Raw genomic sequence first — 144,179 nt, forward strand, 5'->3', positions numbered from 1 at the left:
TAGATTTTATGATGTTGTGCAGTTTAGGTAAAAAAATTAAAATGTATTATAATTGCCTGATAACCTTGCATACTAAATAAAACAACTAATTCTAATCTGAATGTTTTCATAGAACATGAAACATTTGCTCTTAAGTTCTTGCAAACACACCATAGAGAAATACGTTTATAATGGAAATGAATGTTCATAGATTAAAATTTTCATATAATGAAAGTTTGAGTTAGGCTTTGATAAAGGTAATTTTTATCTACTTCTCTTCAGAACCACCCACTTGACCTACTAGCTTTAATTCCTATTGTAGTATTTAAATATGTTTTGTTATTTTTGGTTGAAATAAATCAGGTTCAGTACGTTTGTTGAGATCGTTTGGATTTTGACGTTTAAACATGATCCATCGAACGTCATCACTCGTCCTGGGTAATTTGTCCTGCATGTGCAAAAAATTATAGTGTGATAAGTTACACTCGTTTCCACACATGTTTAGTGATCTTTGAGGACAGGAAATTGCCTAATGTTAAACAAGATAGTTATCTCAAAGGTACTTGCTGAATTGATATGATTGATTTATACATGAATACAAATTAGCTGTCTAGATGTTGATACGAAAGCTTGTGCAATTTTGAGTCAAAAACAATTTTACCATTATGTATGAATAAATTGTTTCATTACTCAAAATTTCTATTGTCGTTTGCTTCTACGTGAAACTAACATATCTATCAGCTTTGTAGATGTATTGAATCAAAAATACGCATGCTCAGAATCTAATCTTTAACAGCAAATGGGATTAGACAGTAGGGTCGTGTGAGGTCGCATGCTAAGAACAAGAGCAAGAATCATATATTGATGTACATAACAGAAGTATGTGTTGTAAGTATAATCTTGCCGTTCTGTAACTGTCTCGATGCGCATACACACACACACACAGACACACATATAAACACACCCACACACCCACACACCCACACACACACACACATATGGGTGTGTGTGTGTGTGTGTGTGTGGGTGTGTGTTGAGGTATGGTGCTAATAATGAATAAAACTTCCATTGCTCATAATACAAGGATTTTATTTAAAGATAATATATTTCATCCACCCACGTAATAATATAAAACATTCATTCATGGTATATATTGATGATTCTTTCTTTAGAAAAAGACCGAGGTGAAGGGTTTGGCACCTCACATTTGTGAATAATGTGCGTCTACCTCTTACTCATAAATACAAACACACACACACACACACACACACACACACACACATACTTAGAGTATATAAAGTAAACTCGGCGTTCTCCATCAATGTCTGATCAGATGTATTACAGTTTAGATACTTCATAAATACTCGCACACATATATATGCTAATGTATTGTTTTTTTTCTTCCTAAATCGTGAAACAATCTTTACTTTCATTGTATTGCATCACTGAGTCACACTTATGGATTAAAGAGCAATGGTAGCATATACTACTTCCAGGCCTGGTGCATTTATCTATTACTTTATTACATTCTAGCCGACAGCACATTTATGCAACCCGAAATTAACTTATTTTTGCAAAAAAAAAGAAACTGTTACTATTATTAGTAGTAACAGTAGTAGTAGTAGTGATGTGATGTGATGTGATTTGGATTTTGAACGTAGCTTTAACAATTTTTCAGTCATATCGCTACGATGTCTGCAATGTGGCAGTTTATTGTGATGTCTAGCACTGGGGCATGACGCCGCAGACATGTAGCATGATGTCCCACCCAGTCACATTATCCTGACACCGGGCCGACCAGTCCTAACACTAACGTCTTCATACTGAGCACCTAGCGAGGCAGCTGTTAGTACCACGACCTCCCGCATCCGAGGCGGACGCTCTAACCACTAAGCCACCGGAGCGGTAGTAGTAGTAGTAGTAGTAGCGTTAGTAGTAGTAGCATTCAGTGTGAAGGGAAGTAAGTTTTTAAGGACACCTTGATCCTTGAAGTCCATTGTCTACCATGAGCTTATGTATAGGTGTTTTAGAATAATTAAGTGCAAATAACATAAGTTCAAAGGTGACGTATTAATTGAAAAACACAAATCCTATCAATGAAAAGTTCTAAGTCGGTTCAAATCCCAATGAAATTCAAGACGGATGACGATGACGTCTGTAATATCAGCGTTGTACTGATCCGTCAATAGTCTTTTGTTGAATCACAGAAAATATTATTCCAGGTTTTAATTCAGTATAAACTCCAATGAATTTCTTTTTTTCAATATTTTTTCAGAACATTTTTGTATTTCTAGAGAAAGTATTCATCTTAATTCAGTAATTGGAAGAAAAACAACTTAAGCCTAAGTAGGTCACAACATAATACACCTTCCCGTGTCACATGTTAATGCATTACTGATATAATTATTATCAAAACATCAGTTGTGCGACTAGCTAAGACGCAAAACAGATTCCCGGATGAGGGTCAAAATTTCATTCTTCTGGACAAAACGGAATTTTTTTACCAATTGACACGTACTTCATATCACATAGTCCATGTATGACCTTGACTCAACTTAATGATTCGTATTCTGAAAAAGAAATAATAATAAAAAAGTTGTTGACTATAAATATCACTGATTTTGGAACAATGTCAGCAACTAGAGTAATTTCCCGCTGTTGCGTAATTGGAGAGAGGTATAAATTCTGTCATTTTAAAATTAGTGCTGTTTTGCTGTCTGTCTGCAGTTATTTACTTTCCAATACACCGACTGCTCTATTATATTTTCTAATACCGTCCCATCTATAAATTGAATTACCATTAATATATCAAATATATCATTATGTCGTCGGCCGTTGCAATATTTGCACACTGTACGAATTGGAATACTCGTATGATCCAAGTAAAATTGATTAGTACAAGGAACATGGGCATCAGATGCCCACAAGACTTCATTTGACCAGTGACTATGTTGTAATATATGAATAGATCACTAAGGTTTGAAAGTGCACCTAGACCGCCTGATATTCTCTTTTGTATTTCGGAAGAGAATTGTCATGAATTTGTCAAAGATTAACAGGACGTTGCTGCATTAGTTCAACATCAAGAGATGGGAAAGGAATTAGAAATTTCTACTAATTTAACCTCAAACATGAATCAGACATACTTATCTAGTGGAACACCAATCACCAGGCGGAGAACGAGCGGAATAATCAAGAGCTAATACACCTAAATTGAAAATAACCCAACATAAAAGTAAAGATGTATATGTTTACAAATATACAAATCTTCTGGAAGATTATGTAAAAAGGGACATGGATTGGAGTGGACTAAGTGATTCACATTTTAGGTAAATCATTGAAAGTTCAAACTTTAATGCTGCAAAAAGTGTTTAAATTATTCCACAGGTGTGTATCCGTTTTGGAAGAAAATGACTATTCACTTATGCTTAAAGTATTGATTAAGTGTTAAAGAGATTGCAATGTTGTCCATGTCAAGTTCAGAATTCATTAATATTAAACATCTAAATAGACGATACTTCCCGAGAATATTTTAAAATGTAAAATATATAATCTCCGAACGTTATTATTTGCTTCTGATCGGATAGTAAACATTGTATGCATATATATTTTCTGCTTTTTTATTGTATATGTCCTTGCCACTGGAATAGTTATCTTCAGAGTGATTTGATATTAAATATCAACACGAAATATTAATGATGTTAAATATTAACATGATTGTATGGCTTCTCTTCAGAATGGCTATTTACACCTATTTGTTAGGAAAGGTGCGATTTCAATAATAAATGTTCTTTTTTTATATGCTTAGATTGTAAGTCATGTATTGTCCCTTTGTTAAGAGTTTTGGTTTCGACATTTAAACAGTGTACTCCGGATATTAACACTCTCATTTTGTACTAAATGGTGATGAGGTCTATATTCTAAAACATTACATTCAGGTCTCCCAACATTTCTAATATGTGTTTATAATACAAAATCATTTTTAGTAAGATTAATCATGAGCATGCCAAATATAGGCATGTAATCAATATGTTTGATCTTTACTGGTTATGAGATGAAACGATTAGAATTCATAAAGTGTATGAAACACATTTTTATTTGTTGCAAGTATTTTTGCGAACCAAATATCGTCACCAAAGAAAACATTTGTTGCAGTAAGGACGATATTTCCATTGCCCCATATTTATCCTTTTCTTCTGATGTAAAAAATTAATAATGATAAATTGATATATTTTATTAGCTGTCTATATTACTATTTATGCAAAGTGTCTCATTTCAATGTTCACTCTTTCCATAAAATTGTATGCATGATAAATCTTGTTGTACATAGTCGTAACTTAACAATGAATGTAACCTTTAGATTGTAAAGTGAACAATTAACAAACGATTTAATGCATTTATTTAACTTACACCGGCATTATTCAGTTTCACCACCGATGTTGAATGAAAGTGTTAGGATCATATGGTCATAAACAGAGAAACAGAGAGAAGTAAAACCAAGATGTTTTGTTTAAAAAACTTAACAAATAATTTAATTATCAAATTATGAAATGATAATTTAAGAGTAACTTGCAGTAATATGAATTAAATCCAAATAAATTCTAAAAAGCTGTATTACCAAAATTTGGGTTGTGCTGTATATCTGTTATTCTTAACTGGCGAATGGGTGCACAGGAGAGGGGAGTGATAAAAGATAATACAGGGAACATAATTTATATAGTCTATCACCATCATGTTTTGCAACATTACTTGGTGAAACTCCATAGCATACAAAAATATTGTTTTTTTAACGGATTGTTTGCTATATCTATGCATTTCCCGATCTCTTATATATATTTTGTGAATATAATTTTATTTATTAACCATATCGCATAGAATAGCTATCATCACTGTTCTTAACACTTGTCTTTCTTTCTTTTTATTTACCTACGTATTACAAGTTAATACGTATATATAGCTCTGTATCCAGTGCTCAATAATTGTCTCCATTTTGATTGAGCGTTCTTCGGTAAAAATAAGATTGCACATAGGTTTATTTCTATACTTAATTTAACTTTAATTTTACCCATAATGTGAGGATTAAGCTTTTAAATAAAATAAAATCATAAATATTTGAAAGCATTTAGTTCAAAATATTTTAGAGGAAAAATTCAAGTCAATTCCACTAGAAGCCTGTTCTATTCTGTATTTTAACAAATTCAGTAACATCTAAAGAGTTTAGGGTAAAAAGTAAAAGTTTATGTAACAGTGAATATAAACAGCGTTTTTTGAGCCAGTGTTGAAACAACTAACTGCAAGTTGAAAATATGGGTTCATACGGTACAGTTGTTTGATGGAAATTGCTAAACATATAAATTTTATTAAGCGCTATATCAATACCTATCAAAACCGATTAATAGAGGTAATCAAGTTAAGGTCGTGGTCAAAACCGAACAAAACCAAGTAATGAACTTCTATTTAAAAAAAGAATATATCAAAATTGAAGCGTCAAACCGCTTCACCCAATGACTAAATCTGCCTATAAAGACAGTAAATATGCTACTGGAGATACAAGCAATACTCATTGGACATGTTTTTGATTTGAATGTCTGCATATATTGATAGCGGTTAATATGTTCTCTTTCATGTATCCTCCTCCAGCCACCGAAGTTACAGTGTTATCATTAGGCGTCATTTTCACTACTTGTACTTACAGTCAAGAAACATATGGTCATTTGCTTCTGTAAACAAAACTGTTTAAACTGTATGTTGACAGCGTGCATCGCAAACATCGAACATAGAATTACAAACATAATCTTAGCGTGCATTGTAAACAAGAAGATCATGATTACTATTCGAGGCGATTCCATAGTAGACATTTACATGTAAAATAATTATATAATTGATGAATGATTGAGAAGTGTGATCAGTTCAGACATTAAAAAATCATCCAGTTGCATATACCATATCTTTTGATAATCTCCATAATAACTGTCGTATTTGTATTGGTCATACATTACATACCTCTTTGAATCTGTTTAAACGCATTGATGAGGAGTATGTCATTTGTACCCAATATATACATTTTTGTTAGCTAAACACACTTGATTGATAAATAATCCTCCTCCTATCCCTCCCTGAATCAAGTAAATGTGTATTTGTTATTATTGTATTGTTTCTCAAAGAATACAATTTTCTATGGTTGCCTATCTTCAAGCGTTTGTTGTTGTTGTTGTTGTTCTAGGGTTTAACGCCATTTTTCAGCACAAGATAGGCTATACATGGCGGCCAGTATAACTGGTGGAGGAAGAACCCTGGAAAACCCAGGGAAGAACTACCGACCCACGAGAAGCTACTGGCAGGCTTTCCGACGTACCCACGTTAGCCAAGCCTTGGACTCGAACCCACGCAGACAGAGGTGAGATGGCAGTGATCCGGAACGGTGAGCGCTTTAGACCACTCGGCCACTCGGGGCCCCCTCTTTAAGCCTTTAATGCAATTGTTATTATACAGACTTAACACAGGACATCAGTCAAATGTATATTCTGATAACATGAAACTGAGAAAACTAACCTTTGATGTATAGGCAATTATCACTTGTATGTCCTTACATGCACCAAAACCTATGTTTCATACCCACTCACCGAAGTGCATAGAAGAGCAGAATTTTATAAAGGAATGCAAGGCTTCCGTTGGAAAACTATCTGAAACGGAAAGGTGAAGACCTTTATTCGCTGATCTCACTGCGATCTGAATTAAATAAAATATTGCTTTAAGGATAAAGATCAAATGTTTAATTCTGCCAAATGAGGGATAACTTAACAAAACTGGCCAATACCGGTACCCAAGTAATTTTTGAGCAAAGTAGTTGATTGAAAATAACACTTGCATTGATACGATAACCAGAACAAAGGCATCAGATTCAATTTATTCTATTAAACAAAATGAAAAGATTCCACTCATGGCTAAACATACAATCCTAATCATTGTCTTTCTACATGAAATATGAATGAGTATGATACAATCTACTATTTGATAGGAAAGACATAGCAGGAATATTTTTAATGGTTCATTTTCGTCTTTGGAACGGGTTTGCCTTCTGTCGATCTACTTCACCATCCTGGTTTTGGGAAATCAAGAGCCTAGCTTATTTTGTTAACGTCTTTGTATTATGTTCATGTAGATGAGGAGCGATAGAATTGCTATACGTACATAATTAATCACGAACCCTTTAGATGAGAGTGAAAATAACTGTAATTTCTTCAATTACCAATCATATTCTAACATATAGTGTTTTACGTTCTCTAATGACGGGCACATTAAGATCAGACATTCGTCCGCTAGCTTTCAACATGTACCAAATACAAACTTAAATTGTCATACATAAGATGCATTTTGGAAATGAAAGCCTGACTGATACTTTTGAAAGACTTTCATGCTTAAAGTCGCAATCGTTTGTTTTAGACCTCTGGACATCTTTAAGTTTTTCACGGTTGATATATGACGTAGATTTTATCTTTCAGTTTTAATTTTTTGGTGTGAGAGATGTTCAGAATTTTAAATATTTTTAAAACGCCTCAGTTAACAGTTCTATTAACCAAGGTTGCATGACGTTGATTTCTCTATACTTACTTGAATACCACACCAAAGGCATATATATTTCCTAAATGGAAAATGAAAGTAATTAATATTGCCATACTGCCACTGTGGCTATAAAACTGTGCTGTCACCCCAGTTGAGATATCATTTTCTCCTATAATATACTGCAATATCTCATTAGGAAACATCTAATACAAAATAATAAGCCATTCCTAATCAACGATCAGTCTTATATGCATAAGTGTTGTAACATCGTTTGTATCTCCTTTATCTTCTCTCTTTTGTAACTGTCAAATTTTACAGCTTCCATTTATTTGTCATATTAAAATTTTACAAAAAACCGAAGTAACAAAGATAGATAGTATTAAACTTACATAAAATGATAGAAGGTATTGCCAACAAATAAAATGTCATTTATTTCATTGTTTATACGGGACTAAATATATTCCTAACACTGGATATTTTTCTTTCACCTTGCATGTACTGGACCTAGTATGCAGTTTTAATGATGACGTTCAATGAATAGGACCTATGAAGAATACGAATCACCAAGGAGCATTTGGGTATGACGGCATACAACCTTTCATCGAAACTATGTTCAGATGGAAGTGTATCAGACCATTTGGGAACCGGAAATATTTACAACGCGATTTACTTAAATATATAATACAACTGCTGTAAATAATCTCTGAAAAAATGGTAAAACAACTCGTGGAAAACTATAACATTACATAAATGTGAATTCGAAAAGCATGATAAATTAATTTCTTATCATGAGAGTTGGTTTCATATTGTGAGTTGAAATATATACAAATATGCTATTCTTGGGACAAATGTCACACAATACTAAATTCTGTAGGTTTCTTATGGTGAGTTGAAATATCTACAAATATGCTATCCGTGGAACAAATGTCACACAATACTAAATATTGTAGGTTTCTTATGGTGAGTTGAAATATCTACAAATATGCTATCCTTGGGACAAATGTCGCAAAATATTAAATTATGTCGGTTTCATATGGTTAGTTGAAATATCTACAAATATGCTATCCTTGGGACAATTGTCACACAATGTTAAATTCTGACCAATGAGTACAGGACTCTACAAGAAATGAAGATAATTGTATAAACAGGACTCTACATGAAATGAAAGATAAATATATAAAATAGTCAATGCATGAGAGGTTATTTTTTGCTCATGTGTAATGACGTTTATATATAATACAAAATTATCAATAAAGAATTAACAGTAGCTGCAAACATTTCTCTGAATAAAAGTATTATGCCTGAACAACAGTAAAATTCCATTCCTTTCAATGTGAAGCTAAATAGTTCAGTCCTTTCTCCGATATATGTACTGAATGTTTGTCTTCCTTTATCATGTAACCTCAATGCAGGATCTATATCATGTAACCACAATACAGGGGGATATCATGTAACCACAATACAGGGGGATATCTAATCAGTCTCGGACCAAATTCAATAAACTTCTGGCGAACCCCAGCCCTCTCACCACTTCTATAAATGCTATAACACGCCCCTCAATTTTCATAACCTTTGATTAATGCTTATATCAGGAACACATTTCTTAATGATTTCAGTGTGTACTCGCTCATATATGTATGTTTGCAAGTGTGAATGGATTGGTGGCTGGATGGATGTTAGATGTGACTGTTTATGTTCAAATAGAAAGTCTGAACAGTCAATAATTACGAAATTGTGATAATTCGGTGGAATTATATAAGACAGAATTATATAACTGTCTATATAATACTTAATTAAACTTTATAATATAAAATATGTATCTTATATAATGTAATTTAGGGTAACACTGCGGGGATCTCAAAGCGACCAGTAAAAACCGATCTCAAGAATGGGCGGATACAAACAGTAACATTTATCTTAAATGGCTTGTAACTACTATTATCAGGGACCTCAAGATAGAAAGATGTCAAATGATAGGTTTTTCAAGGTGCTACAGGTACTGCGCCTTTGATCAAACTCATAACCAGACAAACTTGTATAGTTTTACATGCTTTACATTGGTATGAATTAACAGTAGGCAACATATCAATATTTCTGGCCATATGCTATCAAGTGTTTCCGCAAAACCAGATACACCGAGTAATTCCTATCTCAGCTTACCTAACGGTTATACTTGAGGATATACAAAAATGTCCATACTTTAGTGGTTATTTAATGATTCTAATCCATATTCATAAACAGTAAAGTAAATACAACAAGCAAATTAGACGTGTTACAATGCTATTAACTATTTGTACACATTGTTATATCTATCTGATGCCTTCTATCTATACGAGAGTGGGTGACAACTAATATGTTTGTGTGTGCCACTAAGGCTACATACGTTATTAAAGAGGGTTCAAAATAGAGACCTATAGTTTATATACACACACACACACACACACACACACACATATATATATATATATATATATATATATATATATATATATATATATATATATATATATATATATATATATATATATATATATATATATATATTCATATCTTTTTTATTTTATATGCAAATTTCTCTATGAAACGTAATTACCTGATGGGAGCAGCAGGGAGGGCAAACAGACCTAGGGTTCCCGACAAAAAATAAATCCTCCACAGAAAACGTTCCCGTAGAAGGATTCTATTTACCGAATAGATGCTTCCTGGGGAAGCTTACTCGTTACTGAACCCTGTTCCATTAACGAAACCTTAGTTTGAAGATTTAGCTGAAAAAAGTACTCTACGTGAATTTTAATTTTTTGGGATTCTATGTATACGAACGACTCTAGGTAGGTGCCCTCCCTGCTGCTATTATTTAATTGAGTAGAGTTGTAATTAGAAGATTACGCAGGAGATTATGATCAGAAAGTTATATCAGAGATAAATATCAACATTAAAAGATTCTATCTAGACCCACTCGATATCTTGACCTGGGATCAGATAGATTTACTGTTACAAATCCATAAGGAGTAGATTGAGCTCGTGAGAAAAAAATTCTGAATTTATTTATATCCATGTCACCGCCACACCAAGTTTGGTGAATATTTCTTAGTGTATGAGAATCAACGTCGTTAAAGACAACTAAAACATTACAATTATCTCTGATTACTTTAGGTATCTGAGTATACCTCTGAGTCACATAACTAACATCTGTATTCTTATGTCTACCACGGGAGAATATTCTAGCAGGATTATTTTGTTTATCTAACATTACGTCGTCATATACAACTAAATTATTAATCGATCCATCTAGATCATCAACTGAGGGAGCTTCTTCGATATCTGTTATGAAATCAATAATACCATTACCATCATTTAGCAACGTTGCGTTATCATTAAACTCTCTTAATACCCGATAACAGTGTTGATCATCAACAGATGGTGCAACCAAATACAACTTATCCCACTTCAGCCATCTCATTATCAGATTCAATAATAGCTGAGTTTTCCCACTACCAGATGGTCCAATTATTATCATTCTGATCGAATTAGGTAACGATGTATGAATGTTTGACAGGAACAGATTTTTTGGTAGCTGAAAAATCAATTACATCATAATATAATTATAATATGGATTTATATTGTGTTAAGTGTAAAACACGTACATCAACTGCAGATCTAACTACAGTTACAACTCGCAATAATAGATCAGCTGTTACCGGTAAATGTGAAAAATGTGGCACAAAGAAATTTAGATTCACCTCATCAACTAAAAAAAAGATTCCACGGAGGTGATATCACCTCAAAGGTATCCTCGCTACCAGGATTCCCCTGGGCTAAATACTCAGGAGAAAAACACCTACCAGGATACAGCTACTGCGGACCAGGTACCCGACTCGATATCAGATTAAATAATCAGGATCAACCTAATTCAGGTGAGGAACCGATTAATGCGATTGATCGGGCCTGTCTGGTTCGTGATATAGCATATCGAAATAAAGATATTCAACACGACATCTTGCTGATATAAATTTAATTCACGCAATAAATTCCATAAAAAAATAAATCTATCAAAGAGAGGTTAGATTCGTGGTTAATTAAAAACGCAATGAAGGGTAAATTAATCGTCGGTGCCTGTAAATAATATGGAAGCAATTTATTATTCTCCTGCTGGATTTTGGCGTGGCAAACCAGCTATCAAAAAACTTGCAAAGGCTGCTCGAGTAAAACCATCAGCAGGTGCTGCGTGGTTATCTAAACAGGCTATATGGCAGATTTATCTACCACCACCAAAACGAATTGAATACGTGCAATTTGATGTTAGCGTACCAAATGAGGTCCATCAGGCTGATATAATGTTTTTACCACACGATACTGTTGATGGTAAAACTTATAAATATGTTTTAACCGTAGTAGATATTGCTAGCAGATACAAAGAAGCTGAGCCACTAACTAAGAAAACAGCTGCTGAGGTAGCTGATGCATTTGAAAAAATATATCAGCGAGGACCATTAACATATCCCATTTTACTTCAGGTTGATCCCGGACGGGTCTTGGTGCGGTGACCTCATTAATGAAACAAGAAAATACAAAAATAAGACGCGGTAAAGTTAATATTCACAATGATCAGGCAATTGTGGAGAGATTCAACAAAACACTAGCTAAGCGACTTTTTGGTTATCAGTGCGCTATGGAATTTATTCAGAATAAAAGATCTAATGACTGGGTTGTCAGGCTACCCGGTGTTATTTCTGCGATAAATAACGAAACAACGAGAGCTATATCGATGAAACCAGCAATTGCCATACAGAAAGATTTTATACCGATAAAAAGACGCCATTTTTCAGCTCGACCTGTTCTTGGTAGTGTTATCGTTAGATATCTATACAAACCAGGTGAGGCTGAGGGTGGTAGAAAAAGAGCAACAGATCCAATCTGGAGCACGACAACAAACAATATAGTATCAGTGACGATATATATGTACTCGATTCGTTAGCACCTCAACGAGGTTTTACTCGTGAAGAATTACAAGTAATACCAGCTGATACTCAATTACCACCTCAATCACTTAAATAATCAACTCCGATTACACTCTAAACACGTCAGAGTAACATTATCGCGATTATGACCTAAATCATTATCTATTCTGTCTATGGTGAACTGTCTGGAATCATTTTTTTTTGTTTTTTGATAATTCCATGTCATTATACAATTACAACCTGCACAGTGATTTTTTTGTTTCTCTTTCAGCGATAAAATGAATTCGACATCTAAATCAAATTGGTGATTATTTTTTTTTGTCGGTTTGTTTATAGCTGATCAATTTTTTTTAATCACATATTCGTTAGTTTCATCGTTAATATTTATTCTATCTAAAACAATTCGTCCTAGTTGATTTATTTTTCTAACTCTAGATACAGCTAAATACACCAGATTAGACCATTCTATGTGGTCATCTACAATCCAAACTCGAGTATCGGTTACAGGTAATCCCTGTGAAGAGTGAATTTTCATAGCATATCCTAGCCACGGAGATTTTTCTGCACTCAACATATCACTAACGAAATTGATGTTGACGGTAATTATATCATTCAAAACAAGATTCTGCTTTCCTTGTCCTGGTATATCAACGTCAATATTTTGCAATCTGGTATCAGCTGCTCTGTAACATAACGGTACAGGTATATGAGAAAACTTTTCTTGATGTAACCTAAATGATCTCTGCTGAAGCACGTCACGTATTATTTTTCTGCTGGCAACAATCAAATCATTTGGAGTCCACGTTGAAAAGAAATCTTCCATGGATGTTTTTGGAAATATTTCTCGCATCACGCTACACTGAGTTTTATTTGACTGTAATCGAATTAATCTTTTGAATTCACTTAATCTACCATCAAGAGATCTATAATCTGTGTTAACTTCTTCATAATAATCAACAAAATTCTTTAGCCATTCATGAGGCGATTCTCCATCAATAGGATTAGGCTGACCATGATCACCGCACATGATTATAGCAGTATTTTTTGTTAGCAACCAATCTAGAAACATCTTTAACGTTTTAACGAATACAGTACAGATCTCGTCCCATATAATTATTTATTTACATATTTTTCTCCCATTCGCGAAGGATTCCATGTGCCACCATTATACTTGAAAAAGCTATGATACGTGCATGAGCTAACACCACGTTGTCTCATTTCTCGTGCTAATCTGTGTGTTGGCGTCAGTACAATTACGTCAGAATTTTTAAATAATTCTATAATTGTAGTCGTTTTACCTGATCCAACCGGTCCATCCACGTAAACTGTTTTGTATCTCGATACAGGATCATACACTGATGGTGCTGTCGAAATTTCTGATACACTATCAGAGTAATATTTATCCTCAACAGGTACATCAGCGTTTTCACAGTACCATAACATATTTTCATCTTTTACTCGCCACGTGCCCCACGATCCATCACCTGTTAATTTTTCTAACTCTGGTAGAAATTTTTCATAAAATGAATCAGTAGCTACTCTGACAGCGTCATTGGGGAATCTGTTTATCATTGATAGCAGACTTATACTCGCATACGCTAACATCGATGATCTTAAATGAGTATACTGCGGTGACTCTCCTTCGAGATAACTAACTACAGTACCTAATTTTTTCCATCTCTCGATCACAAATATACCTCTGTCAGCAGTATCAGCGATTATAAAATCTAATTCAGCTTCATCCATGATCAATCTGCAATGATGTCGATGATGATCACATACTCCACCCTGAGTAAATTTACCAATAATTTTTCTACCTAAATCCTTTGCATCATCATGTTCAGTTGGTAGCCAGACTTCAGTTTGTTTTTAATACGATATAATAGCTTCACTGACCATCAACGACGTCAGCATCGCAGAATCCAACATATATCTAAATAATACTATTGAAACCCACTGTTGTTCTGAGAAATGTTTACCAAACCAAATATAGCAGATTTTATGTAAACCACTATTAAATTTAAACGATATAACACGAGCGAATCCTGTCAGGGGAAAATCCGGCAATGATCCATTGATAGATACTCTGGTCATCTCATCGCAGGGATGACCAAATTGAGTAAAATATTTACTGCACTCGCCTAATCCGAGAAAACTACCAGGATAACATGCTATCATGTCAAATGAAATCATCTTCAAAGGATTTTATTCAGTATTCCACAATCCACCGTGACCGTATTCGATACAACTCTGTTGTATATCTTTAAGAAATTCGCGTCTAGTTGGCTTCCACGAATTTTTCTCTCTCGCTGCGTGAGCAACAACAGATGGAATCGTAAAGCAGTTAACTAATGAATCTTTATACGCAGAATATTTTTCTGCTATTTTTATCGTAGAATCGTGTAGAGATTCATTTCGAAATAAATCCCCATTAGGTCGCACGAACTGAACGTATTTCTGATCAGTAGAGAATAGCCACACGGATACCGGGTCAGATTTACTTATCTCATGAATAAAATCAAAAATATACCCACTATACATTTAATAATACGATTTCTAGGAAAAATATTTACTGCCTTACTCCATGCATGAGAATTATGATCAATTATTTCGATAGGAGCTCCTCTGGATTTTTACGCAGATGAGTATAACATTTCACCTGATATAGTTTTTACTGTAATAGGAAATTTTAATTTTACTGATAAAGCAGCGACGTCACTTACTGATGCTCCATCAGCAACTGATTCGGCCCAGGTATTTATTTTTTCTCGCCGTAAATCAGTTAAACCGTTTCCGCGTTTTGCGTTTTTAAAGTGTTCTATTACTCGATCAGCTACACAATTTATCTTTGTCGATATCTTCATCTTAGCGAGATTCTCGACTGTGGGTTTATTCAATTTATATATGCCATAGACAACAGCTGTAACAGGATAAGCTCGCACGTAGTATGTCTTATCTATTCCTGTTAGTAGTCCTGGTTTAGATTTTTTACTTAATGTTGCAGATTTTTTTCCGCTAATTACAGGATCACGTTTATCTCGAGTGATCCAAACATCATTTTCATTGTATATGATAAATTTTATTCTGAGTATATATTTATCATCACCGAGCGAGTCGATTATCTTTTTAGCTCGTGTATCGTTCATTGTATTATCAATATCATTTGTTCTCCACGTTGACCACACATGAGCTGCTCCATCGTCGTAGAATTCCTTCTTAGCGAGATCTACCTCAGGAACAACATATTCAATATCATCGAGATCAAATATCTTCATATTATATTTTAGACAAATGTTTAAAAAATAAAATGAATAACTGTAAATGGCTGATGGTCGGCTCGTTAAATTGTTGCAACAGGTCATGTAGAAAAGAATACTGTGGAATACATTTAGCTCATATAAAGAGAGGTGGATCAGGACCAACCAGATGTATTAGATGTAACGTCGGAATACGAGGGAAAACACGTATTTGCTCAGACTGCGGCGGGAAAAGGTACAGAGAGCTAAAACGATATTACAATAAAAAATCTTCCGATAGTGATCTTGCTATCAAATGCGAGGAGGATTACTTGAATAGATTTTCGGACAAACTTCAATTTAGACAAATTGAATATTGTATATGAATGTGATATTCAGGAAGCATCCAACCATTGATAACTACGAAGCATCATGTAATGGAACAGTTAGACATGTTAGAATAAAGAAACCAGTCGGTAGAGTTAATAATTCTGGTTATCTTAGATTTAAAGTCAATAGCGAAAATTTTTTTATCTGAATCACAGGTTTATTTACGAGGGTTTCCATGGACCAATTGGATACGGATTAGTAATTGATCATATCGATGGAGACACACTTAATATTTCCATCAATAATCTTCAGGCTATAACAATTAGTGAAAATACTGCAAAGGGTGATGCAGGTGGACGAAGAATTTCTAGGGCAGTCAAATCAGTTAATATGGAGACCAACGAAGAATTATATTTTCAGTCAATGAACTCTGCTGGTAAATATTTTGGTATTGATTCAGCTTCAGTACGCAAAGTTGCGGAAGGGATATATAAATCAACCTTCTCGTATCGACTTGGAGTGCGGATTAAATTTAGTTATTATCCTCTGATATTAGACAGTTAGAATTAAGCTAATATAAATATGAACCAAGAAAATATTGACGATATAATTAAATCTATTGAGGTGTTGAAAATCAAACAAATTCCATTATCAGACGAATTAGATGCTAATAAAATCATCATGGATTTCAAGACGCTAATGGAAAACAAACAGGAGGGTAGATATACTCTGTCGTCCGAGTATAGATTTATCAAAAAGATACAATCTGCGATGTACAAATCACTCATTAACATCGACTACACGCAGATATCAGATTTTACTCCGTTAGCTAGTGCTGTTGAGAAGATTCGATCAGCAATATCTGACGGGTATGAATCTAAAAAAATGATTGATACTCGTTCCAGACAACTGAGAAAGTTAATGGAATGTTAGTGAAATTAATTGGCAGAAAACAAACATAAAATAAAATTAATATTTTTTGTTTTATTTTTTTGTTTGTTTCTATAATGACAGGATTAAGATTTTATCAGAAGATTTATATTCAAAGTCTCACCACGTATATCTAGCAAATTTCCGGATTGATCAGTTAGTGAAAAATTTACCTGTGATAATAAATTATTGTGACATCGAAGATAAATCGGATCAATTGGCTCCTGTATAATTAAGTATCCTCGTGGTTCTTTTGGTGAAAGCGAATACAAAACAAACCCTTGCTTAGCCTGATTTGACACAGAAGCATCTGCGCTGTAGCTGTTCTCGACGATATCACAATTGAGATTAACCGCAACAACGTTAGTTATATTCACTACGTTAGGTGAAATATGCCGTCCGGTACCATCTGGTGCGTTATCACGCTTAAGAATAGATGCTGGTGGTAGTTTTTATCGCCACGCAGCGTGTAATTCATTAAATAATTTGTCGATGATATCAGTGAGAAATTTGTTTAGCTCGTCTGAGTTATATCCAGGAAATTTAAAATTTGGTAATGTTTCTTCAGTCAACGAGTACGCAGCTAAAAAAAAATTGTTTATGTTGTCCTATTTCATCAGGATTTCCCAATACTATTCTTAATATTTCCTTCATAAATAGTTTTTGCATATTTTCCATATCTAGTATGAGTCTATTCATAATTTCTATACATTTTATAATATTACTGCATGTTACTGATATATCAAAAATACATTCCTGAAAATATCTTTTTAACTGGTCAAATTGTTTTTTATATTCCTGATTAATTTCCTTAAAATACCCAACAAGACCACTAAATTCGTGATTAAATTTTCTCTTATCAGTATATCTAGGATCTCCTGGTGGTGGTGGCCCAATTATTTTAGGATAGATCCGCTTTTTATCGATGTCTTCAAATCCTAAAACCGACCATTCCATGTCATCTCTTTTTCTGAATATAAATTTAGTACTCATGGAAAATTTCTTTGTATTAACCAAAAAGTCTTCGTAATTTGGTTTAAATTCATGGTAGGATCCCTTGTCTGGGATGTAATCGGATTTTTTAGGTTCTGGTCGTATTGGTGGTGTTGGTGGCGCAACCTCAGGCCAGCCTAATATGGTTCTTATTGAACTTGAATAAATATCAGCCATATAACCTGAGCTCACTTCAATAATTGAGGTTAGTGTTTTTCTCGTGCACAGATATTTTTATTCCGGGATCCTCTCCGATTATATTTTTTATTCTCCACGTCAGCTCGTCGCCGATTTGATCGATTTCATAGCTACCTGTTGGTAATCCAACTACGTTCCAATCAGGTGTTCCATCGGGTTTTGTATTATTAGCAAAAACAAATGAATTATTTGACCGCAGGTTCCCAAATGATTTAGATCTGACATTTGGCCAGCTGTAATAAACTCTCAACTGCGCCAATGCTATTTCACTAATAGAGATAGGCGTTGGAAAAATAATGCTGAACTCGGGTTTAGTCGAGCTCGCCGATATCATTGTTGTTTTTTGCGGATTTGTATTCGTCGCTATCTGTTGCAGTAACTCTATCATTATTTATATTGACGTTTTTAATCGTTTGATTGTAAATTTTAGTCATTAGCGAGAACTCTGTATCAGGTACAATACCATAATTAAGACTCTCGGATAGCATCGAATATAATCTTGAATACGCCGCCGTCGCTGTGTTTAATTTATCTTTGTATTCGGTTAATTTTGCGCTGGTACATGAAGATATTATTTTGTTATTATACCGAAAACACCAGACAGCGCAGTAGTCACAGAACAACAATAGTTATCGCTGCCGGTGCTATCATCGTTAACGCAGATAATATTATTCCAGTACCAACAACAACAGCAGATACAGTATAAACAGTGACATCAATTACGACTAACCTGCGCTGGTATTTTTTTTTATTTGATAAATATCGATTATATTTTTTGGAGACTCCTGCCACGCACGAGCCTGATTGTATCTGTATTTATATGCACTCATTTTATATTAATTAAGATGTTGTAACTAGGAGTTCTACCACGTATGAGTAGGTTGCTGCAAATAAAACATTATCAATTGGCTGTAATTCAAATACTGCTTCAGTATCTTTCTGTAATTCAACTGTTACCGGGTGAGGTGATTCAATTGATAGTCCAGCTATAATTACTCTAAATTTCATTGGACTAATTACTGATAATCTGTATATACCAGTAACAGATGGGGTATATTTTATTGTATTATCTGTCCTTGTCCACGTCACAGATGTAGATGATGATACCACACGAACCACATCATCAAGTAATTTTTTAATTTCTGCGAGTTTTATGCTAACTACAGGTGGCTTTCCGAAAATTCATTAGCTGCTTTATTTGGATCTAAGGTATTTTTTTCTAAATGTTGCGAAGGTTATTATATGAGAATCATATTGTGCGCGTAACATACCTAATTTTAAATTTACATCATCGACGTACTTTTATGGTGCAGCATCTTCACCCGCTGTTGGATCTCCCAGTGAAGATATTTTATTTTTGCCCATATTGAGCTCTCCTAACACTGTATCACCGGCAAGTTTTACACGATTATTAATTTTTGCATTAATATCGCTAACGTCTCCATCATATACTGATATATCGATTTTTTGACGCGTTAAAATTTGTAATTCTAATATCTTCATTTGCTTTTTTGATGGCATCATCATATTTTTTATTATTATCAGTGATTAAAATCACGTAGGTGAGTACTGTATTCACGCAGGTGAGTATCGTATTCGTCTCGTTTGATTATATCGCCTATCTTAACGTTGCTAGTCTTTAATTTTCCATGCTGATCCTAAAAAATAGCAACCTCGTCAGGTCCTACTCCCGCTATCGATAAAAGATTGTTTAGGTAATCTTTTGTTACATATTTAGATAAATCAACATCAACAGATTTTTTTCTTATGCGTGATATCAGAGATCTAAAATAAATATCAACCATTATTTATAATCTGATGGATCTAATTTACCTGAAGTGTACTCGTGGACAGTTTTATGATACGGTTTGTTAGATTTAGATATCGCATCGAGTATATTAATCGCCTCATCGCCGCAGATCGGAGGATCAGTTAGTTTTTGTGCTGGTAACGTAGAATACCATGCTGGCATATTTAATTGAGATATATATTTAAGAAACTCACGAGGAAGAGCCAATCCATATGAATCTGCGTAGATAACCTCGTGTGGATTTATCGCGTAAGCAACCCAGTGAGTACCTGGTCCGGTGTTTTTATCGAGATTTATAATTCCTGTTTCATATTTATTAGGGCAAGCTGGTAATTGATCTCGCATGAATACTCCTCTGAAATATTTTAGTTTTTGTTTTTTAGCGGCGTTGATTAGATCTAAATTTGACATCGGTGTTACCGTGGAGGTCTTGCCAGTCGGAGTCCCGCTCCGTACGGGTATCTTCTCAGATAGAGTACTCGACCTTTTTTTTGGCATATCTTCCACCGACTATTTTATTTACGGCTAATCCTCCTATTGATCCAGCGGCGCCTAACGCGGCGGCTTTCGCCAGAGCTGGTGCTGCTGCGGCGGCTAACGCGGGTAACGCGGCAGCTTTTGCTGCGAGTAGTGCTGGTATCGCAGCTAACAGCGGGAAAAATCCACCTGTTTTTACCATATCTTTAATGGCACCAGCAGATAAATTAACTTGAATTCCTGTGCTACCTGATTTAGCTTTACTGAAACGTGCTAGCTGCGTTTTGGTTAGAGATAGTTTATTTGGTCCACCTTGAATTTGATTGTTTTTCAGCGTTAATTTTGTCCCGCAGGTTTTTGTTGTACTCGATTGTAATCGGAGTCAGAGTCACGCTAACGTGTTCGTATGGCATTTTAAAATTAATTGATTGATTTAAATTACATTTTCTCAACAGGAGCATCAACTATTCTCATACGACCACTAATGCCCTCGAGAATCATAGTTCTATCCCTGAGTATAACAGTGATAGCTCTGTAATTCATATTTAATGGATTGCCTATTCTGGCCCTAAAATGAATATCAACAACAGATTGCTTCATCAAATCGAGATGTTCCAATGAAAAGTAATAGATAGGATAGAAATTTTTAAAATCCAACTGAGATATTTGCAATCCGGTATCGATATTTTAATCTCGTCCTAAATAACTCTATAATCTTTGATAGCAGCGTGCAACTGAGTTATTTTCAAAATCCAAATGAATATCCTCAGTTGGTTCCTGATGTCCATTTATTCTCAGTGATACCTCGCTGACTCCAATATCATCAAATATCATGTGGCTTCTAGTTTGATCACCTAACTGAGCAGTATTTTGAAAAGCGATAAAGATATGTCTGGGTGCAGAAGCATCCTGCTGTGATGCTATATGCCAAGTATAATTACCTCTGACATTAGTAGGTGAAGAAACATTAGTAACAGTTGTTAACCAGGATACTACTGATTTACCACCCTGGTCCATAAAAGAAATTAATTTATCTTCTTCAAGTAGTGATGGAGTCATTGATGGCATCCACAGTGTTAGTTTTCTTAATATTACTTTACCATCATCACCATCGCCTCTTTGTCTCCAAAGAGCATCGTTACTTTCAGGTTTTCGATAAAAGACAATAGTGTGTTTAGCTCCAAAAATAACTTTTCTAAAACCTCTACAAAATCCAAAAATATGCAATAATGGAATTACACATGAAAATCTTCTCTCATCATCTGATAACATGCTTTTACGTGTAGCAAATCCGAGATTATAATTGGTATTATAATTTATGATCATATCCTCGAAGTTAGGAGCAAGAACAGGAGGAGAAGCATGCTCTACTGGTTGTCTTATAATAAATTGCTCATGATCAGCCTCATCATAGTTATCGTTTGCAAACATCATACTGGGACCGGCTGATCTGATAAAATCATCTGAGTATCTTGCTAGGCCAATAATTGTTGTCGCTACATCAACATTATCATTAATTGACTCAATTTCTTTTCCATCAACCATGTAAACGGCGCTCTTGAATAATGCCATAATACCGTTGTTGGTGAATCCTATTTTAAAATTATCTGCAAATGTTCTGACGATAGGAGGACCAGGAACAGGAATAACCCTCTCAATTTCACCAACAACCTCATTAAAAGCCTCACATGGCAAAAAATACCTGGTTGTATCGTGTACTTGCAATTCAATTCTACCATTAGCATTTGTCTCTCTTGCATCATATGAGTAATATTGATAATCTTGCACTGATAGATCCCTTTTTACTGGCTCATCCAGCTTAAACGCGTCATCAGTTGCTCGCGAAAACATTTTATTATAAATTATTTATCTTCTAAAACGAATACCACCACCGTATGCGCAAGCATTAATTTTCAGTCGCGGCTGTTCCAGAGCCAGTGATGGCTGTTCTATAGCCAGTGATGGTTGTGTTAGCAGATCAGCAGTTTCTTGCTCTAACGCCAGAGATACTGGTTTTTGATTAGCAGCGTTATTCATTGTTTTACTGACGTCACCGGGCATCTCAGCAGTACTCTGTAATTTTACAGCGGTTTTTTTTCGTCGTACTAATTTTAATATTCTTTCTTTGATGTCATCAAATGCTTTACTGGCAGCAGAACGAACAACATTAACAGCTTTATCGGGAATAACACCTATGGCTTTCATTGACAGCTGCTTAGCTATAGGTCCAATTTTAGGAGCTATTCGCGTGAAAAAATCCCCAATACCTGACCCGTATTTGTATTTATATACAGGTAACCGCCAGTTAACTACATGAACATGTGCTGGTCTCTGATGACTCCTGTGAATAATCATTTTATTATTATTTAATTGTTTAATCGCTGTGGTAGTCAACTAGCTCATCAAAAAAATCACAATAAACAGTAACGTCGATGATACCACCCTGGAATAGTCTTCGGCAGATATCAGTTGCCTCGTTGATTATATCGTGCGAGTTGTTTCCAGCTCGTTTCCCTCCAATTAAAACCTCTAATCGAGATACATCATTGACAACACTATCAGGGCAAATAGAATTGTAACCGCTACCAGTAGCACCTAAAGGTTGCTGCTGAGATTTTATTCTCTCATCTACAAGTCTTTTAAATCTTCTAAATAATGTATCTCTCTCAGTAATCTCTTTTCCCGTGAATGCAAAATATACAAGTGGCGCCCATCCTTCTTTAGGTATTATATAATCAGTAAATTCTGGCTTTATATACTGATCTCTTTAATCATATTCAAATGCAGCAATATCAATTATTTTATCTTCATCTCTAAAATTATCAAGAGCGCGATCATTAAATATTGCAACAGGTTGTGGTTGGGATAAAAGTTCTGGAGAAATTGGACGAGGAGGTGGAGTACTAACAGGGGAGAGACTTATCGGGGGGGGGATTGTATTCTCTTTAATGGATGAATGGATCTATTCATTGCATCTTTAAACAATTCGTAATCAGGTTCTTTAGCCTGTTTTTTACCAGAATGAATACGAAATATCCATTTATTCCAATTCTCAGGAGAAATGTATCTGTTATATTGTGGTTTTAAGTATTTTTCTCGTTTTAAAAAAAAAAAACTTTTGTTTGTAAACTCAACTAGATCGTCTAATTTTCTAATTGATTTTATTTCACTAATAGCAGATTGTGTAAATTTTTCTGTTACATCAGCCCTTTCTATAAATCGCTCTAATACATCATCATCATCATCATCTATAAATACTTCATCAGATTGATCTTGAGGTTGAGGCTGAGGCTGAGGTTGAGGCTGAGGAACAGCAGCAGCTCTACCGGCTGGAAGATCTTGTAAAATCTTTTTATCTTCTTTGCTCGTAATGCAGTTTTTTTAGCACAGGAAGAATACCTTCCTTTTTTTCCTGAGGATCCTGAATATCTCCCAGAAGAATCCTTTCGGTTGTCTCTGTTGCTTTGTCAGTAGCTTTAGTTACCGGTTTAAATAATAATTCAGTTGACTCAGCAAATCCTTCCTTTGCATCCTCAATTGCATGTATTTTTCTCTTGACTGATTCTCGTGTTGGTAAATATTTTCTTATAGTTTCTCGTCTTTCTCGTGCTATTTTTGATCTTAGTGATTCTCCAACATCCATAATTCATTAAAACAGTATTAATTTTAATTATTTAATTTTCTGATATAACTTTCTGATCATAATCTCCTGCGTAATCTTCTATTTACAACTCTACTGAATTAAATAACAGCAGCAGGGAGGGCACCTACCTAGAGTCGGTCGTATACATAGAGTCCCAAAAAATTAAAATTCACGTAGAATACTTTTTTTCAGCTAAATCTTCAAACTAAGGTTTCGTTAATGAAACAGGGTTCAGTAACGAGTAAGCTTCCCCAGGAAGCATCTATTCAGTAAATATAATCCTTCTACGGGAAAGTTTACTGTGGAGGATTTATTTTTTGTCGGGAACCCTAGGTCTGTTTGCCCTCCCTGCTGCTTGATGGGAGTAATGGAACAAGGTTCTTGAGCGGGAGTAGAGTCAAGAGCAGAGAAACGTTTCGATTCATGATGTTTTATTACAAATCAACGTAGCCGTCATTAAACATAAATAACCAGTCTAGGTTAATGAAGCTATTTTGAACAGACAACACATGCTATAACTCGTCCTTGAACATATGGAGGACATGGCAAAGACCCACACACGGCTTGAACCACGTACATAAGATGGCCGTTATAGTTGGTAAACCCTCCGAATACTGCATCCGGATTCGCATCAACACACAAATAATTTGAGTTCCCTGCGTGTCCATAATAACCTGACATCAGATAACCGGTATATTCTTGATTCCATCCGGGGTAGCAGTCAGCTCTACCTGGGACCATGATGGTGGTTATACGTGGAGGTCTACATACGCAGCAAGACGCATCGTCTTCTATAGACACAGTTGAAAAGGGATTAGATCCACTGTAAAGTTCGTACTCAGCGCCGTATATGTAACCAGTGTTAACAGTACCCCCGACGTGCTTTCCCCAAGTCGGAACATCCGGTAAACAAAGAAAGTCAGCAGCCCCTCCACTGTGGTGGAAGTGAGATCCAGCAGCAAAGCCTGGTTTAAAAAGGAATAAATTACTGTGTTCGCATATAGGGTGTAGTAAAAGTGCTCTTTCCTAAATGCAATTGGAAATTACCCGTCATCAACAGTAGCGTCTCATAATCTTTAAACCAAATTAACTGCCCTTAATTGTGAATAGCACAAATAATTTTTATCATTTGTATCTTTAGATACGATTTATGTAATGCAAACTTGTGCAGCCCTAAAACTAAAGGAAGGAAACAATTTCGAAACATAATATTGTAAGTTATGAATTAATAGTGGCACCTATTGCACATTTAAGTAGGTGGTATAAAATATAATGCACCAATATTTTGATAGTTTTCAAACTCCATAATTTCGCTTTCGAAAAATATTTAATTTCGTCCTCATATATAAAGATACAATAACGCATCATTGCATGCGATACTTGATTACGTATGTGTATATAAGTTATTTTAATTTTGCTGCATTGAAACTGGTATTGTAATATGTGAGTTTGTACAATAAATGGAAACTGCATTTGATCTCAAGCCTGGAAAGTATGGGTTGCTAAATTTTGTTTCACTCATCCCCGTTTTCTAATGTACTTTTGGTTTTTCACATGACAATTACAATGTTGAAATAGAGAAATAATGATTCTTTATGACTGATATTCAATAGTTGACTGCCTGTTCCTAAACTATGGTTTCAATCTATAGTTATTAAATACTTGTAAAAGATGAACAGGTACAATATGAATTATACATTTGCATCAATCGTATAAGAGAAACAGCATTCCCCTAAGGCAGGTAGTGACGTGGACTGGTCCAAAATACATTACATTTAGGGATACGAAGTTTGGCAGAGTATGCGATTTTAGTTATTGAAAGTGCAATAAATACATGGGAGAATGTAAAAAGACTAAATGTTATCTGCTGGTTTTTCTTTCCTTTTTAATTTACCTATATCTGTTGGCGTTGATAAAAAGTGACCTTTCACCGCTAACTCTTTTTTGAGTGATCCAAATTATACTCATCAATCATATACCAACATGAATGAAATTAACAGTGTTTTAACAATAATTGAGATATACAGTCCTTTCTTAAACGGCCAGGTTAACTTGAACAGTAAATCCCTCAGAATTCATTTTCTCTATGCTTTAAATTCATTGCAAGGAACGAAATTCAAGGGCGAAACATTGAATACACAAACGAAATACGATATATGGCCCATTTACGATGCACGTTTTGCATCACACTCGACACTGTTAACTTAAATTCTGCCCAACATTGAGAATGAAAACTTTATTCTTTCCGCAAACTCATTTAAATGCTTAAAGGATGATGTCCTTTAAGCAGTACTGAGGATTTTGTTTTCCCTCTCAGTATGACGCAAGGTGATTTGTTGCTAATTCGTAGTATGTTTCCTTTTATATACCACACCCTATGAAATGAGATAATGAACGAATACATGAATATCGGCAGCAAAATCCAGTAATCTAGAAAAGACAGATTATGCATAAACGGGGCCTTATCTTAGTCAACTTGTATTTAGATAATGATCATACCCTTCTTTCCATCATAAAACATGACTAAATATATAATATATTTCATGTCACTGCAAATCTGGAAACCTAACTCGATATCTAGATAAGAGAGCCCTAATGGGACATAATGCTTGTGAATCATGCTTGAGGATAAGTAATGTTAAATAACTAATATATTAATCTGCGTTTTAGCTAAATGTACCCAACACAAATTTGGAGAAAATTTGCCTTTAAATTCAAACGGAGTTGCCCTTACCTTTGTAAACAAGTTCTGTATCATTGCCTGGACATGCGGTCCTTCCCCATCTCACGTAGGTTGATGAATGTCCTAGAGATGAAATAAAACAAATTCATTTAAAGAATTCATGGTTCACTACACTATTAAGTACGGAGAGAACGGAATTGATGTTCTCTCTAGTAATGTGTCCAAGTCTCCTTTACAAATCATTCCTCCCCATAGAACTGGCAACTCTTTGTATGTCATTTATAGCTGATTACTTATGATCTGATCTAATCGATACTTGTTTCGGGGTCAACAGCGATACTAAGCCTAAGCAGCCAGCATAGAGTTTAGATCTTTGAAATATCAAAAAGTGTCCTAAGTACATTCAGATGCAGAAACATGTGACAAAAACATGAGCAACGTTTATGTTAAGGTGGCAAAGCTCAAGCAATATTTCTAAATAACTCAAAGAAGATGGAAATGTGCAAACAGTGAAAATGAGAAGCAGAAGCTTTAAAGCTTTGGCGGAATGAAGAAGTTTTGCCAAAGAGGCTGAACTGGAGTTGGAAAATGCTAAGGAAGAAGGTACAAATCAAAAACAAATTTCAAACAGGACTTACCAAAACAATTAGCTTTGTTGCATGAATTAAAGCATGACAAATTATGAGAAATAATTATCAATGTTTAAGATAAAGGCGACGAGACAAATAGATCAATCTCATGAGTAGAATCTGTCTAGCAGTTTCACAGTTACTGGTAGTGATTTAAACATTATCTCCGATTCTTGAGCAACTTTCCTCCAGATGTAGCTTAAATAATGCTGCAGGTGATTTCAGTAAGTTCAAAAACGGCCCGACTTGGAAGCACAAACGTACGAAATAGGGCATTAATAAATACACGCATCTCTTCAGTAAATACTTTTGTTCAGAATGGACATATTTGGGAAATTAGAACGAAGTTGTCCTTTGTTTGGGAAGCCCAAAATCATCATCATTTACATTATTGTCCATAGAGAGAATTATGTTAATATTGCTAAAATATATTTATTATTATACCAGCATCTATGGCTAGAACAACAAGTAATGTGTTATCATGCGGTATGCGTCAGAACAGCTGATATAAGCCTACAATCTTAGGCCGAAGAACCATGAATTACTATAATTATCCAGTTAACAAAGGCATTAACAACGAATTATGTTTGGGTTGGAAAACTTCCTTGACATATGAAGGAGTTGCTTGTTTTGTCGATCTAATAAAACTCTAATGTAAATTAGGATATCATTCAAAAGAGACATCTAAAAGAGCGAACAATTAAAAGATTCACACTTATTAAATTAGTGCCCTTTTTGTTGTGTATCTAGAGCAATCATTTCGATATCAGGACACTTTTGTCATGAGAATCAGAGCTGCTGTGTGGGTGTGCAATTATATTACGACCTACATGCTTTACGGAACCCCACGCGTCGCGGTTGGGGACTTACTCCACTTCACTTTCACTCCGCGATAATACTCCGCATCGGAGCGATTAATACACACAAATCACCAGCAGGCCTCGGCCAGCGGGCCGATGGCGTCTCCATCAGCGAGGGGCTGGTCGATGTTCCTGATTGATATTTGAACAGCCAACAAATGAAGACCACCCATGAAAAGACCGAGACGTCATGAGTGTTTTACAATTAGAAACTATTCCAACAGTCTGAATATACACAACCATGAAATAGTTCGATTTGACTGCAGATGTGCTGTAAGAGACTGGTAATTTAATTTATCGGGAAAATTATTCTTTTGTACTAGAGTGTTCTTTCACTCATCAAAAAAAGATTGTGTCAAGTAAAAGAAGAAATGTTACCATGTCATTTTATGCTACAAACTAGAACTAGAAAATAGTTTTTAAATATTTACATCCACACACCATTCTTTAGAAACAAATGGTCGATCCCTAATACAGACTTGACTTCAACGAATGTTCGGTAGAAATCTTGAGACAATGTTATAAAACGTTACCATCAGAAGATCCAGCTTGGGAAAGGTGAGTTTCTAACACGTGAAGCCAATTTACATGGCGTGTTGTACTTAACAGCTCAATTTATGGTCCCACCATTAACAAAAAAAGTTTGGTAATTGTTCCTAATTAATCTGAATTCAAGATATTGTAGCTTGAATAATAATGTGGAAAATTTTTATAACGTAAGTCTTCGGAGAGTTTAATTTCCAACAAATGCAGTGCATTTTGTGTCGATGTTGCGACATGCATATTACATTATGCGAATGAGAAGTAATACGTGGGTAACGATTAGAACTTGTGGGATATTGCTTCATTTCAGTGAAGTATGAAGGCAATGCTGTAAATGTATCGTTCTTTATTATTCTTTTCACTATAGACAGTACAGTGTCACTGACTTTCGTATGATAATTAACATAGTCTATGTTGCGAACTGCAACGGAAATAAAGAAATTTAAATATTTTTGTTCCAAAAATATAACACTGATATTTAGAATGTGTAATTTATTCTCATGTGTGATATACAGTGCTAACACATCCGATGAACAGCATTAATAAAGGAACTGTTCGAGTCAATTATATCAAGTTATGATATAAGGGGAATATGATCAAAACATTAGCAACAGTAACATTTTGTCAATTGAAGTCTTTTTTCATGATTTTAGAATAGAAATAATTTTTCAGGGCTATTAACACATCTTAAAATTATACCTCCTCGTGATTTATATTAGTTGTATATTTTAGCACAATATACAACACTAGTTTGTCAACATGAATATAAAAGATGCAAAGTATTAGGCATTTTCAAATCAACACGTTTGCAGATGTTAATCAATGCATGTTTCTTTATTATGAATATCTTACAGTTTAAAGTTAGGTTTTCAAAAGATGAGCACGAGTTTGCTCAAATGGTCAGGGCGAAACGGGTTTATCTTGAACTATATCCTTTGGCAGCACAAACTTCTAATGGGTGCCATAACATGCCAGTACGGTACGTCAGATGTGATGATGCGATTTCATGTCACTGATAATGCGTGTTTTAATGATGCAAACACGATCCAAGTAACTGTCCAAGCGATTTTCAGGATGTTTCACATTTTTTTATACTAATTCAGCATTTAAAGAAAAGTGCCGGTATTTTTCGTAAAAAAACCAACAAAAAACGACGAATAACCATTTGAAATATTTAAATATCTTCCCTCATCTCATCATACGTCATTAGTATTAAAGGTATCAACACTTCGTGATCCGAAAAGTTCAGGACTGATTGTACTGAAAATTTTACTGTTGGTGTTGTGAATCAAACTTTGATTTGATCGTCGTTTATGGACTCTTTCACTTTAATAATTATATCTGAAATGTTTTCTTTCAGTGATAAACTGAATAATTTCAAGTCACTGCGTTTAAGAGCACACCAAACCCAACTACGATTGCAAGCTGAATGTACTGGTAGTGGTGTTATAGTAATTTTCATATTATTCTCCAATCAAGATTTAAAGAAAGATAAATTAAATTTAAATTTAATAGTGATCACATCGTTTCAGGTTCTCAATCGGTGATATCTCCCATGCCAATAAATATCTTTGTATTTTGGCAGATATAAAGGACGTGCAACACCTACCAAGGCAATATTTCGATTCTACATTTTATATATGTTTACCACTCGTCTTGTCATCCTTGTACTTCATGTGTCAACACTTATATGATGATATATTACACTGACATTTATTGTCAATGATACTTGGGGGCTGTAAATGCATTATTTATTAAAAACAATCTTACGTAGCAGAAACGTTAAGTTAATATCGACTGAATTTACTTTCCACCTCTTCATTCTTCTTTACTCTTTTTATTGAGGTAAAATGTAAACATTATGTATGAAATTTACAGATTGCTTACAGGAAGAAATCTTTATTCAGCTATTGTCTGCGCTACATGTACAACAGAGGCAAAACTGTACATTATATTCCTTAATAATTGTATCTAATCTCATGACATGTTTACATATTCCTATCAACGAGTATGATTATATATATATATATATATATATATATATATATATATATATATATATATATATATATATATGTGTGTGTGTGTGTGTGTGTGTGTGTGTATGTGTGTATGTGTGTAAGAAAATTGAGAATGATTCTATCGGAATCAATCTCTATATCCTAGACATGGAAATTACTTAATTCGAATGAATATATATATATATATATATATATATATATATATATATATATATATATAAGTTAAGATTTTGCTGCATGAAAAATAAAATTCTTCATAAATACAAGAACATTTAGTTTCTTAATTTCTGTATGAGAGGTTGACTACTCTTCCAGTTCACTTTCGAATTAGAAAGAAAATAATAGAGAGTGGAGAGGTAAAATCAATATTTATTAAATGTAAAAACCTCTTATGTATTCATTTAGTTTCCATTGATAAATGTATTTGAGAATTTCAGGAATAAATTATTTTAAAAAAATAATGCCTTCAAAAATTAATAATACAATATTAGATTTTGAAAGGATTTTAACACACTGACAATGTTTAGAAAAAAAAGCTTTTATGGAATAAATAATGAGCTTTTAGGACTAAATCATTCTCTACATCGGTTTTGAAACGTTGAATAATAAATATTTTGGACCAATAAAATAACTCAAATTTGTCTAGGGCAATTTTGAATGTAAATGCATACTCGTGCATATGAGCTCCATGAGGAATCACATAGATATTAGGAGGGCCGATATGCAGCAGACGCAGTTTGGGAAACAATAAGCTGAACATTTGTCTAAATACTGCCAGCTAGTTTGTTTTCAAGGAAAACAAATCCTTTTTTTTCTGATCGTGCCAGGGACATCCACGGAATTACCAACATGTACATTCTTCATACATCGGGACAAAAGTAGGTAGCAAAATTTTTTTTATATTGTTCAAGCACAATACTGTATGGAATATTATCATATTTTTTTTTGAGTATGGGTAAAATATATAAAGCAAATTTAAACATTAAATATACCGGACTATAATTCCTGACGCTCAAACTAGATATTGAGACTGTGTTCACACATAGGCAAACATGCACTATTCTTCTGCGGAAAAATGGACTATTTTAAAATGCTATGTCCTCTAGTCTTGCTTGAGAGAAAAACTCGAGCTCAAATCCCAGCTCAACAGTTTTATTTACCAACGTTGTGTCCACTTTGTGCAAAGTAAATATGTATATGGTGACATGCATATATTGGAATTTGTAATCTATTTTTATACGAGATTAGGTAAAAATATAACTTCAGCTAAATGATTTTCCAGGAATATTTTTGTCCTAATCTTATATATATATATATATACATTGCGAAAATCCAGTTAATACAATTTATCCTGAAAAGAGATAGAATATTGCACTTTGCAAAAGATGCATTGCAGAAAAACGTGTGTTAATCTCTCATTGCATATATTTCAAGCCGAATAATGTATTCGTGTACAGTTTTAAAATTGATTGAATAACAGCTCACGTTAAGTACAGTTATTGTCCATTAAAGTCGATGCATGGAAAAATACAAGAACAATCTCTGAGAATTTGTGTTATTCACTTATCGCAGGGATACTTCTATTCCTGTGCTTGTTCATATTTTATCGCAATGTAGCAAATAAGTAACAAATTAATAGCATGTGATTTTCATTAGGATTCACATAAAGGATTGTAAAATGATTTATACTCACCCTTTGATGTATCCTTCACCAGTCGCTGAATTATTCTTTCTACCCTTACCAGTCTTTCTAAAACGGTGTTCGCAGAGGCATTGCTTGTGCGGTCGCTTGGTTGTAACGATTGGATCGCTCGAGACTGCTTGCTGATAGCGAGGATAGCGCACAGTGAACACAGCATTGCAAACATCTTCTATGTGTGTATAGGCAGCCTCAAAAACGTAGCTGTTCCTTAGACAATGAGTTCTCGAGTAGACAATGTCTGTAAAAGACGACTGAGGGTCATTGAGGTATTGAAAAATATATGCTTTGTTTCTATAGTTGAAATTCCTCTTAACCAGTCCATAAAACTCCCCTTGGAAAATAGATGTATCTCGATAACAGGTGTTACGTTCCCATTGGTCGCTCACTTCATTTACGATCGTGTTATTTTTACATTAGTTCACAGATATCTGCGCGTCACATGCAGTATAAATGTATAATATATAAGTAAATATGGTACAAAAAATTCACATAAATCTTCTGTCTCTCTCTCTTTACTAATTGTTTTGTTTTATTACTGTAGGGTAGCTTTTTATCTAAGGTAAAGAACTGCCAGCCCAGCATCAAACACTTCATAGAAAAAAATCAGACATGTGTCTAATCTATATACAATGGTACATTGGTCGAAAGTTAAATGGGAATATTTGTATATTAAAGACAACACATAGCTTCTTATTGAACATTTTTAAAAATCTTTAACGCTATAATTGGTGGGGAGACTACATGTAAGGATCAAGCGAATAATTCGGCTTATTTCAGTTGGTTTAACACAAGACATTATCTAAGATTATATTTCAGGAATATACACATCAAGAAAAAGACTCAAGTTTTAAGTTATTGACAAAATGTTATCTTCATGGGTCTTTGAATAAATGCGTCGAAGAACATTTGATAACGGCAAATTCGAATGACTTCGATCTTGTTAACACTTGTCGCTACGTCACCATAAGTCATTGCTCGACATTTATTGATGTATGCTTGGCTCATATAATGTTTTTGTTGTGACCATTCTGCATCTACAATTAAGCTTTATTAACTTGAGATGTGTGTATCACAAATTCTTTATTGTCATAGCTAAACATTTTTCTTGCTATCTCACTCTCCCCACCCTTCTCTCCTAATTATGCTTAATGTTAACATATAAGGATAATTGTGTTATTAATACCATCATTGTAATTATAATTATGTTATCTGTTTTCTGTAGCTCATTCGAGATCAGTAAAGTATCTTCATTCCTAGATCCATGCTTTTTGTACAATTGTTTATTTCGGTTATTCGACGGCCAGATAATATACGTTGTTCGATATTGTGCTTTTTGCGTCAGTTTGTTTTAATGTCCACTTGAGAAGTTCTTACCGTTGTGCCATTTATTCCTTTTTTCCTTAAAATGATGAACATTGGTATGTCATATAAGTAATACATTACTCTAAATTATTATATTACTAAACATATCCGAGATCTCGAAGAACAACCAAATTTTCTTCACTTGTATGTTATTTTGCAACATTTCTTTTCAATATACTTTTATTTATTCCATACCACCGTGTAAATAAATACAGCTCATCTCTTCATCTTGTTATTTATATTTTATTTGCATTGTTTCTAAGTTAGTTTATTTATTTATTTAAATATATATGGTATTTGTAATGGATTATTTTATTCAGGGCCATATAATTGACTTGATGCAGAAATTGTATTAGGTATACTAGGTTCTTTTCAATGCACGTATCTCAGCAGAAGCAATTTATTTTACATTTACGTAAAGCTTAAAAGCATAAAAACTGTATATACAGAAATTTGTTTTATCCGTTTCGTGCTGTTCACTTTCAAACGTGATGATTTTAACTTTCTGTTGGAACTGCACCACGGAAGCATCCATATGTCCAAAGGCAAATTCTAACCTTGGAGAAGTTCTAGCAAGTTGTAGTCACTGCCTAATTCCTGAGAGCTCTTAGTGTCAATAAGAGATGCAAAATGGTGCATGCAGCATGACCATCATAACTTAATTATATTGTGTTCGTCTATATAGCATATAACTATGAATGCAAGGAATTTGCTATAAGATATGTACAAAATCAATTAAACAGACAATATCCTGCAAGTGTAAGTAACATACTGCTTTCTAGCTTGACGTTTAGAATCTTCATAAACATCTATATTATTGTATTTGTGTTAACATCTTTAAAATCAGTACGGCTTATGTTAACATCAGTTAAAGGTTTATGAACGCAATTAATTTGCTTGGTTTATGTATATTTCCTTTTAATTTAAGAAATATACAAATGAACAGCCTCTTAAGGTCCATTAAACAGGACTCATAAGAATGATGTAATTTAATGGATATATATGTGATCGGTTCCTGCACTAACACATGCACCGTCACAACTCATTCAACTAGATACAGATAACAAGTTTTTCATCCATGATACATTACAATTCAACGCAGTTTGGAAGTCTTCTATATCTATATTTAATTTCATTTAGGATTTAACAATATTATTCCATACCATAAAATGTAAATGTATAACCTGTTGTAAAGAAATTTGTCTGAATTATTAACTGGTAATACATTCTAATGTTCCTAACATTCAGCTTGTATAATTTTGGGAACCTGTGAACTTGGTAACAAAGATACTTTGCTGCAAATTTTCGCTGGGTAAGCAACCGAACTAACATGTATCTCATCGTAGATAAGACTGCGGCGAGATTCACTAAATGCACGGTAAGCACGGGTATTTTACACTGACTAATGCTCATTCTCCTTTGGATTTAAGGCAAGTTCCGATTCTAAGTGACACACTGGTCTATGGATCTTGTCAAGGAGTGAACGTTCTCCACTTGTGCTCTCCAACCATAGGAGTAAATGCTAAATGTGTATTTTATTTGATATGTGAAGCGTATTTAGTTTGTACTGTCGTATCGTGAAATGATGCATTTACTACACAGATTTAAAAGTTGTGAACTTTTGAATTACACGTTGCTATTAGTTTAATTAAGTAGCATATATCTATAGATATTAATTCTGAACTTATTAGCATGACCAGTTGGGTTCTATTGTAGCTGTTTAGGGCTGACTGAAGCTGTTTAGGGCTGACTGAAGCTGTTTCGGCTGTCTGAAGCTGTTTAGAACTGTCTGTACTTATGTATATACGTATTTCTATGCGCATGGTGGATCCATGAAGGGTGGGCGTGTCCAATACAAGTGTGCCACCCCAATTTAGGAGAATTGTGTGCTTTCGGTGCATATGTGTGTGCGGATATCTCAGCTATCTGTCTGGCAGTTTGTGTGTCGATATGGTAGCTGATGTAACCATCTAGGACGTACGAATGGAAACCGCTAGTTTGTGAACTATTGCGCATCGTGGATCCATGAAGGGTTTGTACGGCCAATACAAGTGAGGGCCAATCGATGAATTCGGGAGTGCTGTGTGGTTTGTCAGTGGACGTATGTTGAAAGTTTTATATATATATATATATACATATATATATATATATATATATATATATATATATATATATATATATATATATATATATATATAATCATACGGCTCAGTGTATCCCCCAGGGGTGTAAAATTGAGGGTAAAAAAACCTTGGTGTCAGAACTGGGGGTCAAATAAAAAATGTGGGGGTAAAAAATGTACTGACAAATTTTCATATGACTCGTACTTTTTCAGCTTCAAATAGGATATTGCACCTTGCACAACATTTTCTCTCTCTCTCTCTAAACATACAAATAACTCAACATGCACAATTAACAAACAAATGCGCTGTCCATTCAAAGAATAATTGTATTAGTTCATTTTTCTTTTAAAGTCGTTCTTTTAACAGTCTCCTTATAATCAATATGAAGCAATAATATAGCCCAACACAGTACATACATGCCAATACAAAAAGCCAAATAAATCTTTTTAACAAAATGGCAGTCAAATTACTGCCTTTTATAACTATCATCGGTTTCATTGTACTTCGTCCTAGAACATATTTATCCAAATATCAAGGAGGATAATGATTATCTTCTTTCGAATAAGTTACACTTGAACTTTAAGATCTGTCTTTTATTGCAGCAAAGTTAAAAACCAACATTATCTGCAATGACCCGCTGACTTTGTAATCCAAATAACGCGTTTGTCTATGCAAGTTTACTGATTTCTTTGTTGTGAAAGAATGTCTTGGGTTATAATATGTTCTCCAGATATCTTGTGGCGAACGAGGGCAGATTTTTAAAAATTCTAAAACACTGTCAAGAAAGGATTATTCACTTTTGCAGTCTTCGCAATCACGCGATCATAAGTCACACCGGTAATCCTAATGTATGATTACCGTATTCCAGTCAAGGGCATTATTTTCTTCATTTTTCATTAAAGTTAGATCCACAGTTATTCTTTTGTGTTTTGCCTCTATCACTTTATCCGCTAATTATTTTTAGTGCACGGCGTTTTAATCTGCAGATCACTTTCTAGTGCATCAAGCAATGAGATTAAACATCTAGATGACGGCTTGCTGAGCTTAATGAAAATCACGTGAGAGCTTGCGAGATTAGGGGAAGCTACTCCGTCATAACATTGCCTATGTTAGTCTGGTTCATTGTTTCGAATGTTCCCTGCGTTGCACTCTACTATACGAATAGCAAGGCAAGGAGCAAACAAAGCGGGGAACCAGTCAATGCTAGAAGAAAATACAATGCCATCCATCATCCAGTGCATTGGGTATTAAATAAATCCTGATCACATTATGAAAATCCTTTGCGTCAGAAAAACACACAACAAAATGTGTTCGTCAATTTTATCCAGAGGGCGTCCCTGACGCACAAATGTGCGTAAAGGGAAACACTGCCGGCTGTACAAATGACTGAGTCAAGTTTGTTTCAATTGGTTGTTTTTATTGAGTACATTTTGAATACATAAGATTATTTGAATCTTTATTTTTGATTACATGAGGTTGTGTGAATCTCTCTCACATTCCAGGGGATTATTTGAATCTCACTTTCATTTGAATCATATTTAGTTTTCCTACTTGTCAATGTTTGGATAGAATATTTGAATGAGACGTATGTTTAGAGCGCGAAAGAATCGCTCTATTTGTTATAAATTATTTTATTAATTCATTTTATATACGATTATCATCATTCATCACAATGTGTTGTATTGGCATTCGATTAAGGCATCTATTCAGGTCTATCCTATTACAATTGGTGTCTGAAGTGGGATTCTTTGGATTGAATGATCTACCAATACACTGTATTTAAACCATAGGCAGGCTGTAAGTCGTGGACTGTTTAACAAGTGTATTTTTAGTAGGTGCTGGGTTCCCTATAGGTACACTCTTGCTTAGTTTTTGTTGCCTTGATATCTAAGATTGTTAATTGAGGTTTGGCAACCTCTAAACCACTGTATTTAGTTCTTATTACCAAACAATCATGGCTTCGCTAAAGGAACTAGCTGAATTAGGAAAACAACTGGGTTACGAAGGTGAAAATCTTTGGAAATTCATAAGTGAAGAACAAACAAAAGAAAGGGATGAACGAGCAAAAGAAAGGGAAATAGAAAAAGAACAGTTGGAAAGGGAACATCAACTCGAAAAGGAGGAAAGAGAATCGAATAAAGATTTCAATTAGAAAAACAGGCAAGGTTAGAGATTATAGAGTTAGAAGAAAGAAATAAACAAAGAGAGTATGAAAGGCAATTAGAGTTAGCAAAAGCTATTTAATGAGAACAAGATTCTGTAACTAGCAAATTAAGAGGCCCTAAATTACCTTTCTTTGACGATGAAAAAGATAACATGGACAGTTATCTTCTTCGGTTCGAGCGGTATGCCGGTAACCAGAAATGGAAGCTAGATGATTGGGCTCTTCAGCTCAGTGCTTTGTTAAAGGGTAAGGTTTTCGAGGTATACTTCCTAGTAGCGATGTATTTAACCACGGCTCTCTAAAGGAAGCACTACTAAAACGGTATGAATTGACAGAGCAACGTTTCCGAAAAAAGTTTAGGTATTTTAAACCTGAGAGGGTGGAAACGTTTGGGCAATTCATCGCTAAAATAGATAATACTTCTAACGCTGGATTGAATGTGCTAAGGTGAACAAACCGTTTTGAGGGTTTAGTGGATTTCTTGCTCCGTGATCAGCTATTAAATGTAGCAGGGCGGAAGTTGAACCAATTTCTTAAGGATAAAGCGTTCACAGATGTTCAAGACATGGCAAAGCAAACAGATCGTTTCGCTGAAGCACATAGTGGAACTCAAAACGTGGTTTCGAAAGATAAGTTTGGAAATCTGTCTAAGTGTTTGACTCCCAGAGAGCCAGCGAAACCAACTGAGAATGGTAAATCTGATAGACAAACTGACTGATTGATTGATTGTTTGTTTTTTAACGGCGCATCAGCACTTTTAGGCTATTTAGCGCCAAAAAAAAGTGTTATTTGTATAATCTTTTAAAACTTATAAAAGATCCTATATCGACCAGCGATATAAAAGAACAAATGGTTGAAATTAAAAACGGTAAGATGGTAACGGTGCAAAATAAAGCTTCCCGATCAACGGGAGATGTAAAAAAGATGAATATGTATTAAAATGGGACGGTATATATATTGCATATAACTGCATAGCATAAAAGTCAAAGTTTAGAGTAAATATTTACGGCTTTCCAGAACTCTATAATACGAGTAATGTTTATATTATCAAAAAGTTCTTTCATGTCATGCACAATGTAATAACGATCGCGCGTAGGTTGTAGGTCAAAGCACTCTATCATAAAGTACTTGACAGTGAATGGTTCATTGCAAGAAACGCACTCTGGTGGGTCTTCACCTTTTAGCATGTGGGTGTGGGTGATATAAGTATGACCAATTCGGATTCTTGCAATGACTACCTCCTCCCTACGAATGGTTCTGTAGGAAGGAGTCCATTCTCCTAGAGTTGGCTTGATTGCATGAAGTTTGTTATTTACAGCATCATTCCATGATGCCTGCCACTTCTGACGTAAGAACTTTCTGATACAAGGTTTAAAATCAGTATATGGTATTTTAAAATCAGATGGTTCTTGAGAAAGGGCCATTTTAGCAGCGCGATCTGCTTTTTCGTTACCTTTAATATCAATGTGGCTAGGTAACCAACAGTATATTATATTGTGGGAGACACTCAGCTCGGTATTTTTTACGAGTATGTTTTTCAATAATGGGTTCTCCAGTTTTCTATTGTGTAGTGACTGGAGTACTGATAGCGAGTCGGAGAAGATGATACAGTTTGAAATACAGTTCTTTTCTATATGTTGCAGAGCAAGGTCTATTGCTCTGATTTCGGCTGTGAAAATTGATGCTCCATTTGGTAAGCGAACTTGCGTTGTGTGATTTCCACAAACAAAGGCTGCAGCAGCCTTTTCCTCATCCTTTGATCCATCAGTGTAAATTCTGGTGTAGTTTTTAAATTCAGTGAGGAGTTCATGGTAAGAGTTGTGGAAGATAGAAGGGTTTGTTTCGGATTTTTTTCCATCGTGTAGCGTAAAACATACTTTTGGTTGTTTAATTAGCCAGGGTGGTGTTTCGGAGATGGATGTTTTCTGAATTTTAGAAAGATCTATATTTGTAGTGTCAAGGGTGGATGATATTCTAATGCCAAAGGAAGTTATGGCGTTTGGTTTATTTTCGTATAAAGTTTTGTATTTTGGTTGAAAAACAGCCGAAAAAGCAGGATTCAGAGGGTTTGATTTTAATTTCAGAGCATACTGTGCGGAAAGCATTTCTCTACGATGCGATAACGGTGATTCATTCGCCTCAGCTAGAACGATTTCACACGGGGATGTTTTAAATGCTCCCAGAGCCAGTCTTATTCCCTGATGATGAATTGGATCAAGCATTTTAAGATACGATTTTCTGGCTGAACCATACACAACGCAACCATAGTCCAGTTTGGAGCGAATAAACGTTTTGTATAAATTTAGGATGACTTTTCTATCAGCACCCCAGTCAGAGTGCGCTACTACTTTAAGTAGGTTAAGTGCTTTTAAGCATTTAGCTTTTAAGTTCTTTAGGTGTGGAATAAAGGTTAGTTTTCTGTCAAAGATTATACCTAAAAATTTGGTTTCCTCAACAACTGGAATAGGTGTTCCATCCAGCGTGAGGTTCGGTTCATCGTGATGTTTTCGTAGCTGACAGAAATGCATGCATACCGTTTTTGATTTCGAGAATTTGAAACCGTTTGCATTGGCCCAATTTTGAATTTTGTTTATATTTTGCTGCAGTTGTCTTTCAATTGTATGCATGTGCTTTGACCGATAACATATTAGAAAATCATCAACGTATAAAGAGCAATCCACACCAGGAGTCAAACACTTGGTGATGCTTTTAATTTTGATGTTAAAGAGCGTCACAGATAAAATACTGCCCTGGGGCACACCCATCTCTTGCTCGTGCATATCTGAGAGGGTAGAGCCCACTCGTACTTTGAATTCTCTGTCTGAGAGGAAGTTGGATATGAAAGAGGGCAGACGGCCTTTTAGACCAAGATAGTTCAGGTCATTTAGTATCCCATACTTCCATGTCGTGTCATAGGCCTTTTCTAAATCAAAGAAAACCGCTACTAAATGTTCTTTCTCAATAAATGCATCGCGAATAAATGTTTCCAGTCTAACCAGATGATCATTGGTGCTCCGACCATATCGAAAGGCACTTTGGAAAGGAGATATTAAATTGTTAGTTTCCAAATACCAGACAAGCCGAGAATTGATCATTCGTTCCATTGTTTTGCACACACAGCTTGTGAGTGCAATTGGTCGATAGCTTTTGTGGTCTTGGCTATCTTTACCGGGTTTGGGGACTGGTATTACAGTTGCTTCTTTCCAGATTTTTGGTACATTACCAGTAATCCATAAATCATTGAAGAGTTTCACAAGAGATGTTAAAGATGATTCTGGAAGGTGTTTCAAAAACTGGTAATATATTTCGTCAGGCCCAGCGGAAGTATCATGGGTCTTATCTACAGCCTCCCTAAGCTCCGATAGTGAGAACAATTGATTATAACTTTCCGAGTTGTTGGATGTGAATTTTAACGTGACTTTTCTTTTTGAGTTTTAAGTTTTCGGAAGGCTTCTGAATAATTAGATGATGAGGAATTTTTCGAGAAACTGTCAGCAAGAATATTTGCAATGTCACGTTTTGAACTAAAGTTGTTATTGTTCAGTGTCAGATGTCGGAGAGGGTTTTGTTTTCTCTTTCCATTTATTTTGCGTATAGTGTCCCAAACTTTCTTAACAGAGGTAAAAGAGTTTAAAGAAGAAACATATTTCTTCCATGATGCTCTTTCACTTTCTTTGATTGTGCGGCGAGCTTTGGCCCGGACAATGTGATATATATTTAAGTTTTCGGGCGTCGGGTGATTATTGAATTTTTTTAATGCTTCTCGGCGTTGCCGTATGGCTTCCTTACATTCCTTAGTGAGCCAAGGTTTTAGGGTTCTTTTACAGTTTGTTGAGGACTTGGGGATAGATTCTTCTGCAATGTCGGTTAAAATAGATGTAAAATGCTGAATGGGATCGTTAACATTGAAAACTGTATCCTCATTCAGCCTAGTTTTACAGACTGTTTCGAACCATGACCCAGTCGGCCTTCTTTAAATTCCATTGTGGAATTACTTCATCAATTGTAGAGTTATGATTTACAAGGGAGATTGGGAAGTGATCGCTGCTGTGAAGGTCATCAGCGACCTTCCATTCATAGTCCAAAAGCAGCGAAGGAGAACAAATTGTCAAATCGATGCATGTGTATGTACCCGTGCCTGGGTGTAAATATGTAGGTGTTTTGGTATTATATAGACATAGATCGTGTCTAGAAATAAGGTCTTCAGCTTTGTGACCTCTGTCACTTATATGATTTGATCCCCATAAAATGTTCTGGGCATTAAAAGCAGCAGAAGGGGCGAATCGGACATTTTGTCCAAACGTCATTTGGTTTAATTAATACCTTCTGCACTCAGCGGATCCAGCATCGTCAGCGCCTGGTAAAAAAAAACGACGTCGTCGTCGCGGGGTAAATCGAACGTCATTTAGTTTAATTAATACTTTCTGCGCGCCGATCCCAGTGTCGTCAGCGTCCGGTAAAAAAGCGCGACGACCGCGTTGATGTCATCGCCCCTTCTGCTGCTAAGTGGCTATTTACAATTTAACCGAATATTTGGTCAAGTCCGAGACGATATCGTGTCCGAGGGTCATGTAAATTTATCGTTACAAATCCATGTGGGGTCGACTGAGCATGACTAAAAAAGTTTCGAAAAACATTAAAGTCCATGTCACCGCCGCACCATGTTTGCCAAATATTTCGTAGCGTGTGTGTATCAACGCCGTTGAATACAGCAAGAATATTACAGTTATCTCTGATTACTTTTGGAATCTGAGTGTATCGTTGAGTGACATATATCACGTCAGTGTTTTTATGCCTGCCTCTGGAAAATATCCTAGCTGGTTTTTTTTGATTGTCTAACATAACATCATCGTACACGACTAGATTGTTAACGTCGCCATCAATATCATCAATACCTGGTGCATCATTGATATCTGTAATAAACTCAATAACATTTTTTCAGCGATCTCTGATGCATTCTCGTTAAAATCTTTCAACACCTCGTAGCATCGTTGATCACCTACGCTAGGGGCGATTAAATACAACTTATCCCACTTCATCCATCTCATTATTAAATTAAGTAACAATTGCGTCTTGCCGGATCCAGATGGTCCGATGATAATCATCCGGATCGAGTTTGGTAACGCTGCAACATGCTTAACTGGTTCTCTTGTTTTAGTCGCCGAAAAATCAATTATATTCATATCTCTATACATAAATTATGGATCTATATTGTGTGAAGTGTAGAGTGCGTACTGGCACAAATGATATGACAACCGTTACAACAAGAAATAACAGATCAGCACTTACTGGTAAGTGTGTACAATGCGGTATAAAGAAGTTTAGATTTATTTCTATTAAACCTGGGGATGTTTTAAAAAAAAGCGAGGAGGTGATATTGCAGCCAAGTTATCAAAACTCCCCGGAACCCCGTGGGCAAAGTATCCAGGAGAAAAGCACCTCCCAGGATATAGCTACTGTGGCCCCGGAACACGATTAGATATCAGACTCGATGATCAAAATCAGCCCAAACCCGGTGAGTATCCAATAAACGCTATCGATAAGGCGTGTCATGCTCATGATGTTGCTTACTACAAAAGTAGCGATCTGCAACAGCGTCATATCGCGGACGTAAAATTAATTCACGCGTTAAATGCTATTCCTGATAAATCATTCAAAGAAAAATTGGCCTAATGGTTGGTAAAATCGGCTATGAAAGGTAAATTAATGATGGGCGCTGGTAATTATAACAACATGGAATCCATCTATTATTCTCCGAGAGGATACTGGAAGGGGAAGGCCGCAATTGGTAAGCTTGCAAGCGCTGCAAAGGTAACAAAGGCCACTGCGGCTAATTGGTTATCCAAACAGGCTATATGGCAAATTTATCTACCACCGCCTAAACAAATCAACTTCTCGCGCTTTGATGTCAGCGTACCTAATGAAGTTCATCAGGCTGATATACTATTTCTGCCGCATGACAACGGTTACAAATACGCGCTAACCGTAGTTGATGTTGCGAGTCGATACAAACAAGCGGAGCCGTTAAAAACAAAGTCAGCAACTGAAGTAGCCGATGCGTTTGAGCGGATTTATCGAAGAGGTCCTCTGCGCTGGCCAAATCTATTACAAGTTGATCCTGGTAGTGAATTTCGCGGCGCTGTTTTATCAACGCTGAAACATCATAGCGTCGCGGTACGACGAGGTCATACTGCGCTACATCGTGATCAGGCAATTGTTGAACGATTCAATCGGACTCTTGCTGAACGGTTATTTGGATATCAATACGCGAAGGAATTCATCCAAGAAAAACGATCTCGTGAATGGGTCAAAAGGTTGCCAGGCGTAATTGCCGCGTTAAATAACGAGATTACCCGAGCAATCTACATGAAGCCCAGCGACGCGATTAAAAAAAAGTATATACCCGGAAGATCAAAAATAGATAGCGTTTCCAAGCCGATTCTCGGCGATGTCACTGTTAGATATCTATATGAACCAGGAGAGCTTGAAGGCGGTAAAAAAAGAGCTACTGATCCTATCTGGAGTGTTACCACACATAACATATCAACGATAACACGATCAACTAATAGACCACCGATCTATAGACTGGATTCAACTGCCCCGCAGCGGGGGTTTACACGCGAGCAACTACAAGTGATACCTGACTATACTCAATTACCCCCGCGTGGTCTTAACTAGCGCCGTTGCGTCTATTGCACTCAAGACAGGTCAACCTCACATTGTTTTTGACATGACCGAGACTGTTATCGATCCTGTCCAAGGTAAATTGGCGGGCGTCTTTATCCGAATAACGCCAGCGCATTACACAATTACAACTCGCGCAGTGATTATTCTGTTGTTGTCGTAACGCAATTATTAATTCGGCATCAATATCAAAACGCCGCTGTTTTTTTTTATCCTGTTGGCGGTAACCCGAGAGTTTTCTATCGATGACGCTTGCATCGATGATGTCGTTGGTGACTTTGTCGGTGACTCCGTCACTGGCTTCGTCAATAACAACTCTTCGAAGCTGATTTATCCTCCGTACTCGGGACGCTGCAAGATAGACTAGATTTGACCATTCGATGCGATTATCAACCATCCAAACAATTGTGTCCGTGATGGTTAGTCCCTGCGAGGAATGTATTGTTGTTGCGTATCCTAGCGTCCACGGGGATTTATCAGCACGTAGCGCGTCCTCGACGACGCTGATATCAACGAGCACGATATCATTCAGCACGAGAACTTGTTTTTTTTGTCCCTGACGCTGTCGGGCCCGGGATTTCAACTTCAATGTTCTGCCGCCGTGTGTCCGCGGGTCTACAACATAACGGCACTGGGCGCGTTGGAAACTTTTCCTTATGCAACGTAAATAACTTTTGCTGAAGTGTGTCTCTGACTATCTTTCTACTCGCTACAATCAAATCGTTTGGTCTCCATGTTTCCCAGAATTCATTTAACGGCGTTTCCGGAATCACCTCGCGGATTATTTCACATTGAATTCTATCCGGCTGTAATCTGATTAATTTTTTAACCTCGCGCAGTTGTTCATCAAGTGCTCGGTAATCAGTATCGGTTTCTTCATAATAGTCCACAAAACCCTTTAACCAATCATGTGGGCCCTCGCCGACAAATGGTGGTGGTTGACCATGATCCCCGCACATTATCACCGCTGTATTCGCGCGCAGCAACCACTCAAGAAACATTTGTAAAACATCTAACGAAACAGTACATATCTCATCCCAGATGATAACCTCAGGAATAAATTTTTCCCCCATTCGATCAGGAGTCCACTCACCGCCGCTGTATCGAAAAAAGCTGTGATAAGTAACGGCGTCAACATTTCGTTGTTTTATCTCTCGCGCTAGTCTATGGGTCGGTGTAAGCACGATTATACTTGCCCGCGTTCGAAATAATTCAATTGCCCGAGTCGTTTTTCCCGACCCGCCACAGCCGCTTAAATAAACTGTTTTATGTCTACAAATTGGATCAGAACACGGTGGTGCATTAGACCATTCTGATGGATTATCACCGCGTAAGTAGTTGTTCTCAACGGTGACATCTGCTGACGGGGAATAATCGCGTCGTATTTCATTTTTAATTCTCCATGTGCCCCAACTCTCGTCCGGACTAGTAAACTCGGCTATGTTTTCCTTATACTTTACGTCAATATAAAATGAATCAATCGCAACTCTAACCGCGGTGTCGGGAAATCTATTTATCATCGAGAATAAATTGATAGCGGCGTAACCCAGCATAGATGCCCTCAAATGCGGGTATGCTGGGCTGTCTCCATCGCTGTAAGTAACAACTGTACCCAACCTTGTTCCATTGGACAAGAAAGCTGTTTTACAGTTCACGTATTTATTTTTCGCCACTGCGTCCTTGATTACGAAATCATATTCTGCGTCATCTATAATCAGCCGTGAGCAATATCGTTTGTAATCGCAGTTTTTTCCACCTTGTGTGAACTTACCAATTATTCTTCTACCGAGATCTTTTGCCTCTCTGTTTCGTTGGTTGAATATCTTTTTGGACCATTCGATGATATATTCCTCGTTGGCATCAATGTGTTTTCTGGACTCGTCAATTATGCTATCTAGACGCTCCGGCTCTGGTAACCAGACTTCAGTCTGCGCTCGATATGATATAATCGCGTCACTGACAATCAACGAAACTAGCATTTTACAATCAATCATATACCGTAGCAGCGCTATTGGCAGCCACTTCTTTTCAGACATGTGTCTACCGATCCAAATATAGCAACAGCGATGAAGTCCTGCCGCGAATTCAAATGATACTATGCGAGCGAATCCGGTTAAATCAAAATCAGGCAGTGGTCCATTAATAGCAACACGAGTCATTTCATGTCTGGGGTGTCCAAATCGTTTAAAGTACTCAGCGGCGGATCCATACCCGAGAAAACTCGCTGGATAACAGGCAACCATATCAACGGAAATCATAGCGTCGCGGTTGTATTCAGTGTTCCATAGTCCACCGTGATAGTATTCCAAACAACTGGATTGTACATCCGGTAGAAATTCCTTGCGCGTTGGGCTCCACGCATTTTTCCTTGCTGCAACATGAGCCGCAACCGATGGAATCGTAAAACAATTTGTTAGCAGTTGTTCATCATGCTCTTCAAATTCCATGTCGGTTTTTTTCATCTTGTTGTGAAACGCTTCAGTGCGATATAATTCACCTTTTGGTCTTACAAACTGATCAAAGGTATCCGCATCGTTTTCAGCGCTGCGAAGTAACCACACTGATACAGGGTCGTTTTTACACAAGCAGGCAATATCATCAAATAGTTTCCTCTCCGCGAGAAAACCGTCCTTGGAGAATTGTTCTCCCAGGAATTCCCCCGGGATATACTTTACTGTTCTATCCCGTGGAAATACTGTGATCGCGGGCGTCCACGCGTGTTCGTTATGATCAATAATTTTGATTGGGGCTCCCTTTGATTTGTACTTTGATTCGTATAATTCTTCACCGGTTATCGTTGTAACGGTTATTGTAAATCTCAACGACGTTTCTAATCTCGCTATGTCGCTGATGGTTGCTCCACGCTTGCGCACTGTCTCCTCCCACTGGTTGATTTTGCTACGCCGTAGATCAGTCAATTTGTTTCCTCGACATGCATTTGTAAAATGCTCTATTATTCGTTCTGCTACACAATTTATCCCCGTTGACTGTTTCATCGGCGCTAGTTTTCCGATATCAGGTTTCTTATTTAACGGGTATATTCCATAAACAACTGCTGTTTCAGGATACGCTCGTTCATAGTATGGTCTGTCAATTCCGGTTAACAGCCCCGGCTTGGAGTCGCGGATAACAATAACTGTTTTCTTGTCGCTGAGAACTGGTTCAAATTTATCACGTGTGATCCAATTACCTGATTCCACCCGGACAATGAATTTTACTCTGAAAAAATACTTTTTACCGTCAAGTTGTGATATTATCGTTGCTGCGCGTTTGTCGTTCATGGTAGCATCAACAACGCCATCAATTCGAAATGTTGACCAACTATGAGATGCACCATCACGCTTGAATTCATTGATACAATCACGGATTTTATTTAACAGGTATCGTTTATTAACGCTTTTGGTGCGCCCTTGAGGGCTCTATCGAGATTGAATTTAATATTTTTCCAGGGCTTAATTGCTGCTAATTTCTTGAACTCCTCCTCCATATAATTAAAACAAGTATTTAAATGAAAGAATATAGTATAATGAATCACTGCAAATGGTTGATGATTGGGTCGACAACCCCGTGCAATAAATCATGTAGAGGTGAATTCTGCGGGTATCATTTACAAAGCGTTCGTAATGGTTCTCTTGGCCCCCTCCCGTGCTTGGTTTGCCACGTTGGTGTAAGAGGAAAATCGCAGTTGTGTATCAATTGTGGCGGAAAGCGATACAGAGAGTTAAAACGTTATTACGACAAGCGAATAAAAAACGCCGTCATTGACCCCACCGCTGACTCCGTCAAGGACAAAATCATCAAAACTCCTCAGGACTACATTGAAAGGTTTATAATTAAACCAAATAATGAATTAGACAAGTAGTATTATTATACAAATGGACCAAGAATTTCAGCCGCATCCTGTGCTTGTTAATTACGAGGAATCTCGCGACGGTGTTGTTCAAAACCGTAGACTAAAAAAACCAGTTGGTACCGTAAATAATCACGGGTATTTGACATTTGGTGCCGGGAAAAAAAGCTATTACGTTCATAGAATAATCTATGAAGCGTTTAACGGACCAATCGAGGACGGTCTCGTTATTGATCACATTGATGGATGCCCTCAAAATAACGGACTATGTAATCTAAGAGCTGTTACACCGAGTCAAAATAATAAAAAAGGCCAAACTGGTAAGTTCTCAAAGCAAGCAAGGGGGGTCAAATCGTTTGATACATCAACGCACGAGGAAAAAATATTTCAGTCGATGAATGAGGCAGGAAAATATTTCGACACTTGTAGAGCCTCGGTACGATTTGTTGCAGAACGAGTATATCAAACAGCGATCTCAAAAAAGACTGGGCACAGAATTCGATTTTCATATATAACATCAAAGGGGAATAACTCGTGATGGTATATCACCGAGTGACGAAGTTACCGACAGTGTGAACGCTACAGTCTATTACAATTAATAAATTGCCTGTTCCGGAAGAAAACTGATGGAATAAATTGTCTTTACAAACAACTGTAATATTCTGTTTTATGTTTCATCGAAGTATTTAGTGTTGTTTAAACGCTATTGATGGCGTTTTTTAAGTAATTTAACGAAATACAATAACACACCTTGTGACGACGCGGTTGTACTAGTCACCTTATATATAAGATGACTCGTTATAAGCCTGGGGCTTTCGAAAGCCAATTCAACTAATCAAAACTAACCCACGCTCTTGACCCGGGCGTGTGGTTGTCTTTTGTTCACAATCATGCAACCGGGTTAATTTAATTGGGTTGCTTTTGATTGGTTGAATTGGCCGTAGAGTTCCGCCCCGCCGTTTTATGCTTGTGCTGTCTTGTGCCGTCCCATCATCCATCAATCATTTCATTGTAAATATATCCATCCTTAATTAAGTACATGTAGTGATGTCCCCCGAAGCATATCTTCTGGGCGGTCTACGATGACGTTTGTCACCCTAGGCCTCCCTCCCGGAGATGTATGTTTTGGGGTTCCCTTGGGCTCAGATGGATGCGAAGGCACCCAAGGGTTCCAAGATGTGTTGTTGATGAATGTCCTTAATTAAGTAACCGATGGGCCTCTCTGACGTCATAGGGCGCCAGCGGGGTTGCCAAACGGGTCTTTTATGTATGTGCCGTCCAATCATAATACTCTCTGTTAACACGAAGATGCGGTGGCAACTTTATGTTATACGAGTCCATAATCACGCACATATTTCTCTAGGCAGTAAAGATGTTAACAGCACCTTTATGTGCCTAGAGTTCATTTTGTAAAACATTTTTTTTATATTAGAAATAAAGATGTTTATAAGAATATGAATATCGAAGACATCAATAACATTTTAACTGAAATTTCAAAATTAAAAAATCAAGGAATTGTATTATCTGATAAGCTTGATAACCAAAAAATATTGTCCGATTATGAAATTATTAACGAGCAATCAAAGAAAGGTCGATATACCTTGCCACGTGAGTATTCTTTTATAAAGCGATTACAATATACGATCAATGAAAACCTGTATGGCAATGACGTAAATGCATTTATTGGATTGTTTACTACCGTTGAAAAAATACGACGAAAACTCGGACAGGCTTTTGAACGGCGTCGAGAAATCTCTAATAAAATTAAAAACATCAGGAAGATTCTAGACGAAGACGCTGCGGAGGAGAGAACTCTCTCAATTGAAATCACCGATTATACTCATTGAAGTTACTTGTGTGTACAAGTAAAAAAAAAATAAAACGTTAAAACAACATTTTTTTTTTGCCATCAGCGAAGTCATATAAGTGTGCAGGTATATTTCTACATAGGATTTTCTCCTCCAAGAATTCTTATCAATCTGGATTTTCCTATACAACTATGTGCGTACTGAATTAACTGTTCGTGGTCGCAGATAATTACTGCGACACTGCCGTTTTCACGTAGTTGCTGATATTGCTGTGGTGTTAGCAAGAATCTATCATCACCGTGTTCAGCAACCACTAGTTTAAAACCCTCCCCGTGATTATTTTTGAAGCATTCCCGGATTGCGTCGTATAGTTTGACTTTGTCGTTGATGGATACTTTGACCTGGTAGTACATTATTAAATAACTTAGTACTTAATTGCAATGACGTGTCGGGGGTTTGTATTATAAAATTAGAAGAATTTTATTCATAATAAATGGTAGGTGAATCACTTACAACGAGATTAGCACGTGAAAGACTAGCAGCGCTTAAAAAGTTTATACCGTTACGAGACAGAGTGAGAGAGAAACTTCAAACGCGGCAACAAATGCAAACTGATTTTGCTGTTGGAAGTGAACAGTTATTTGCCCCGGTAACTAAAGCGACTAAGGATGTTACAGCGGCAACAGAACGAGCAATATATGGAGATATTCCTAAGGAGGGCGAGCGACGAGAAGTGCCTCTTCTTCCTGTACTTGAAAAGATAGCAGCAGAGACCGAACAAACAAAAAAGTCTCTGGAAACACCTCCCGTGGATATAACAACTACTGGACAGCAACAACGACAAAAAGAACGAGTACTAGAAGAACTACGACGACAAGGTGATACTGAAGAAGAGGAAGGAGACGTTACTATAAAAATAAATGTATTCACCACAAAGTATATTTACACACGATGTATACAATAAAATTAAAAGTTTAGATGTCACTGAATTAGCTAAATTCACCGCGCTGAATTTTTCACCTGATCTAAGAGAAAACGCTGTAAACAAAATGTATAAAGAGTATATAAAAAATGACAAGAATTGGATAAAAAAAGTATACCTGGCAAAACGTGACAAATTTAAAATCACAAAAAATATCCACAATGATTTCGAGGATTTTAAAGAGATGGTATTGAGTAGAGTGGATAAAGAAAAGTCAACTGGATTTCTTGGTAAATGGGACACAACTAAAAAAACAACTGGAGATGGATATTTAGGCAGCGGCTTAGTTGGAAACGATAGTGTTACTTGTCCTGGTAATGTTCTCAGTGATATATCACGGTTAGAAGTACTTATCGGAGGGAAACGAGCCGGAAATAATTCCAGAGAAATTATTAATGAAGCCGCTGATATTTGCAGGCGGCTATTTGCCGGCGGCGTAATGGGTATTGATATATATCGAATGCTCATAAACGAACTCGTGGATGGTTTTGATGACCACGGTCATCACAGCGATTGATCAATCACTGGTGATCACAATCACTAATTGGAAAACATTAACATGATAATAATAAGATGATCATACACTACAACCATGATAAACCAGTACTCGTCTACGTGGTAAACTCGCGATTGCCTGTTTACCGCGCGTACTATGGAGATGGTCTCGGTAATACCATTGCGGGGTTATTTACAAGAATGGCTCCAAAAGTAGCGCCGTTAGCCAAACAATTAGGAATGAAGGCTATCGATGTTATTCGTGATAGGGGTATTAGTGCTATTGGAGATGTTGCCGGAAGGGCGTTTTCTGCCGCACGAGATAAACTAGCATCGTTGGTGAGAAAAAGAAAACAGAAACCACCGGTGATGCCATCAACGACAGTGATGCCTGCAAATGTCAGTAAAGTAATAAATAACGCCGTGGAAGAAAAACTAGAGTCATTGGCGGCTCAGTCATTGATGACGACTCCGTCGTTGGCGGCTCAGTCATCCGCCGATGCAACAACCAGCGCTATCATGAACGCGATAGCGGGAAGTGGCCTTAAACAAAATTCAAAGAATTTACGACGAAAACGACGTTGATGAAAATCGTAGATTTTCCACTCAAAGAGTTTCGCAATTGAAAACACCAACATGAATAATAATAAAAATGTTTAAACGAAGAGCCGATCCGGCGTTTGATATGGATGCCCCAGTGGATAAGGATGATTCCGTCCGTGATTATCAATTTTATTCCTATCAACCACCACAAGCCGACCTACGATCGCGAATTGAACTTCAAGTCCAAGATACCAGTAAATACTTTTTGCCGTGTGAAGCGTTTATCGAAATCGAGGGAGAACTCGTGACAAATGTTGCCGCTAATACACCGTACGCAGATGACCATCGTGTTCGAGTTGGTTTTGTCAACAACGGTATCATGGCGTTATTTGAGAGTGCCAGATATCTTATTGACGGGCGAGAAATTGAATCAATAGAACGCGAGGTTGATGTTGCAACGACGATAATTGGGTTAGCAAGATACTCGGATGATTATACAAGATCGGCGGGTCCATCTATGATGTTCGCAAAGGATACCACTAATAACGCTGATCATCTTCAGCACATTAGCGTGCTGACGAAAGAAAATACCGCAGTTGACCCACAGGCTGAAGCAGCTAATCCAGACCGCAGAGCAAAACCAGGCGTTGATTTCACTGTCATAAAAAGTATTAACGATAATTTTAATTTAGGATTCGCAACACGAGTAGCAACATTGCAAGGACAACGCCGACAGTTTTCATGCGCGATTCCACTCCATCACATATTCGGATTCTGTAGAAATGTCAGAAAAGTTATCTATGGGGCTAAGCATACAATCGCGCTAACGCGAAGGGGCGATGATAACAATGCAATATGGCGTGCTGCTGGCGTCACTAACGGTAAAGTCGTTTTAACTAAAATAGCATTGTGGATGCCGGTGTTAACTCCATCAGTTACCATGGAAGCACGATTGTTATCATTTATGGAACGGGGGGGAAATCATTATTGAGTTGGCTAGCGGTAACAACTGATGCTAAAGAGGATAATGTCGCTGATACATTTACATGGCACTTGGCATCAAAACAAGGCGTTTCAGCCCCGCGTCATATATTTATAGCGCTACAGAATAGGGATCGATTGGGTGATCAAGAACTCAGCCATATGATATTTGATCAATTAGGAGTCAGGGATGTTTCGCTGAGAATAAACGGACAACAGGAACCATCCGAGGATATACAGCTTAATTACGGCGACAACCATATCGCACGTGTGTATCATCGATTGCTGTCATATATGGGTCGTGATCAAAACGTCGACACTGGTTTGCAAATATCACAACTTGATTTTAAAAACCTGTATCCGATTTATTACTTTTCGTTGGAACATCTTGATTTAACGAGACAATCCGTCGTTGATATACACTTCCGAGCTCGTATAGCCCCGGGTGGTGCTGATTATAGAGCGGTTGCTGTCATTCTCAGCGATAAATCAATGCTGCTAGAAGGTGTTGGTGGACGAATGAGAATCGTTGATGCGCCAGTGGAAAACATGTAATTGAAAACACAAACGCGTTTTCAATAAAATGTCGTATAGTGTTGTCAGTGTAGAGTTGACCGATGGTCAAGTCAAGAAATTACGATCAAAGTCCGCTAAACAATGTGGAACCACAATAACGTTAAAGCCGTCACAGATGACTGGTGGCAAGCATAAGATATCGTTGACGGCGCGTCAAATAAAACATTTCAATGATGCAATGAAAAATAAAAAGGGTATTCAAATAGATTTTTCATCCGCAGCGATTAAAAACATGGAAAAGACCGGTGGGATATTTCCGCTGTTAGCTGCGATTCCAGCGTTGATTGCCGCGGCCGCACCAGCAGTGGCTAAGGCGGCGGCGTTGGGGGCCGTTGGTACCGCGGCGGGGATGGCATTGAAGAAGGCAACCGGAAGAGGCTATAAAAAAAAGAAACAAGGACGATCCGTGGCCGGAAAGGGTCTAAGACTACCGGGAACCCCGTATTCATGGTATTCGGGAAAGGGTCTAAGACTACCGGGAACCGTTTATTAACGCAAGAGTCAATGACTCCTATGTCTAATTTTGATTTAATAGATGCCGCCGACGTGTTAGCGATAAAAAACTTCAGAGGTGTTTTTATGAGGGATCAATTACCGGCGGCACCAAGAAATATTGAAACCGGCATAATTAACCTCGATAAATCCTCCGGAGCGGGAACTCATTGGGTTGCGTACGCGATTGATCCGCGTGCGATCGTCTATTTTGATTCATACGGGTTAGCCCCGCCGAACGAGTTCATGCGGTATATCCGGGCGTGTTCAGCCCCGGTTTTTTATTCCACGCTGCCAACACAGCGATTAAGTGACCCACCGATATGTGGCCGTGAGGTATTGAACGTACTCGCGGAGATTTCATCATCGCGGAAACCACCTCATGTGGTTGTAAACGAATACACTAGTGGGGTCGTAGAGGCCCGGCGGGTTAATTAAAAACACCGTTTTTTTTTACAATAACGATGATTGATATTTGGGGACGACCTATCTCGGCGCTGAAAGAATCCACGGAAACGCCCGCCACCGATGACATAAAAAAACTAATCGAGGATGAAATCGCCGATACGTTGAACCTAACCAGTGTTGACCCGGGCGAAATAGTTGTATTTCAAGACCGCCAGGGTAAATTAAAATCCAGTAATGTGTCACTCGACGATGTTTTAATACGACAGCGTGATGCCGCCGAGAACACTATCGCGCTGTATACCAGCGACGGACGACTCAAACCGGGTGAACATCTATCGACAATAACGGATAGGGTAACATTAGTCCAAGACGGTTTTATAAGGTTAAATAGATCGGTGACCGAACTTGACGCGCAGGTGAAAAAATCTGTCACCGAAGTGAAAAAATCTGTCACCGATATACAACTCACTACCGCTAGTTTTTTTGGGACCCCGACGGTAACCGAACCGAATATTACAACAATAAAAAATACTATTTCGGAGTTTACAACGCTGTCGGGCCAATTTTACACGTTACGAAAAAATGTTAACAGGATCGATGACAACTTTGATAAATTTTTTGGTAAAAAAAATACCAAGCTGGATGAAATTACAACAACTATAAATGATATCACTGCGTATGGACAGGAAATAAGAACAATCAAAACTGATGTTGAAGCGAACAAAGGGAATATAGACGCGAATACAGGGGAAATAGAAACAGTCAAAACTGATGTTGCAGCGAACAAAAAAGTATAGACGCGAATACAGGGGAAATAGAAACAGTCAAAACTGATGTTGCAGCGAGCAAAAAAAGTATAGACGCGTATGGAGGGGAAATAAAAACAGTCAAAACTGATGTTTCAGCGAACAAAAAAAGTATAGACGCGTATGGAGGGGAAATAAAAACAGTCAAAACTGATGTTGCAGCGAACAAAAAGAGTATAGACGCGCATACAGGGGAAATAGAAACAGTCAAAACTGATGTTGCAGCGAACAAAAAAAGTATAGACGCGCATACAGGGGAAATAGAAACAGTCAAAACTGATGTTGCAGCGAACAAAAAAAGTGTAGACGCGCATACAGGGGAAATAGAAACAGTCAAAACTGATGTTGCAGCGATCAGAACTAGTATAGACGTGCATGAACGGAGAATAGGAACGATCAAAACTGATGTTGCAGCGAACAAGAATAATATAATCGCGCATGAACGGAGAATAGAAACAATCAGAACTGATGTTGCAGCGATCAGAACTAGTATAAACGCGCATGCAGGGGAAATAGGAACAGTCAAAACTGATGTTGCAGCGAACAAAAAAAGTATAAACGCGCATGAAATGGAAATAGGAACGATCAATACTGATGTTGAAGCGAACAAAGGGAATATAGACGCGCATACAGGGGAAATAAAAACAATCAAAACTGATGTTGAAGCGAACAAAAAAAATGTAGACGCGTATTGGCGGGGAATAGGAATAATCAAAACTGATGTTGCAGCGAACAAAAAAGTATAGACGGGCATACATATGAAATAGGAACGATCAAAACTGATGTTGCAGCGAACAAAAAAGTATAGACGCGTATGGAGGGGAATTAAAAGCAGTCGACAATAATATTACAGCGATCAGGACTAATATAGACGTGCATGAACGGGGAATAAAAGCGGTCAAAACTGATATTACAGAGATTAAAGACAGACTACCTAGAATGACAGAGCAACTCGAAAAAATGAAAACACCTCATGGGAGCATCGGCAATAGCGTATACACGGTTCAACACGGATCATTCGATTGGACTCCTACACAGAATATTATAATGATCACCGCAACTGTTAAGGGCATTTATCGATTGACATTGATTTCAGCGATGCAGTTTAATATATCATCGTCGAGTTCATCCGGGTTTAACAATACAATATCAACAATCGTTGACAAGGATACAACCGAACGGTTTATAATTAGAGCCGTTGATAGCGGTCTATTTAGGACAAACATTACATGGTATGTGGAATTCGTGGTGATAATTTAAGTAAGTAATTGAAAACACTAACTCTCTTAAAATAAAAATGACCACCAAGGTAATTGAATCAGAGGTATCACCGACGTCACATCAATATCGATTCGATACCGCAAAAGAATTCTCCGCGAACTTGAAAACGCTTTCCGAACAATACCGCGTAAAAATAAAAAAATACCGCCGAAAAATAACCACCATCGACGTGGCCGTGTACTCGGTGTCCGGTATAGTAGCTGGTACCGGTGTCATTTTATCCACGGTGACCATGATAGCCCCGATCGCTGTTCCAATCGCTATCTCCGTGGCGACAACAATTGCTGGAGTCGCCAACGCAATCACTAGAAAGATATCATCGTGTTCTCAGAAAAAACTCAACGAGTATACAGTAAAACATCAAATAGTATCCGACGCGTACTCGAAATTATCCGGGTTGATCTCGTTGTCGATTGATAATTCGTTCATATCCGATGTTGAATTCTCCACGATGGTCCAGTTGTATGGCTCCGCGATGTCAAAAATCGAAAATTTTCAACTGGAAGCCGGAAACCACGTCGCTGAAACCACTTCAATGGGCTCAAAACATTCTCCTGAAAACAAGCAGGTTGTTAATATTCGGTGTTGAAATTAAACACTAAAAACAGCGAATAATAATAATGTCGCTGAACCCCGAAGGGTTTCAATTACTTCAGCGGATCGCGGAGAACACCACTCCGGTACAAACAAGTATGATATCGATAACGTCAACGAAACCCGAATTCAGTGTGAACTTCCCATCACCGGTTCCAGTAAAGGAAATAGCACTGGCAAAATTGCGAGTATATCACAGTTGGCCTAATATCCGAGCGGACGCATTTAACGGACAACAACCTAATAACTCGCTGGTTTTTGCATGGACAAATAAACCCGATGGAACCCCAGACTGGAAGGAGGTTACAATACCAACTGGGTCATACCAAATAGAACAAATCAATAAAGAATTTCAACGCAGGATAAAATCGATCACAGGAAAAGAATCAAAAATCGCTATTACGGTTCATGAACCGACGTTATCGTCGACGATTGAAATAAGCACACCGGGGTATATGGTTGATATTTATAACAGTTCAATAAGAACCATACTAGGATGGCCTAAGAATCCACCTCATGAAATCCCCGCGGACTTGCACACGAATGCGCAATCGTATCATGAAATTAATCCCAGTTATCGAGATGATTTGTCTATTATAAAAAAACACGTTATTACCCAGCAGGTTTATATTTCAAGACAGGAATACCATGCAATGGTATTTTCCGTATAAGGAAACTCCTGAATCGTCCGCCGTGGTCACAGTTAGTTTAAATGATATCACTGGTGCGTTTGCCGAGATTAATCGTAATTACCAATCACAACTAGAACAGCTACGGAAAACAAAAGCACGAAAACACGTTGAGGTGTTAAATCAACTTATATCAGACATGGAATATATTAATGAACGAATCGTTAAGACAACATCTGCTAACAGCGATGATAATAAACAAAAATTCCTAACCGAGTATAATATCACAGAAGCCGATTTACCCGATTTCAAGTTTCCAGGATACAACGCACCAGAACTAAGGAAATCTCTTAATGATTTTCTCGCCCCATCAACTATCCTCAGACACGATAACGGAGAGGATGGTAGGCATATTGCTCCATACAACGTAAATATTACGTCTGTGATAGCAATCAATCTAGTGTGTGATGTTATCGAAGGGAGTTACCAGGTGAATACCAAGCAATCAAATCAGGCTCAACAGGGGTATATCCTTTATTCATTTTCACCAACAGCCCCTCCGGGATTTTTAATCGTTGAGAGTCCAATTAATCCGGTCTATATGCGATGCCATAATCGGTTTTTAACAAGAATTAATTTCAGACTTACCGATCAGTCAAATAACCTAATTGATCTACAAGAGGAGGAGTTAGTGATCACTCTGTTTGTAAGATCATTGTAAATAGCCACTTAGCAGCAGAAGGGGCGATGACATCAACGCGGTCGTCGCGCTTTTTTACCGGACGCTGACGACACTGGGATCGGCGCGCAGAAAGTATTAATTAAACTAAATGACGTTCGATTTACCCCCCGACGACGACGTCGTTTTTTTTTACCAGGCGCTGACGATGCTGGATCCGCTGAGTGCAGAAGGTATTAATTAAACCAAATGACGTTTGGACAAAATGTCCGATTCGCCCCTTCTGCTGCTTTAAAATCCCCGAGTAAAACAAATGGCGCGGGAAGCTGTTGAACAAGGTCGTCTAATTCGTTTGGCACTAGGTTAGTGTTTGGTGGTAAGTAAATAGAGCAAAATGTAATCACTCGATGTAGAGTGACGCTTACAGCAATGGCTTGTAAATTGGTGTTTAAATGAATGAAGCTATGAGGAGCTCTGTTGTTCACAATAACAGAAACTCCTCCTGATGCCCTATCTGCATTTGGAGAGCAGATGTTAAACAGGGAGTAGTTTTTAAATGTGATATTGTCCGTATCTTTCAAGAATGTTTCTTGAATGCATACTACCGCAGGATCATGTTCGTTTAAAAGCAGGAGAATATCATTGTAATTTGCTTTAAGTCCTCGACAATTCCATTGTATGATAGTGTTTTTCATTATAAATTTAAATGAAAGATTGTGGAGCTAGGTTAGACCTTTCGCAGAGGGAATTTGTTTTCTTATTTCTCTGGAGGAAGTACGGGGGTGAATTTTTTGTTTGTAGGTCTGGAGTTCCCTTGGGCGCATGGAGCAGATTCTTCTGCATCCATGCTCTCGATGTCTCCAAACCTGTTATAAAGTTTGATGGGGTCATCTGACCCCTTTTGTTGCCTGTTTCCATGAGATTTATTTTTGTTTTTTGGTGATTTAGGTTGTTGGGTATTGCTAAATGTAGTTTGTGTAGATGCCATGCTTCTCTGTGATTGGTAATGAGGGGTGTTTGAGCTTGGTGTTGAATTGGGTGCTTCTGTTTGTGTTTGAACGTCCTTCGTTGTTTTAGGATTGCTCTTCACTACAGTGGAGAAGGATGGGCCAGGATGGGCTGTTTTCGCCTGAACAAGTTTTCTGGCTTCTGGATAGGGAATATTATTTGTGTATTTTACCCTCTGAATTTCCTTCTCCTGTTTCCAGGTATCGCAATCCTTGGAATTTGCATGGTGCTCTTTTCCACAGTTGACACAATGCGGAGTTGCTCTACAATCAGCTTCCTGATGAGAATTTTCTCCTCATCGGCCACATATTTGGGTTTTAGAGCAGCGGTCTTCGTAATGGCCGTATTTTTGACACTTATACCATCGAAGGGGGTTTGGAATGTAGATGTCAACCTTCACTTGCAAGAAGCCAACTTTGACCACTTTGGGTATAGTTGGCTTGTTGAAGGTGAGTACAATGGTGTTGGTGTCCTGCAGGTTATTATTACGTTTGATACGTATTCGACGGACTGCAGTGACACCTTCACTTTTCATTCCTTCAATGATATCTGCGTCGGTGACTCCAGCCAAGTCACGACAGCGAATCACGCCTTTGGACGTATTCAGTGTGGTGTGAGCGAATGAGGTCACTGGAATATCGAAGAAAGTTTTTATCTTCTTGATATTGTCTGTCTGACCTCGTCGCTCACATTCCACGAGAAGGCAACCCGATTTCATTTTTTTGACACTCTTTGGCGTACCAATCAAACCTGTAATTGTTTTCTCGATCACAAACGGAGAGAGTGAAGCAAGGGATTTTGCGGCATCTTTAGATTGTATTAACATGAAGCGTGGAAATGAGTCCACACTACATGGTTCGTCGTCCGAGTCAGATAGAGTTTTCGTACGTTTATTTTGATTTTTTTTTGGAAATATCCATTTTGGCTAGATTAAAAATTCAGCACCCGTGCTCCCCACCCACCAAGAAGCCCAACAAGGGGACACTTTTCAAGTGTCAGGGATACACAGATGCCATACTCAGTTGATAAAATTACCTTTGATTGACCTTGAAGTCGCCAATTTCTAAGGTCGGTAAAATTACCCCCGGATTGACCCGTTAAGCCACCGCCTTCTAGAAAGTCTTCTAAGACTTGGAAAAGGGAAAGATAAAGGACTAGAATACAGGGGCAACGGTGGTATCAAGAGAGATACAAGGAGAAAGATAAAGGCGGTGAGAGAGTAAATAAAGACTTCCTAGGGCTCGGCGTGACCAGCCGATTTGTCGGAACCGGGCCCATCCCGACCACCCGTCTAAGAGAAGTAGAGGCCAAAGTAGTGTATTGCATGGAAAGCCTCTGCTCAACTACCAGGATCCTTTCCTCCCCCGACACGGGACGCAACCCGCAGCAAACAGGTTGCCTCTACTTAGTCGCCTTTTACGACACGTAGCGAGGCACGTCGGGCCAATTCTACAACCCCGGACCCGCAGGGGGACTGATAGACAAACAAGACGTCAAGGTGACAATGTTATGCATGTAACGAATGGGGCCATGTAGAATCAAACTGTCTTAAAAGAAAGGGTACTATACATAAGGCAGCCATAGAAATATATAACTAGAACGGTTCTGATAGCTTTCATGAAGATATTCCTTTATTCGGTACGTGTATGTTCCCGGAAGCGCGCATACCAACAGCGAACGGCAATGTTAACGCTCAGGCGGTCACCGTTTTACGTGATACAGGTTGTACAGGTGTGGTTATCAAACGTAGTCTCGTGAAAGATAACCAAATGCTGGGAATAGAGACTCCATGCATGCTACTCAATCAGAGGATCGATTGCCTACCTGTTGCAAGAGTTAGGATTGAAAGTCCTTTCTTGACCGGAACAGTTGATGCGCTCTGTATCGATAATCCAATTTACCATTTGACAATCGGCTACGTTGAAGGGTCTCGTCTGGCGACTATGCAAGATTTTAAAACAACCATAGCTCTAGCGGTTGAAGCGTGAACACAACCCAGGCGGGATAAATGCGCGTTACGAAAGTTAACCGTCCCCGAATCAATCAAAGGAATCTCGCGTGACAATTTCTTCGTGAGCAGGAGCGCGACACATCAGTGAGTTCGATTAATGAGAAAATCGCGTCTAACTTCATTAAACGCTGTAAAGGAGGGGGTAGCTCGAGATTTGTCAAAATAAATTGGTTATTTAATAGGGAGTTTACCACGCAAGAGGGATAAAGTATTGGAAATTAGTATTACCTCAAAAATACCGGTCTCGTGTACAGAGGGTAGCCCATGAAACTAGCATGGCTGGTCATCTGGGTATGGGAAAAACCACCAGCAGAGTACTGGCTGAGTTTTATTGGCCTGGAGTAAATAGTGATATTAATATGTTTTGTCTATCTTGTGACATATGTCAGAAAACTGTGTCTAAGGGGAGAGTTTCACGTGTTCCTCTAGGCCAAATGCCCTTGATCGACACACCTTTCAAAAGAGTGGTTGTGGATATTGTCGGGTCCATACAAAGTGTGGGAAGTGCAAAGACGCGATAAAAAGGGGTATTGATGGTGGTGTGCACAGCAGTTATCGAAGATGACGCGATAATGGGAGAACTTGAGGTAGATGCTCCAATGGAATATCCCTTGCATAGTGAAAGAGAAGGGATAGATCAGGTGAATGTAAGCGCATAGTTACCCAAAGGTCAGTTTAAACAGATCAAAGTGCTCCTAGGAAAGTATTCTGATGTTTTCACTGATAGACCAGGATGCACAACCCTAGTGGAGCTAAAAAATAAAGCTATGTACATCTGAACCAATTAGAACTAAGAGTTACCCAGTTCAGTTTAATGCGCGAGAGACTGTGGATGAAGAGATTAGGAAAATGCTAGACTTGTGGGTGATTGAACCGTCTAATTCGCCATATTCGTCTCCCATTGTCCTTGTCGGGAGAAAAACGGTACTAACCGTTTCTGTACTGATTTTCATCAATAAAACAAAGTGACAGTGTTTGATACCGAACCGATGTCAGACATTTAGAATCTTCTTGCGAAATTATATTGTCATTGATATATTTCGAAGTTTGATTTGTCAAAAGGGTATTGGCAGGTACCGATAGCGGACGAGTCCAGCGAACTGGCGGCATTTGCTACACAGACAGGGCTGTACCAATTCAAGGTGATGCCATTCGGATTAGTAGGAGCTAGCGTTACATGTTGTCGCTTGATGCACAGATTACTAAAGGGTTTGTGGACGACATTTTTGTGTACATGGATACTTGGGAGGAACATCTATCCGTTCTGACTGAACTTTTCAGAAGACTCCGTAAAGCTAACCTCACGGTGCGACAGACTAAATACATTATTGGCTATAATGATTTAGAGTGCCTGGGTCATATGGTCTGCTCAGCCAGGCACCTAAAACCTGACCCTAAGCAAGTAGAAGCGGTTATAAAATTACTTCAACCAAATAACAAATCAGTTTCGATCCTTTCTAGGCTTGGTAGGTTTCTATAGGAAATTTATTCCTAATTTATCTGCCATTGCTAGCCCATGATCAGATCTAACAAAGAAGGGGCAACCAAATAAAGTGTTATCGGGACCATCTCAGGAGAAAGCGTTCAGTTTATTGAAGGACAAATTGACTAGTGTACCTATTATAAAGCTACCTGATATCAGTTAATCTTTTATCATAAGAACTGATTCTTCCGATACTGGAATGGGAGCAGTTTTTTGCAGGAACAAGACATGATTAAAATGCCTGTAGCCTATGCCGTAGGAAGTTCCTATCTAGGGAACAAAGGTACTTTGATTGACAAAGAATGCTTAACTGTATTATGGAGGATTGGTAAGTTTCATGCCTATCTTTTTGAGATAGATTTCATTCTAGAAAGAGACCACCAACCATTGTTGTACTGAAATAAAGCTAAGGTCGCTAACGCTCGGTTGATGCGTTAGGCGCTAACACTTCAACCATATCGTTTTCGAGTTGAGGCAATCAGAGTGGTCGAAAAAGTAGGTGCGGATTATTTGTATAAGCAGTGTGAATATGGTAAGAGAGCATTCGTAGATATTTTTCTTATATTCTGTGAAAGCTAAAAAAAATGTCTACATTTTTCTCTTGGGGGGAGGTATTGTCACATAATAAGGCATGAAATAACTTGGTTTCGCCCTGGAACGATTTGATCATCTTCGTCCATGCGTTCAACTTTACCTATTGTGAATAATTGTTTCTCTGGGTAAGCAACTGCGCTAACATGTACCTCGTCGTAGATAAGATTCATCACATTGTGTTGTGTTGTCATTCGATCCAGGCATCCATTCAGGTCTATCCTCTTTCAGTTATGCATGCGTACACGTGTAGTATTTGCTACCTATTAAATCATTTCATAAGAATTAATGTACATGACGAATGTTGTATTATCCAGGTTCGTATATCAATCTGTATCCGACAACAATAATCTCAAAGACTTATAAGAACTCAATCATTTTTAATAATGTAACATTTAAATCAATTCAATCCGTCTTTTTAGTTATAAAATGGCAAAGTCGAGAAAAAAAAAAAACATAGTATATTCTGTATATTGACTATGACTTATAACATGGTATTGTATAACATAGGCATGACTAATGTAAAATTTAAAATAAATACTGGAACCTTCAAAGTATCAACCAATTTTATCACACAATACTGATCGAAAAAGGATAATGTAATTTTATGTTACATAACTGTAGATTGTTCTCGTAAAGTGGACAGATTCCTCACACAATTTGTGTTGGATTTGACATGTCTTTATTACTGCCCTAGGTGTGATGCAATCCAAGGCCATATAGCTGTAACTGAAAGATTGTTGCTTGTGGAGCATTGGCTGAACCGAGCTCAGCATTGGGTGAACCGAGCTCAGTATTGGGTGAACCGAGCTCAGCATTGTGAACATAACTACTAATCATACTCAACATTCTTGGTGTACATTTGGTGGACATGTAAACCACTTTCGGGTGTCACTACGCGGAAACGAAGCCCGAACACATTTTATTTCAGTTATAATCCATAAATATAAAATTCGCAACATTCCATGACATCTTGAGTAGTTGATATCAAACCCTTTGGATGATATAAATGCCTACATACATATTGGTTTACTCTTATAACAAATGCACTAAAACGTACAAACGTTTTGAGATCCACTCTGAAATAAAACGTTCGAAAAACGTGATTATAAGGTTTCTTAAATAAGGTTCTAGCCATAGGTGATTGGATCCTATGAGAACTTCAGTTAAAGGAAACACTATCAGCGTGATGCGATTATATATTACTGCCCTAGGTATGATGCAATCCACTGCCATATAGCTGTAACTGAAAGATCGTTGCTTGTGCAGCATTGGCTGAACTGAGCTCAGCATTGGGTGAACCGAGCTCAGCATTGTGAACATAACTACTAATCATACTCAACATTCTTGGTGTACATTTGGTGGACATGTAAACCACTTTCGGGTGTCACTACGCGGAAACGAAGCCCGAACACATTTTATTTCAGTTATAATCCATAAATATAAAATTCGCAATAGTCCATGGTATCTTGAGTAGTTGATATCAAACCCTTTGGATAATATAAATACCTACATACATATTGGTTTACTCTTATAACCAAATGCACTAAAACGTACAGACGTTTTGAGATCCACTCTGAAATAAAACTTGATAGAAACGTGATTATAAGGTATGTTATTTGATCCTATAAGAACTTCAGTTAAAGGAAACATTCTCAGCGTGATGAGATTATAGAATGTGTAAGTGTTACTGAAAACAATGTATGCTGAATATTTTTAGAAATTATTAGTTTCAGTTATATATATATACACCAAACGCAAGAAACATTAAAAATGTTGTCTACACTGTCGTATATTTTTAAATGAATTGAGCAGATTTAATACGTTTATGCTATTCCTATACATGTTCAATGACACAAATCATATCCTTAGCTTCTTACTTACGGGAAAAAAAATCCTGCATTATGAGAATAACATGTACTTGAATGGGTGTTTGCTTCATTAGCAAACTCGTGCGTCAACCTTTGTCAGACATGATTTGAGTGGGATGTTGTGTCACGCCCATGTGGCACTGAGTTGTAGCACTAAAAGACAATCTTATAAATGCAACTGAGATTGATCCGGGGATCCAACCCTACCATCACATATGTAGGCCCAGGACATCACAAGGGACCTATTGATATCCCCTCCCTATAATATATGTAAACATATCGTCAATGAAATTTAGTGTTTATATATGCACTTGGTCTTAAGACTTTTATTCCTATATCTGCCAGAAAATTAGTTCATCATTCAGTTGCAGAATTGCAGATACAACTGTATGTAACCTTGTATATGATACATCTAATCTTTGATTTTAATATATCTTTCAGAATTTAGAAAATTCTTTGCCCATGATCAAGAAGATTTTATTAGCTGATATGAACTCACCGAAGCTTTAATAATACATCTGCTATTCTAAGTTCGTATAGTCCCAAGCGGATATAATATATATTTTAATAGATATTTTCATAAAGTATTCACAAAGTGTTTGGAACATCGTAACAATGTTTGACATGTCAAGCCATATAAATACTATTGGACATATACTTTGTTTTAAATTACAACATTTGAGGTCTCACTCACGTCTCCCAATTTTTCCATTATTTCGTCCAATTAAATCGGACGGTAATATCAGTTTACCCAAAACACAGAGGTCACTTAAACTAAGCAAGCGATTTTCAGATCAAAGAACGTGTCTGTTTTTTATTTCGACACTGCAATTACCAGTTCTATTAAATACAGGTATGGAGTGTGATCAATAAACAACTATGCATTGTTAAATTCTTGGGACATATTCATTTAACACAGTGAAACAATCGTAATGGTGTATAATGTGTAATGTACTTCACAGCAAATTTAACATATATTCCAGTCCTTGAATACAGTTATTATACTGAAAACATTAAAAGGACCTAACACTCATTCTTCATGTTGAATGAGAGGTATAATATGCATAGGAAAGTATTCTAATCGCTATGCAGAGGTAAAAAGTAAGGCATTCTATTTCGTGCGATTCTTTGTATTGATTAGTTATCTTATAACATTGCATGTGAATGACGGACTAATGCAAATGAGAATCCCGCTGTTGGAAACAAGTCATTTAACTATCATCATCGCCAATGTGCCACAATGACCATCGTATATGAGATCGAGGCCAGCGTTTATGAAAACATGGATTATTGTAATGCAGAAGAACCGAAGGCGGTCATGCTCATCATCGTCGCTGACTGTAAAGCAAGAGTTAGCACAAATTACCACACATAGATGGAACTGGCAAACGTTACATTGGCAAATGCTGTTAACAAGAGTGGACTCCTCCCATTGACGAAATGCGCTGAACACATGAACACAACCTCCTGATCAACAACAGGGTCTTCTGCGTGCCAAACCGCAATAATCACTCTTTGATGCCACCAAGCGTCGGTACTAGTATCTCAGTGATAACATCGTGGAGAGAGAAAGAGAGAGAGAGACAGACAGAGAGACAGACAGACAGACAGACAGATTCTGAGGATGAGCCATGTAGCGTGAAATCTTATTTTTCGCTTCATGGTTATCCACTCCAAAGCTGAAGGTAAACCACTTGCCCCACTCTCGTCATTTATAGTTGAAATGATTATACTTGGATTAGTAGGCAAATCCAAATTTTTTAAATAACTCGAAGTAGAATTCAAGCGTAAAACACATAATGAGAATATCCGAAAGATTAAGTCATTTCACGATATTACAGTAACTGTTTTCACACGCACAACACTAAATACATCAAAAAGCGTCATTGGATTATGTGACTTGTCTGGAGTGAGCAATACAAAAGACATCGTAGGGATAACAATTGACGGTGTTGCTGCAGTCCGTATAATATGTATCAAACGTGACAACAGTTTGCAGGATTATTATTCTCACCTTCAACCAACCAACAGTACCTAAAGTGGTCAAAGTTCTATTTTTACAATTCAAGGTTCAGATATATATCCCAAATCCACTCCGGTGCTTCTAATGTCAAAAATACGCCCATCATTGAGACAGGTGATCGAAACCCCACTTACATGACCGATGAGGAGACCCTTGTCATCGGGAATCATAGTACAGAGCCACACCACATTAGTCAACTGTAACACCATCCAGTTGAAATACACCACATTACAAACCTACGAAAAACTCAATATCGATTAAAACAACCTTCAACAACACTCCAGCTTCAAAATAACCAAATACTAATATAGGTAGCAAACAAATACAGAGCAAAAAGGGTCTGATGATCCCATAAAGCTACACAAAAGGTTTGGAGACTTTGAGTGCATGGATTCATAACAAACTGCTCCGTTTCCTCAAGGCTGCTCATGACCTACAACCAAAACATTTAATGCAAGTATTCATCCAGAGTAATAGGCACATATATTTCGCCAAGAAAGATGGAACCTAATTACATTGACCCAACTTTAAAAATCCATAACGAAGAGCACCAGGCATGGAATGATGCAGTGAATAACAAACCTCATGCAATCAAGCCAACCCTTGGCGAATTGACTCCTTCCAACAGAATCATCCGTAGGGTGGAGGTAGTCATTGCAAGAGTTCAAATTGGTCATACTTATATAACCCACTCCAATGTGCGAAAAGGCGAAGACCCACCAGAGTGCGTTTCGTGCAATGAACCATTCACTGGTAAACACTTTATATATCGTTTCGACATCCAGCCTGCGCGCCATCAATATTACAATGTGATGGTTCACATAACCTCTTGCTACAGCACCATTTGATGCCCTGTTTATATTATGTCCCTGTCAATATGTTCATTAATAATCATCACTTGCGTTATGCGTCTGTTTACGTTACAGGCTTTAGATTACAAGCTGGCTGACACTCGGTGCTAAATCTGTATCAGTGATGTGATGCAACGCTGGAAGCTTTGCATCAAATACTTCTACGTCTAAAAGGTGAATACTAATTGCACAATCGCACATGAAACATCGTCTTGTTTCAGTGAGCGTGGATGGCGAAACAAAAGTTAGCATTTACATTCAGAGGAAATATGTACAATCTCATTCAGGTAGGGCACAAACGTGATAAATATTTAAAAGAATTGTATTTGGATAATTTTGACAAACTAATTTATATCGAGACTCCTGCTTTATGTTTAATGACAACACGACATTTTTAGAAAGTAACGAACGTGAAGAAAATGCATGGCATATAGACACGCCTCATTGTTTAGATTTTAAAATATTTTGGTATTTTCAAGTAGAGTATTATGCAGTAAGTTACGTATCTTGTTAATCATGATATAAATGCCTTTAATAATGACTCAAATAATATGAATGGCACTGGAAACTAAAGCGTATTATTTTATGTATTTACAAACTGTCTTACAAAACTAATTATCTGAGACAGAACAACAATGTACTTATTAAATCAATAACGCTAATTTGTGTATCTATCCTAATACACTACGAGGTTTCACTTCAATACCTGCAATATTTGTGTAGAAATGTTGATCTTATTCCAGCTGAAAGATACACATTATTTGAAGTTTGATTACATTTTATTGTGAATACTTTGCCTTGAAGATCATGCTAATAAATGTGGTTTACAATATTATGATAGACTTAAACGATTTGGTCATATTATTACTAGTTACTTGAAATAACATATGCTGATAACAGATAGAATATGAAATTTAACGTAACTTTCAACTTTGCATGACTAAAGCCAATTAGTTATAACAATCGCTTAGGAATACAATAATAATCTTCAATCGTTAGATATTTGTATGACCATGATATCTCGCCATATGTATAAAAACCTTCGACTTGAATGTTCTAATCTAGCTGGATCTCTAGCAACCATATAGCAATAAGTCTGTAAATCCATGTATTTCCATCCGTTCTGTAAAAATCAGCCAGGAAGATATATGATCAGTGCTTTTCTATCATTGATCTGTTCATGTCTAAACAAAGTGGCTTTGTTCACTTTCACTCTTGAAAGGCTATTATAAAAACAAGTTCAGAATGTATCACTTTGCATCTGTGCAACATAGTGTTGACATTTGTTTCATCTCTTTTTGTAGGGGAAAACCCTCGTTGTCGCAATCATGAGGCTTGTGATATGTGCATCCTTCGACCATCTCAATAAAGTTTTCGTAATCGAATTTATATGACCTCGCATTTGAGAATTAATACCTGATCGCATGATCAGACGGTTGCATGATCTAAATATGTATGTATGTATATATATATATATATATATATATATATATATATATATATATATATATATATATATATATATATATATATATATATTCGCAATATGTATGAGGCACAATTTACCTTAAATATCTTAACTGAATAGGACTTTTATTCTAATCCAGATCTCGCCAGACCGTCTAGGCTTCAGTATTATTGGCATTATTAGTGATTAGTACTATAATCAGTGTTTACATTAAAAAACACCCCAAACAACCCAAATATAAGTATTTGTTGATAATGGTATAATGGTAATGAATCAAATATATTGTGTAACCATTTGTTAGTAGGAACAATAATTAGTCACCATCAAAGGTGCCATAACTAAATAGGTACAATTCCAGTTAATGAGTTCCTTCTGCTAGATCGTGATGACAATTTAGCTGGGATGTCGCTTTACCAGTGTTGTAAAATATCGAAATAAATACAGTAGACATTAGGTATACAGTTGTACGATGAACATATTCCTGTTGCAGATGGAATCATACACAATCTTCTAACAGTAGCATACATAGAGAAAAACTATTCAGAACATATTTTGATTTGGCACGATACAAGTAAAATATATATGGCGTCATTTATCTTGTTTGCACTGATATCGGAAACGTATATTTTAGATCAAAAAATGGCTTCGAATTGAGAACATTGGCTGTTTGGTCCATTAAAATGTGAACATGCGCATTTCATTTTAGACAAATTTGTACAAAATAAGAAATCATGTCTCTGTTTAATCGTAGTATAATAGCAACGTCCAAATATGCATGAGAACTAGCAGAATATTATGTTAGATTGAACAAACAGCAGGTGTCAGTTGATTCATTCATTCATGGACTTGTAAGTTGTCATTGAAAAACATTCGCTCTATATGTACTTGGATCTTGGAAAAAGGAGCAACAGTCTGAACTTTCTAATAATATTGTGATGATATTGTTTTATATGAAAATGTAGTCATACATTTTAATGTATATTTGAAGACATTTTCCATGTTTGGTAGACTTTTACTGATTTGTATATGAAATTGTTTCTTTTTTCATTTTTCATTGTAATTTCGCTTGCACTTGAATAGTTCTACATGATATTACTTTATATTAAATATTGACTGGAAATATGTTGTTCTGCTTTTCTTCTAAAAGAATATTCCACACCCAGAAACTTACTTGATGTACTAGTCATGATCCCAATTAAAAAATTGTTTTATTAAAATTTATAACTGCAGTAAAGCATATATCTATATTTGTAATCATAAGAAGCGCTGTAATTTTGCCAAGCACTCGAGATTTGAACGGATGCTTTGAATGAACCATTCGTCAAGTTTACTTTGTTCATCACGTGTTAAGAAGCATGTTGTCATAAATTATAATCTGGTCACCAAAAACGTTCACTGGTATTTGAGGAGAGTAAATAGTAGGTTTTTGAACAATATATTTGCATTGGAGTTGACTATTTAATCTATATGTTTGATGTATGCTAGCGTACAAATTGACTTTTTCATCGAATTTGTCAGAATTGATCTAGATTTTGACAATATAAATTGTGCAATTTGTAAAACTAAACATTTTTAGTTAAAAAAATGAATTTGTCTATGGTTTAAGAACATTATTTTCATTATCTCATGGTTTTATTTTCTTTATATTTTTGACCCCAGAGAAAACTCGTTCTTAAATTCGTGTTAATTGACTGTTTATTAGAAATGCACGAACGCTTAATTGAAATAGTTGCAACCCGAGGGTGGGGTAGTTTTCAACTGCCTGTAAGCAACAAGAACGACAACAACAGAACACTATTATTATATATACATAACACAATTATGTGTCGCATTAGTTCCCTGCATGTCGCATCGCTGTGCGATATCTTTGTGTGAATATACATATATGGAATTGAAACAAGCACAGCCAGCAGTATAGCTTTTTTTCGATATTTGATAATGCCTCCCTCTCTCTCTATCTCTGGTACGTGTATGGCTTATATAATTATTATTCAATAAATTAATAACCCATGCATATAGTATATATGGCTGGTGAGTTTTGTCACATCGAGTCAAAGTTATTTTAGTGACGTGATTTACTTAAGTTTTCATAGTACATTGTTTCTGTTATATATGTCGTCAGATTTAATACTTCTGCCGATTGTCGGATGGATTCATTGCTACTGGTGACAAGAATGAAGTTCACTTTTAGGGGGTGAACTGGAAATACTATATTTCATTCCCTCCAGGTAATAATGACAACTACACTTTCCATGTCTTCTGTATGTGCTCTTTAAAGATATTTCTCGCCCAACATTTATTTATTGTTTGATTCTACTCACATATACACATGCTCACAAACGTATGGCTGGAAGTTATAAAGCAAACTCGACGTTCTGTATCCATATCTAATTAGTTTTTTAAGATGGCAACCGTTTCATACTCATGCATAGCCACGCAGATGACAATATTTATGAGCACAATGCGAATCTACAGCTAGTTTGATTGTATAATTTTAAATTCTTTGTACTACGGAGCGAGGAGTAATTGTAACTTTTATGCAGACATTCACGTCGTAAATACTGTGAATGATAGCACTTTGGCGAGAGGAGCATGATCTTGATTTGTTAAATCCAAAGTATACTTTTAACACAAATATCGTATTGTTCTTCTCCTTCTACATCTTCTCTTCAAATTATTAGCATTGTTAATAATAATAATAATAGTAGTAGTAGTAGTAGTAGTAGTAGTAGTAGTAGTAGTAGTGTCGTAATCGTAGCAGTAACATGAAGTAAGAAGTTAAAGGCATTTTAAGTCTAATGATTCTGTTGTAACGCGACCGTCACACCTCAGTTTGTGATTTTTTATATCAAGAAACGTCAATGGAAGGCCTCAGCTGCACATTTCAAAGAAAATCGACATATTGGATGTTAATTGTTCCGCGATGTTAACCTATAATATGCACTCTATTGAATTTATGAGGAATGTATGTATTTCTCGGCGACTTTATTTTAACTAGTGGCATGTGTACTTCCAACATACTTAGCACAGGTCAATCAGATTGTCAAGCAGGGAAAGTATACAGCATCTCCGTTGTTCGAGGTGTACGAACCAACAACAAAATCGAATTAGGAAAGAAGAGAATATGTAACTGTGTGGCGTGGATTAGTTTTATTTTCCTCAATGTGACTCAAAATAATTTAGCATCATCGATCACAATGCCTAATACCTAAGCAGAGTTGACAATGCAAATTAAATAACACATTATATGAATATATATATATATATATATATATATATATATATATATATATATATATATATATATATATATATATATATATATATATATATATATATATATATATATATATATATATATATATATATATATAGTTGAAATCACATTAGAATTGTTGTTGGCGCCCGTGACTAGGCCGGTGTGAGCAGCATCGTGCCGCTGACATGAATCCTGAAGAACGATAGGTGTTGCATGCAGTGTAGGTATGTATCGTCGTAATACTTTGTAAAACATCAAATGGAGGCAGCAGATTTAATATAATCGTCGATATATCTATTGTGTCATGAACAATATCAACATTCTCAAGAATTATTTTATCTCCTTTCCATCGATGGTTTTAGGTACACTGATGAACAACGTTGTGATGCCTGAGTATTGGCGGTGTTATTGGTATTGTCAATTTAGATTTTATTCCCTCAATGTCAAATAAAATGTCACAAAAATGTAAAAACCTAGACGTGCCCTCCACTTGGAATATTACCGCTGGCTGTTTGGAGACCTCAGCTGAATTCGACTTATACTGAACATCGTTTGTTCTGCGATTTACCAAGCAGAGGTTAACTCCTGTGCAACGCCTCAAAGGAAATATCTTCGAACCGAGACAGTGTTTGTTCATTATTTGGTTAGTATTCTATCTTTTGCGAGACGAATTTAATTCGCTTCCGATTGACAGATTCGCGATAGATGAATCAACAATGCGTTGCTAAGCGGTTTCATTAATTAATTTATTAACCGGTGCTGGGCATTGTCACTTTTCATGAAAGTGTAAATGCTTCTGGTGCTTCTTGCTAGCCCTGATTGGTTAATCCATCCTTAGTTTGTTTAAAGAATGGTTCAGCTCATGCGGCCAGAGCCGCTTGCACCGTATGTGCCCCTCTAAACAAATCACGAGCAATAGAACAAGACAAGTTTCGTAATAAGTCATTTAAATGGATTTTCTCAATTTGATAACACGTCCTGGTAATACTCGTCCACATAGTTCTCCCATTCTTTTTAAATATAATTTTATCTCTAATGTGAATATCGTCAAGGCCTCACCGCACATTTTCAGCATGTGCCTTGATTAGTACACAAGCTTGAAACGTCAGCAAACAGTAATGACACTGAAGATAAACGGGTGCAGCTTGAGTCGTCGATATCATACCACAGATGGGCTCAGTTGGGATTGAAACATACATTGTGTAGCCTTGTGGTGCTTTTGTTGTTAATGTTGAAACTTCCTAACTGCCACTGATGACGTGGCATGTCCAATTAACCTGCGTCTTTGAGGTAATCCTGACAACGCCTTGCGTGAAACTGCCTCCCACGTGTTATATTTGATGGTCGACTGGAATTTCGTTCATATATTTCCACACTTCAAAACGTTCACTGTCTAATATCAACGGCATATAATGGAGATTCAATCGAGGTAGCAAAGCTCAGTTTACTGTGGTAAACGCATATAAAAAGCCACACTTTGTTCCGGTCACCAAAGGGTTAATCGATCGCATCTCATTATTTATTGTTTCAAGTTCGGACACGCTCCTGACAAGAGTGTTAATGTTTTTTTTATTTTTAAACTATCTTTAATAATCATTTTCAGTCATATCGTCACGATATCTGGAGTGTAGCATTAATAGTGATGTCTAGCACTGGGGTATAATGCCGCAGACATGTAGCATCATGTCCCACCTAGTCCTAACACTAACTGCTTGATACAGCCTGCCAAGCAGGCTAGCTGCTGTTTTTTGGACGTCTTTGGTATGACTAGGCCTGTGTTCGAGGCGGGGGTATTAATTAATTAGGCCAAAGGCGATGTATCCCGTGGGAAGAAAACACCGTTCTAGGTTATTCCGGCGTCTGCATAAAGCACTAACTGATCTTAAGAGTGTCTCCAACCAATTAGTAGCTTCATGCGGCTCACACATTCCACCAACACATTCATCACTTTTATTTCTGTTGTTTTCCATTATACTGGCAAATGCTTCGAGTTAGGGTTCTGACTGGTAAAAGAATGCAAGTAATGCTGCAATTTTGTATGTGTTTGCATATGTATTGTGACCTGGGAGGTGTAGGAGATTGCTCTTGTATGCGTATGTATTCGGGATGTAATTTCAGGTATTCATAGTGCAGTTTTAGGTCCCAGATGCTCGCTTGCCAGTAGATACAAAAAACATAAGCCGCTGACGTCTAAAGATTCACCTGCTGTCACAGAAGCGATTAAATGAATTGACGCACGGGGACCGCTAACATGGCCGCATAATTTCCAGGAGCCGTTCCTATATTTGTTATTGTTGTTGTTGTTTATGGGTTTAATGCCATTTTTCAGCACACGATAGGCTATACATGGCTACCAGATTTATTCAGGCAATCTGTCGTTGATATACACTTCCGAGCTACTGTAGTATAATCACCACCGATAATACCTGGTTCATCAGTTATTCATGGTGGTTACAGAGCAATCGCCGTTATATTCCCAGATAAAACAATGTTATTTTAAGATGTTGGTGGATCAATGAGAGTCGTTGATGAACCAGTAGAAAACATATAAATAGATCGCGAGTGATCAGTAATTAAATCACTCATGATATTATACTGTCATATCATCAAGTTAGTGTTGCTCTGATTCCTGGTCAGACTAAAATGCCTCAATCGAAAGTAGCAAAGAATTGTGGAATAAAAATAGTATTGAATTAGAACAGACCGCAGGTGGTCCAAATAAACAATCACTAATAGAACGTCAACGCAGGCACTTCATTGACTCCACTGTATCAAAAACAGTTGTTATACTTAACTTTTATGAGGGTGACATTAAAGACGCAGTCAAGACGGGTATTAGATTTCCGCATCTTTGCAACTATACCAGTGCTGATAGGCGCTGCAGTGCCAGTTGTGGCAACGGCAGCTGCATTTGGTGCTATTTGAACTGCTGATGGGATGACACTGAAGAGAGCAACAAGTCGCAGAATAAAAACTACCAAAAAAGGGAAAGGTCTAAGACTGCTAGGAACCCCTCATCCATGGTACTAGAAAGATTTAAGACTTTCTGGGATGCTTTGTTAGACGCAAAGTGTCTCCTTCCTATTTCCAATTCTGATTTAGTTGATGCTGCCAAGCGATTAAGTAAAAGAAATTCAGAGGTGTTTATATGCCTTATCAAGCAACAAACTAACTGAACCGTGTTGAAACCGGTATCATTAATCTTGATGGAAGTTCTGGTCCATGTACTCATTGGGTTGCATACGCGATTGATCTACGTAGAGTCATTTATTTTGAATCCTATGGGTTGGCACCACCAAAGTAAGTTTTAAAGTATGTGGACGGACATCAAAGCACTCCCGTCTGGTATTCAATATTACCAACACAGACAATAATAAATCCGCTAAAATGTGGTCGTTTAGTAATTGCTGTACTCAACGGTGTGTCAAGGTCCCTGATATTGTCAGAGACACCACCACATACAGTCGTGCATAATTATACAAGTAGACGGTATAGCCGTCTACCGTCGTTTTAAACAGACCTTAAATTATAATGGTAGATATTTACGGGAGATCTTCTTGCCTGAGCAAAACTCAGCAAGGTGACTTATTTAACTATGCAACCCATGACGAGGTCAAGGATGAACTCGCTAATCTCTTGTGTCTCTCAAATGTGGACCCAAATGAATTCGTTTTTGTCAGGATAAACAAAGACGATTAAAGACGAGATATATCCCGTTGACAGATATAATTATGCGGTTTCAAGATGCGTCCGAAGATAACAAATGGTGTTTGCTAAAAACAGCAAAATTAAAAACTCGTAGGAATAAGTCGCAACATTCATGGGAGAGATTACTGGACGCATCGTAAGAATTGAAGACAGCATGTATGGCGATCTCAGGATGAGAAAATTACAATTATTAATGTGAGAAAACCAAAATCAGACGATGATGTGGTACCAACTGATACGTAGACAACAACAACAACACAATCACAAATGAGATCAGTACATATGTTTTTAAAACCGGTGATACAATGACTGGCAAACTCAGTTTGGCTAAAATAATAGTTACTTATTTGAGAGAACCATTAATAGACGATGAAGCTGCAACAAAGAGATATGTGGACAACAGCAACATTTTGATGATGACATCGTTAATGACAATCATTGAAGGATCGACCACATTTAAATCTGAATATTCTAATAATATAACCGCGTTTATAACTTTTCGCAAAAAAATATAAATGGACTCTAAAGACAATATTTATCGGTATTGAACTCTCCGAAAACGAAAATATCACCAACAGTGTAGTATATACAGTAGACACCACTCAATAATTCCATCAAACATACCGCTGAGGTTACCTGTATATACAGATGTTCAGTACTCAGCACTACGCCTTTTACGATATTTATCACAAATTCAAGTCGTTATGCATCATCTGGATTCTCTGGATATATGTTAGTGATATATCCAGACAATCCAGATGATGCATAACGACTTCCGAAGAAAAGAATTTAGGTTTGGTGTACTATTGGTGTATTTGTTTATATACATATTTGAAGGTCTATGTGTGTAATTCATGTACACGTTTCAGGGATTTTGGGGTACAGATTATAAGAGTTACAGGGTATAGCTTATATACATTTTTTAGGCATTATTAAATGTTGTTCATATATCTGTTTATTAGATTGTTTGTATAGTTGACATTCATTTTTGAGGGATTAGTAGGATAATTGATGTACATTTCATATTCGTGTTTCAGGGATTAATGAGTGCAGGTTTTGTATCTGTTTCAGGGATTAATGAGTGCAGGTTTTGTATCTGTTTCAGGGATTAATGAGTGCAAGTTATGTTCATATTTCAGGGATTAATTTAATCAGGGTTCCCACGCTAACGGAAAATGCGGAGACACAGGCATTGGCACATGATCGAGACAAGTGGAGGGACATGGTCAGATGTTCAGCAGCATAGTGCCTCAACGACCACACTAGGTCATGAGACTGATGATGATGATGATGATGACTATTGGTGTCTTGAATAAGTCGCTAAACTACCACCTACTTAAAATTGAATGAACTCCCAAATCGAGGTTCAACATTACAGATATAATCAAGCATGTGAGTGGCAAACCAAACTGAAAAATATCGTTGAAGAGTATACAGTAAAAGTACATAAATATCGCAGACTTGAAGTTGTCGTTGCCATAGTTGTATAGTCGGCATACGCAGGTATCGCTGCAACCGGCGCATTGCTATCAACAATCACAATGACATCGCCAGCAGTTATAATAATGTGTTTCAGGTGCAACAATAATTTCTAGTATTCTTAATATCATCGCAAAAAATATCTAGCATAATCCAAATTATCTTTGTTGATATCATCAGGTCTTAGTGATGGAATAATATCAGATACTGAGTTCACCGAAATGATTAAGATTTACCATGAAGCAATGAATGTCAGAATCTACGTCCGATTTAGAAAATCGGGATTTAAAATTAAGATTTAAAATCACTGGCTTAACAACTAATAGACAATGTTGTCATCGCAAGAATTACTACAGCAGATCGTCGCTAATGCAACTCCTTCAAGAACAACAATGATATTAGCAAGCTCAACCAGTCATGAATTTAGCGTTAGCTTTCCAAATGTAATTCCAGCGAAAGAAATAGCACTAACACAAATTCGAGTATATCATAGTTGGCCAAATATTAGATCAAATTCATTCGGTGGGTTTGCAAGCAAATAATTCTATGGTATTTGCGTATAAAAATAGACCCGATGGAACTCCCACTGGGCACGTGGTTGATATGCACACATGTAGCTATCAAATTGAACAGATAAAAGATGAATTCCAGCGCAGCATCAAATATATATATATATATATCCTTCATCAATCTAAACCGTATTGGGATGGCCTTAAGTAGTATATGTTAATTAAGGATAATTAGCATGTAAGCCTGTTGATTTCTTCGCGGACAAACGAGTATTTTAAAAACTTCCCGAATCTCAAAAAAAGGTCCATGGAGTCCTTTGAGGTCTACTTTCACTGCGTGTGCTTTTACAAAACTTCAGGCAATGGAACTAAAATGTTATTATAATAAATATATTAATACAGACGAATTCCTCAAAAACATATCAATGATTTTTCCAACAACATCAAGTCAGAATACAAATACGTGTTTGATCAGCTGTAAACTTCGTTTTAAAGCGTCACGCAATATTATAGCAATGATACAAAGCAGAAGATCATCGCAACGATACATTTAGAATGGGTTGTATCCGATCTTGTGTTTGCCAGTAAACTTATCATTGAAATTTAATTAATTATTTATTCTGATGAAGTAGTTAATGTTTCAACCATTAAACAATCATTCCTGGATGCATATGTAATTACAGAAGAACAATTACCTACATTCATAATGCCATAATTTAACTCTGAAGAGTTAAAAAAAATCACTCATCGCCGTCATCGATAACAATTTCCTAGAAGTGTTGCCGTATAGAACAAAATAACCCCGCTATCAAATATTCTCGTCATATTTACCTGGAATTGTTAACATAATAAACTTTTGTCAATTTTGTATGTGATTTTATTAATGGATGTTATCAAGTACATTAGTCAGGCTCAACATAGATATATGTTATACATATTTAAACCACAACCAACCCCTGGAATTTTGATTCTGTAAGAACCCGTTAATCCGGTTTATCTGTGATGTCATAATCCACTATCATCTATGATTAAGTTCAAGCTTACTGACTAAATCAGACACTTGTTTGATTCACAACAAGACGTTTTAAATATTAATCAGTATGCAAGCTCATAAAAATCTTCACGCTCAAGGAACGTAAAAAACATTTGTTTTGCAGTGGAAGTTTGCGTTTTATAAACTATTATTCCTTGATTCAGTCAAGTGGTATTATATAGTGTATCAAAATTTGAGAATGTTTGAAGAAACAATGAAATATTTGAAAGAGTCGTCAGAACAATCTTGACACTTACATACAGAAAAATGTATTAATACGCGAAGAATGTTTTTTTATTTACGCAAGAACAATTCAATGAACTGCAGCAAGAACATGTTCTGAATTATGCACATTCTTGTATTGAATTTTATCAGATTAAAAAGTTATCTGATTCTGATAAAATAAATATTATTATCGGAATAAAAACAAATATTATAATCGGAATACAAATAAATATTATAATCTGAATTTTAAAAAAATCTTCTTCGCGGATTCTTGTCTAGATTTCATATATCTAGTGGGTAAAATGATACTCAAAATAATAAAAATCAGTTAGATTTCATAATTCAGTGGGGTAAATGACTCAAAATAATGAAAATCACTCAGAATTTATAATTTGATGGGGAATTCATATTGTGGAAATATCATCCCTTATATAATTTCAAAGACTACGTTAAAACATAAAAAGAATTAAAAATCTGCATCCTTCTCTCCGCATGAATTGCTGAAAAGATTCGTAGATTATTATGAGATAACTGATGATCATAGATCACTTGATCCAGTATTAAAAGAACTTAAGAAATTAATCAGACTACATCCAAATAAAATTCAGTGTGAAATAATTTCAGAAACTCCTATGAATGTTTTTGAACGTATGGAGACCAGTTGATGTGATACTTGCAAGCATAAATGATAGTTCGTGATACACGTCGAGAACAATTATTTCTGTAACATACATTTTTTTCTCTCAAATCTACCCGTACCATTGTATTATCGCACAGCAGATACTGGACGGCAAAATATGGACGTTGAGATTCCAGGTTGTGATAGTAAGCAAAAGCTTTTGTTATATGATATTGTTTTAGTTACTATGAATGTTGTTGAGATTGCGTTAACGATGGACAAAACTCCATGTACGCTAGGATATGTTACAATATTTCATTTGTCACCAAGGACTAACTATTTTGAATACTAATATTTGCAGTGTTGATGATCGCATCGAATGGTCAAATTTACTTTATCTCACAGCAGTGAAGATAGATAGTATTAAACTGACCCAAAATGACAGAATGTATTGCTCACAAATCAAATGCTTATTTCATTGTTTATACGCGACCAAATATTTTCCTAACAGATATTTTTCTTTTACCCTGCATATACTTGACCTGGTGTATCATTTTAATGATGATGTTCAATGATTAGGAGCTATGAATAATACGAATCTCCAATGATCATTTGGGTATGACGGCACAACACTTTTCATTGAAACTATGTTCGATGAAAGAGTATCAGACCATTTGGGAACCTGACATATATACAATGCGAATTATTTAAATATGTAGTAAATAAACTGTATATATTAACTGCAAAAATGGTAAAACAGCTCGTGGAAAACTATAACATTACATAAATGTGAATTCGAAAAGCATGATAAATTAGTTCTGTCATGAGAGTTGGTTTCATATGATGAGCTGAAATATTTACAAATATACTATCCATGGGACAAATGTCACGCAATACTGAATTCGACTAATGAGTACAATACTCTATACGAACTGGTAGATAAATCTATAAAAGATACAATGCATAAGAGGCTAGTTTTTAACCATGTGTAATGACGTTTATATAGAATACAACATTATCAATAAAGAATAAACAGTATTTGCAAAAATTTGTATGAATAAAATTAGTCTTAACGACAGTAACATTCCATTCCTCTCAATGTGACTCTTAGCTATATTTCAAACCTTTCTCCGATATATGTACAGAGTATCTGTCTTCCTATATCATGTAACCACAATACAGGGGGATATCTAATCAGTTTCGGACCAAATTCAAACCCTTTCTAGCGAAACCCAGCCCTCTCACCACTTCGATAAATGATATAAACCCCCAGAATTTTCATAACCTTCGATGAATGCTTACATTAGGAACACATTTTTTGAACGAGATTAGTGAGCACTCGCTCATATATGCATGTATGCAAATATGAATGAATTGTTGGATGATGCATGTTAGATGTGACTGTTTATGCTCAAAAAGAAAGTCGAAACAGTCCAAGATTACGAAATGGTGATAATTCGGTAGAATTATATAAGAAAGAATTATATAATTGTCTATATAATACTTAAATTTACCTTTATAATATAAAATATGTATCTTGAATAATGTATTTTAGTGAAACACTTCGAGGATCTCAAAGCGACTAGTAAAATCTGATCTCAAGAATGAACGGATAAAAACAGTAACGTTGAGCTTTAAAGGGCTTGTATCTACTATTGTCAGTGACCTCAAGATACCAATCACGTTAAATGATAGGTTTTGCAAGGTGATGATACTACAGCTACTGTGCCTTTGATTAAACTCAGAAACAGACAAATATATATGGTTGTACATCTTTCACATTAGTATGAATTAACAGTAGGCAGCATATCATATTTCGGGCCATGTGCTACCAAGTAATTTTGCCAAAACCTGATACATAGAATAATGCCTATCTCAGCTTACCAAACGCTAATAATAGAGGTTATACAAAAATGTCCATTCCTTAGTGGTTATTTAATGAATCTAATCCATTTTTATTAACAGAAAAGTAAAAACAACAGGCAAAGTAGACATGCTACAATGCTGTTAGATATATGTAAACATTATTATAGCTATCTGTCTGTTATCTATACGATAGTGAGTGAAGATTAACATGTTTGTGTGTGCCACAAAGGCTACATACGTTTCTAAAGAGGGTTCAAAAGAGATACCTCTGGATTTTATATATATTCATATCTTCTTTTAAACTTTATTAGCAAGTATCTCTTAGAAACATAATTACCATCCTGCCATTAAACAGGTGATGGGAGTAATGGAACAAAGAACTTGAGCGGAAGTGGAGTGAAGACCAGAGAAACGTTTCGAGTCATGATGATTTATTACAAATCAATGAATCCGTCATTCAACATAAATACACAGGCTGCCATAATGACACTATTTTGAACAAACAACACATGATATAACTCGTCCTTGAACATATGGAGGGCATGGCAAAGACCCACACTGGGCTTGAACCACGTGCATAAGATGGCCGTTATAGTCGGCAAAACCTCCGAATACCGGATCCGGATTCGCATCAACACACACATAATTTGAGTTCCCTACGTGTCCATAATAACCCGACATCAGATAGCCGGTATATTCCTGATGCCATCCTGGATAGCAGTCAGTTCTACCTGGGATCATAAGAGTGGTTGTACGGGGCGTTCTACATACGCAGCAAGAGGCATCGTCTTGCATAGAAACAGTTGAAAAGGGGTTAGATCCACTGTAAACTTCGTACTCAGCGCCGTATATATAACCAGTGTAAACAGTGCCCCCGACGTGCTTTCCCCAAGTCGGAACATCCGGTAAGCAAAGAAAGTCAGCAGCCCCTCCACTATGTGAGTAGTGAGATCCAGCAGTAAAGCCTGGTTTAAAAAGGGATAGATTACTATTGTAGGTAATAGTGTTTGGTAAAATTTCTCTTTCCTAAATGCAGTCGGAATTTACCCATCATCAACAGTAACGTTTCATATTGTTTAAACCTAATTAAATTCCGTTAATTGTAAATTGCACATTTTTTTTTTTAAATTTTCGGTACGATTGATGCGACATAACTTGTGCAGCCTATACACTGAAAGAAAGAAACAATTTCAAAATATCATATTTCGAGTAATTAAGTAATAGTACCGCAAATTGATGCACAGATATTTTAATACTTTACCAACAACATAATTTTGCTTTCGAAAAGTATTTAATTACTTCCTCATATATGAAAACACCCTAACGCATGCTTCCAAGCGATGTTTGATTGTGTATGTATATATAGGTTATATTCATTTTGCTGCATGGAAACTGATATTGTATTATCTTAGCTTGAGCACTAAATGGAAACTGCATTTATTCTCAAGCATGGAAATATTGCTTTGCTAAATTTGTTTCACTCATCCCCGTTTAATAATGTACTTCTTGTTTTCTGTAAGGTTTGTCACATGACAATTACAATGTTGAAATAGAGAAATAATGATTCTTTATGACTTATATTGAATAGGTGATTGCATGTCACTGAACACTGCTTCCAGTCTACAGTTATTAACACTTATAAAAAGAGGAAAAATTACAACATGATGTATACATCTGCGTTAACCGTTAAGAGAAACAGCATTCCCCTAAGGTAGGTAGTGACGTGGATTGGTCCAAATGCATTACGTTTAGGGATACTATGTTTTCCAGAGTATGAGATGTTAGTTATTGAAAGTGCAATAACTAAACTGGGAAATTTCAAAAGATTAAATTGTATCGGCTTTTTTTCTTTCTTTCTAATGTATCTACCTCTGTTAGCGTTGATAAAAAATGGCCTTTCACCGCTAACTCACATTTTGAGTGATGCACATTTGAAGTACGTGCTAGATGTATACTTCATAATCCAATTTATATTCATCAATCATATACAACATGATTGAAATTAACATTATTTTACCAATAACGGAGACATACAGAGTCCTTTCTGAAACGGCCTTGTTAGCTATAACAGGAAATTCCTAAGAATTAATTTTCTCTGTGCATTAAATCAGATGCAGGGAACGAAATTCTAGGGCGAAACATTGAATACACAAATTAAATACGATATATGGCCCACTTACGGTGAACGCTTTGGATCACACTAGACACTCTTAACTTAAATTCTGCCCAACAATGAGACTTAAAACTTTATATTTTTCCGCAAACCCATATCATAGCTGTAAGGATGCTGTCCTTTCAGCAGTAATGAAGTCTTTGTTTTCCCACTCTGGATAAAGCAAGGTGATTTGTAGCTTATTGTAATATGTGTTCTTTTATTGATCAGATCCTATAAATCGAAACAATGAACGAATACAAGAATATCGGCAGTGAAATCTAGTCATTAGAAAGGACAGATTATGCATAAAAGGGGCCGTACTTTAGAAAACTTGTATTTAGATAATGATCATACCCTTCCATTACAAAACATGACTAAATATATATTATTGTTCATGTCACTGCAAATTTGGAAACCTAACTCGATATCTAGAAAAGAAAGCCATAATGGTACAAAATGCTTGTAAATTATACTTGAGGATGAGCAATGTTAGATAACTAATATAATAAATATTGATCTGCATTTTAGCTTAACGTATCCAAGAAAATGTTGGAGAAAATGTGTCTTTAAATTTAAATGGACTTGCCCTTACCTTTGTAAACAAATTCTGTATCATTGCCTGGACACGTTATCCTTCCCCATCTCACGTAGGTTGATGCATGTCCTAGAGATGAAATAAAACATATTCATTTAAATGATTCATGGTTTATTACACTATTAAGTACGCAGAGAACGAAATTGATGTGCTCTCCTAAGACGTGCTCAAGTCTCCTTTACAAATCAGTTTCTTCTCATGGAACTGGCAACTCTTTGTATGTCATTTATAGCCAATTACTTATGATCAAATCTATGCTTGCTTCTGGGTCTACAGTTGTACATAGCCTAAGTATCCAACACAGAGTTTAGCTCTTTGAAATATCGAAGAGTATTCTAATGTTCGTACAGATGCAGAAAAAGCTGACAATAACAAGACCAACGTGCATGGTAACCTCAAGAAAGATATATAAACAACCAAGAAAATGTGAAAATGCGTCAACAGTGAAAATGAGAAGCAGAAGCTGTAAAACCTTGACGGAATAAAGAATGGTTGCCAAAACGGTTGCACAAACATACGACAAAGGGCATTAATAAAAACACGCATCTCTTCAGTACATACTTTTGTGCAGAATGGTCATATTTGGGAAGTTAGACTAGAAGTTGTCCTTTATTTGGGAAGTCCAAAATCATCATCATTTATTTTGTTGTCTATAGGGATAACTTAGGTTAAAATTGCTAACACATATGTATATGTCTAGAAACAATAATGCATTATTATGCAGCCTGCATCAGAAGACTTGATATAAGCCTAAAATCGTAGGGGGAAGAAGTATGAATTACTCTAATAATCCAGTTCACAAATGTATTAAGAACGAACTATGTTTGGGTTACAAAACTTCACTAACCTATGAAGGAGTTGTTTGTTTAGTCGATCTAATCTAACTCAAAGATGATATAGAATATGATACAAATATACATCTAAAAGAGTAAACAGTTAAGAGATTCACGTTGATTAAGTTAATGTCTATTTTGTTGTGTATCTATATCAATCATTGCTATATCAGGACACTTTTTATTCATGAGAATCAGAGCTGCTGTGTGGGTGTGCAATTACATTACGACCTACATGCTTTTTGGAACCCTACACATCGCGGTTGGGGACTTAATTTACTTCACTTTCACGCAACGATAATGCTCCGAAGCTGAGCAATAAACGCACACAAAGCACTAGCGCGCCTAGGTCAGCGCGTCGATGGCGTCTCCACCGTGGAGGGGCTTGAAGATTTTCCAAATTGATATTCGGACAGCCAACCAAATAAGACCACCCATCAAAAGACCGAGACGTCATGAGTGTTTTACAGTCATATATAATTTCAACAATCTGAATGAACACAACCAAGAGCTAGTTCAATTTTACCGCATATATGCTGTAGGAGACTGGTAATTTAAGTTATCGGGAAAATTGTTCTTTCGGGCTAGGGTGTTCTTTGGCTCATCAAAAAATAAATTGTTTCAAGTAAAAGAAGTACGTCAGCATGTCATTTTATACTACAAACTAGAATACAAAAATTGTTTTCAAGCATATACATCCCGCCCGATTCTTTAGAAACATATGGTTGCTCCTTAATACAGACTTGACTTCAACAAATGTTCAGTAGAACTCTTGATAGTGATCATTCTAAGCACTGTTAGCATCAGAAGAAGATGTCAATTTCAGCATGAGAAACGTTATTTTGTAACACTGGAATCCAATTTACTTGGCGTGTTGCACTGAACGGCTCAATTTATGGTCGTCATTAACAAAGGAAGTTTGGTAATTGTTCCTAATTAATCAGAATTCAAGATATATTTGTCCGAATAATAATGTGGAAAATGTTCAATATGTAAATTCGGAGATTTTAATTTCTAACAAATGCATTGCAATCTTCTTCGATGTTGCGACATTTATAGTACATTCTACAAATGAGAATTAATGCATGGGTAACGATCAGAACTTGTGGGATATTGCTTCATTTCAGTGAAGTATGAAGGCAAGGATGCTGTAAATGTATCGTTCTGTATTATTCTGTTCACTCCAGACAGTGCAATGTCGCTGACTTTCGTATGATAATTAACACAGTATATGGTGCATACTGCAACAGCAATACGGGAAAACAAAGCGTCTGTACCTTTCGATAGCATATTATTGAGAAACAATAGTAAGATTCATTGCGTACAATGTACTGAAAATAGATCTAATAGCTGTTCCTAGTTTTTGTTCCTTTTATGTAAATGATTTGGGTAGATGCAGTAGAAGCAACTAAACCATTTTGGGATAAATGTAGAAACCAAATTTTTTCTCAACTGGATCATACTACTACATAGAAAACGTGACAAATGATGGCATAAATATGTTTCCGCTCAAGATCAAATACTCGCCTATAAATAAAGCTTAATTACGGTTTATAGACAAAACTATCTTTCAAAAGTTAAACAAACGTTGAACAAATAGTTCAGATCAGTGTTATGTAAATATTGTTTATGCTGGTTCGAGCTGTCGTTCTCTCTTTATATGTTAATTACCACGTTATCTGTAAAAGTGTACGTTGCATTAAGCACTAAGACCCGTTAATGAAATGTCCTTGAAAGTGTCATCATAGTCAAACTGCATAATCTGGTGCATTTCTCAGTTCAAGAAATTTAAATATTGCTCGTTGCAAAAACATAACATGTGTAATTTATTCTCATGTGTGGTATACAGTAACACATTCAATGAACAACATCAATAAAAGAACTGTTCGAATCAGTTTTATCAAGTTATGAGATAAGGAGGATATGATCAAATTAGCAACAGTAACATATTGTCAATTTAGGTCAGCTTTCATGATTTTAGAAAAGAAATAATTTTTCATGGAAGTTATCACATCTTAAAATCATATCTCCAAGTGATTTATGTGACTTGTAAATATTAGCACAACATACCACACTAGTTTTTTAACATGAAGACAATATATGCAAATTAATATTCATTTTCAAATACGTTTGCAGATGTTTATGAATGCATTTTTCTTTATTATGATTATCTTACAGTTTAAAGATAGGTTTTCAAAAGTTGAGCACATGGGGAAACGGGTTTATCTTGAACTATATCCTTTGGCAGCACAAACCTCGAACGAGTGCCATAACACGCCAGTACGTCAGATATGATGATGTGATTTCATGTCACTCATAATGCGTGTTTTAATGATGCGAACACGATCTAAGTAACTGTCCAAATGACTTTCAGGATGTTTCACATTTTTGTTACTAATTCAGCATTTAAAGAAAAGTGCAGTTTTTTCTTCTTCGTCCAAGCAAACGACGAATAACACTTTGAAATATTTTAAATATCTTCCCTCAACTCATCAGACGTCATTAGTAATTGATGTATCAACACTTCATTATCCGAAAAGTTCAGGACTGATTGTACTGAAAGGTTTACTGTTGGTGTTGTGAATCTATCTTTGTTCTGATCGTCGTTTATGGACTGTTTCACTTTGATAATTATATCTAAAATGTTTGGTTTCAGTGATGAACTGAATAATTTCAAGTCTGCGTTTAAATGCACACCAAACTCAACTAGGACTGCAGGCTGAAGCTACTGGTAGTGGTGTTATTGTAATGTTCATATTATTTTCGAATCAAGATTTAAAGAAAGACAAATTAAATTTAAATTTAATAGTGATCACATCGTTTCAGGTTTTCAATCGGTGATATCTCCCATGCCAATATATATCTTTGTATTTTGGCAGATATAAAGGACGTGCGACACATACCAAGGCAATGTTTAGATTCTACATTTTAAATATGTTTACCACATGTCATGTCTTCCTTGTACTTCATGTGTCAATACTTATAAGATGATATATTACACTGACATTTATTGTCAATGATACTTGGGGGCTGTAAATGCATTATTTATTAAAAACAATCAAACTCAACAGAAACGTTAGGTTAATATCCACTGAATTTACTTTCCACCTCTTCATTCTTCTTTGGTCTTTTTGCTGAGGTAAAATGTAAACATTACATATGAAATATTGCAGATTTATTGCAAGAAGAAGTTTTTATTCAGGTAAGCCGGTGCTACATGTACAACAGAGGCAAAACTGTATATTATGTTCCTTAATAATTTTATCCAATCTCTTGACATGTTTACATATTCTTATCAACGAATATGATTATATATATATATATATATATATATATATATATATATATATATATATATATATATATATATATATATATATATATATATATATATATATATATGTAATTACTGTATCGGAATCAATCTCTATATACCAGACATGGAAACTACTAAATGTGGATATATATATATATATATATATATATATATATATATATATATATATATATATATATATATATATATACACACGTACACACATACACACAATAGTTATGTTTCGGGATACGCGCCTTACTTGAACATTAATGAGCGAGTATCCCTATGTTGCTCGCACTCGTAGAAATTAATTGAATATGGTTATAAATTTAGTTCGCTTTTTTACAAGGTTTAAGTGTTTAGTATTTTGTTTGCTATTCCGGTTTACATTTGTATTCAGAAGAAGAAAAAAACTAAAGATTTTGCTAAGATTTTGCTGTAAGAAGAATATTTCTTCATAAATATAAGAACATTGAGTTTCCTAATTTCTGTATTAGAGGTTGACTACTCTTCCAGTTCACTTTCAAATTAGAAAGAAAATAATAGAGAGTGAAGAGGTAAAATCAATATTTATTAAATTTGAAAACCTCTTATGTATTTGCTTGTTTTCCATTTATAAACTTATATGAGAATTTTAAGACTAGATTTTTTGAAAAAATAATGCCTTCAACAATTGATACTACAATATTAGATTTTAAAAGGGTTTTAGCACTTTGACTATGTTTAGAAAAACTGTTTGTATGGAATAAATAATGAGCTCTTAGGACTATGTCAATCGCACTTTGATTTTTAGACGTTGAACAATAAATTGCTCTTTCGGACCGATAAAATAACCCAAAGTTGTCATGGCAATTTTCAATGTAAATGTATACTCGTGAAAATGAGCTCCAGGAGGAATCACATGGAGATTAGAAGGACCGATATGCAGAATATGCAGTTTGGGCAGCAATACGCTGATCATTTGCCTAAATACTGCCAGCTAGGTTGTTTTCAAGACAAACAAAGGCTTTTTTTCTTCTGACCGTGCCTCGGGCATCCACGGAATTACCAACATGTACATTCGACATATATCTAGACAAAAGTAGGTGGCACTTTTTATATTGCTCAAGCACTTGAACTTTTCTGATATTCACACACAAAACACATTCTTTTATTTTGAATTATCTTATCAGTTCGGAAATCTATGTTCTGTACGAGTTTTAAAGACTTTAATGATCTGCTTTAACAAGTGTATTCCGATTTGCATTATCTTTCTGTTACATAACACACAATTCTGTATGGAATATTGCCATTATTGAGTATGGGTAAAATATATAAAGCAAATTTAAACATTATGAGCACAAGCTCGAATTCCAGCTCAAAATGTTTTTACCAACATTTTGTCCACTTTTTGCAAGAAAATATCTTTATGCTGACACATGCATAGTTCGGAAATTTTAATTTAATGTTATATTTCAAGCCGAATAATGTATTCATGTACAGTTATAAAATCGCTTGAATAACAGGTGACGTTAAGCAAAGTTATTGTATATTAAGGTCGATGCATGGGAAAATACAAGAAAAATCTTTGAAAAATTGTGTGTTATTTACTTATATATGTAACAAGATAACCGGGTGGGATATTTCGGATTAACAACAGAACACGTTTTGACGACACAGACATATGGTTTAATGTGGCGATTTATAGGAGTAGTGGATTACGAAGATGTGTGCGTATTTATAATCCAAATATTGGATCTATTTAACAAAAAACGCACAGTTTCAAAGATGGAAAAAATATACAAATAAATTTAGTTCAGTAACCCTAAAATACAGGATAAATGATTTCACAAATGATTCAATAATGGAAAGATGAATATAGTTCACTCAAATAGTAAACGATGCAAGTCTTTACACATAGTAAAAAAATGTATTCGCTCAGGTAGCGAAATTATGTCACTAAACAAGAACGGATATACAATCTATCCTTCCAGTCCTGAATAATACACTGGGTCTTACTAACTCAAAATTAGCATACAGCTAAAAATACATGTGTGGAGATGCACTCCGTCACCCGTGCACCATATCCGCTCCACAGCTCCTCCGAATCAATTTCACAACCAATATAGACTCCGGACCCTCGGAATACTATGATCACTTGAAATATTAGACCCTCCGGATACTTGAAATATTAGACCCTCCGGACCCCCTGGTCCTTTGAAGGCTCTACAGCTGGGTCACCTTAGTCACTCTTGACATTCCGGACGCTAGACATTAAACACTCCGGCACCTTAAACGCTCCGGACACACGGACGTTTCTACACTCTGACAACACCGGACACCCCGGATATTCCTACCATCAAAAACTCAGCCCTGCAGCTGGAGTTGTGCGAATCCTTTTAGCAGGCCGCTTGCTGACAAAACCATTAGTATTGTAAAGGTCCTTTACATGTAGTAACGTATTTATACCTTTAGAATTTTCGTTATTCCTTATCGAAGGCACCTTGCACGTGTGGCATAGGACGAATCGTACTCACGATTTCGAAATACATAGACCATGATATAATCACCCTCGGGTATCGTTGTACAGAGAAAAGAAACGAAACCCGAGTACATGTATTTCATTAACAACCTTTACACCATTCCGTGACAATACCTCCCCCCTAAAAAAAAAGTGGTATCACTTTTAGAACAATCACGGAATGTGAACAATGAATCATTAGAACTTCCAATTTTCAGACCGAACGAAATGATTTGCTAATTACACCCTACTTAAAAAATCAGCTTCCACATTTTCTGACCCTCGAATTGCCTCGATTCGAAAACTGTATGGTTGCAAAGACAACGCCCAACGCATCAATCTTGCATTGGTGACCTTTGCTTTATTCAAATATAAAAGCGGCTGATGGTCCGTTTGCAAGGTAAACTCCCTCCCAAAAATATATGTATGGAATTTTCCTATTCCCCATACTAAACCTAGGCACTCCTTTTCAATCACGGAGTACTTTTCCTCTCTAGGGAGCAATTTCCTACTTGCATAAGCAATGGGCAATTTCATCCCCCCTTGCTCCTGTAGCAAAACAGTCCCAAGACCCGTATCGGAAGCATCAGTCCTCAGTATAAAAGGTTTATCTATTTCCGGCAACTTTAAAATTGGTGCACTTACCAGTTCGTGTTTTAGAGTGTTAAACGCTTTTTCCTGGCATACACCCCATGAAACTTTATTCGGTTGCCCCTTCCTAGTCAAATCCGTTAAAGGGCTGGCAATAGCCGAAAAGTTGGGGACGAATTTCCTGTAGAACCCGATTAGACCTAGGAAAGACCTTACTTGTTTTTTGTCTCTGGTCTAGGGGCATCCCTGATTGCTCCTATTTTATCTGGATGAGGTTGCAACCGGCCTAGTCCACTTACCAGATGTCCCAAACATTCCAAACTGGAATACCCTATGCTACACTTAGTAGGCCTAACTGAAAGGTTTGCAATGTGAAGTCTATCGAACAGATCCCGTAATACCTTAACATGTTCATCCCATGTATGTGTGTAAACAAAGATGTCGTCTACGAAGCTGTCGACGTTTTCCGTTCCGTTTAACAATTTGCGCATGAGACGAACGCACGATGCACCGGCGTTGACTAAACCGAAAGGCATAACTTTAAATTGAAACAGTCTTTTGGGAGTCACGAATGCCGTTAACTCGCGAGCATTATCGGCGATGGGTATCTGCCAATATCCCTTGCTTAGATCTGATTTGGAAATGTATTTATGACCTGCCAATTTGAAAATACACTTTCCATATCTGGCATTGGTTCTGCATCAAATACGGTGATCTTGTTTAATTGCCGAAAGTCGATGCAAAACCGGTTGGTCCCGTCTTTCTTTCTGACTAACACCACGGGGGACGAGTATGGGGAGTTTGAAGGTTCGATCACTCCCTGATCTAACATTTTCATCACTTCTTCGCTGATTGTCTCCCGTGCATTAAAGGGTATCGGATATCCTTTAATCCTGATAGGCTCAGTGGTATTCAATTTGATCTCGTGTCGAATTAGACCCGTACGGCCTGGTATGTCCGTGAACACATCTGGATATTTGGACAAAACCTCCATCATCTGTGTACGTTGACCCTCCGATAACTCAGGGCATACATTTGTCTGGTCAATACTTTCTTTACCAACGTCCATGGGGTATTCAAGGGGTATTTCTGTGCTGGAGACGAATTCCGCTTCGTCACCAGACCTATCCTCTATCACCGCAACGCATACTACATTCAAAATCCCTTTATCAATCGTTTGTCCAGGTCTCGCTATGTAGAGTTTAAGCATATTGGCATGAAATGTCTTGGACTTCCCCTCCATATCAATGATATAATCCATTTCGCCTTTCACCTGTCTGACTTCATATGGCCCTTTCCATTGGACTAGCAGCTTGTTGTTATTCGTTGGGAGAAGCACCAACACTTGATCGCCTACGTCAAACTTTTTACTCCGAGTTCCTCGGTTGTAGTACTTGGCGTACCTACGACTAGATTTCGCGAGTTCGTCTTGCGCCATTTGACAAGTACTTTCTAATCTTTCGCGCAAATCAACTACATAATGGTATGTGGTCTTAACTTCTTCGTCCGCGACCTCGTCTGTCCACAGTTCAAGAAGTATGCGCATAGGACCACGAACTGTCCTACCGTACAATAGTTCAAACGGGGAGAAACCCAAGCTTTCCTGAGGAACCTCACGATATGCGAACAGAAGGGCGTTCATATATCTATCCCAATCCTTCGGTCTTTCCGCACACATTCTCCGCAACATTTGCTTCAATGTGCCGTTGAATTTCTCGACCAATCCATTGCACATAGGATGGTAAGGTGTTGTGCGTAACTGTTTAAGGGACAACAACCTACTAATTTCTGCCATGAAATCTGAGGTGAATTGCGCTCCACAATCCGTAAGAACCTCTTCGGGCACTCCGACCCTGCTGAACATGTCTACGAGCGCTTCGGCTACACGTTCGGTTTCAATTGATGGCAAAGCTATGGCTTTTGGATATCTGGTAGCGTAATCTACCAGTGTCAAGATGTATCGGTTTTTCCGATCTGTATGCGGAAATATTGGTCCTACAATGTCGATAGCTACTCGTTTGAACGGAGTATCTATCAAGGGCATCTGACCTAACGGTACTCTAGTTACCCTGCCCTTAGAGATCGTCTTCTGGCAAACGTCGCACGAGCGACAGAACCGCGCTATGTCGCTATTGACGCCAGGCCAATAAAATTCTCTTAATACCCTATCCGTTGTTTTCTTTATGCCTAAATGACCTGCCATACTCGACTCGTGCGCGACCTTTAATACATGTGCCCTAAATTTCTGGGGAACCACTAATTGCAAGAACTTCCTATCCGATGTAGAGTATTCCCTGTACATTAAACCCTTTCGAACAAGGAATTTAGAGGAACCCCCGTTCTTACACTTTCTCACGGTACCCGTTAATGCCTTCTCAGAGGTTGCACGTAAAGACGCGTCACCTTTTTGCTCATTTTGGAATTCTTCGCGGGATATATCAGTAATGGCTTCCGGTACTTTTAACTTACGCAAAGGTTTATTTTCCTCCTTTACCTGAGCCCTAGTTTGCACTGCCTGGATGATAGGGAATCGGAAATCTGCTATGGTTGGGAGGCTAGAACCCGGTACGTTGCCAATCGTCAGTTCATAGATCGGGTTGGCTACGCATAAAGCTTCCACAGTCCCGGTCAAAAAAGGTGTATCTATCATTATCCTTGCAACTGGAACGTGGTCGATTGTCTGGTCAAGCAACATGCAAGGTGATTTAACCCCAAGCAATTGATCATCGCGGACTAAGCTCCGTTTCACGACTACAGTAGTGCATCCCGTGTCTCGTAGAACGGTGACTTCTTGTCCGTTAACAGTGCCGTTTGCGGTCGGCACCCTTGCCTCTGGAAAAATACACGTGCCGATTGATTGGATCACATCGAGACTGGTCTCTGAACGCACCACCGGTTCACGCACCGCTTTCCGCTTAACTTGCTGGGAAACATTAAGTTTTCCATTTACCGATCTTCTGCCTTTAATGGCTACCGCTACTTTCTGGACTGGTCCCTTCCGCTTAGGACAATAGTGGGAGATATGACCCACTTCCTTGCAAATGAAACATTGCATGTCACTCCGCTTCCCCTGGTTACTCCTACCAGATTTTCCAGGTTCCCTGGGTTTTCTGTCGTTGACCTGATTCCCACCTTTGACATCTCGCGTGATGACATTCTGCGAACCTCCCCGAGCTTCGGCGAACAAATCCGCCTGTGTGGCCATTTCATGTACATTTGTGAAGGATCTTTCCTTCAAGAATAAATATAACTCCTTGCCACAAGTTGTTAACAATTGGTCACGAAGCAAGAAATCGACAAGACCCTCAAATGTCTTGACGGATTTACCACATTCCACCCATAGCTGCAAATAATTGCAAGTCCTACTGACGAACTGGGTGAATGTGTCGCCTCTCTCTGGTTTATTATGCTTAAACTTCTTGCGAAACCCTTGCTCGGTTAGTTCATATTTCTTGAGAAGTGCCTCTTTCAACACGGGGTAATTGAGCGAATCGGCCGTGGATAAACGCGAATACACGTCTAACGCTTTACCTTTCAATAACGCGCTAAGATGGAGCGGCCAATCGTCTTTCTTCCATTTTTGTACCGTAGCATACCTCTCAAACCTATTTAGATAACTATCCATATTATCTTTATCGTCTTCAAATGGGGGCAATTTTGGACCTCTCAGTTTAACATCATGTTCCCCCTCTTTTTTAGCTTGCAATAGCTCAGAATTTCTTAGATATTCCTTCTACCGATTTCTATCTTCCCCTTCTAACTTCTCCCTCTCTGCTTCCCTTTCCCATTCTATCCTTTCCCTCTCAGCCTGTTTCTCTAGTTCAATCTTACCCTTCTCTAATTCTATCATTTCCCTCTGGGTTTCCCTTTTTTCCCTTTCTATTTGTTGTTCCCTTTCAAATTTTTCCCTTTCTATTTGTTGTTCCCTTTCAAATTTTTCCCTTTCTAATTCCCTCTCCTTTAATCTTTGGTCCCTCTCCCGGGCTTGTTCTTCACGAACGAAATTTCTAAGGGACTCTCCCTCATAACCAAATTGTTTCCCCAGTTCTACCAGTTCTTTCATAGAAGACATTTCAAAAATTTGGTGGTGACCAACCTTAAAGTGCAGTTTTATACAAAACACGTAATTACCACAAACCGTATTTTCTTTCACGAAATGCAACAAAAATATTAAATACAAAAAATAAAGTAATATTAGGTATCTACCTAACCTTGGTGCTTTGTCAAACGCATCTGAAACACACAAAAAGCATACAAATATAATAAAACAATTTCAGTGCTGTTATATCCGAAATGATCCCACTTCTGACACCATTTGTAACAAGATAACCGGGTGGGATATTTCGGATTAACAACAGAACACGTTTTGACGACACAGATATATGGTTTAATGTGGCGATTTATACGAGTAGTGGATTGCGAAGATGTGTGCGTATTTATAATCCAAATATTGGATCTATTTAACAAAAAACGCACAGTTTCAAAGATGGAAAAAATATACAAATAAATTTAGTTCAGTAACCCTAAAATACAGGATAAATGATTTCACAAATGATTCAATAATGGAAAGATGAATATAGTTCACTCAAATAGTAAACGATGCAAGTCTTTACACATAGTAAAAAAATGTATTCGCTCAGGTAGTGAAATTATGTCACTAAACAAGAACGGATATACAATCTATCCTTCCAGTCCTTAATAATACACTGGGTCTTACTAACTCAAAATTAGCATACAGCTAAAAATACATGTGTGGAGATGCACTCCGTCACCCGTGCACCATATCCGCTCCACAGCTCCTCCGAATCAATTTCACAACCAATATAGACTCCGGACCCTCGGAATACTATGATCACTTGAAATATTAGACCCTCCGGATACTTGAAATATTAGACCCTCCGGACCCCCTGGTCCTTTGAAGGCTCTACGGCTGGGTCACCTTAGTCACTCTTGACATTCCGGACGCTAGACATTAAACACTCCGGCACCTTAAACGCTCCGGACACACGGACGTTTCTACACTCTGACAACACCGGACACCCCGGATATTCCTACCATCAAAAACTCAGCCCTGCAGCTGGAGTTGTGCGAATCCTTTTAGCAGGCCGCTTGCTGACAAAACCATTAGTATTGTAAAGGTCCTTTACATGTAGTAACGTATTTATACCTTTAGAATTTTCGTTATTCCTTATCGAAGGCACCTTGCACGTGTGGCATAGGACGAATCGTACTCACGATTTCGAAATACATAGACCATGATATAATCACCCTCGGGTATCGTTGTACAGAGAAAAGAAACGAAACCCGAGTACATGGATTTCATTAACAACCTTTACACCATTCCGTGACAATATATAACAAATTAATAGCTACTGATTTTCATTAGGATTCATAAAACGGATTGTAAAAGGATTTATACTCACCCTTTGATGTGTCCTTCACCAGTCGCTGAATTGTTCTTTCTACCCTTATCAGTCTTTCTAAAACGGTGTTCGCAGAGGCACTGCTTGTACGGTATCTTGCTTCTAACGATGATATCGCTTGAGACTGTTTGCTGATAGCGAGGATAGCGCACAGTGAACACAGAATTGCAAACATCTTCTATGTGTGTATAGGCAGTCTCAAAAACTTAGCTGTTCCTTAGACAATGTGTTCTCGAGTAGATAATGTCTGCAAAAAGACGACTGAGGGCTATTGAGGTATTGAAAAATATATGATTTGTTCCTATAGTTGAAATTCCTCTTAACCAGTCCTTAAATCTCCCCTTGGAAAATAGAGGTATCTCGATAACAGGTGTTACATTCCCATTGGTCACTCACTTCATTTACGATCGTTTTATTTTAACATTAGTTCACAGATGTCTGCGTGTCGTATGCAGTATAAATGTATCATATATAAGTAAACATGGTACAAAAATGCACATAAATCTTCTGTCTCTCTCTCCCTCTACGAATTTGTTTTATTACTGTAGGGTAGCATTTTATCTAAGGTAAAGAACTTCCTGCCCAGCACCAAACACTTCATAGAAAAGATCACACATGTGTCTAAACTATATACATTGGTACATCGGTAGAAAGTTAAATAGTTATTTCTGTATATTAAAGACAACACATACAGTTTCTTATTGAACATTATTAAAACTCTGAATTTATATAATTGGAGGGGAGACTACATATAAGGATTAGACGGAAGCATTCGGCTTATTTCAGTTGGTCTAACACATTATCTAAAATTATATTCCAAGAATATACACCCCACGCAAAGGACTCAGCTTGTAAGTTATTGACAAAACGTTATCTTCTTTGGTCTTTGAATGAAAGCGTCGAAGACATTTGATGAAAGAAAATTCGAATGAATTCGATCTTGTTAACACATGTCGCTACGTCACCATCAGTCATTGATCGATTTTTTTTTGATGTATGCTTGGCTCATGTAATGTTTTTATTCTGATCATTTTGCATGTACAATTAAGCTTCATTAACTTGGGATGTCTGTATCACAATTTCTGTATTGTCACAGCTAAACATTTTTCTTGCTATCTCACTCTCCCCACCCTTCTCTCCTAATTATGCTTAATGTTAACATATGAGGATAATTTTGTTATTAATACCATCATTGTAATTATAATTATGTTCTCTGTTTTCTATAACTCAGTCGAGATCAGTAAAGTATCTTCATTCCTAGATACGTGCTCTTTGTACAATTGATTAATCCGGTATTCGGCGGCCAGATAATCTACGTTGTTCGATATTGTGCTTTTTGCGTCAGTTTGTTTTAATGTCCACTTGACAAGTTCTTATCGTTGTGTCATTTACTCCTTTTTTCCTTAAAATGATTAACATTGGTATGTCATATGAATAATACATTACTCTAAATTACTATATTACTAAACATATCTGAGATCTCGAAGAACAACCCAATTTACTTCATTTGTATGTTATATTGCAACACCACTTCTTTTCACTACACTTTTATTTATTCCATACCACCGTGTAAATAAATGCAGGTCATCTCTTCTTTTTGTTATTTGGATTTTATTTGCATTGTTTCTAAGTTAGTTTCTTTATTGATTTCATTATATTTGTAATGAATTCTTTTATTCTAGGCCATCTAGTCTGATTGACTTGGTCCATAAATTTTATTAGGTAATCTATGTTCTCTTCAATGCACGTATCTCAGCAGAAGCAATTTATTCTTCCAATTACGTAAAGCATAAACACATAAAAATTGTATATACAGAAATTTTGTTTTATCCGTTTCGTGCTGTTCACTTTCAAATGTGGTGATTTTAACTTTTTGTTGGAATTGCACTACGGAAGCATCCATATGTCCAAAGGCAAATTCCTCCCTTAGAGAAGTTATAGCAAGTTGCAGTCACAGCCTAATTACTGACAGTTATTAGCGTCTTAGACAGTTGCAGTGTCGCTGTATGTGTTCAACAAGAGATGCAAAAATGGTACATGCAGCATGACCATTCTAACTTAATTATATTGTGTTAGTCTATATAGAGTATGAATTCAAGGGGTTTGCTATAAGATATGAAAAAAATCAATTAAGCAGACAATATCCTGCAAGTGTAAGTAACATATTGCTTTCTAGCTTGACGTTTAGAATTTTCATAAATATCTATATCATTGAAATTTTGTGTTATCATCTTTCAAATCAGTACTTTTTATGTTAACATATGTTAAAGGTTTATGAAAAATTCATTTGCGTGGTTTAAATATATTTCCTTTTAATTTATGAAATATACGAATTGCGCTAACACATGCACCGTCACAACTCATTCATCTATATACTGATGACAAGTATTTCATCTATGATACATTGCAATTCAACACAGTTTGGAAGTCTTCTATATCTATTTTTTGTTCATTTAGGGTTTAAGAATATTATTCCATACCATAAAAAGTAAATTTGTGACCTGTTGTAAAGAAATGCTTCTGGGTTATTAACTGGTAATACATTCCAATTTTCCTAACATTCAACTTGTATAATTTTGGGAACCTGTGAACTTGGTAACAGAGATACTTTGCTGCGAATTTTCGATCGGTAAATTTTAAAGACTTTCAATTTGATCATGATAGACGCAAAAATAAAACACGTTGAAATGTTCAAATAATCTAGTTCAACCTAAATCATGACAATATGTATTATCCTGCACTGATATTATGATATATGATAATGATCGCTGTAGAAAACTGGCGGAATAGGTCTGTTAATAGTAAGCAACATTATTTCACCTCATGCATCAGCATGAAGGAAGTGGTTGGTGATATGTGTGTCAACAGGGAACATATTATTTAGGATCATTTTCAAGAGATTGACAGGTTCCCTTCATGACAATACCGTGACTAAATTATGTTTCCAAGTTCTATGGAATATTGTCATGTCATCGTATTGCCTCTTTGAATGATAAGAAGACTTAGATGTAAAATTATACCATAACATTTTCTGCATGAACTTTGCATAACTCTCAGTGATATATATTGTAATGTCATAGTTATGGTTATGTAATGACCCTTATATGAAAAAGGAACGTACTTGTGGACAAGGTAAAATAACTTTTGCATGGTTTAATTACAGTTACCAAGGGTAAATGGCAAGGTTGGAAGACACTGTGCCTACTAAACACGTAAGCAATCAGCTATCATAAATCATAAAGATTTAAAATGTAAGCGATTGGAGTGTATTGTTATATAACATGACGATCCTGCTTGGGATCAGATTATAGCTAAGACACTAACACCACATTCATAAACGAGATGGTTATGTTGTGATTTAAAAATATGAATGAATCTAATACCAAACTCTTGCGCATAAATTCCAGTGCACCATTATGTGCACTATGATGAACATCTGATATAGTAAAAGTGATATCGTTCCTTACTGGAACGAAAAGGGAAAAACGTGTAACTTAAAAAGAGAAACAAGCAATTATCAAAGTATCGACCTTTTACAAAAACAGGGATGATCTATCGCTATGGATGATCAATGTATACACATATGTAACACAAAAGTGAATATACCACCAAGTTTGAACAATACATAGAATTCGTACAGATACGAATAACGTTTCCTCCAGAAGTATGATATACATACATGGATAAGTAGAATTCCTCAAAAGCAAAATTATTCTCTCCAGACCCGTTAGGCCTGATGCTCTGGGCCTCACCATTATTTAACCACCATTTTCCTCCGATCCAATGTCACTACCGACAGCAGAACGTAGTATAGTATATTCAACTGAGACATACGACTTTGCGTTCAAGATATAAGCTATACATCCAGAATCAGCTTTACTGCCAAACACACATCCGTAATCATCTCTATAAGCAGCCGAAAATATCCAGAGCCGTGCAGTAAATAATAATAATGAGGACTTTGTATAGCGCCTAATCTTTAGACGCTCTAAGCGCTTACAACATTAGACAACACATATAAGATAAAAAAATATAACAGTAGTATTACAAAAAAAAACAAAAACAAAAAAAAAACAATACCATGAAATTAGAAAAACATCAAAAATATAAAAACCATGCTGAGAATAGTTCAGGTAGGAAACATTATTAGGTCTCTAAGTTTGTTCTTGCAGTCGAAATAAGTGAGTTTTGAGAGCCCTCTTGAATGTGATCACTGTCTTTGTGTCTAATTTCAGTGGGCAATTCATCCCACGTTGCTGGACCCTGGTATGCAAACGAACGCTGTTCATATGACTTTGTTTTCATACTTGGAATAATAAGTATACGATTGTCAGAAGAGGAGCGTAAGTATCTTTGCTGGTGTGTACACATGGGTGAGATCGGATAGGTATGTTGGACTAGAGTCCGACAGTGAAACGTAGCACCGAGAACAAATTTTGTGTTTGATTCTGGATCGAATGGATAGCCAGTGTAGGGTACAGAGCAGCGAGGAGGTGTGCTCTGATCGTGGTACTCTAATTATGATACGAGCAGCTGTGTTTTGAACTTTTTGAAGCTTCTGGAGTAGATATTGAGATGAACCAGACATAAATGAGTTACAATAGTCCAGTTTCGAAAGTACTAATGAACTCACAAGTGTTTTAGTGGCATCAACTGAGAGATATTTGCTGATTGAGCTGATGCTTCTCAGCTCAAGATATGCAGTCTTGCATATGTTCATGATATGTTGGTGCAATGTGAGAGTACTGTCCAGAGTAACACCTAGGTTTCGTACTGATTGTGTGAAATTAATGTTGGTGTTGCTGATATTTATTATTTGTGGTAAAGGATTTTAATGACAAAGTTATTGTGTTGTGATAAGAATGGCCTCAGTTTTATCATTATTCATCTGCAGCTTGTTACATGTCATCCATGATTTCACATCAGTAATGCACCTCTCTGCACCTTGGATGCTAGCATCAACTTCAGTTGGGTGGCTAGATTTGTATATTTGGTTGTCATCAGCGTACACTTGGTGACACTGAATGATGATCTATGACACTTGAAAGCGACCGAGTGTATATAATTAAGAGAACAGGTCCAAGAAGAAACCGCTATTCAACACCACAACATAGATCAATTAGGCTGATGTGTATTCCATTTGCAGATACTATCTGTGTCCTGTTGACCAAGTAGGACTTGAGCCACAGTAAGGCTGTATCATGAATGCCAAATACATGCTGGAGACGGTGAAGTGATATATCATGGTCTGTTGTGTCAAATGCTGCAGGCAAATCAAGGAGGGTGAGTACTGTAATCATTCCGCTATCCAACGCAGAGAGAACGTCATTAACTACTTTTAGAAGAGTAGTTTCAGTACTGTGGCAAGGGCGATATGCAGATTGTACATTGCTAAAAAGACTATGAATTTAGATGAGATACAAGCTAGGTAAGAACAACGTTTTCTAAGAAATGTGACAATGTGACGTACAGATGCAATAAAATTTGATATTGTCACAGAATAAGGCAAGAAATAACTTGGCCTCGCCTTAGAACCATTTGATAATTTGATGACGATCGATCGCCTACCTGTTGCAAGAGTTAAGATTGAAACTCATTTCTTGACCGGAACAGTTGATGCGCTCTGTATCGATAATCCAATTTGCAATCGGCAACGTTGAAGGGTCTCATCTGACGACTATGCAAGATTTTAAAACGCCCATAGCTCTAGCCGTTGAAGCGCGTGCACAACCCAGGCGAGAGAAATGCGCGGTACGGAAGTTAACCGTCCCCGAATCAATAGAAGGAATCTCGCGTGACAATTTCTCCGTGAGCAGGAGCGCGACACATCCTTGAGTTCGATTAATGAGAAAATCTAACTATATTCAACGCTGCAAAGGAGGGGGTAGCTCGAGATTTGTAAATATAATTAGGTTAATTAATAGGGAGTTTACCACGCAAGAGGGAAATACATATTTGAAATTAGTATTGCCTCAAAAATATCGGTCTCGTGTATAGAGGGTAGCCCATGAATCAAGCATGGCAGGTCATCTGTGTATGGGAAAAACCACCAGCAAAGTACTGGCTGAGATCTATTGGCCTGGAGTAAATAGTGACATTAATAGGTTTTGTCGGTCTTGTGATGTATGTGATGTATGTCAGACAACTGTGTCTAAAGGGAGAGTTTCACGTGTTCCTCTAGGCCAAATGCCCTTGATCGACACACCTTTCAAAAGAGTGGCTATGGATATTGTCGGGTCCATACAACCTGTAGAAAAGCACGAAGACGCGACAGAAGAATGGATATTCAATGTCGTGTGCTCAAAGGTTATCGAAGATGACGCGGTAATGGGAGAACTTGAGATAGCATAGTGAAAGAGAAGGGATAGATCAGGTGAATGTAAGCGCGTAGGTGCCCAAAGGTCAATTTAAACAGATCAAAGTGCTCCTAGGAAAGTATTCTGATGTTTTCACTGATAGACCAGGATGCACAACCCTAGTAGAGCTAAAAATAAAGCTATGTACATCTGATCCAATTAGAATTAAGTGTTACCCAGTTCCATGTATCGCGCGAGAGACTGTGGATGAAGAGATTAGGAAAATGCTGGCCTTGTGGGTGATTGAACCGTCGAATTCTCCATATTTTTCTCCCGTTGTCCTTGTCAGGAAAGAGACGGTACTAACCGCTTCTGTAGTGATTTTCGTCAATTAAACAAAGTGACGGTGTTTGATACTTAACCGATGTCGGACATTTAATATCTTCTTGCGAAAAGATCAGGTCATCGATATATGTCGAAGTTTGGTTTGTCAAAAGGATATTGGCAGGTACAGGTAGCGGACGAGTCCCGCCAATTAATGGCATTTGCTACACAGACAGGGCTGTACCAATTCAAGGTAATGCCATTGGTAGGAAGTAGCGCCACATGGTGTCGCTTGATGCGAAGATTACTAAAAGGTTTAGTGTGCATTGATAGCTTTGTGGACGAAATTTGTATGTACACGGATACTTGGGAGGAACATTTATCCGTTCTGGCTGAACTTTTCGGAATACTGCGTCAAGCTAACCTCACGGAACGACCGACTAAATGCAGTATTGGCTATACTGATTAAGAATGCCTTGGTCACACGGTCTGCTCAGCCAGATATCTAAAACCTCACCATAATCAAGTAAAAGCGGTCATGAAATAATCTCAACCAAATAACAAATCAGTTTCGATCCTGTCTAGGCTTGGTAGGTTTCTATAGGAAATTTATTCCTAATTTCTCTGCCATTGCTAGCCCATGATCAGATCTAACAAAGAAGGGGCAACCAAATAAAGTGTTATCGGGACCATCTAAGGAGAAAGTATTAAACGCATTGAAGGCGAAATTGACTAGTGTACCTATTGTAAAGCTATCTGATATCAGTAAATCTTTTATCATAAGAACCGATGCTTCCGATACTGGATTGGGAGCAGTTTTGTTGCAGGAACAAGACATGACTAAAATGCCTGTAGCCTATGCCGTAGGAAGTTCCTGTCTAGGGAACAAAGGTACTTTGATTGAGAAAGAAAGGTTAACTATAGTATGGAGGATTGGTAAGTTTTATGCCTATATTTTTGGGATAGATTTCGTTCTCGAAATAGACCACCAATCATTGTTGTACTTAAAATAAAGCTAAGGTCGCTAACGCTCGGTTGATGCGTTGGGCGCTAACACTTCAACCATATCGTTTTCAAGTTGAGGCAATCAGAGGGGTCGAAAACGTAGGTGCGGATTATTTGAGTAGGATGTCAATAGAAAATCCGGATTACTACATAAGCAGTGTACATATATGTGAAGACGGCGTTATATTCTGTGAAAGTTAAGAAAATGTCTACATTTTTATCTTAGGCGGGAGGTATTGTCACAGCAGAAGGCATGAAATAACTTGGTTTTGCCCTGGAACGATTTGATCATCTTCGTCGTACATGCGTACAACGTTACCTAGGGTGAATAATTGTTTTTCTGGGTAAGCAACTGAGCTAACATGTACCTCGTCGTATATAAGATTCATCAAATAGTGTTGTTTTGTCTTTCGATCCAGGCATCCATTCAGGTCTATCCTGTTGAGTTATGCATGCGTACACGTGTAGTACTTGTTACCTATTAAGTGTTTTCATAAGAATTAATGTACATGATGAATGGTGTATTAGCCAGGTTCGTATATCAATCTGTATCCGACAACAATAATCTCACAGACTTATAAGAACTTAAACATATTTTAATAATGTAACATTTAAATCAATCAAATCCGTCATTTTAGTTATAAAATGTCAAAGTCGAAAGAAAAAACCCAAAGTATATTCTATATATTAACTATGACTTATAACCTGGTATTGTAAGACATAGACATGATTAATGCAAAATTTAAAATAAATACTGGAAAATTCAAAGTATCAAACAATTTTATCACATTCTACTGATCGAAAAAGGATAATGTAATTTTATGTTACATAATTGGAGATTGTTCTCGTAAAGTGGACAGATTCCTGACACAATTTGTGTTGGATTTGACATGTCTTTATTACTGCCCTAGGTATGATGCAATCCACTGCCATATAGCTGTAACTGAAAGATCGTTGCTTGTGCAGCATTGGGTGAACCGAGCTCAGCATTGGGTGAACCGAGCTCAGCATTGGGTGAACCGAGCTCAGTATTGGGTGAACCGAGCTCAGCATTGTGAACATAACTACTAATCATACTCAACATTCTTGGTGTACATTTGGTGGACATGTAAACCACTTTCGGGTGTCACTACGCGGAAACGAAGCCCGAACACATTTTATTTCAGTTATAATCCATAAATATAAAATTCGCAATAGTCCATGGTATCTTGAGTAGTTGATATCAAACCCTTTGGATGATATAAATACCTACATACATATTGGTTTACTCTTATAACCAAATGCACTAAAACGTACAGACGTTTTGAGATCCACTCTGAAATAAAACTTGATAGAAACGTGATTATAAGGTATGTTATTTGATCCTATAAGAACTTCAGTTAAAGGAAACATTCTCAGCGTGATGCGATTATAGAATGTGTAAGTGTTACTGAAAACAATGTATGCTGAATATTTTTAGAAATTATTAGTTTCAGTTATATATATATATACACCAAACGCAAGAAACATTAAAAATGTTGTCTACACTGTCGTATATTTTGAAATGAATTGAGCAGATTTAATACGTTTATGCCATTCCTATATATGATCATTGACACAAATCATTTCCTTAGCTTCTTCCATACGGAAAATAAATCCTGCATTATGAGAATAACATGTACTTGAATAGGTTTTTTCTTCATTAACAAACTCGTGCGTCAACCTTTGTCAGACATGATTTGAGTGGGATGTTGTGTCACGCCCATGTGGCACTGAGTTGTAACACTAAAATTCAATCTTATAAATGCAGCTGAAATTGATCCGGGGATCCAACCCTACCATCACATACGTAGGCCCAGGACATCACAAGGTAGCTATTGATATCCCCTCCCTATAACATATGTAAACATATCGTCAATGAAATGTAGTGTTTATATATGCACTTGGTCTTAAGACTTTAATTCCTATCTGCCAGAAAATTAGTTGATCATTCAGTTGCAGAATTGTTGAGACAACTGTATGTAACCTTGTATGTGCTACATCTAAACTTTGATTCTAAAATATGTTTAAGAATTTAGAAAATTGTTGCCCATAATCAAGTAGATTTTATTAGTTGACATGAACTCCCCGAAGCGTAAATAATACATTTGTTATTCTATGTTCTTATAGTCTCAAGCGAATATAAGATATATTTTAAGATATATTATCATAAAGTATTCACATAGTGTTTGGAACATCGAAACAATATTTGACATGTCAAGCCATATAAATACTATTAGACATATACTTTGGTTTAATTTGCAACATCTGAGATCTCATTCACGTTTCCCGATTTTTCCATTATTTCGTCCAATTAAATTGGACGGTAATATCACTTTCCCAAAACACAGAGGTCACTTAAACTGAGTAAGCGATTTTCAGATCAAAGAACGTGTCTGTTTTTTTTTTTATTTTGACATTGCAAGTACCAGTTCTAATAAATAGAGTTATGGAGTGTGATCAAAAAACAACTATGCATTGTTGCATTTTTGAGCCTTATTCATTTAACACAGTGAAACAATCGTAATGGTGTATAATGTACTTCTCAGCAAATTTAACATATATTCCAGTCCTTAAATACAGTTATTATACTGGAAACATTAAAATGACCTAACACTTATTTTTCATGGTGAATGAGAAGTATAATATGCATAAGAAAGTATTCTAATCGATATACAGAGGTAAAAAATAAGGTATTCTATTTCATGCGATTCTTTGTATTGATTAGTTATCTTATAACATTGCATGTGAATGACAGACTAATGCAGATGAGAATCCAGCTGTTGGAAACAAGTCATTTAACTATCATCTTCGCCCATGTACCACGATGACCATCGTTTTTGAGATCATAAAAACATGTCTGTGTAGCAAATACCGTTAATTGGCGGGACTCGTCCGCTATCTGTACCTGCCAATATCCTTTTGACAAACCAAACTTCGACATATATCGATGAGATTATGAAAACATGGATTATTGTAATGCAGAAGAACCGAAGGTCGGTCATGCTCATCATCTTCGGTGACTTTAATGCTAGAGTTAGTTAGCACAAATTAACACACATAGATGGAACTGGCAAACGTTACTTTGGCAAATGCTGTTAACAAGAGTGGACTCCACCCATTGACAAAATGCGCTGAACACATGAATACAACCTCTTCATCAACAACAGGGACTTCTGAGTGCCAAACCGCAATAATCACTCTTTGATGCCACCGCGCGTCGGTACTAGTATCTCAGAGATAACATCGTGGAGAGAGAGACAGAGAGAGAGAGAGAGAGAGTGAGAGAGAAAGAAAGACAGAGATTCTGAAGATGACCCATGTGGCGTGGAATCCTTTTTTCGCTTCATGGTCATCCAATTCAAAGATAAAGCTAAACCATTTGTTGCACTGTCGCCATGTATAGTTGAAATTATTATACTTGGATTAGTAAGCAAAGCCACACGTTTTAAGCAACTGGAAGTATGGTGCAAGCGTAAAACACATAATGAGAATATCTCAAAGATTAAGACATTTTACGATATTACTGTAACTGTTTTCACACGCACAACACTAAATACATCAAAAGGCGTCATTAGCTGCTGTGACTTGTCTGGAGTGAGCAACACAGAAAACATCGAAGGGATAACAAATGACGGTGTCGCTGCAGTCCGTATAATTTGTATCAAACGTAACAACAATTTGCAGGATCATTATTCTCACCTTCAACCAGCCAACGGTACCTAAAGTGGTCAAAGATCTATTTTTAACAAGTCAAGGTTGAGATATATATCCCAAATCCACTCCGGTGCTTCTAATGTAACAAATACGGCCATCATTAAGACAGATGCTCGAAACCCCAATTACATGACCGATGAGGAGAGCCTTGTCATCGGGAATCATAGTACAGAGCCACTCCACATTAGTCAAATGTAACACCATCCATTTGAAATACACCATATTACAAACCTTCGAAAAACTCAATATTGATTCAAACAACCTTTAACAACACTCCAACATCAAAGTAACCAAACAGTAGTAAATGTAGCAAACAAATACAAAGCATACAGGGTCGATGATCCCATAAGGCTACACAAAAGGTTTGGAGACTTTGAGTACATGAATTCATAATAAACTGCTACCTTTCCTCAAGGTTGCTCGTGACCTACAACCAAAAATGTCGCCAAGAAAGATATAATCTAATTACATTAACCCCAATTTAAAAATCAATAACGAAGAGCACCATCATACAATAAAATTTCCGAGGACTTGAAGGCAACTACAGTTGCATTATTCTGCTTTCAAACAAAGATTTTACTGCATTACTATGCCCACAGGAAACATTTGTAAAAGATACAACATCACAAATAAAAATGATTCCATTTTTAACACCTGCTACGTTGTTGTAAACAAAGGGGCTCCTCACAGCGTAATTCCCTTAAATAAAAATGTACAAGCCATATTTGTAAGCGTCGCACCACATCGAGTGATTTCGATTTGTTCTATTTATATACCACCACACACCAACCTTCTACCAAATGACTTAGATAACCTTGTTCAACAACTGTCCGGCCCATTTGTTCTACTCGCGGATTTTAATTGCCATAACATTTTATGGGGGTCAAACTCCATAAGCGACAGCGGCAAAAAGGTAGAAACTGTAATTTCTAGACACGAATTGTGTCTATATAACATCAAATCACCAAAGCCAGGAACGGGTACATACACGTGTATCGATTTGAAAATTTGTTGTCCTTCGCTACTGTTGGATTATAATTGAAAGGTTGTTGATGACCTTCACAGCTATGACCACTTTTCAATCTCTCTTAAAAACACCAACGTTACAATCGATGAAGTAATTACACAAAGGGATTTGAAGAAGGCTGACTGGGCCAAGTTTTAAACATCTTGTACACCTTGGCTTAGCCGGGAATATCGTTTTAAACGACGATGACCCCATTCAATATTTCATTTCTGTTTTATTCAAGATTGCAGAAGAATCCATTCCTAAGTCCTCAGCGAACTGTAAAAGAATCCATACAACAGTGGTTCACCAAAGATTGTAAGCCATTAGATAACAGCGGGAAGCACTGAAAAAATTCAATAATCGTCCAACGCCCGACAATTTAATTAAGTACCTTATTGTTTGGGCGAAAGTTTGCCGCATGACTTAAGAACGTTAAAAAGCATAATGGAAAAATATGTTTCAACTTTAAATTCTCGTTCTTCTATAAAGAAACGGAAAGGGATAAACACAACTCTTTCCGACATCTGAAATTAAATAACAAGAATTTCAATTCTAAACATGGCATAGTTAGTATACTTGCTGTTAGTTTCTCTAAAAAAATCGTCTTAGTCTAATTATTCAGAACACTTCCAAAGATTTAAAATAAAGACTGTTGAAATTCACAACGAATGACTCAAATAGTTATAATCAACCGTTTTCACTGTTGGAGCTTATGGAATCTTTGAACAAGGCCCATGATACATCCACTGGGCCTGACGAAATACAGTACCAGTTTTTGAAACACCTACCAGAGCCACCATTAACAGTTGATCTGGAATCTTCAATGATTTATGGATTAATGGTAATGTAGCAATTATTTGGAAAGACACAAAAGTAATACCAGTTCCCAAAACAGGTAAACATAGCACAGATCCTACCAGCTATCGTCCCCTTGCTCTGACTAATTGTGTGTGCAAAACAATGGAAGATTGATCAATTCTTGTCATGTATCGTACTTGGAAAACTAACAATGTATTATCTCCTTCTCATGTGACTTTCGATATGGTCGTAGCACCAATGATCATCTAGTTAGACAGGAAACATTTATTTGCGACGCATTTATCAAGAAAGAACATTTAGTATATGTTATCTTTGATATAGGAAAGGCCTATTACTCGACATGGAAGTACGGGATACTAAATGACTTATACGATCTGGGTCTAAAAGGTCGGCTGCCCTCTTTCATATCAAACTTTCTCTGAGACAGAGAATTCAAGGTACGAGTGGGCTCCACACTCTCTGATCTGTACGAACAAGAGATGAATGTACCCCAGGATATCATTTTCTCTGTGACGCTTTTCAACATTAAAATTAATAGCATTACGAAGTTTTTGGCTCCTGTTATGGATTGCTCCCTATACGTTGATGATTCTTGAATATGTTATCGATCAAAGCACATGCATGCAATTGAAACACAACTACAGCAAAATATAAACAAGATTTAAAATTGGGCCAAAGCTAACGGTTTCAAATTCTCGAAAGCAAAAATGTCAGTTACGAAGACAGCATGATTAAACTAAACTCACTCTGGACGGAACACTTATTCCAGTTGTTGAAGAAACAAAGTGTTTAGGTATTATCTTTTACAGAAAACTGACTTTTATTCCGCAAAGAAGTATTAGTGCACACTGACTGGGGTGCTGATAGAAAAGTCAACCTCAATTTATATAGAACGTTTGTTCGCTCCGTAATGGACTATGGTTGCATTGGTTATGGTTCAGCTAAGAAGTCATACTTGAAGATGCTTGACCCAAGACATCATCAAGGAATAAGATTCACTCTGGGGGCATTTGAGACATCCCATATGAAAACTTTCTCACTGAAGCGAACGAGCCACCTTTATCACATTGTAGAGAAATGTTTTCCATACAATATGCTCTCTAATTAAGATCAAACTCTCTGAACCTGGCTTTTTCGGCTGTTTTCCAACCAATATTCTAAACCTTATACTAAAATAAACCAAACTCCATACCGTCCTTTTGCAGTATAATATCATATAGCCTTGAGAGGATAAAAATTAATCTTTCTAAAATTCAGAAAACGTCCATGTCCGAAACACCTTCCTGACTACGTAAGCAACGAAAAGTAAATTTTACGGTACATGATGGAAAAAAGACAATCTGAGACAAACCCTTCCATTTTCCAAAACTCTTAGCATGAAGTCCTGAACGAATGTGAAAACTATACAATAATTTATACTGATGGATGAAAGGATGAGGAAAAGACTGCTGCAGCCCTCTTTAGCAGAAAACACAACAAAAGCTCGCTTACCAAATGGTATATCGATTTTTTTCAGCCGAAATCAAAGCAATAGACCTCACTCTGCAATATATTGAAAGCAAATTTATTTTAAACAAAATCGTCTTCTCCAAGTCTCTATCATTATTCAGTAACTGCATAATAAGAAACTGTGAAAAACATTATTAACTAATATTGACACAAAAAATACCAAGCTGATTACCTCCCGTGATATAGTATATTGTTGGTAACCATGCCATATTAGTATCAAGGGTAGCGAAAAAATATCGCATTGCTAAAATGGCCCTATCCCTAGAACCAACTGGTTTTAAAATATCGTATACTGACTTAAACCTAGTATTAAATTGCCTTTACGTCAGAAGTGGCAGGCATCATGGAATGATGCAGTGTATAACAAACCTCATGCAATCAAGCCAACCCTTGGCGAATGGACTCCTTCCTACAGAATCATCCGTAGGGTGTAGGTAGTCATTGCAAAGTTCGAATTGGTCATACTTATGTAACCCACTCCAATGTTCGAAAAGGCGAAGACCCACCAGAGAGCATTTCTTGCAAAGAACCATTCACTGTTAAACACTTTATATATCGTTTCGAAATCCAACCTGCGCGCGATCAGTATTACAATGTGCATGACATAAAGGAACATTTTGATATAATGAACATCACTTCTATTTTAAAATTCCTCAAAGAAGTAAGCATTTATTCTAAGCTATAACGTTTATGGTATCATCTTGAACATTTGTATGCAAAGTATATGCCATTATTTATATTCAATACTTTTTCATCTAAATCTTCATTAATATACACCATTTACATACCCCGTTGATTGGGAAGGTTTATATATGACCCCTACCTTCTCATCGTTTTACTTTTAACTATTTGATTGTTTTCTTCGGTGGTCAATACGAAACCTTTCGTCACTTTTAAATGAAAAAGTTCAAAACCTGAACGTATTCACCATTCAATGCTTTAATTATGCTGAGATGGTTCTCCAACTGCTACAAAGTCAATGTATACAATTGTATTGTCATACTCGTTTGAACAGGACCATTACATACGAATGTTTACAAGGTAATGTAGTAACATTGACTATTATTCCATACCTGGTGTCAACAATACCGTAATAAATTGTCCAATTTCAGGGGCAACATTATATTAAAGTTGTCATTGACATTTTTCCAAACATAACGTGGCCCCGAGTGGTCGAGTGGTCCAAAGCGCCCACCGTTCTGGATCACTGCCATCTCACCTCTGTCTGCGTGGGTTCGAGTCCAAGCCTCGACTGGCGTAGGTACGTGGGAAAGCCTGCCAGTAGCTTCTCGTGGGTTGGTGGTTCTTCCCTGGGTTTTCCAGGGTTCTTCTTCCATCAGTTATACTGGCTGCCATGTATAGCCTATCCTGTGCTGAAAATGGCGTTAAACCCTAGAACAACAACAACAGCCATGTATAGGAAATAGAAAATTTGGCCTTGTAAGACAGGTGACTGCTTAGCACAGGGCCATTTTTGCTAAGTTTTTTTCATAGTAACCTTGAGAATGTGGCTGTTTAAGGCAGACATACTTTAAATAGAGGTGAATTGTAAGGAATTTTTTACTGCATACCTATCTTGTGCTGAACAATGGCCTTAAACCCTAGAACAACAACAACAACAGCAACAACCAAACATAACATACGAAAATTGTTATGATTTTAAATATAAGATTATCTGATCATTTGTATGACAAAAAAAAAACCAGTTATGCATGCATGTAACGAATTTATGACTTTATACATTTTTCGCAATGTTTCAGTATTCTAGCAATTTAATAATGGTTTACATAATATGTTGCTACAGCATCATTTGATGCCCTGTTTCTGTTATGTACCTGTCAATATGTCCATTGATAATCATCACTTGTCCCTTGCGTCTGTTTATGTTACAGGCTTCAGATTACAAGCTGGCTGACATTCTGTGCTAAATCTGTATCAGTCATGTGATACAACGCTGGAAGCTTTGAATTAAATACTTCTTCGTCTAAAAGGTGAATAATATTTGCACATTCGCACATGAAACATCGCCTTATTTGGGTGAGCATGGATGGCGAAATAAAAGTTAGCTTTTACTTTCAGAGGAAATATGTACAATCTCAGTCAGGTAGAGCACACACGTGATAAATATTTAAAAGAATTGTATTTGGATAATTTAGACAAACTAATTTATATCGAGACTCATGCTTTATATTTAATGACAACAAGATGTTTTTAGAAAGTAACGAACGTGAAAAAAAAGCATGGCCTTTACACATATCTCATTGTTTTGATTTTAAAATATTTAGGTATTTTCAAGTAGAGCATTATGCAGCACGTTACGTATCTTGTTAATCATGATATAAATGCTATTTAATAATGACCAAATACTATGAATGGCATTGGAAACTCAAGCATATTATTTTATGTATTTATAAGCTGTCTTACAAAACTAATTATTTGAGAAAGGACACTAAACAATGTACCTATTAAATCAACAACGCTAATTTGTGTATCTGTCCTAATACACTACGAGGTTGCTCTTCAATAACTATAATATCTGTGTAGAGATGTTGATGTTATTCTAGCTGAAACAAACACATTTTTTGAAGTTTGATTACATTTTATTGTGTATACTCTGCCTTGAAGATCATGCTAATAAATGTGGTTCGAAATATTATGATAGAATTAAAGGATTTGGTCATATTGTTACTAATTACTTAAACTAAAATATGCTGATAACAGATAGAATATGAAATTTAACGTAATTTTGAAGTTCGCATGACTAAAGCCAAGTAGTTATAATAATCGCTTAGGAATACAAGAATAATCGTCAATCGTAAGATATTTTTATGACCATGATAGCTTTTTATATGTATCAAAACCTTCGACTTGAATGTTCTAATCTCGCTGGGTCTTTCCCAACCACATAGCAATAAGCCGGTAAATCCATGTATTTTCATCCACTCTGTAAATAATCAGAGTGCTTTTCTATCATTCATCTGTTCATGTCTAAACAAAGTGGCATAGTTAATTTTCACTTCTGGAAGGATATTATAAAAAGTTCAGAATGTAACACTTTGCAACTGTGCAAAATAGTGTTGACATTTGTTTCATCTCTTTTTGTAGGGGAAAACCCTCATTGTCTTAATCATAAGGCTTGTGATAAATGCATCTTTCGACCATCTGAATAAGGTTTTCGTAATCTAATTTTTATGATCTCGCATTTGAAAATTAATACCAAATCCTATGATCAGACGGATGCATGACCTATATATGAATATGTAGATGGCATATACAATTGTTATATCAGTTACTGGTCTGTGCTGATTCGCAATATGTCTCATGCACAATTTACCTTAAATATCTTTACTAAATAGGATTTTTATTCTAAAGCAGATCTCGCAGAACGTCTAAGCTTAAGTGTGCACGACCACAAGCAGAATCTTATGTTAGATTGAACAAACAGCAGTGTCACTTGATTCATTTATTCATGGGCTTGTATGTTGTCTTTGAACAACATTTGCTCGATAGGTACATGGAGAGGGTCGTCTGGAATTTTTAGAATGACAGGTGCTTATTAAAAAATAACATTAAAAAACAACTGAAGATAACTTATCAAAGTTTTCTTCATCACTTTAAGTAGGAATCAAATAATCCTGACTACGTATAGCTGAATTAGTTCATCTCGCCTACTTTGAAGACGTTCTCAAAACCAAAGGCTTGCGAACACTCGGTATAATATATCTGTTCTTTACTGTTGAGAAACTTCAAATATATTTAACCACTAATATTAGTAAAGACAGAGTACTGTAAATGTGCTTCGTTCTTTGTTTCTTGAGAAGATTTGTATGATAACAGCTTTGTTGTAAATGTGCTAGTACTGGAAATAATCATACATTGTTTGAGAATATCTACGGCGCTCACGTTGTACGAAACACGTACTAAGACATGATGCAGCTCAATTAAATATCATTCTGATTCACGAAATTCATTTGTGATATCGATGTTGCTCCTATTAAGTCCAGCTATACTTGAGAAAGTTTCAGAAATGGAAATTTAATATAGGTTTTGCTTCCCTAATGTTCCAATTCCCTATTAACAATAATAACTACCAAAATAATGTTTCATGAGAACTAATTTCATCCTAAAGAGCAATTAAATAGTGCATTTCGTTTATACTAGATCGTTAAATATTCATAAACAAGGTCTTGAAACAGAGAATCGATATTAATTGTACCAGGGTGATCTGGTTGAAGTTAGGTTATAATTAAGACGCTAAAAGCACTCTCGTGAATGAGAGGTTTAGTCATAATATGACTAAAACATAGATAATTCTGATACCAATTTCGTGCGCATACATTCCAGCATTCCATCAGTGGATGTAACAAAGTGATGCGCACTTTGTTAAACAATTGATATAAGGAAATTGATATTGTATATAACATAAACGGATCATAACATTTTATTTAAAAGAGTAATCAACAAAATATAATTAATATAAATAAAACAAATATTGACTTATGGATCTTACGCCATATATAATCAATGTTTAAAAACAAAACGAGCACTATTGTATCAACCAACAAGGGTATGAAAGCTTAAATATGCACAACTATGTTTAAGTGATGATTATTCACCAAGGGTGGAAGTTTATGAAATTTGTCCAGACACAGATAACATGTGACCCACGAGAAGGATGTATACAATTATATACAATGCCACTCAAACAGTGATACTGGGTGCATTTATTATTTTCACTCAAACAGTAATAATGATAAATAAATAAAAAGAATTATAAAAAAATCAACATATACCTTGTGGCGTTTAGTTTGCGACCGCAAATTTTCTCCAGTCCCACTGCTCTGTTTGATGATCTAGGAGCGTACCCTGCCCCTCCAAGGCTACTGACGTATCCCTCAACATCCCTCCTTGTTTGCTTCGCACACGTTGGTTCCAAAGCTTTGGTCCCGCAACATAAGACAACCTTTATCACCTTCCTAGCAAACTTCATCACATATAGAAGCACGCAGGTTATTAAAAAACCCAGCGAGATCTACGACTTCCTAGCTATTAGCTGCGATAAAATCACATCTCTAAATTGAGACACATGGTCAGATCTCCAAACTGAGACATCGATACAGACATTCAAATTCAGACACAACCAATGTGTCAAGCAAGTCGATGACATACTGCGAATAGAGAAAAATTGCTCTATTAAAACTGCTTTGAAAATTTCTACCTCCGCAATCACTTGAAATTTATTTTTCGGGTTATATACTACCACTGATGGATTACGGCTGTACCATATGGGGAAACACATCAAATAATAATCTGTCCAGAATTGATAGACTCCAGAAAAGGGCAGCCCAAATAATACTGAAACTTCCTGTTATGACTCCTTCAAATTTTTTTTTTTTTTTTTTTTTCACGTCTGAAATGGCTACCTATACAAAAGAATATTCTTTATTTTAAAGGAATCATGAAATACAAGTCTTTAAATGGTCTTTCTCCAGATTAGATCTCTAACATAATTGAACTAAGATCATCAAATACTGAGCGTAATCTCCGATCGACTTTAAACAACGATCTCCAGATTCCTTGGTCGGAAACCAATCATTACAAAAGCTCATTTTCTGTATCAGCACCTACTGTATGGAATTCCTTACCAATGAGGATACGTAATTCAACTTCCCTTGCTGCTTTTAAAATATCATCAAACAACTTCCTTCTGGGCCCGCTGGAATGATATATTAAAAGCTCTGAATAGAAACCTTTAAAATCGTATCCATAATTGATATATATTTGTATGTTTCCCAGTATAGTCGTACATAGTCATTTATGTCAAATATGTACGAATGAGTGTGCGACGATACATGGTTATGTGCATGAACTTCCATTTTTATTATTTTATTACAAAAACTGAGGACCACATGGCAGATTGGAAAACCATGACCAAATGTGTTATCCTCGTCAAAAGATAGTTTATTATTATTATTATTATTATTATTATTAAAAGAGAATACAAGTTTATGTTTCACTTACCTCTAGGACTGAAGATTCTGCTTGTGTAAAGTGAACAGCATCCTGACAAAACCTTTTGTGTTTCGTCGTTACTGTCTACCACCAGTCTATATGTACCCTTCTAAGGTTCAATTCACAGCCAGAGAGCTTAATTGTATAGGTTTTGTCTTTGCAAGCACTGTGCTGGCACAGGAAGGTGTGAAAAAAATTCAGTGTTTGGAAATAATGTTAGACGTAAATAAACCATTGCTCAGAAACGAAACCCAAACACATTATGGTTCAAGTATAATAAACATACTTTAAGGATAAACAATCCCATGACAGCAATAACGTTGAAGTAAAGCACGAAACAACATTTACATAGCATTTGCATTTAATCAGTGTTTGTTTATTTCGTTCTTCATTAAATTCAAGCTCCTAAGCAAATGACTTAAAAATATGACTGCAGCATGTCCAAAATTCAAAGATGTAAAATGAAGTCATAACGTGTATATAACAAGTATCGTCTTATTGCCAAAAAATTCTTCTTTTTCAAGGACATTATCCAAATCAAGATGGCAAAAGTGCGGATGAACTCGAAAAATGCAATATCGTTCATTATCTCTAATATCTCCTGATGCCTAAGTAATTACTATGAACAAATTCGTCAACAAAAAGTAAATAATTAAATGCGCCATAAAACAAATTAAGAAACCTGAACCATGTGTCTAGGATTCAAAAACATCAATGTCGGTCCAGCTACTCTCTGCAATTTGGGAGCATGCCTTTTACGCCCTTTGAAACATAGAATCACATTATCATGTCTTTATCATGCATGCACATATCCTAATATAGCTTTTATGCCGGATAATGCTAATACAAGGTCGATAAGAGACATTGTCACTTTTGTTTTTCAGCTTATACTACAGTGATTTGCATGTTACGATCCATGCGTAAGTAAGAAGAATTAACCTTGTACATAAGTATGTGAACTCATTGCAGGGAATCGATCACAAATAATTATGCTAAATTGTATTCTTTATTTTTGGGATCAACAATTAAAATAACAAAATGTATTACGATTCTAACCATACTGTGTACATCATTTTAAAGATGAACCATGCAACCCATTTTTAGGTAACATTTTTAAATTAAACAATTTAATGAATTAATATTAGAGTGTCATCAATATTGTACAAAACATATAAAATGTAAATACGATTTCTTCACATAAAAAGTAACAAATTCTATGCAAATCTGATTTGAACTCCGTGAAACTAGTTTATTACTATTGTCGGAAGGTAGCTTTTGAAGGCCAGTTGTTTAATATTATTGACATACGATTGTAAACGGATTGAAATTTTAACACAAATTAGCATTAATTTTCTTGCTGTCTCACGCACACATTTAGGGATGTAGTGTTTATTAGCAACATCTGTGTTATCTTATTTAAATGTCAGACCTAAGCACACGTGCAGCATATACTGTATTACAATAGAAAACAATACTGACTCAGTATATAGGGAAATCAAAGACACTGAGAACTTACATTAGCTTGTCAGCAGAAAGTTGCATCCATGTTTCATTTGTTTACATCAAACGTGAGAGAATAATGTCAAAGCCGAAATAGTCATCATAGCTATACATCACAATGTGGGTGGTGGGGTCTGAAATTTTTTGAAGTAACGCATTCTGACCTGTATTTAGTCCATGCATAATATTAAACAATACAGCAACAACTATAGTAACATTGTAAGTTTCACCAAACACGTTAATGGCAGTTGGAGATAGATAAACTTTGAAATACTAAAGGGACATATCCTTAGTCCAGCTAATTGATCGTTTTGCGTTCTGGTGATGTGATGGAAAAGATGAGCGAACTTAGTGGTGTTTAATCGTCTCGTTCAAGACAGTTCGCTGGTTATTTAGTTACAGTTTTAAGAAACAAAAACTTGAAACGTCCTAAAAACGCATTGCCATAGTTATTCTGCTAATTGGAGTGGCCTAAAAAATTGCACCTTCACTGATTTAGAGAAACTTTTAATTTCTTACATTCCGCGTATTACATTTGAGTTACCATATTCATGTATCATTTGGCATCTCGAATATATTTTGTTTATCAAATGCACACACTTTGAAATGTGTTGAGCTAACCTCCGCAGGGAACTTAAACACTTTTACTTTCGTTATAAAGGTGTCGATTTAAACAAAACTGTTAATTTACCATTCTCATAATTTGAATGATAGGAAAAGTAGATATTTTATATGTGTTATAAATCTATGAAATATGTGAGGTTATACCAGGGAAGAAGCTGAATATTACCATAAACTCCTAAAAGACTTTAAAATATTTGCATTCACTATGAAGAAAGACTGCTGTTGGTTATATGAACAAACTCTCCATTATTTCCGTAATGTTATAGCAATACTTTGGCATCCTTTAAAATATATACTTGTGTTTACATATTGTATGCATGTCCCATTACACCTATTATGAAACAATTGCCATGTATACGTCTAACGAATCGATTAGAAAACATGTACTAAATTGGAATGTATTCAAAGAAATCCGTGAATTCATCCATATAAGTCACATTTACCGCGAAACAAAGATTAAAGAGGACAGGAACTATAAATCTGCCACTATAGTTTAAAGTAATATTTCATATGTTAACTCTGTATAAGCTAAAACATACAATTTATGGTCTTCAAATAGTGTTTCCAATATTTAGATACGTGCGTGCAATTTATCACCCTGAAGTTGTTAGTACACGAAGAATAAAGTAAACATGACGAGTGATAACATTTAAAGTGTACTCTTTAAATTGCAAGTAAAAACCGTATGAACACAGATTTCGGAATCTAGTAAAACCATAAGTAAAAATAATAAAGAGCTTGAATAATTTCAAAAAGGAAAATGTCGGCAGTGAAGGCAGAAGCTATGGGATAGTCATTATTGATTTTTAAAACTTTTTAACTTTAAATATCGGCAGGAAAACGTAATAAAGTAAACCTAATAACAGGCAGAGGACGAGTAATCGTGACAAAATGGAGGCAAACTTTCCAACTCAAAATCAATTTGACAAGGCCCAGGTGTATGTTGCTGCAAACTGTTTTCTTTCATGTATGATAACAACCTTGAGTGAAAACAGTATTTGAATCTGTCTATTGGACCTATATCGAAACAAAGTATACCTTTAAACAATTGTGTAACAGCAAATATCTGAATTGCAGCCTAATAGATCATTATCCTCGATTCAAAAGGTATGGCAGAAAAATAGCCGTAGAACATCCTATCGACTTAAGATTTGCTTGTCGATGCTGGAGGAAAAAGCAATGCCATAGAGGTATAGAGATGGCATATAATCTAATGCGGTCTATGATTTGTTTTAGTTGACTTAGTATTGGACATGTAACTTGTCTACATTTTGTAAATAGAGAATATTTAATTTCTGCTTAGCTGGATATATCTCAGCATGCGCATTTGTAATAGCGTAATACATGTATACGTAACTCGCTGCGCTGACATGCTGTTACACTGCAGAAAATTCATCTTCAGGATAAATAAAGATGCAGTTGGTCCTAATCATAACATCGTGAAATTAATAAGTCCTGATTTTTTTCAGAATATCAGCGTTTTAAATATTTGTGCAGTGTCTCAACTAATTATATTACCAACCTCAGTTGCAGGACAAGGTGAATTTGTACTGCTTGTTACTCTTTGCAAAACGTATTTTACTTTTGTGTCAAATATTTTCATATATCATCTAAATACAAAACAAAGAACAAATGTTGTATTGTTTGCTTGTATATCGTCATATTATAATCGATTAACCAATTCGTCTATACCACTGTTTTCTCTGTTTCTATCTCCTTAACTTCGATTTGAAATGTCCCCTTCTATACCTTCTGAGTTGTCTTGCTTAGCTCAGTCGGCAATTGTTTTGCAATATTTCATTAGGTATACGTACAAATCTTTGACCACACCTGTAATCAAACATGTTATCATCACTGAAATATGATGTAGAGAGGAAATATACTTCTACGTCCGTGAAATGTTAACTGGATTCTCCTTCACGAGTGCAATATTGAACTATATCTACCAGAAAAATGTAGCATTTCTTTGTATATATATATATATATATATATATATATATATTATATATATATATATATATATATATATATATATATGTATGTATATCTGTGTGTGTGTGTGTGTGTGTGTAATAACTTGTCATTCATAAACTAACATTAACTTCAAAGATGTTTCGGAAGAACATTGCATCGTCTAAACAGCAGCAATATTCGGCTATAAGTGACACTAGGGTCTAATCATCTCAGTCCCGTCACCTGTTTATGTACAGAAGATCTGGCTAACAATATCACTCGACTGCAATGCAGGATATCTTGCATTAGCTTCCAACCAAATTCAAATCTATATTGGCAAAACACAGCATACAAGATATATAAAGACGAAACTAAAATTTCAATCTCATGCTTACTTTGTTTTGAACTAAAGCTATTGTATATGTAACTTTATTTCCATCATGGTAATTTCATATTTAGCTAATTATGTGTAGAGGGTTATGGACTTGTATAATGCTTGATAATTAATATCAAGGACAAGAGATGCATAGTTAATCCTAATAATATATAAAAATATTTATATCCAACAAAGTGAGTGAGTTCGTCCATAGAGTCGACGAGTATAACTTTTAATCATCCTGTGTTAAAGCAGGAATGATAGGTCTGTGGAGCACAGATGGTCTGAATAAATCAATTGTTGAGATACTGACTAACATATAAGAAGGAAAAAATATGTTTAAAATGAAATTTAAAAATGCAAACGGAACATACCAGAATGCATGTTCAGATGGGTTTATACTCAGAATGGTTCCATCACTTTCTATCTGAGTGATGTAATGAAGGTATTTACATAATAATTTTTCGATACATGTAAACGAAATGAAATACAAATTTAATTGTGATCGTATAGATTAAATTTCAAGTTTGATATGTTCCATATCAAGTTAAACAAAGTCGTACTTTTCTTTATGGCCCCAAGAATGCGTGATATCTGTGTTAAGAATACAAACAGGATGCCTTCAATGTTACGATTCGTAAAGTTTGCTTTACTCTTCGTATATTATGAATTATAGGCATTACATAATATTTATGGTCTGTTTTTAATTTAAGTACACTTAACATGGATTTAATGTACAAAATGGAGACGAAACTAAACTCCAATTTCGTACTCATTCCCCTTTGTGTGTGTAACTTTAAGAATTTCCATCATGGTAAATTCATATTTAGAGTATTATCTGTAGTGGATTGTAGACAAGCATACTTTTATAATGCTTGATGATTATAATCAAGACCAAGAGATGCATACATATTCGTAACAATATATAAGACCATTTATTTCTAATAAAGTGAGTGAGTTCGTCCATAGAGTTGACGAGGACAATTATAGTCATCTGTTATAGCAGGAACGATAGGTCCGTGGGAGTGCAGGTGGCTGAAGAGAACGATGTGCACCCTAAATGTTCTATGGCGTTGTGGACAGGCGATGGCAGCAATACAGTTCGTGGGGTTACTGATTCGGGATTTCCTGGCATACCTCCTGCTGTGGTGTCCTGTTGGCTCCGCAAGCTGTGGCACCTTTTCCGATGGAGGAGCGCCACACGCCTTTGTCCTGGACAGTATGTTCCTGTACATGGCAGTTAATGCCACATTTCTTCATTGACGTCTTCAGGGTGTCATTAAATCATTTTTTGTGGCCTCCTTTGTGCGCCTTTGTTGCTCAGTATCGCCACAACAGAGTTATTTGGGACACCGGTGGTCTAGCATACGAGCTGTATGGCCTGCCCATCGCAACTGTAACTGCATCAATCTGGTGAAGATACTGAGCAGGTTTGCTTGGGCAAAGACCTCATTATCCGGGAACCAATCTTGCCACTTGATGTTGAGCATTCTTCTGCGGCAAGGTGTGTGTAAGTGTTTCAACGTCCTCACGTGGAGCTGGTACACTGTTCAAGTTTCGCGGGCGTATATTAGCGTAGGGAGTACTATCATTCTGTACACCTTCAGCTTTATCTGTAGACTAAAGACTATACTGTTCCAGACATTGGCGTGTAGTCTGCCAAGATAGGTGAACATGTTCACTGCGATCAGTTTGTGGCCGTTGACTGATGTTTGGCTCTTCATACGATTTTCCTGGAGCTCGCTGATGATTACTTCAGCTTTTTTTTAGTTGATCATAAGGTCAAACGTTATGCAAGAATCAGAGAGCTTGTCAGCGCTATCACAGTATCACTGGATTTCTTTCTCGAATGTTATTAGATAGATTGGAATATCATAACATCAGCAACAGTAATATTTGATCAATATCAATCAGCTTTTAAGATTTTGAATTTATAAAATTTTCAGGGAATGTAGGTCATATTAAAATTAATATTGTTCGTGATAGGTAAGTGTTGTTTATTTTTAACACACAATAACATACTGGTTCGTTCTATTACCTTAAATATAATTGATGCGTTATTTTCAGATCAAATATCGTGCAAATGGGACTGAACGCATATTGCTTTATCAAGAAAAAACGTTTACATTTCAGTTTTCAAAACTTAAATCTAAGTTTCATGTAACCCTCAACGAAAAACACCTTAAACTATATTTTTGGAAGCACAACCTTGTAACAGTCTGTCTGACACGCGAACATTGTATGTCATATATGATGCTGAGCTTTAAAAAACCTGATTATTGTCTTGTAAATCATAGTTAATTTAAGTGTCAGTAATGCTAGCATGATACAATTAAATATCAAGTGTTTTTCGAATTCACCATTACAAGAATCGAACTATTAATAAAACGAATTGTTTTGAAATATTTTACATCTTTTCCCTCACATTATCAAAACTAGTCATTGTTGAACAGCTCAATCTTTGAATATTCCAAAAAGTACTGAACTGCTTTACACAAAAATTGTACTGATGTTTTAAAGAAGATGATTTCGTTTTGAGCGCTATTTATGGATTGTTAAGTCTGTTTAATAAATATATTTTAAATTGTTCACTATCAGTTATCTACTCAATAGAGATTTATTTAAATGCGTTTAGTTAAAATGCACATCACATTCCCGATTCTTGTTGGAATGGTTATGCCTTCCTTATGCATAGCATAAGAGTTTCGTTTGGTGTTTATTTATGCTCTCAATGAAGCATGTTGTGTATCTTTGTTTAAATATTTAAACGAGATGCTTGGAATGTCACCACTTGCTAAGTTTAATATGTTTTTCAGGTGCTAATAAATGTAACACGATACATTGCTATCATGCCTCCAAAAGGTCGATGCTATTTGAGGACTGTAAATGGTCAATTTCTAGACAAAATGAGGCTTAAACGTAAATGCTTTTTGTATATTTCCTTTATACTGGGATACGCATTGGCTGTCTCATGATATAAATTACCACTGATCTAAACGTTTACCCCAAAACGAGTGTAGGCTTTAGAGCGCAAGAATTGAAGGTAAAAAAATGAATTGGACGATTATTTTAGAGCAATTATTTTTATTCCCTCTTTATACGATGTACATATACATGATGGACATATACATTTGACAGAACTGGTTATTAAATTTTTAGATTTATGAATGCTTATCAAAATTTAAATCCTCGTAATTGAATTGGACAGCTGATAGAATATAAAGATGTGTTCCTTCTATATATATATATATATATATATATATATATATATATATATATATGTATATATATATATATATATATATATATATATATATATATATATATATATATATATATATATATTGTTTTTAGTTCTTTCGAAATGCTTCAGCAACGAGATATTTTGGTTCCTCACTTTGTCAATAGTGTGGTTCCTTCTCTCTCTATCTCTCAACACATACATGCACACACAACTAGTTGGAGGGTGTATAGTTGGTTTGCATGCCTAAGCGAGTGTAAAACTACAGGCATTGCTTGTGTGGGGTTGGGGTTGAGGGAGGCGGTATATATGTAACATGGAATCCACCCTATATACAAGCGTGGTTTAAATGTGAACGTAAGGAAGTAAATAAACTCGCCTCTGTTCACAGAAGAATGTGGACATAAACCAGAATTGTATGCAACCATTGCGAAAGCTAGACATTATTCAACTCGTTTCATGAATTCAATATTAAATGATACCCATTTTAGATCTTCAATTTATTATCTGTCTTTGCGCAAAATTGTAGACAAAAATACTTTCATTATATATTTTTAAGGTGTCATGACTCATGAAGAGTAGTAGCAGTGTACGCGTTCACTGTGTCTTGTAATCTGTATATATATTTGTTTGAAAACATGTCTATAATTTGCACCCAATGATACGTTTTTTGCCAGCAGCTGGATGTTGCTTCAATTGATTCAATGTATCAATATAAATGTTAACGATACTATTGTATTATTATTATTATAATCTTTTTTATTATTGTTATTATTATTAATATTTTTATTATTATTATTATTGTTATTATTATTATTAGTAGTAGTAGTAGTAGTAGTAGAAGTAGATGTAGTATATATATATATATATATATATATATATATATATATATATATATATATGTAGAGAGAGATAGATAGATAGATAGATAGATAGGAAAAAATACATCTAGCTATATCTGTGTGTTTATGTTATTATGTCCTCGATCGTTGCAATGTTGACACACTGTGCAATGTGAAATACTCGCAACTTGCCATTTGATGCAAAAAATAGTTTAATACAACAAGGAACATAGTCATGTCTACTATATCAACCTAAGACATAAATGAGACAGATTTATTTAGTGGAACAGCAATTACCAGACGTAGATCAAGCTGGATCATCGGTAGTTAGCATACCTAAACGCCGTGTAACCCAATGTTAAATCAATGCCTATGCTAAAACTATACAACAACGTTTGCACATTATGTACAAGGTTAAATAGATTGGACTGGACTGAGAAATTAAACATGTATGTAAATGAAAGTTCAAATTATAATGCTGCAAAAGCTGCCTAAATAATGCAAAAGTTGTGTGAGAGTTTGTTTTACAGTTCTTTACTTCAGGATTGCAAGCAAATGGTCATTAACGTTTGCGTTTAAAGTGACATTTAAGCGTTTAAGTAGAATACATTATTCTCTTTGATAGGTCAGATTTTATTAATATTAAATAGCTAAATAGACGATTTCTAATGTTGATTGAAATGTAAAATAATCTCCAAATTCTCTTATTGGACTTTGATCGAAATTGTACCATTGACTATATGGATATGTCTTTTTTCTCTTCTGTTTGTTATAGACGTCAGGGACACTGTGACATTTATCTCTTTAAATATTTCATACTAAACGTAAACAAGAAATATTAATGATTTTACGAATCAATACGGCTAGTTATACTGCTTTTTCTTTGGACCCATTGGATATTGAATCAAATTCAAACCCACTTTCTAGTGAAACCCAGTTTTCTCACAGCCCCCATAAATTCTATAACGTTCTAGAAATTTCATAAACTTTCATATAAATTGTATCAGAAACAGAGAACTTACTGTTGTCAGTGAGCATTCATATGTGGTTGGATGGATGGATTAATGGATCGATCGATCCATGGATTGATGAATGCATAAAGTGATAGTTTATGCACAACATGAGAGTCTGCACAGTGCAGACTTATGAAATTGTGATGATTAGGTGGATTTATTTAATAAATATCAGTGTCTACATAATACTAACATTAAGCTTTAAAATATAAAATATATATGTTGAATAATGTATTTTAGTATATGATAATTTTTCCCCCATTAACTTTACATTGTCAGAAGCGTGCGATATTACCCGATACTGAAACCGCGCGCCAATACACATATAGCGTTTCACGTGCATAAATGAACTAATTTCTATTGTAAACAAACAACGGACGCAGACGCCATCACTTCTCATTTGTAAAGAAATCATATACACTCGCATACGAAGCGCTTTGCCTTGTGGTTGTTTAAATTTGTTTTTGAATGCACATAAACATATGTTTCGTGGACTGCCACATGCCAGCTACTTTGGCACATTCCGCGTTGATACAATCTTTCGGATTTAGGCTAAATACAGCATACAACAGACGCAATAAAGGGTCCTTACCAATAACATACAAGTGACAAATCATATACTCTGTTATTGTATGCTCTTTTTTGTAAACGTTGTTGCAATGCACATTCATTCACAATATGACTCTAAATTTCAATTATATCTAGACACGTCATTTTCTTTCGAAACTTATGTCGAGCACTAAGTTCAAATTTATATGGGCGGAATTATGTCAACAGTAGTAATGTTGTTGTTGTGTAATGCTGAATATGCGCTTGTGTATTTAGTTTGGAATGCGACATACATTCGGTTACTTTGCTTCGTGTAGTGTAATTTGTTAATATAATTAAGCATTAGGTAGAATTAAAAAAATAGCACATAATAAAAAGGTTACTGCATTTGTATAGGAAAATATGAACTCGTTTTGTCAGATGGATATACTTCACTCCCATGGTCATGCAGTATTTCCATTTGAACAACTCATTCATATTTTCCCATACAAATGGAGTAACCTATACATTATGTAATGGGCAGGAAATCTTGTCTCTAATGTTTGTTTAAAACAATTACAAATCAATTTCATTCGTTTGTAAAGCTTTCGGTGGTAAAGCAGCATGAGTGGTAGTACTAATACTAGTGCCTCTACTTTGTAGACGGGGTTACGACATCGCAGCTCAATGGGTTGGTGTTGTCAGCATTGATGGACAATATTAATTTATTCATTAATACATACTGTTATTCAATACCAAACGACGATTGGTATGATTCTCGGATATATTTCATATTCCCATATAAATTGTTAATAAATCATCCATTTAACTCTTTCATTTTACGATGTTATTATGCCAGGAATGCATGTATAGCTTGCCTATGTATTAGCCTGGTTTCCCATTTAGGCACATTTGGAATACTCCCGTTGTTATCTCGCATACTAATTAGGGGTCGCTTCCGACATCACTAATATCTAAAGCTTAAACATTTATTCGTAGTGCAAATTTTGACCACTAAGGAATATGGGTTATATGGGTTTTCAATTACAATTTTGAATTTAGGGGTAGTTTTGTTGCTATCGGAAGCAGAATACAGTTGCCCTTGCAAACGCGCGCTCGCATAAGTTTTCCTTGCCGCTGCTATCCAGCGAACGGCAGAATCTTCCCTGGCAAGCGCAGAATTCTGCAGAATTCCGCGGGAGGTATAAAATGCTTGTCAGCGTCTCCACTAGGACCTGTTCGGGTTTCCGAGGGTCACGTTACGAGCGCCTTACGTTCAGAAAGAGCGTGGGAAATCTTTTATTATTATTTTACTACGAATACCTTATAAGAAAGTACGCAAATATAAGGTAACTCTTTTATTTATTATTTTCTGCGAATCAGAATTCATAGTTATTTCACAATATCTACTGAAATAAATCCAAAGAAGATACTATTTCTTTTATAAAACATTTTAGATAGATCTGAAACTAAGTTTTGAAATCTACATCTGTGTACACAATACCTTTATGGATATTTATTAATTCATTGCCATGTTTTAAATCGGCAACTTCAGCTTACATATGTGCTTATCAGTTAAATAGTATTCAGACAGTATTTTTATGATCCTGTGAGGTCAAGTCATGGGCTTCTTGCAGACTTTGTTTTGAATAATGATGTTTATTACAATTCAATAGGAATAGGATATCAAATACTACTACTACTACTACTACTAAGTACATGTTTGACAAGAGAGCAAATGAGTGTTTCTCAAACCTCTCTCTGATAGCTGTTTGTTAAATTGTAAAGCTGCCGAGTGTTTCTCAAAGCTTTGTACATATGCTGTTATTTATTTTGTTACAGCCACTGAGTGTTTCTCAAGGCTCTGTTTGAAATTAACCTATATGAATTTATGAAAAGTTAGACAATGTTTCGAAGTTTATAAGTAAAACATACTTTTAAAATAACATCTGAACACTAAACTTTGACATTGATAAATGTTAAAATCAAGTTCTGTCACGAATGATGCTGCTTAATTTATTTATGTTTGTCCAGCTGCACACTACCAGTGTGATGTAAAAATTAATGAGTTATTATTTGATGTGATGTACCTGGTGTTTGAGTCGTATACTTTTAACACCATACAAGTCTGTGACTTAACAAATCACATGAAACTTAATTCTGAGAAAATGTGCCAGGATTTATCATCTGTGTTATGCGAATCATCAAAGTCTTCAATAAGTTCATCAACGCAAAACTACGCCCGGGGCCTTTGATGTCTTTGATGGACAAATTCGTTATCGATTTCGGTGCTTTATGGACCTTACGGACAGAACCCAGGTGTGTCTCCAACCAATCCGCAGCTTCATTCGGGTCAGAATGTCCACCGAGACATTGACCGTTTTATATAACTTGTTTTTACATTATGTTGGTAAATGTTCGAGTTCTGATTCTTATTGATAGAAGGATTCAAGAAATTTTGCAATTTTTTCCGTGTTGATGCATGCGTCCGTTGGCGCATGTTAAAGGTGTTGGAAACTTCTTGTATTTGTAGGTGTTCGGGGTGTATTTGCAAGTATTTGTAATGTAGTTTCAGGTCTCAGATGCTCTATATATACATGTAATTGTTTCGTAAAAGGACTAACTCTTATTTTCGTCTTTACCAAATACAAAGTTACTATATTCTTTTCGATCGGTTGTTGTAAATCGTTCCGGTGGAGGTATTTCACTTCGAGGATGGGTGTCACGTTTACACGCATTGGGGTGGGGTTCTTCCAATATATTTTAATTAAATTATGATGAAAGTTCTACCCTGGCTCGTGAGGTTAGAAAGTTAAATTAGTGACGAGGTAGATTTACAGCTCTGAGCTACCAGTCAGCAATGCCGACGGCTAAATTATAGAGAACACGAAGATGAAATTCAATCAATAACAATTTTAATAAATTCGATAATTTAAAAAAAGATAACTTTCAATCACCCGTCTTTCCCTCGACCAAGTGACAGCCTAATTCATCCCGTGATTTACAGTGTGAGTTCGATTTTCCCCTGTCCTTGCATCTACTCATCTCTTTCTTTCCCGCTAATTCCTTCCTTCTTTCCGTTCCTCTAACACCTCCTTCGACTCCGTTTCCCTCTCTACTATCTCCTCCTCCAATTTCGCTCCCAGACTCCAATTTCTCCTGAGTTCTCTCCTTTCTTCTCCTTTCCTCCGTCTCTCTATCTGAGACTACGGGACCAAACTGTAACTGGTTTGTCCCTCAAAGCTTCCTTTTTTGAAGCTGTCCGTGCTTAGAATTTCCTGTTCTAAGATTTTCCCGCCAATAACGAATGGCTATTCGGAGTTACGCTAACCTCCTCTGGATAATTTCTCTTAGCGAACTAATTCTTGCCGGAAGACGCGGAGATTTCATTCTACCCAAATCAGGGTTTCTCCCCTATCTCGATTCTGACTGGGTGGCGCCGTGACCCTGTCCAGTCGTCTTAGCGGCCAGTTCAACCTGTCTGTCGGTCTGCAGGAAAAAGAAGTTAAGACACTCCCACTTCTTCAGGCAACTTCTTTTGATCTGAACAAACGTTTCCACAACTAGATGATAATTGGCTATCAGGCGGCTTCGCAACTCCTAGGTCTGGCTATCCACTTCTAGCCACGGCAATCTTACGTAATGGATTAGTGGTAGCCTGCGGCAATGTTTAACATCAAAACAATGGCTTGTCTTTGATTATACATGTTTCAAACTGCGGCTACTCTGGGTCGGTGTAAACATGACAATGGGATTGGTAGGATAGTTCAGGTTTGTTTGATGGTCGCCTTATTGATTGGTTATTTTGATTTTTTTACCTTTTAATCATGATCACAAACGTGTCCAATAATCACTTCTTTTCATCTATTTTTCCCTGTATACCATTTCTGGCCATTCAGCATCTATATATTTCTTAAGTTGTCATCGATGAAACAGGTGGTTTTTTTAATCGGGGCACAGGTAAAAGCAGAATCCAGGAACTTGATAAGACCGCCTCTCGAACTGGTCCTTTAAAGTATTGAGCCGGTGTTTTCATCTGAGTCTTGTACTTGGAAAGTACATGGGGAATAATCATATTTGTTTTTCTTGTGTCCTCGTCATGTTCCTAGGTGCCTTAGAGACAACATTAGCTTCATCTCATATCTCCCCCATATCTTCATTTTTTATTCTCCAGTAACCGCTGGTAGGCTGCTAATAGTCTCAACGATTGCTTTTTAGATATTTTTGACGTGTTTGTCTATCTTAACATTATCAGGTTCGTCTCATGTTCCCATCAGCGCCCCGTTAGTTTCCGCATCTTAAAAGACCTTTGTGGTTTGATGAAACAATGCCACGCTGAAGTTGATCATGTGAAATTTGCTTTATTCCACATTACTGTGTAGGCGGCCTCAAAAATATGCGTTAACCATAATATATATCACCAGTAGAAACACCATTACGGATCCGCTGACGTCTAAGGATACAGCAGATGTCACAGACGCAATTTAAAGACATTTTCGCTAAAATGGCTACTGTCGTTATAAGTGCAACAGGGTAAAGAATTTCCCGTAGCAGTTCCGAAACTTTTAACAAAACATAAGGTGCAGGTTCGTGTTCGGGGTGTTATTATACGCCGCGACCAAGCTATTGCAAAATGATTAAACTGTGCACATGCGAAATGTTTATACGGACATTAGTACGCGCAGGAATTATTGATAAACTCTCGGACACATAGTGCTCCGTCTCAGATCTAGAGGGAACACGCGAGTGATTAACACGATTTCCATCATTCTTGCAGGTACTGAATCATGATTGAGTTAACACCTGCTGAGGTTATTTGACGGAGGAATGTCATAGCTACCTTTAAAACAATTTCACAACAACCAACGTTAGGCCAAGTAAGAAACAATTTATGTCGGTTTCTTTTTGCACTGGGCGGTTTAGAAGATTGAAAACGTCCCGCTGCTGACCCATTTGTTTATTTACAATTTCGGACCGGACTTATAATCCGGGGCATCCAGTGCATTACATTTAACATCTGCGGGAGATGATTTGGCGGTAGAAGCACCATATAGATCATTTGTGCAAGGCGCGTTGCAAGTCGTTCCCATGAACTTATTCGTTAAAACTCCTCATACAATCAATGCCATATTGTGTGAAACTTCGAAAATGAGCAGCAGGGGGGGCGAATCGGACATTTTGTCCAATCGTTATTTGGTTTAATTGTTACTTTCTGCACTCAGCGGATCCGGTGTCGTCAGCGCCTGGTAAAAAAAAAACGACGTTGTCGTCGTTGTCATCGTCGAGGGGCCAAGTCGACAATTGTCCGGACGTCATTTGGTTTAATTGATACCTTCTGCGCGCCGATCCCAGCGTCGTCAGCTTCCGGTAAACACATCGACGACCGCGTCGATGTCATCGCCCCCCCCTGCTGCTATGATCTTACAAACAGAGTGATCACTAACTCCTCCTCTTGTAGGTCAATTAGGTTATTTGACTGATCGGTGAGTCTGAAATTAATTCTCGTTAAAAACCGATTATGGCATCGCATATAGACCGGATTAATCGGGTTCTCAACGATTAAAAATCCCGGAGGGGCTGTTGGTGAGAATGAATAAAGGATATACCCCTGTTGAGCCTGATTTGATTGCTTGGTATCTACCTGGTAACTCCCTTCGATAATATCGCACACTAGATTAATCGCTATCACCGATGCGATATTTACGTTGTATGGAGCAATATGCCTACCACCATCTCCGTTATCGTGTCTGAGGATATAAGTTGATGGACCGAGAAAATCATTAAGAGACTTTCTTAGTTCTGTCGCGTTGTATCCTGGAAACTTGAAATCGGGTAAATCGGCTTCTGTGATATTATACTCGGTTAGGAATTTTTGTTTACTACCATCGCTGTTATCGGATATCATTTTAACGATTCGTTCATTGACATATTTCATGTCTGATATAAGTTGATTTAACACCTCAACGTGTTTTCGTGCTTTTGTTTTCCGTAGTTGTTCTAGTTGCAATTGGTAATAATGATTAATCTCGACAAAAGTATCAGTGATATCACTTAAAATAAATGTTAATATGGCGACCGATTCAGGAGTTTCCCTATGCTGAAAATACCACTGCATGATATTCCTGTCTTGAAATAAAAACCAACTGGGTGATAACGTGCTTTTTATAATAGATAATTTATCTAGATACCGGGGGGTAATTTCATGATACGATTGCGCATTCGTGTGCAAGTCCTCGGGGGTTTCACGAGGTGGATTCTCGGGCCAACCTAGTATGGTTCTTACTGAACTGTTATAAATATCAACCATATACCCCGGTGTGCTTATTTCAATCGTCGACGATAACGTCGGTTCATGAACCGTAATAGCGATTTTTGATTCCTTTCCTGTGATCGATTTTATCCTGCGTTGAAATTCTCCATTGATTTGTTCTATTTGGTATGACCCAGTTGGTATTGTAACCTCATTCCAGTCTGGGGTCCCATCGGGCTTATTTGTCCACGCAAAAACCAGCGAGTTATTAGGTTGTTGTCCGTTAAATGCGTTCGCTCGAATATTAGGTCAACTGTGATATATTCGCAATTTTGCCAGCGCTATTTCCTTCACTGGAACCGGCGATGGGAAGTTCACACTGAATTCGGGTTTCGTTGACGTTATCGATATCATATTTGTTTGTACCGGAGTGGTGTTCTCCGCGATCCGCTGAAGTAATTGAAACCCTTCGGGGTTCAGCGACATTATTATTATTCGTTGTTTTTAGTGTCTAATTTCAACAACCAGGTGGTTCCGGCTTCCAGTTAAAAATCCTCGATTTTTGACATCGCGGAGCTATACAACTGGACCATCGTGGAGAATTCAACATCGGATATGAACAAATTATCAATCGATAACGAGATCAACCCGGATAATTTCGAGTACGCGTCGGATACTATTTGATGTTTTACTGTATACTCGTCGAGTTTTTTCTGAAAACACGATGATATCTTTTTAGTGATTGCGTTGGCGACTGCAGCAATTGTTGTCATCGCGGAGATAGCGATTGGAACAGCGATCGGGGCTATCGTGGTCACCGTGGATAAAATAACACCGGTACCGGCTACTATACCCGACACCGAGTACACGACCGCGTCGATGGCGGTTATTTTTCGGCGGTATTTTTTTATTTTTGCGCGGTATTGTTCGGAAAGCGTTTTCAAGTTCGCGGAGAATTCTTTTGCGGTATCGAATCGATATTGATGTGACGTCGGTGATACCTCTGATTCAATTACCCTGGTGGTCATTTTTATTTTAAAAGAGCTAGTGTTTTTAATTACTTAGATTCGCTACAAATTCCACATACCATGTAATGTTTGCCCCGGCTAAATTTCCATCAACGGCATAAATTGTAAACTGTTCAGTTGCGTTCCTGTCTATAATTGTTGATATTGTATTGTTAAACCCGGATGAACTCGACGATAATATATTAAACTGCATCATTGAAACCAGTGTCAATCGATAAATACCCTTAACAGTCGCGGTAATATTTACTGTATTCTGTGTAGGAGTCCAATCGAATGATCCATGCCGAATTGTGTATACTGTGTTGATGATGTTCTCATGAGGGGTTTTTATTTTTTCGAATTGCTCTGCTACTCTCGGTAGTCCGTCTTTAATCGCTTGAACATCAGTTCTGATTATTTCTATTCTCCGCAAATTCGCGTCTATATTATTCTTGTTCGCTGCAACATTAGTTTTGATTGTTTCTATTTCCCGTGTATTCTCGGTCATACTTTTTTTGTTCGCTGCAACATCAAGTTTGATTGTTCCTATTTCATATGTATGCACGTCTATACCTTTTTTGTTCGCTGCAACATCAGTTTTGATTATTCCTATTCCCCGCCAATACGCGTCTATATTTTTTTGTTCGCTTCAATATCAGTTTTGATTGTTATTATGTCCTGTGTGTGCGCGTCTACATTATTTATGATCGTTGTAACATCAGTTTTGATTGTTTCTATTTTCCGTCCATGCGAGTCTACATTATTTATGATCGTTGCAACATTAGCGCCGATTATTCCTATTTCCCGTTCATGCACGTCTACATTCCCTTTGCTCGTTGCAACATTAGTTTTGATTGTTTCTATTTCCTGTCTATACGCAGTGATATCATTTATAGTTATTGTGATCTCATCCAGCTTGGTATTTTTTTACCAAAGAATTTATCAAAGTTGTCATCGATCCTGTTAACATTTTTTCGTAACGTGTAAAATTGGCCCGACAGTGTTGTAAACTCCGAAATATTATTTTTTATTGTTGCAAGATTTGGTTCGGTTACCGTCGGGGTCCCAAAAAACTAGCGGTAGTGAGTTGTATATCGGTGATAGATTTTTTCACCTCGGTGGCAGATTTTTTCACCTGCGTGTCGAGTTCGATCATAAATATCTTCAACCCTATAAATTTGTCTCGAACGGATGTTATCCCATTCATCACCTCCAATATATGTTCACCCGGTTTGAGTCGTCCGTCTCCGGTATACAACGCGATAGTGCCATCGGCGACATCACGCTGTCGTGTCAAAACGTCATCCAGCGACACACTACTGGATTTCAATTTACCCTGGCGGTCTTGAAATACAACTATTTCACCTGGGTCAACACTGGTTAAGTTCAACGTATCAGCGATTTCATCCTCAATTAGTTTTTTTATGTCATCGGTGGCGAGCGTTTCCGTGGGCTTTTTCAGCGCCGAAACCGGTCGTCCCCAGATATCAATCATTATTATTGTAAATGTTATTCTCTAAAATCCGTTGAGCTTCTACGACCCCACTAGTGTATTCGTTTACAACCACATGAGGTGGTTTTCGCGATGATGAAATCGCCGCGAGTACGTTCAATACCTCACGGCCACATATCGGTGGGTCGCTTAATCGCTGTGTTGGCAGCGTGGAATAAAAAACCCGGGCCGAACACGCCCGGATATACCGCATGAACTCGTTCGGCGGGGCTAACCCGTATGAATCAAAATAGACGATCGCACGCGGATCAATCGCGTACGCAACCCAATGAGTTCCCGCTCCGGAGGACCCATCGAGGTTAATTATGCCGGTTTCAATATTCCTTGGTGCCGCCGGTAATTGATCCCTCATAAAAACACTTCTGAAGTTTTTTATCGCTAGCGCGTTTGCGGCGTCTATTAAATCAAAATTAGACATGGGAGTCATAGACTCTTGCGTTAATAAACGGTCCCCGGTAGTCTTAGACCCTTTCCCGAGTACCATGAATACGGAGTTCCCGGTAGTCTTAGACCCTTTCCGGCCACGGATCGTTTTTTTTATAGCCTTTCCCGGTTGCCTTTTTCAATGCCATTTCCGCCGCGGTACCAACGGCTCCTAACGCCGCCGCCTTAGCCACTGCTGGTGCGGCCGCGGCAATCAACGCTGGAATCACGGCTAACAGCGGAAATATCCCACCGGTCTTTTCCATGTTTTTAATCGCTGCGGCCGAAAAATCTATTTGAACACCCTTTTTATTCTTCATCGCATTATTGAAATGTTTTATTTGACGCGCCGTCAACGATATCTTATGATTACCACCCGCCATCTGCGACGGCTTCAGCGTTATTGTGGTCCCGCATTGTTTAGCCGACTTTGATCGTAATTTCTTGACTTGACCATCAGTCAACTCTACACTGACGACACTATACGACATTTTATTGTAAACGTGTTTGTGCTTTCAATTACATGTTTTCCACTGGCGCATCAATGATTCTCATTCGTCCGCCAACGCCTTCTAGCAGCATTGATTTATCGCTGAGAATGACAGCAACCGCTCTATAATTAACACCAGCCGGGGCTATACGAGCTCGGAAGTGTATATCAACGACGGATTGTCTCGTTAAATCAAGATGTTCCAACGAAAAATAATAAATCGGATACAGCTTTTTAAAATCAAATTGTGATATTTGCAAACCAGTGTCGACGTTTTGATCACGACCCATATATGACAGCAATCGATGATACACACGTGCGATATGGTTGTCGCCGTAATTAAGCTGTATATCCTCGGATGGTTCCTGTTGTCCGTTTATTCTCAGCGAAACATCCCTGACTCCTAATTGATCAAATATCATATGGCTGTGTTCTTGACTGCCCAATCGTTCCCTATTCTGTAGCGCTATGAATATATGACGCGGGGCTGAAACACCCTGTTTTGATGCCAGGTGCCATGTAAACGTATCGGCGACGTTATCCTCTTTAGCATCAGTTGTTACCGCTAGCCAACTCAACAACGATTTCCCTCCCTGTTCCATAAATGCTAACAATCGTGCTTCCGTGGTAACTGATGGAGTTAACACCGGCATCCACAATGCCATTTTAGTTAAAATGACTTTACCGGCAGCGACGCCAGCAGCACGCCATATTGCATTGTTATCATCGCCCCTTCGCGTCAGCGCGATTGTATGCTTGGCCCCATAGATAACCCTCCTGACATTTCTGCAGAATCCAAATATGTGATGGAGTGGAATCGCGCATGAAAACTGTCGGCGTGGTCTTTTTAGCATTAACATTCGTGCTGCGAATCCCATATTGTAATTATCGTTAAGACTTTTTATAACAGTGAAATTAGCGCCTGGTTTTGCTCTGCGATCTGGATTGGTTGCTTCATCCTGGTCAATTGTGGTATTTTCTTTTATTAGCACGTTGATGTACTGAAAATGATCAGCGTTATCGGCGGAGTCCTTCGCAAACATCATAGATGGACCCGCCGATCTTGTATAATCATCCGAATATCTCGCTAACCCAATTATCGTCGTTGCAACATCAACCTCGCGTTCTATTGACTCAATTTCTCGCCCGTCAATAAGATATCTGGCGCTCTCAAATAACGCCATGATACCGTTGTTAACGAAGCCAACTCGAACACGATCGTCATCTGCGTATGGTGCATTATCGGCGGCATTTGTCACGAGTTCTCCCTCAATTTCGATAAACGCTTCACACGGCAAAAAATATTTACTGGTATCTTGGACTTGAAGTTCAATTCGCGATCGTAGGTCAGGTTGCGCTGCATAATAAGAATAATATTGATAATCACGGACAGAATCATCCCTGCGCACTGGGGCATCCATATCAAACGCGGGATCAGCGGTTCGCGCAAACATTTATTATTTATCATGTTGATGTTTTCAATTGCGATTTTTTCGTCGTAAATTCTTTGAATTCTGTTTAAGACCACTCCCCCGCTATTGCGTTTATGGGCGCGTTGGTGGATGACTGAGCCGCCAACGACTCTAGTTTTTCTTCCACGGCGTTATTTATTACTTTACTGACATTTGCAGGCATCACCGTCGTTGATGGCATCACCGGTGGTTTTTGGTTTTTTCTTCTCACCAACGACATTAGTTTGTCCCGCGCGGCCGAAAGCGCCTTTCCGGCAACGTCTCCAATAGCACTAATACCCTTATCACGAATAACATCAATAGCCTTCATTCCTAATTGTTTGGCTAACGGCGCTACTTTTGGAGCCATTCTTGTAAATAACCCCCCAATGGTGCTACCGAGACCATCTCCATAGTATGCGCGGTAAACAGGCAATCGCGAGTTTACCACGTAGACGAGTACTGGTTTATCGTGGTTGTAGTGTATGATCATCTTTATTATAAAAACACCGGTTTTTCAATTAGTGATTGTGATCACCAGTGATTGATCACCCCCCACACCACCGTGTGGAAAACCGGAATAAATTTTATCAAAATTTCCTTGGGTTTTTGCCCTCGATAAAAATCCGGTTTTTTCCGGTTTTTTCTTGATTTTTGGTCATTTTTTGTTGCCTATAGTCGTTTTTTTTTCGATTTTTCAGCAAAAACATCGATTTTCTCTAAATGATTTCCTGGGGTTTTTGCCCTCGAAAAACGGTCAAAAACGGTCAAAAAACGACCAAAAACGGTCAAAAAACGACCAAAAACGGTCAAAATTGACGCGGATTTACAATATTATATAATTTTGCAAACGGTTGACATGTGTGGCGGGTTAGTTTTGTAAAACATTTTTTACTCTGACCAGTTTCCATCGATGGGGGAACTGTCATAGTTCTTATGAATAATTATTCTGACATTTCCTCCTGTGGAAAACCGGAATAAATTTTATCAAAATTTCCTTGGGTTTTTGCCCTCGATAAAAATCCGGTTTTTTTCCGGTTTTTTTCTTGATTTTTAGTCATTTTTGGTCATTTTTTGTTGCCTATAGTCGTTTTTTTTCGATTTTTCAGCAAAAACATCGATTTTCTCTAAATGATTTCCTGGGGTTTTTGCTGAAAAACCAACCAAAAACGACCAAAAACGACCAAAAACGGTCAAAAAACGACCAAAAACGGTCAGAATTAACAAAACGATAATTTTTTTAGTCATCCACGAGTTCGTCTATGAGCGTTCGATACGCACTAACGTCCATGATACCGCCCGTAAATAACCGCTTGCAAATATCAGCGGCTTCATTGATTATTTCCGTAGAGTTATTTCCGGCTCGTTTTCCTCCGATTAGTACCTCTAGCCGTGATATATCACTGAGAACACTGTTAGGACAGGTAACGCCATAGGATTCTTTGCCAACAGAGTATCCTTTTCCTTTTTTTTGTTTTACCCTTTTTTCAACTTCCTTGTGGAATGCGTCGTAATCGGGATCACCACGATGTGATAATGCATTCTCGTGTTTATTCGCCAAATACACTATTCTTGTCCAATCCTTTAACGACTTTATATTTTTCTCGTAACCGCTATTGATATGCTCCTTATCTCGTATGCTCTTAGCAAAATTGTTGGCAGCAAAATCAATTAATTCTTCCCCCCCCCCCCCGCTGAAGCCTCTAATTTGATCTATTGTGCTCTTCTTAAGTACATTACGGGGTATATTCCTCTCTTTTTCTTCTTCTGGTATTTCTTCTTCCGGTATTTCTTCCGGTATTTCTTCTTCTGGTTCTCTTGCGGTAGCACCTAGTTCTTCTTCGTCGGCCATTGTAACATAAGGTTCTTGTGGTTCGGTTATAGCGAGTGGTGGTGGCCTCCGTGTTGTAGCAGCCGCTATTTTTGCAGGGAGTGTTTCTATTCTAAAGACCTTTTTGTTTGTTCGGTCTGAGCCGCTATCTTTTCAAGCGCATCGAGGACGGGTACAGTTGCCGCCGTAACATCTTTGGTCGCTTTAGTTACCGGGGCAAAGAGTTGCTCGCTTCCAACAGTAAAATCGGTTTGTAGTTGCTGCCGCGTTTGAAGTTGCTCTCGGACCCTGTCTCGTAACGGTATAAACCTTTTAAGCGCCGCTAGCCGCTCTCTGGCTAGCCGAGTAGTAAGTGATTCGCCTACAATTATTGCAATTGCGAAGCAATTTCTAATTTCCCGCCGGAGTTTTCGTCTATAATCCTTCTAATGTTTTTGATCTTACTAGAAATCTCCCGGCGTCGTTCATAAACACGTCCAAGTTTTTTTCGTATTATTTCAACGGCAGTGAATAGTCCAATGAATGCATTTGCGTCATTGTGGTACAAGTTTTCATTGATCGTATGTTGTAATCGTTTTATAAAAAAGTACTCGCGGGCCAGGGTAAAACGCCCCCGTTTCGACTGTTCGTTAATAATCTCGTAATCGGATAATATTTTTTCACTGTCGAGACCATCAGATAATTCAATTCCTTGATTTTTTAATTTTGAAATCTCGGCTAATATATTATTGATGTCTTCGATATTCATTATTCTTATAGAACATCTTGTTTTTAAATAAAAAAAAATGAAACCCCGCGTATCAATCCCGGGGTGTTTAACAATTCGTTTTCTTTGAAACAGACGTGACCTTGTCACGGTGACTTCGTATCTATACACGAAAATCGAATTCTGTGTCCGGTCTTTTTTGAGATCGCTGTTTGATATACTCGTTCTGCAACAAATCGTACTGCGGGCATACAAATATCAAAATATTTTCCTGCCGCATTCATGGAGTGAAAAGTTTTTTCCTCGTGAGTTATTGTATTAAATGACCTTACGGGTTTTGCTTTCTTTGGGCATTTACCAGTCTGGCCTTTTTTACTGTTTTCACTCTGAGAGATAGCTTGCAAATTACACAGTCTGTTATTTTGAGGGTATCCATCAATGTGATCAATAACGAGACTATCTTTGATTAATCCGTGAAAACATTCATAGATGATTCTGTGACAGAGATATTTTTTTTCCAGCAGCAAACATCAGATACCCCTGATTATTTACGGTACCAACCGGCTTCTTCAGTTTACGGTTTCTAACAATGCCGTCGCGAGATGCCTCGTAATTGACGAGCAAGGGGTGAGGTCTGAACTCTTGGTCCATTTATATAATAATACTACTTGTCTAATTTATTATTTGGTTTAATTATAAATCTTTCAACGTAGTCTTGGGGGGTTTTGATGACGAAGTCGGCGGTGGGGTCAATGACGGCGTTTTTTATTCGTTTGTCATAATAGCGTTTTAGTTCCCTGTATCGCTTTCCGCCACAATTGATACACAACTGCGATTTTCCTCTTACACCGACGTGGCAAACCAAGCACGGGAGGGGGCCAAGAGAACCATTACGAACGCTTTGTAAATGGTACCCGCAGAATTCACCTCTACATGATTTATTGCACGGGGTTGTCGACCCAATCATCAACCATTTGCAGTGATTCATTATACTATATTCTTTCATTTAAATACTTGTTTTAATTATATGGATGAGTTCGAGAGATTAGCAGCAATTAAGCCCTGGAAAAATATTAAGTTCAATCTCGATAGAGTCCTCAAGGACGCACCAAAAGCGTTAATAAACGATAGAACCCTGTTGAGTAAAATACGCGATTGTATCGATGAATTCAAGCGTGATGGTGCATCTCATAGTTGGTCAACATTTCGAATTGATGGCGTTGTTGATGCTACCATGAACGACAACCGCGCAGCAACGATAATATCACAACTTGATGGTAAAAGGTATTT

At 36.7% G+C, this 144,179-nt stretch overlaps 2 protein-coding genes across 3 annotated transcripts; both read right to left on the reverse strand.

Moving 5' to 3' along the window:
- Nucleotides 1-24,531: 24,531 nt before the first annotated feature.
- Nucleotides 24,532-95,825, reverse strand: LOC149776060 (uncharacterized). Of its 2 annotated transcripts, XM_089940973.1 has the most exons (5): nucleotides 95,479-95,825; nucleotides 85,764-85,835; nucleotides 32,547-32,793; nucleotides 26,852-26,923; nucleotides 24,948-25,082 (listed from the first exon to the last, which is right to left on the reverse strand). In XM_089940973.1, the coding sequence occupies exons 1-4, from the start codon at nucleotides 95,702-95,704 to the stop codon at nucleotides 26,872-26,874; spliced, it is 597 nt and encodes a 198-aa protein (XP_089797099.1). In that variant the 5' UTR covers nucleotides 95,705-95,825; the 3' UTR covers nucleotides 24,948-25,082; nucleotides 26,852-26,871. The 2 variants fall into 2 exon arrangements, with proteins under 2 accessions (XP_089797098.1, XP_089797099.1); XM_089940972.1 differs by lacking the exons at nucleotides 85,764-85,835; nucleotides 95,479-95,825 and having other exon boundaries at nucleotides 24,532-25,082; nucleotides 32,547-32,878.
- On the reverse strand, nucleotides 83,500-85,010 carry LOC149776061 (uncharacterized). The gene is made up of 2 exons (XM_089942543.1): nucleotides 84,972-85,010; nucleotides 83,500-84,042 (listed from the first exon to the last, which is right to left on the reverse strand). The coding sequence occupies exons 1-2, from the start codon at nucleotides 85,008-85,010 to the stop codon at nucleotides 83,506-83,508; spliced, it is 576 nt and encodes a 191-aa protein (XP_089798669.1). The 3' UTR covers nucleotides 83,500-83,505.
- Nucleotides 95,826-144,179: the final 48,354 nt, after the last annotated feature.

Source organism: Sinohyriopsis cumingii, chromosome 18 (assembly GCF_028554795.1).
Source record: "Sinohyriopsis cumingii isolate HCF-2022 chromosome 18, ASM2855479v2, whole genome shotgun sequence".
Classification (NCBI taxonomy): Eukaryota; Metazoa; Mollusca; class Bivalvia; order Unionida; family Unionidae; genus Sinohyriopsis; species Sinohyriopsis cumingii.

Bases quoted from the DNA above. Each gene is read 5' to 3' on its own strand.
- LOC149776060 (XM_089940972.1), bottom strand. From the start codon at position 32,721: ATGTTTGCAATGCTGTGTTCACTGTGCGCTATCCTCGCTATCAGCAAG. The intron at 26,924-32,546 runs GTGAGTATAAAT...TTTCATCTCTAG, and splicing joins GGTGAAGGATACATCAAAGG to GACATTCATCAACCTACGTG. The intron at 25,083-26,851 runs GTAAGGGCAACT...TTTTTAAACCAG, and splicing joins TACAGAACTTGTTTACAAAG to GCTTTGCTGCTGGATCTCAC.
- LOC149776061 (XM_089942543.1), bottom strand. From the start codon at position 85,010: ATGTTGTATATGATTGATGAATATAAATTGGATTATGAA. The intron at 84,043-84,971 runs GTATACATCTAG...GACTGCATTTAG, and splicing joins AATATAAATTGGATTATGAA to GAAAGAGAAATTTTACCAAA.